General features: G+C 36.4%; 1 protein-coding gene and 1 pseudogene across 2 annotated transcripts; one reads left to right on the plus strand and one right to left on the minus strand.

Annotated features, from left to right (window-relative positions):
- Positions 1-38,076: 38,076 nt before the first annotated feature.
- Positions 38,077-102,586, minus strand: HOOK1 (hook microtubule tethering protein 1). 2 transcript variants are annotated; one of them, XM_029230852.1, is made up of 22 exons: positions 102,263-102,499; positions 95,055-95,140; positions 88,136-88,208; positions 85,014-85,064; positions 83,548-83,680; positions 76,069-76,136; positions 74,835-74,897; positions 73,821-73,904; positions 68,467-68,633; positions 62,073-62,213; positions 60,748-60,949; positions 59,824-59,934; positions 54,179-54,266; positions 54,031-54,091; positions 52,238-52,378; positions 50,334-50,427; positions 47,249-47,283; positions 46,618-46,742; positions 45,902-46,002; positions 42,759-42,860; positions 40,794-40,862; positions 38,077-39,000 (listed from the first exon to the last, which is right to left on the minus strand). In XM_029230852.1, the coding sequence occupies exons 1-22, from the start codon at positions 102,323-102,325 to the stop codon at positions 38,830-38,832; spliced, it is 2,229 nt and encodes a 742-aa protein (XP_029086685.1). In that variant the 5' UTR covers positions 102,326-102,499; the 3' UTR covers positions 38,077-38,829. The 2 variants fall into 2 exon arrangements, with proteins under 2 accessions (XP_029086685.1, XP_029086686.1); XM_029230853.1 differs by having other exon boundaries at positions 38,821-39,000; positions 46,618-46,700; positions 102,263-102,586.
- On the plus strand, positions 59,960-60,370 carry LOC114898855 (annotated as a pseudogene).
- Positions 102,587-115,040: the final 12,454 nt, after the last annotated feature.

Below are 115,040 nucleotides of genomic sequence, written 5' to 3' on the forward strand. Positions count from 1 at the left end.
TTTTTTTTTTGCGGTATGCGGGCCTCTCACTGTTGTGGCCTCTCCCGCTGCGGAGCACAGGCTCTGGATGCGCAGGCTCAGTGGCCATGGCTCACGGGCCCAGCCGCTCCGTGGCATGTGGGATCTTCCCGGACCGGGGCATGAACCCGTGTCCCCTGCATTGGCAGGTGGACTCTCAACCACTGTGCCACCAGGGAAGCCCTCTTGTAGGAGTTTTATGGTGTCATATCTTATATTAAAGTCTTTAAGCCATTTTGAGGTTATTTTTGTGTATGGTGTGAGGGTGTATTCTAACTTCATTGATTTACATACAGCTGTCCAACTTTCCCAGCAATAATTGCTGAAGAGACTGTCTTTTTCCCATTTTATATTCTTGCCTCCTTTGTCAAAGATTAATTGACTGTAACTGTGTGGGTTTTCTTCTGGGCTCTCTATTTTGTTCCATTGATCCATATGTCTGTTTTTGTGCCAAAACCACACTGTTTTCATCACTGTTGCTTTGTAGTATTGTCTGAAGTCTGAGAGGATTATGCCTCCTGCTTTGTTCATTTTCCTCAGGATTTCTTTGGCAATACTGGGTCTTTCATGGTTCCATATAAATTTTAGGATTATTTGTTCTGGTTCTGTGAAAACATGGGTAATTTGATAGGGATCTCATTGAATCTGTAGATTGCTTTGGGTAGTATGGCCATTTTAACAATGTTAATTCTTCCAATCCAAGAGCATGGGATTTCTTTCCATTTCTTTGAATCATCTTCAGTTTCCTTTATTAATGTTTTGTAGTTCTCAGCATATAAGTCTTTCACCTCCTTGGTGAGGCTTATTCCTAAGTCTTTTTTTTTTTTGGATACAATTTTAAAAGGGATTGTTTGTTTACATCCCCTTTCTGGATGCAATTTTAAAAGAGATGGTTTGTTTACATCCCCTTTCTGATACTGCATTGTTAGTGTAAAGAAATGCAACCAATTTCTGTATGTTAATCTTTTATCCTGCTACCTTGCTGAATTTGTTTATTAGATCTAGAAGTTTTTGTGTGGAGTATTTAGGGTTTCAACATATAGTATCAATATCATGTTATCTGCATGTAATAACAGTTTTACCTCTTCCTTCCACTTTGGATACCTTTTATTTCTTTTTCTTGTCTGATTGCTGTAGCTAGGATTTCCAATACCATGTTGAATAGAAAGGGTGAGAGTGGATATCCTTGTCTTGTTCCAGATTTTAGCAGGAAGGTTTTCATCTTTTCACTGTTGAGTACTATATTGGCTCTGGGTTTGTCATAAATAACTTTCATTATGTTGTGATATGTTCCTTTTAATCCCACTTTGGTAAGCATTTTTATCATGAATGGATGTTGAATTTTATCAAATGCTTTTTCTGCATCTATGGAGATGATCATGTGGTTCTTGGCTTTTCTTTTGTTGACGTGGTCTATCCCATTGCTTGATTTGCAAATGTTAAACCATCCTTGTGACCCTGGAATGAATCCGGCTTGGTCATGGTGCAAGATCTTTTTTATGTGTTGTTGGATTTGGTTTGCTGATATTTTGCTGAGAATTTTTGCAGCTATATTCATCAAAGATATTGGCCTGTAATTTTATTTTTTGGTAGTGTCTTTTTCTGGTTTTAGTATCAGGGTGTTGGGGGGTTCATAGAATGTCTTTGGGACTATTTTCTCCTCCTCAGTCTTTTGGAAGGGTTGGAGAAGGATCAGTATAAGTTCTTCTTTTTATGTTTGGTAGAATTTACCTGTGAAGCCATCTGGTCCTGGATTTTTGTTTGTAGGGAGTTGGGTTTTTTTTTTTTTCTTCCAGATTCTGTTTCACTTCTAGTGATTGATCTCTTCGAATAATCTATAACTTCTTGATTCAGTTTTGGTGGGCTGTGTGTTTCTAGAAAGTTGTCCATTTCTTTAAGGTTGTCCTATTTGTTGACATATAATTATTCATAGTATTTTCTTATGGTTTTTGTATTTCTGCAGTATTGGTTGTAATTTCTCCTCTCTCATTTATTATTTTGTTTATTTGGGTCCTCTCTCTTTTCTTGGTGAGCCTGGCCAGAGGTTTGTCAATTTTGTTTAACCTATTAAAGAACCAGCTCTTGGGACTTCCCTGGTGGCACAGTGGTTAAGAATCTGCCTGCCAATACAGGGGACACGGGTTTGAGCCCTGGTCTGGGAAGATCCCACATGCTGCGGAGCAACTAAGCCCGTGCGCCACAACTACTGAGCCTGCACTCTGGAGCCCGTGAGCCACAACTGCTGAAGCCTGCGCGCCTAGAGCCCATGCTCCGCAACAAGAGAAGCCACCACAATGAGAAGCCCGTGCACCGCAACGAAGAGTAGTGCCCGCTCGCCGCAACTAGAGGAAGCCCATGCTCAGCAACGAAGACCAAACACAGCCAAAAATAAACAAATAAATTTATTGTTTTAAAAAAAGGGCTTCCCTGGTGTACAGTGCTTGAGAGTCTGCCTGCCAATGCAGGGGACACGGGTTCGTGCCCCGGTCCAGGAAGATCCCACATGACGTGGAGCGGCTGGGCCCGTGAGCCATGGCCGCTAAGCCTGCGCGTCTGGAACCTGTGCTCTGCAATGGGAGAGGCCACAACAGTGAGACGCCCACGTACCACAAACAAAACAAACAAACAACAACAAAAAAAGAACTAGCTCTTGGTTTTACTGCTTTTTTATATTAATTTTTTAATCTCTATTTTATTTCCTCTCTGAATTTTATTATTTCCTTCCTTCTGCTGACTTTAGTTTTTGTTCTTTTTTTCTAATTCTTTTAGGTGGTGGGTTAGGTGGTTTAATTGAGATTTTACTTGTTTCTTAAAGAAGGCTTGTATCTCTATGAACTTCCCTCTAAGAACTGCTTTTGCTGAATCCTGTAGATTTTGTGTGGTTGTGATATCATTGTCATTTGTCTCAAGATTTTTTTTTCCTCTTTGATTTCATCATTGACTCATTGGTTTTTTAGTGGCATGTTATTTAGTCTCCATGTGATTGTTTTTTTCTTTTTCTGTGGTTGATTTCTAGTTTCACACAATTTTGGTCAAAAAAGATACTTAAAATAATTTCTATACTCTTAAATTTGTTGAGGCTTGTTTTGTGCCCTAGTATGTAGTCAGTCCTAGAGAATGTTCCATGTGCTCATGAAAAGAAATGTGTGTTCTGTTTTGGGGTTTTTTTTTTTTTGGACGTAATGTCCTGAAAATGTCAATTAAGTCTAACTGTTCTATTGTATCATTTAGGATCTCTGTTGCCTTATTGATTTTCTGTCTAGAAGATATGTTTATTGATGTAAGTGGGGTGTTAAAGTCTCCTACTATTGTATTCCTGTCAATTTCTCCTTTTATGTCTGTATTTGTTTTACGTATTTAGGTGCTCCTATATTGGGTGCATAATGTTGATGAGTGTAATATCCTCCTCTTGTATTGATCCTTTTATCATTATATAGTGTCCTTCTTTATCTTTCTTTAGAACTTTTGTTTTAAACTCTATTTTGTCTGATATGAGTAATGCTACAAGTGCTTTCTTGTCACTTCTCTTTGCATGAAATATCTTTTTCCATCCCCTCACTTTCAATCTACGTGTGTCCTTTGCCCTCAAGTGGATCTCTTTTAGGCATCATATTGTAGCTTCTTTTTTTGTTTTTTGTTTTGTTTTGTTTTTTTAATCCAATCTGCCAGTTTGTCTTTCGATTGGGGCATTTAGTCCATTGACCATTAAGGTAATTTTTGATAGGTATGTATTTATTTCTATTTTAAACCTTGTTTTCCTGTTGCTTTTCTATTTCTTATATGATCCTTTTTCTTTTTGTTTTTCCTTTTGTAGTTTGAAGATTTTCTTTTGTGTAGTGCTTGTGTTCTCTTCTTTTTGGTTTTTGTGAATCTAGTGTATGTTTTTGATTTGTGGTTACCCTGTTTTTCAAGTATGTTAACCCCTTCCTATATCTACTTGCTTTAGACTAGTAGTCATATAGGCTCAAACACATTCTGAAAAAAAAAGTATGTTTTCTTACTCTCCTCCCCCGCATTTTATTATTTTGATGTCCTTTTTTACATCTTCATGTTTTACCTTTTGCTGTTCATTGTGGTTATCATCACTTTCACAGACTTTTTTTAATTTTTATTTTTCTTAAATTGATGTACTGGCTTATTTAAGTGATTTACTTTCCATTTGTGATTTTTCTCTTTCCTGTAGATTCTTGCGTCTTTTCTATTTAGAGAAGACCTTTCAATATTCCTTTAGGACAGATTTAGTAGTGCTGTATTCTTTTAGTTTTTGCTTGTCTGAGAATTCTTTATCTCTCCTTCTATTCTAAATGATAATCTTGCTGGGTAGACTATCCTAGGTTGCAGATTTTTCCCTTTCAGAATTTTGAATATATCTAGGCACTCCCTTCTGGCCTGCAACATTTCTGTGTAGAAATCAACTGATAGTCTTATGGGGGTTCCCTTGTAATCAACTCTTTTCTTGCTGCCTTTAGAATCTTCTCTTTATCTTTAGTTTTTGCTATCGTAATTATGATATGTCTTGGTGTAGTTCTGTTTGGGTTCATCTTGTTTGGGGCCCTCTGTGCTTCCTGTACCTGGATATCTGTTTCCTTCTTTAGGTTTGAGAAGTTTTCAACCATAATTTCTTCAAATATATTTTTGATCTCCTTTTCTCTTTCTTCTCCTTCTGGAATCCCTATTATGCAAGGGTTCCTATTATCCCATGGGTCCCTTTTATTGCTTTCATTTTTTTTTCAATTTGGCTTTTTTTCTTCTGTTCTGATTGGGTGATTTCGATTATCCTATCTTCCAGATCATTTATTCATTCTTCTGCATTGTTCAATCTGCTATTTATTCCCTTAAGTTCAACTTTCATCTTGACAAATGAATTTTCTAATTTTTCTTGGTTCCTCTTTATTGTTTCTAGTTCATTTTACAGTAATCTGAATTTCTATCAGTAGCCCTTCTTTTTTTTTTTTTTTTTTGCGGTACACGGGCTTCTCACTGTTGTGGCCTCTCCCGTTGCAGAGCACAGGCTCTGGACGCGCAGGCTCAGTGGCCATGGCTCACAGGCCTAGCCACTCCATAGCATGTGGGATCTTCCTGGACCAGGGCACGAAACCGTGTCCCCTGCATCAGCAGGTGGACTCTCAACAACTGCGCCACCAGGGAAGCCCAGTAGCCCTTCTTAATTCCTTCAATATTCTCATTATCTCCTTTTTGAACTCGATGTCTTTTAGACTGAAGAGGTCTCTTTCATTGTTTGTTCTTTCAAGGGAATTCTCTTGATTTTTTAAATTGGGAGTGGTTCCTCTGCTTCTTCATTTTACTTATATTTCTCTTACTTTATGAATTTAGGAGAAACAATTATCTACTGTAGTCTTGGAGGGCTATTTTTTTGTGGAAGGACCCCTGTGTAGCTTGCATGGGTTTAATATTTTTGGTGCAAGGGCTGTTTTAGTATTTTTGCCTGCCGCCTCTTTCCTCAGTGTGTGCTGGCCATTATCCCCTTGATGGGGGTATGACTGGTGTTGTGGTGACCAGAGCCTGCACTGGATGTTGAATGGGGCCTCCTCTTTGCTCTGTGATTGTCAGGGTCTGCTCCCTAGTTGTTGGAGTAGAAGCCCTAGATCCATTTCTAAGCTGCAGTATTAAGTAGGCAGGATTGGAGCACTCCCTCTGGAAGAGGAGCCACTGATTATTCCTTTGCTGGAGCTGTCCACCAGGGACTGCACTCTATGGTGTCATCTGTCACCCATTGTGTGGGTTCACAAAGTATACTGTTGTTCGCACTACCCTTGGCCCTGCCTCCACTGTGGGAATGCAGGCAATCATCTCCGGTGTCCTTCAGGCTCTGTGTTCACAGAGCCACCAGAGTAGATCCATAGGCACCCATCCACTGAAATCAGGTACCAGGACTGCTGTAGTTGCATGCCTGCTCCTACCATGGGAGCTATGGAAGCAGCCCAAACCTTGGTCCCGCTTTCATGTGCATGTGCCCACAAAGACTATAGCTGCTAAGGCTGGACCAGTCCCAGCCACAGGAGTACCCATTGTCCACTCTGATGTCCTGCAGGTGCTGAGTTTACAAAGTCAGTCATGGTGGTGTGGATCACACAGCTGTGGGGAAAGAGCTCTGCTTTCAGCTCCACATCCACACATGGGCAGCCCTCTGACACTGGTGCTTGCATGCTCCCAGAGCTTGTAGAGGCAGCTCCGAGAAAGGGGCTGCTATGGCAGGCCCCACCTCTCCCTTCATTCACGCATTAACAATGGGGTGTCAGTGGCAGTGCATGGTGGCTGTGAGCCCACCAAGAATGAGGCTTCTATGGTGGACCCCACCCTTCCCTTCATATGCCTCTTAATGGTGCTTTGCTTCTATGGTGGGCTGGGCTTCTTCTGCAGACACCCCTGGTTGCAGCCCATGCCACACTTCAGCCCCTTCAGGCTGTCTCCACACAGCTAACCCCAGTCCTCTCCCTGGGTCTGTCCTCTGAAGCTTGTTTCAGCACTCAGCCCCTGCATGTACTAGCAGGCACACATCTTAGGCTGGGGACTGCAGCAAAGTAGCATGGATCCTCTGTGCTGTTCTCTCTCTGTTCAACCTGAGACAAACAGGCTGCTTGAACTCTCCAAGCCTCTGAATTTCCCTTTCGTCCTGGCTGATCTCCCCTCTGGTAAGGGAGTTTCCCAGGGTGTGGGAACCTTTCCTCTTTCACAGCTCCATCCCAGGGGCACAGGTCCTGTCCTGCTTCTATCTTTTACTTTTTCCCCTTTCATCCTACCCAGTTATGAGGGAGATCTTTCTTGCATTTCTGGGCATCTGAGATTTTCTATCAGTGTTCAGTAGGTATTCTGTGAGAATTGTTCCACCTGTAGATGTATTTTTTTATGTATTTGTGGGAGGCGTTGAGCTCTACGTCCTTCTATTCTGCCATCTTGATTCTTGCTCCTATTGCCCTGTCTTTAAGTTCCTTTTTTAAAAATTTTTATTGAAGTATAGTTGATTTTCAATGTTTGTTAGTTTCAGGTGCACAGCAAAGTGAATCAGTTGTATATATATCCACTCTTTTTTAGATTCTTTTCCTATATAGGCCATTATGAGTATTGAATTGAGCTCCCTGTCCTATACAGTAGGTCCTTATTAGTTATCTTATTTATATATATGGTAATGTGTATATGTCAATCCCAATCTCCCAATTTATCCATCCCCCCCTTACCCCCTGGTAGCCATAAGTTTGTTTTCTATATCTGTAATTCTATTTCTGTTTTGTAGATAAGTTCATTTGTACCCTTTTTTTAGATTCCACATATGAGTGATATCATATATTTGTCCTTCTCTGTCTGACTTCACTCAGTATGACAATCTCTAGGTCTATCCATGTTGCTACAGATGGCATTATTTCATTCTTTTTTATGGCTGAGTAATATTCCATTGTATATATGTACCACATCTTCTTTATCCATTCCTCTATTGATGGACACTTAGGTAGCTTCCGTGTCTTGGCTATTGTAAATAGTGCTGCAGTCAACATTGGAGTGCCTGTATCTTTGCAAATCATGGTTTTCTATGGATATATGCCCAGGAGTGGGATTGCTGGATCATATGGTAGCTCTATGTTTAGTTTTATAAGGAACCTCCATACTATTCTCCATAGTGGCTGTACCAATTTACATTCCCACTAACACTGTAGGAGGGTTCCCTTTTCTCCACACCCTCTCCAGCAGTTATTGTTTGTAGACTTTTTAATGATGGCCATTCTGATTGGCGTGAGGTGACACCTCATTGTACTTTTGATTTGCATTTCTCTAATAATTAGCAATATTCAGCATCTTTTAATGTGCTTACTGACCATCTGTATGTCTTCTTTGGAGAAATGTCTATTTAGGTCTTCTGCCCCTTTTTTAATTGGGTTGTTTGTTTTTTGAAATTAAACTGCATGAGCTCTTTTTAGATTTTGGAAATTAATCCCTTGCCTGTTGCATCCTTTGCAAATACTTTCTCCCATTCTATGGGTTGTCTTTTTGTTTATTTTATCCATTGCTGTGCAGAAGCTTTTAGGTTTAATTAAGTCCCATTCATCTATTTTTTTTTTTAATTTTCATTGCTCTAGGAGGTGGGTCCAAAAAGATATTCCTGTCATGTATGTCAATGAGTGTTCTGCCTATGCTATATTGTAAGAGTTTTATAGTATCCAGGCTTACATTTAGGTCTTTACTCCATTTTTTTTCTTTTTCTTTTTTTTGTTGCAGTATGGTTGATTTATAATGTGCCAATCTCTGCTGTGTGAGTCACAGCAGAGTGACTCAGTTATACACATATATACTTTTTTTAGGTCTTTAATCCATTTTGAGTTTATTTTTGTATATGGTGTTAGAGAATGTTCTAATTTCATTCTTTTACATGTAGCAGTCCAGTTTTCTCAGCACTACTTATTGAAGAGACTTTCTTTTCTCCACTGTATATTCTTGCCTCCTTTGTTGTAGATTAATTGACCATAAGTGTGTGGATTTATTTCTGGGCCTTCTGTCGTGTTCCAATGATCTATGAGTCTTCTTTGTGCCAGTACCATACTGTTTTGATTACTGTAGTTTTATACTGTAGCCTGAAGTCAGGGAGCCTGATTCCTCCAGCTCCATTCTTCTTTCTGAAGATTTCTTTGGCTATTCAGGATGTTCTGTGTTTCCATAGGAATTTTAAGATCTGTTTGTTCTAGATCTGCAAAAAAATACCATTGTAATTTGATAGGGGTTGCATGGAATCTATAGATGCAAATTTACCAAATTTATTGATGAACCCAAGTAATTTTTTGGTAGCATCTTTAGGATTTTCTATGTATAGTATCATGTCATCTGCAAACAGCGACAGTTTTACTTCTTTTCCAATTTGGATTCTTTTTGTTTACTTTTTCTTCTCTAATTACCATGGCTAGGACTTCCAAAACTATGTTGAATAAAAGTGGTGAGAGTGGACACCTTTGTCTTGTTCCTGTTCTTAGAGGAGATGCTTTCAGCTTTTCACTGTTGAGTATGATGTTAGCTATGTCATATATGGCCTTTATTATGTTGAGGAAGGTTCCCTCTATGCCCACTTTCTGGAGAGTTTTTAATCATAAATCAGTGTTGAATTTTGTCAAAACCTTTTTCTGTATCTATTGACAATCATATGGTTGTTATTCTTCAATTTGTTAATGTGGTGTATCACATGGATTGATTTGCAGATATTGAAAAATTCTTGCATCCCTGCGATAAATCCCAGTTGATTATGGTGTATGACCCTTTTAATGTACTGTTGGGTTCAGTTTGCTAGTATTTTGTTGAGGATTTTTGTATCTATGTTCATCAGTGATATTGGCCTGTAATTTTCTTTTTATGTGATATCTTTGACTGGTGTAGGTACCAAGGTGATGGTGACCTCATAGAATGTGTTTGGGAGTGTTCCTTCCTCTGTAATTTTTTGGAATAGTTTTAGAAGGATAGATGTTAACTTTTCTCTAAATGTTTGGTAGAATTTACCTGTGAAGCCATCTGGTCCAGGACTTGGTTTGTTGGGAGTTTTAAAATCACAGTTTCAATTTCTATGCTTGTGATTGGTCTGTTCATATTTTCTGTTTCTTCCTGGTTCAGTTTTGGGAGATTGTACCTTTCTAAAAATTTGTCTATTTCTTCTAGATTGTCAATTTTATTGGCATATGTTTGCTTGTAGTAGTCTCTTATGATCCTTTGTACTTCTGTGGTATCTGTTATAACTTCTCCTTTTTCATTTCTAATTTTATTGATTTGAGTCCTCTTCCTTTTTTTCTTGATGAATCTGGCTAGAGGTTTATCAGTTTTGTTTATCTCTTCAAAGAACCAACTTTTAGTTTCATTAATCTCTTCTATTGTTTTCTTTGTCTCTATTTCATTTATTTCTGCTCTGATCTTCATGATTTCTTTCTTTCTAGTAATTTTGGGTTTTTTTGTTTTTTCTCTAGTTGATTTATGTGTAAGGTTAGGTTGTTTATTTGGGATTTTTCTTGTTTCCTGAGGTAAGATTGTATTGCTATAAACTTTACTCTTAGAACTTGATTTGCTGCATCCCATAGCTTTTGGACTGTCATGTTTTCATTTTCATTTGTCTTTTAGGTATTTTTTCTCTTTGATTTCTTCAGTGATCCATTGGTTTTTTAGTAGCATATTGTCTAACCTGCACATATTTATGTTCTTTGCAGTATTATTCTTGTAGTTGATTTCTAATCTCATAGCATTGTGGTCAGAAAAGATGCTTGATATCATTTCAATGTTCTTAAATTTACCAAGGCTTGCTTTGTGGCCCAAGATGTGATCTGTCCTGGAGAATGTTCTGTGTGCACTTGAGAAGAATGTGCGTTCTGCTGCTTTTGGATGGAATGTCCTCTAAATTTCAATTAAGTTCATCTGGTCTAATATGTCATTTAAGGCCTGTATTTCCTTACTGATTTTCTGTCTCAATCTGTCCATTGATGTAAGTGGGGTGTTAAAGTCCCCCAATATTATTGTGTTACTGTTGATTTCTCCCTTTATGGCTGTTAGCACTTGCCTGATATAGTGAGGTCCTCCTGTGTTCTGGGCATATATATTTACAATTGTTATATCTTCTTCTTGGATTGATCCCTTGATCATTATATAGTGTCTTTCTTTGTTTCTTGTAGCAGACTTTATTTTAAAGTTTATTTTGTCTGATGTGAGTATTGCTACTCCAGCTTTCTTTTGATTTCCATTTGCATGGGATACCTTTTTCCATACCCTCACTGTCAGTCTGTACATGTCCCTAAATCTGAAGTGAGTCTCTTATAGACAGCATCTATATGGGTCCTGTTTCTATATCCATTTAGCCGGTGTATGGCTTTTGGTTGGAACATTTAGTCTATTTACACTTAAGGTAATTATTGATATGTATATTCTTATTGCCATTTTGTTAATTGTTTTGGATTTGTTTTTGTAGGTCTTTTCTTCTTCCCTTCCTCTTTTGTTTTCTTCTCTTATGATTCCATGACTATCTTTAGTGTTGGCTTTGGATTTCTTTTTCTTTTTTGTGTGTATATTATTGTAGATTTTTGGTTTGCAGTTCCCATGAGATTTTAATATAGCAGTCTATATATATACAAGGTTGTTTTCAGTTTCTGGTCTCTTAATTTCAAATGCATTTCCTGTATCCTGCATTTGTACTCTCTTCTTCTCATCATTGCTGGTTTTGATATCATATTTGTGTACAGATGATTTCCTAACTTTACTGTATGTTTGCCTTTACTGGTGAACTTCCCCATTTGTAACTTTCTTGTTTCTAGTTTTGGCCTTTCTTTTTCTGCCTAGAGAAGTTTCTTTAGCATTTGTTGTAAAACTGGCTTGGTGGTGCTAAATTCTCTTAGCTTTTGTTTGTCTGTAAAGTTTTTGATTTCTCTGTCAAATCTGAAAGAGAGCCCTGCTGGGTAGAGTATTCTTGGTTGTAGGATTTTCATTTTTATCACTTTAAATATATCATGCCACTCTCTTCTGGCCTGTAGAGTTTCCGCTGAAAAATCAGCTGATAAGGTTATGGATATTCCCATGTATGTAGTTTGTTGCTTTTCCCTTGTGGCTTTTAATATTTTTTCTTTGTCTTTAATTTTTGTCAGTTTTTGTCAATGTGACTCAGCACGTTCCTCCTTGGGTTTATCCTGTATGGGACTCTCTGAACTTCCTGGACCTGGGAAGTTTCTCTTCCCAGGTTAGGGAAGTTTTCAGCTATTATCTCTTCCAGTATTTTCTCAGACCCTTTCTCTCTCTCTTCTCCTTCTTGGACCCCTATAATGCAAATGTTGTTGCATTTAATATTGTCCCAGAGGTCTCTTAAACTCATTTGAGAGACTCAAAGTTCTCTTAAACTCTGAAATGAGTTTAAGAGACCTCAGGTCCTCATTTCTTTTCATTCTTTTCTCTTTATTCTGTTCTGTGACAGTGATTTCCACCATTCTGTTTTCCAGCTCACTTATGTGTTCTTCTGCCTCAGTTGTTCTGCTATTGATTCCTTGTAGTGTATTTCTCATTTCAGTTATTGTATCGTTCATCTATGTTTTGTTGTTGTTGTTTTTGTTCTTTATATCTTCTAGCTTTTTGTTAAACATTTATTGTATCGTCTCAGTCTGTGCCTCCATTCTTTTCCCAAGATCTTGGATCATCTTTACTATCATTACTCTGAATTCTTTTTCAGGGAGATTGCCTATCTCTGCTTCACTTAGTTGTTCTTTTAGGATTCTATGTAGTTCCTTCCTCTGGAATATATTCCTCTGCCATTTCATTTTGTCTAACTTTCTGTGTTTGTGGTCCCACAGGTGTTTGCCCTCTAGTGGGTGAGGCTGGTCTAAGAGTCTTGTGAAGGCTTCCTGGTGGGAGGGACTAGTTCCTGCCCTCCGGTGAGTGGTGCTGGGTCTTGTCCCTCTGGTGGGCAGGGCTGTGTCAAAGGGTGTGTTTAGAGGCAGTCGTGGGCTCAGGACGACTTTAAGCAGACCATGTGCTGATAGGTAGGGCTGTGTTCCCTCCCTATTGGTTGTTTGTCCTAAGATGTCCCGGCACTGGAGCATAAGGGCTGTTGGATGGGGCCAAATCTCAGTGTCAAAATGGCAGCCTCCAGGACAGCTCACACCAATGAGTACTTCCCAGTAACTCTGCCACCAGTGTCCTCGTCCCCCAGTTAGCCACAGCCACCACCTGCCTCCCATGGAGACCCTGTGGGTCCAGCAGGTAGGTCTGGCCCAGGCTCCTTTGAGGTCAGTGCTTTTTTCCCTGGGTACACAAAAACTTGTATGCACCCTCCAGGAGTGGAGTTTCTGTTTTTCCCAGTCCTGTGGATTTCCTGTAGTCAAGCCCTGCTGGTCTTCAAAGCCAAGTGATCTGGGGGCTCCTCCTACCAATGCCAGACCCCCAGACTGGGGAGCCTGAGGTGAGGCTCAGAACTTTCACTCTGATGGGAGAACCTCTGCAATATAATTATTTTCCAGCCTGTGGGTCACCCACCCAGTGGGTATGGCATTTGGTTGTATCATGAATGCTCCCCTCCTACCGTCTCATTGTGACTTCTTCTTTGTCTTTGGAAGTAGAATATCTTTTTTGGTTCCAGTCTTTTTTGTCAATCGTTGTTCAGCAGTTAGCTGTGATTTTGGTGTTTTCATGAGAGGAGGTGAAGTCAGGTGCTTCTACTCTGCCATCTTGTCCTGACTCGAAAATACAGTTCTGGGGACTGGAAGTCTGCGTTCAAGGTGTCATCATGGTCAGCTGAGACCCCACATCTGGTCACAGAGTTTTCTTTTTACCTCACGTGGTGGAAGAGCTATATGTCTGTTTTGATTATAATAACTTTGTAATATAGTTTGAAATCAGGCAGTGTAATGCCTCGAGCTTTGTTCTTGCTCAAGATTGCTTTGGCTATTCAGGGTCTTTTGTGTTTCCATATGAATTTTAGGATTGTTTTTTCTATTTCTGTAAAGAATGCCATTGGCATTTTGATAGGGATAGCATTGAATCTCTAGATCACTTGGGGTAGTATGGACATTTTTACAATATTAATTCTTCCAATCCATGGACATGGGATGTTGTTAAAACTATCTGTGTCTTCTTAAATTTCCTTGTGTTTTATATTTTTCAGTGTACAAATATTTCACCTCTTTGATTATTTACTCCTAAGTATTTTTAATCTTTTTGTTGCTATTGTAAATAGGATTGCTCTCCTAATTTCCTTTTTGAATAGTTCATTGTTAGTGTATTATAGAATTACCAATTTTTGTATGTCAATTTTTATCCTGCAACTTTACTGAATTTTAAAAATTGGTCTAACAGTTGTTTGTTTTTGGTTGAGTCTTTAGTGTTTTCTACATATATGTTTATGAAATCTGCAAAGAGAGATAATGTTACTTCTTCCTTCCCATTTTAAATGCCTCATTTGTTTTTTCTTGTCTAATTGATCTGGTATGGACATCCAATAATATGTTGAGTACAAGTGGTGAGGGTGGACATCTTTCTCTTGTACCAGTTCTTAAGGGAAAAGTTTCTAGTCTCCCCCTGACATAGACACACACAATTGATTATGATGTTAGATACAGGGTTTTCATATATGGTCTTTATTGTATTGATGTACGTTTCTTCTATACCTATATTGTTGAGTTTACTTTTTTATCATGAATAGATGTTGAATTTAGTCAAATGCTTTTTCTGCATCTACTGAGATAATCATGATTTTTATCTTTCATTCTATTGATGTGGTGAATCACATTGATTGATTTGTGTATATTGAAGCATCCTTTTATCTCAGGGATAAGACCCACTTGGTCATGGTGTATATCCTTTTAATATGCTGCTGAAATTTGATTTACTAGTATTTTATTAAACATGTTTGCATCTGTATTTATTAGAGATATTGGCCTGTAGTTTTCCTCTCTTGTGAAGTCTTTGTCTAACTTTGGTATCAAAGTTATTTTGGCCTCATAAAATGAGTTTGGAAGTGTTCCTGCTTTTATTTTTTGATAGAATTTTAGAAGGATTAGTATTAATTCTTTTTGAATGTTTTGTAGAATTCACTCATGAAGCCATCTGGCCCTGGGATTTTCTTTGTGGGCAGGTTTATGATTACTGTTTCAATCTCCTTATTTGTTACTGATCTGTTCAGACTTTCTATTCTCTCTTGATTTGTCCTTGGTAGGTTGAATGCTTCTAGGAATTTATACATTTTTGATTATCCAATTTTATACAATTTAATTATTCATAATAGTTTCTTATGATCCTTTTTATTTCTGAGGCATCCATTATAATGTCTTCTCTTTAATTTATGATTTTGAGTTTTCTTTATTCTTAGTCTAAGGTTTTCCTGATTTTGCTTATCTTTGACAAAAAACAAAAACAGAAACCCAACCCTTAGGTTTGTTGTTGTTTTTCTATCATTCTCCTTTATTTGGTATATTTTCGCTCTAACATTTAGCTAACTTTGGGCTTACTTTTTTTTCCTAGTTCCTTGAAGGTTAAGAGTATGTTGTTTGAGACCTTTAGTTTTTTAACTTTAAAAAAAATTATTAAAGTATAGTTGATTTACAATGTTATGTTAGTTTTAGGTGTACAGCAAAGTGATTTAGTTATACATATACATATATCTGTTCTTTTCCAGATTCTTTTCCCATATAGATTATTATATTGAGTAAAGTTCCCTGTGCTATACAGTAGGTCCTTGTTGATTATCTATTTTATATATAGTAGTGTGCTTATGTTAATCCCAACCTCCTAATTTATCCTGCCTCCCCCTCCACCTTTCCCCTTTGGTAAACAGAAATTTGTTTTCTAAGTCTGTGAGTCTGTTTGCGTTTTGTAAATCAGTTCATGTCTATCACTTTTTAGATTCCACATATAAGTGATATCATATTTGTCTTTCTCTGTCTGATTTACTTCACTTACTATGATAATCTCTAGGTCCATCCATGTAGCTGCATATGGCACTATTTCATTCTTTTTGATGGCTGAGTTCCATTGTATATACGTACCACATCTTCTTTATCCATTCATCTGTTGATGGACATTTAGGCTGCTCCATGTCTTGGCTATTGTAAATAGTGCTGCAATCAACACTGGGATAATGTATCTTTATGAAGTATAATTTTCTCTGGATATATGCCCAGGTGTGGGACTGCTGGATCATATGGTAGCTCTATATTTAGTTTTATAAGGAACCTCCATGCTATTCTCCATAGTGGCTATACCAATTTACATTCCCACTAATGCTGTAGGAGGGTGTCCTTTTCTCCACACCCTCTCCAGCATTTATTGTTTGTAGACTTTTTGATGATGGCCATTCTGACCGGTGTGAGGTGACACCTCATTGTAGTTTTGATTTGCATTTCTCTAATAATTAGTGATGTTGAGCATCTCTTTATGTGCCTCTTGGCCATCTGTATGTCTTCTTTGGAGAAATGTCTATTTAGGTCCTCTGACCATTTTTTGAATGGTTGCTTTGTTTTTTGTTGTTGAGTTGTATAAGATGTTTGTGTATTTTGGAAATTAAGCCCTTGTCAGTGGTATCATTTTGCAAATATTTTCTCCCATTCAGTAGGTTGTTTGTTTTGTTTATGGTTTCCTTTGCAGTGCAAAAGCTTGTAAGTTTGATTAGGTCCCATTTGTTTAGTTTTGTTTTTATTTCTATTGCCTTGGGAGACTGAGCTAAGAAAACATTGGTATGATTTATGTCAAAGAATGTTTTGCCTATGTTCTCTTCTAGGAATTTTATGGTGTCATATCTTATGTTAAAGTCTTTAAGCCATTTTGAGGTTATTTTTGTATATGGTGTGAGGGTGTGTTCTAACTTCATTGATTTACATGCAGCTGTTCAACTTTCTCAGCACCAGTTGCTGAAGAGACTTTTTCCCATTGTATACTCTTGCTTCCTTTGTCAAAGATTAATTGGCCATAGCTGTGTGGGTTTTTTTCTGGGCTTTCTGTTCTGTTCCATTGATCTGAATGTCTGTTTTTGTGCCAATACCACAGTTTGCATCACTGTAGCTTTGTAGTAAATATTATCTGAAGTCTGGGAGGGTTATACCTCCTGCTTTGTTCATTTTCCTCAGGATTTCTTTGGCAATACTGGGTCTTTCATGGTTCCATATAAATTTTAGGATTATTTGTTCTGGTTCTGTGAAGAATGTCATGGGTAGTTTGATAAGGATCTCATAAAATCTGTAGATTGCTTTGGGTAGTATGGTAATTTTAACAATATTAATTCTTTCAATCCAAGAGCATGGTATATCTTTCCATTTCTTTGAATCATCTTCAATTTCCTTTTTTAATGTTTTGTAGTTCTCAGCATATGTCTTTCACTTCCTTGGTGAGGCTTATTCCTCAGTCTTTTGTTTTTTATGGATGCAATTTTTTTTTTTTTTTTGCGGTACGCAGGCCTCTCTCTATTGTGGCCTCTCCCGCTGTGGAGCACAGGCTCCGGATGCACAGGCTCAGCGGCCATGGGTCATGGGCCCAGCCGCTGCACGGCATGTGGGATCTTCCTGGACTGGGGCACGAACCCATGTCCCCTGCATTGGCAGGCGGACTCTCAACCACTGCGCCACCAGGGAAGCCCTTTGGATGCAATTTTGAAAGAGATTGTTTGTTTACATCCCCTTTCTGATACTGCATTGTTAGTGTAAAGAAATGCAACCAATTTCTATATGTTAATCTTTTATCCTGCTGCACATCTGAATTCCTTTATCAGTTCTAGTAGTTTTTGTGTGGATTTTTTAAGGTTTTCTAAAAAGTTTGTCATCTGCATATAATGACAATTGTACCTCTTCCCTTCCACTTTGGATACCTTTTATTTCTTTTTCTTGTCTGATTGCTGTGGCTAGGAATTCCAATACTGTTTTGAATAGAAGTGGTGAGAGTGGGCATCCTTGTCTTGTTCCAGATTTTTGCAGGAAGGCTTTCAGCTTTTCACCGTTGAGTATTATATTGGTTCCAGGTTTGTCATAAATAGCTTTTATTATGTTGAGATATGTTCACGTTATACTCATTTTCCTAAAGGTTTTTTATCATGAATCTATGTTGAATTTTATCAAATGTTTTTTTCTGAGTCTGTTGAGATGATCATGTGGTTTTTGTCCTTTCTTTTATTGATGTGGTGTATCACATCAATTGACTTGCATATGTTGAGCCATCCTTGTGACCCTGGGATGAATCCAACTTGGTCATAGTGTATGATGTTTTTTATATGTTGTTGTATTCGGTTTGCTAATATTTTGCTGAGAATTTTTGCAGCTATCTTCATCAAAGATATTGGCCTGCAATTTTATTGTTTGGTAGTGTCTTCGTCTGGTTTTGGTATCAGGGTGATGATGGCTTCATAGAATGTGTTGGGGAGTGTTCCTTCCTCTTCAGTCTTTTGGTAGAGTTGGAGAAGGATCAGTATAAGTTCTTCTTTGTATGTTAGGTAGAATTCCCCAGTGAAGCCATCTGGTCCTGGACTTTTGTTTGTAGGGAGTTTTTTTATTTTTGTTTTTTTTTACAGATTCTATTTCATTTCTAGTTATTGGTCTGCTCAAGTGCTCTATTTCTTCTTGATTCAGTTTTGGTGGGCTCTGTTTCTAGAAAGTTGTCCATTTCTTCTAGGTTGTCCAATTTGTTGGCATATAATTGTTCATAGTATTCTCTTATGGTTTTTTGTATTTCTGCAGTATCAATTGTTATGTCTCTTTTTCATTTCTAGTTTTGTTTATGTGGGTCCTCTCCCTTTTCTCCTTGGTGAGCCTGGCCAGAGGTTTGTAAATTTTGTTTACCCTTTCAAAGGCCAGCTCTTGGTTTTATTTATTTTTTTATTTTTTAAAATCTCATTTATTTCCTCTCTGACTTTATTATTTCCTTCCTTCTGCTGACCTTAGTTTTTGTTTGTTCTTCTTTTTCTAATTCTTTTAAGTGGTGAGTTAGGTTGTTTAATTGAGATTTTACTTTTTTCTTAAAGAAGGCCTGTATCACTATGAACTTCCCTCTAGGAACTGCTTTTGTTGCATACCATAGATTTTGTGTGGTTCTTTTTTCATCATCAGTTGCTTCAAGCTATTTTCTAATTTCTTCTTTGATTTCATCATTGACCCATTTGTTTTTTAGTAGCATGTTGTTTAGTCTCTATGTAATTGTTTATTCTCGTTTCTTTTTTCTATGGTTGATTTCTAATGTCATTCCATTGTGCTCAGAAAAGATGCTTGAAATAATTTCTATAGTCTTCAATTTGTTGAGGCTTGATTTGTGCTCTAGTATGTGGTCCATCCTAGAGAATGTTCCATGTGCACTTGATAAGAATGTACATTCTGACTTTTTTTAAATGTAATTTTCTGAAAATATCAATTAAGTCTAACTGTTCTATTATGTCATTTAGGATCTCTGTTTCCTTATTGATTTTCTGTCTCAAAGATCTGTCCATTGATGTGAGTGGGGTGTTAAAATATCCTACTATTATTGTATTCCTGTCAGTTTCTCCCTTTATGTCTGTTAGTATTTGGGTGCCCCTTTACTGGGTGCATAATATTGATGAGTGTAATATCCTCTCCGTTTATTGATCCTTTTATTATTGTTTAGTGTCCTTCTTTATAGCCTTTTTTTATTGGAGTATAATTGCTTTACAATGTTGTGTTAGTTTCTGCTGTACAGTGAAGTGAATCAGCTATATGTATATATATATCCCCTCCCTCTTGGACCTCACCCCCATATAGCCTTTGTTTTAAAGTCTATTTTGATTGATATGAGTATTGCAACCCCTGCTTTCTTGTCATTTCTGTTTGCATGAAATGTCTTTTTCCATCTCATCACTTTCAATCTATGTGTGTCCTTTGCCCTAGATTGCGTTTCTTTTAGGCAGCATATTGTAAGCTCTTGGGTTTTTTTAATCCAATCTGCTACTCTATATCTTTTGATTGGAGTATTTAGTTCATTGATATTTAAGGTAATTATTGATTGATATGTATTTATTTCCATTTTAAACCTTGTTTTCCTGTTGATTTTGTATTTTTTATTTGATCCTTTCTTTTTCTTTTGCCTTTTATGGTTTAATGATTTTCTTTTGTATTATGCTAGTTTATCTATCTTATATATAGTACTGTGTATATGTTAATCCCCAATTCCTAATGTATACCTCCCCCCTTTCCCCTATGGTAACCACAAGTTTGTTTTTTATGTCTGTGAGTCAATTTCTGTTTTGTAAATAAGTTCATTTGTATCATATTTTAGATTCCACATATAAGTGATATCATACGGTATTTGTTTTCTGACTTCACAATATGATAATCACTAGTTCCATCTGTATTGCTGCAAATGGCATTATTTCATTCTTTTTATGGCTGAGTAATGTTCTATTATATATGTATATATATATATCACATCTTCTTTGTGCATTCATCTGTCAGTGGACATTTAGGTTGCTTCCATGTCTTGGCTATTGTAAGTAGAGCTGCTATGAACACTGGGGTGCATATATCTTTTCAACTTATTGTTTTGTCTGAATATATACCCAGGAGTGGGATTGCTGGATCATATGGTAATTGTATTTTTAGGTTTTTTGCAAAGCTCCATACTGTTCCCCATAGTGGATGCACCAATTTACATTCCCAGCAACAGTATAGGAGGATTCCTTTTTCTCCACACCTTCTCCAACACTTATTATTTATAGACTTTTTTATACTTTATTTTTTTTGTTGGAGTATAGTTGCTTTACAATGTTGTGTTAGTTTCTGCTGTACAACAAAGTGAATCAGCTATGTGTATACATATATTCCCTCTCTCTTGGACCTCCCTCCCACCCTCCCTCCCACCCCCATCTAGGTCATCACAGAGCACTGAGCTGAGCTCCCTGTGCTATACAGCAGGTTCCCACTAGCTATCTGTTTTACACATGGTAGTGTATATATGTCAATCCTAATCTCAGTTCGTCCCATCCTACCCTTCCTCCCCTGTGTCTACATGTTCGTTCTCTACATCTGCATCTATATTCTTGCCCTGCAAAGAGGTTCATCTGTATCATTTTTCTAGATTCCACATATATGCGTTAATATACGATATTTGTTTTTTTCCCTTTCTGACTTACTTCACTCTGTATGACAGACTCTAGGTCCATCCACATCTCTACAAATGACCTAATTTTATTCCTTTTTGATGATAGCCATTCTGACCTGTATGAGTTGATACCTCATTGAAGTTTTGATTTGCATTTCTCTAATAGTGATATTGAGCATCTTTTCAGGTCCCTGTTGGCCATCTCTATGTCTTCTTTAGAGAAATGACTATTTAAGGCCTATGCCAATTGTTTGATTGAGATTTTTGTGTTTGTGATATTAAGCTGTGTGAGTTGTTTGTATATTTTGGAAATTAAGCCTTTGTCCATTGCATTGTTTGCGAATATTTTCTCCCATTCTGTAGGTTAACTTTTCATTTTGTTTATGGTTTACTTTGCTGTTTAGAAGCTTTTATGTTTAATTAAGTCTCATTTGTTTTTTTAAATTTCTATTACTCTAGGAGACGGATCTAAAAAAATATTGCTGTAATTTATGTCAAAGAGTGTCCTGCCTATGTTTTCCTCCAGGAGTTTTATAGTACCCACTCTTATATTTAGGCCTTTATAGCATTTGGAGTTCATTTTTGTATATGGTGTTAGAGAATGTTCCCAGAACCACTTATTGAAGCGGCTGTCTCTTCTCCATTGTGTATTCGTGCCTCCTTTGTCATAGATTAATAGACCATAAGTGTGAGGGTTTATTTCTGGGCATTCTACCCTATTCCATTGATCTATATGTCTGGTTTTGTGCCAGTACCATACTGTTTCGATTTCTGTAACTTTATAGCCTGAAGTCAGGCAGGCTGATTCCTCCAGCTTCATTTTTCTTTCTCAAGTTTATTTTGGCTATTCAGGGTCTTTTGGGTCTCAAATGAATTAAAAGTTTTGTTTTATTCTGGACCTGTGAAAAATGCCAGTTTTATTTTGATAGGGATTGCATTGAATCTGTAGATCACCTTGTTTAGTATGTTCTTTTGAACAATATTGATTCTTTTGAATTCAAGGACATGGTATATCTTTAAATCTGTTTTTGTCATCTTCAGTTTCTTTCATCAGTGTCATAGTTTTCACAGTATAGGTCTTTTGTCTTCTTAGGTAGGTTTATTTCTAGGTATTTTATTCTTTTTGATGTGATGGTAAATGGGATGGTTTCCTTAATTTCTTTTTCTTCTATTTTGTTGTTAGTGTATAGAAATGCAGCAGACTTCTGTGTATTAACTTTGTATCCTGCAACTTTATCAAATTCATTGTTGAGCTCTAGTAGTGTTCTGATAGCATCTTTAGGATTTTCTATGTATAGTATTGTGTCATCTGCAGTGACAGTTTTACTTCTTTTCCAATTTTTATTCCTTTTATTTCTTGTTCTTCTCTGATTGTCGTGGCTAAAAATTCCAAAACTAGGGCTTCCCTGGTGGCGCAGTGGTTGAGAGTCCGCCTGCCAATGCAGGGGACACGGGTTTGTGCCCCGGTCTGGGAAGATCCCACATGCCGTGGAGCGGCTGGGCCCGTGAGCCATGGACACTGAGCTTGAGCATCCGGAGCCTGTGCTCCACAACAGAAGAGCCCACAACAGTGAGAGGCCCACGTACAGCAAAAAAAAAAAAAAATTCCAAAACTATGTTGAATAAAAGTGGTGAGAGTGGGCATCCTTGTTTTGTTCCTGATCATGGAGGAAATGTTTTCAGCTTTCCACCATTGAGTATGATGTTAGCTGTGGGTTTGTCATATGTGGCCTTTATTATGTTGATGTATGTATCCTCTATGCCCACTATCTGTAGAGCTTTTATTATAAATGGATGTTGAATGTTATTGAAAGCTTTTTCTACATCTGTTGAGATGATAGTTTTTATTCTTTAATTTGTTAATGTGGTGTATCACGCTGTTTGATTTAGAGATACTGAAAAATCCTTGTATCCCTGGGATAAATCCCACTTGATCATGGTGTATGATCCTTTTAATATATTGTTGGATTTTGTTTGCTAGCATTTTGTTGAGGATTTTTGTATCTATTCATCAATGCTATTGGCGTATAATTTTCTATTTTTTTGTTATCTTTGTCTGGTTTCGGTATCAGGGTGATGGTGGCATCATAGAATGAGTTTGGGAGTGTTCCTTCCTTCCTCTGCAATTTTTTGGAATAGTTTCGGAAGGATAGATGTTTACTCTTCTCTAAATGTTTGGTAGAATTCACCTGTGAAGCCATGTGGTCCTGGACTTTCATTTGTTGGAAGGATTTAAATTACTCATTCAATTTCAGTACTGGTAATTGGTCTGTTCATATTTTCTATTTCTTCCTTGTCCATTCTTGGGAGATTACACCTTTCTAAGAACTTGTCCACTTCTAAGTTGTTCATTTTATTGGCATATAGTTTTTCGTAGTAGTCTCTTATGATCATTTGTATTTCTGTGGTGTCCATTGTAACTTCCCCTTTTTCATTTCTAATGTTATTGATTTGAGTCCTCTTCTTTTTTTTCTTGAGTCTGGCTAAAGATTTATCAATTTTGTTTATCTTTTCAAAGAACTAACTTTTAGTTTCATTGATCTTTTCTATTGTTGTCTTAGTCTCTATTTCATTTATTTCTGCTCTGATCTTAATGATTTCTTTCCTTCTACTAACTTTGGGTTTTGTTTGTTCTTCTTTCTCTAGTTGATTTAGGGTATAAGTCTAGGTTGTTTATTTGAGATTTTTCTTGTTTCTTGAGGTAAGATTGCATTGCTATAAACTTCCCTCTTAGAACTGTGTTTGCTGCATCCCACAGGTTTTGGATCATTATCCTTTCATTTTCATTTGTCTCTAGGTATTTTGTGATGATGTCTTTGATTTCTTCAGTGATCCATTGGTTGTTTAGTAGCATATTGCTTGGCCTCCACGTGTTTGTATTCTTTTTCTTTTACATTTTTTTTTCTTGTAGTTCATTTCTAGTCTCATAGCATTGTGGTCAGGACATATGCTTGATATGATTTCAATGTTCTTAAATTACTGAGGCCTGCTCTGGGGCCCACAATGTGGTCCATTCTGAAGAATGTTCCATGTGCACTTGAAGAATGTGTATTCTGCTGATTTTGGATGGACTGTTCTATAAATATCAATTAAGTGCATCTGGTCTAATGTGTAATTTAAGGCCTGTGTTTCCTTATTGATTTTCTGTCTGGATGATCTGTCAATTGATGGAAGTGGGGTGTTAAAGTCCCCCACTATTATTGTGTTACTGTCAGTTTCTCCTTTTATGGATGTGAGGTACTCCTGTGTTGGGTGCATATATATTTGCAATTGTTATATCTTCTTCTTGGATCAGTCCCTTGATCATTACATAGTGTCCTTCTTTGTCTCTTATAACAGTCTTTATTTTAAAGTCTAATTTTGCCTGATATGAGTATTGCTACTACAGCTTTCTTTTGATTTCCATTTTCATGGAACACCTTTTTTCATCCCCTCAGTTTCAGTCTATATGTGTCCCTAGATCTGAATTGGGTCTCTTATGGACAGCATATATACAGGTCTTGTTTTTGTCTCCATTCAGGCAGTCTATGTCCTTTGGTTGGAGCATGGGATCCATTTATGTTTAAGGTAATTATCTATATGTATGTTCTCATCGCCATTTTGTTAATTTTTTGAGGTTTGTTTTTCTAAGTCTTTTTTCTTCCTTTCCTCTTTTGTTTTCTTCTCTTGCGATTTGACGACTAACTTTAGTGTTGTGTTGGATTCCTTTTTCTTTTTTCTATGTATATCTATTGTAGATTTCTGGTTTGTGGTTACTATATGGTTTTGGTATAGCAGTATATAGATAAACAAGATTGTTTTAATTTGCTGTTCTTTTAATTTGTTCTTTCAAATGCATTTCCAATATCCTGCATTTGTGCTCTCCTGTTCTCACAATTGCTGGTTTTGATATCATATTTGTGTGCAGATTACTTCCTACATTTATTGTATGTTTGCCTTTACCAGTGAGCTTTTCCATTCATAATTTTCCTGTTACTAGTTATGGACTTTTCTTTTCCACCTAGAGAAGTTCCTTTAGCATTTGTTATATAGCTGGTCTGGTGGTGCTGAATTCTGTTAGCTTTTGCTTGACCTTAAGGCTTTTGATTTCTCTGTTGAATCTGAGTGAGAGCCTTGCTGGGTAGAGTATTCTTGGTTGTAGTATTTTCATTTTCATCAATTTAAATATATCATGCCACTCCCTTCTGGCCTGCAGAGTGTCTGCTGAGAAATCAGCTGATAACCTTATGGGAGTTCCCTTGTATGTTATTTGTTGCTTTCCCCTTATTGCTTTTAATATTTTTTCTTTGTCCTTAATTTTTTTCAATTTGATTACTATGTGTCTTTGTGCTTTCCTCCTTGGGTATATCCTGTCTGGTACTCTCTGCGCTCCCTGGACTTGGGGGACTGTTTCCTTTCCCATGTTAGGTAAGTTTTCATCTATTATCTCTTCCAATATTTTCTCAGGTCCTTTTTCTGTCTCTTCTCCTTCTGGGACCCCTATAATGCAAATGTTGTTGCATTTAATGTTGTCCCAGCTGCCTCTTCTGTCTTCATTTCTTTTCATTCTTTTTTATTTATCCTGTTCGGTGTCAGTGATTTCCACCATTCTGTCTTCCTGGTCACTTATCCAATCTTCTGCCTCAGTTATTCTGCTATTAATTCCTTCTAGTGTATTTTCCATTTCAGCTAATGTATTGTTCATCTCTGTTATTTTGTTCTTTAGTTCTTCTAGCTTTTTCTTAAACATTTCCTGTATCTTCTCGCTCTGTGCCTCCATTATTTTTCCAAGATCTTGGATACTCTTTACTGTCATTACTCTGAATTCTTTTTCAGGTAGATTGCCTACCTCCACTTCACTTAGGTGTTCTTCTGGGGTTTTATCTTTTTCCTTCATATGCGACATATTCCTCTGCCATCTCATTTTGTCTAACTTTCTGAGATTGTGGTTTCACTTCCACAGGCTGCAGGGTTGTAGTTCTTGCTTCTGCTGTCTTTCCCCTGGTGGATGATGCTGTCTAAGAGGCTTGTGCAAGCTTCCTCATGGGAGGGTCTGGTACCTGCCCACTGGTGGGTGGAACTGGGTTTTGTCCCTCTAGTGGGCAGGGCCGTGTCATGGGGTATGTTTATCAGGCAGCTCTGTGTTCAGGAAGACTTTAAGCAGCCTGTCTGCTGATGGGTGGGGTTGTGTTCCTGCCCTGTTGGTTTTTTTGACTGAGGAGTCCCAGCACTAGAGTCTACAGGCTGTTGGGTGAGGTCAGGTGTTGGTGAGAAAATGGCAGCCTCCAAGAGAGCTCACGCCAATGAGTACACCCCAAAGCTATTGCTGCCAGTGTTCTTGTCCCTGCAATGAGCCCCAGCTACCCCCTGCCTCCGCAGAAGATCCTCCAATACTAGCAGGTAAGTCTGGCCTAGTCTTTTATGGAATCACCACTTTTTTCCCTGGGTCCTAGTGTGCACAAGACCCTGTGTGTTATAATAATTATTATTATTAAATTTAATTTTATTTATTTTTGGCTGTGTTGTGTCTTTGTTGCTGCAACTCTCTAGTTGCAGTGAGCAGGGGCTACTCTTCATTGCAGTGTGTTGGCTGCTCACTGCAGTGGCGTCTCTTGCTGTGGAGCACGGGCTCTAGGCAGGCAGACTTCAGTAGTTGTGGCACGTGGGCTCAGTACCTGTGGCTTGTGGGCTGTAGAGCACAGGCTCAGTAGTTGTGGCACATGGGCTTAGTTGCTCCGTGGCACATGGTATCTTCCTGGACCAGGGATTGAACCTGTGTCCCTTGCATTGGCAGATGGATTCTCAACCACTGTGCCACCAGGGAATTCCCTATAATAATTATTATAATATAATTATTATATATAATTATTCTTCAGTTTGTAGGTTGCCCACCTGGGGGTATGATATTTGATTATATCATGAGTCCACCCCCCCTACCCATCTCATTGTGGTTGCTTCTTTATGTCTTTAGTTGTAGAAGATCTTTTCTGGTAGGTTCCAGTCTTTTTCATCAGTGGTTGTTCTGCAGTTAGCTGTGATTTTGGTGTGTCCGTGAGAGGAGGTGAGCTCAGGGTCTTTCTACTCTGCCATCATGGCTGCTCTCCCTGATATCTTTTTTTTTTTTTAATGTAGGCATTTATTCCAATAAATTTCCCTCTTAGTACTGCTTTGCTGAATCCCATAGTTCATTGTGTTTTCATTTTAATTTATCTTGAGATATTTTTTAAATTCTCTTTTTATTTCCCATTTGATCCAGTGGTTGTTCAAGAGTATGTTGTTTAATTTCTACATATTTGTAAATTTTCCCATTTTCTTTTTTTTTTTTTTTTAATAAGAAAAGAGTTTATTTGGGGTATAAATAATTGCAATTCAGAAGGCACAGATTCAGGTAACCCTGAAAGAGTGTTCTGGGGAAGAGAAATAATCAGGGGCTTATAAAGACAAAAAGCCACGAGGTTGTTAAAAGTTGCCTGGTGAGAATTGTGTTTGTCTCCCATGTGAGTCAGGAAATATTTGTCCTTAAGAATCACAAGTTATTTTAGGGTAGGGGTCTGATAAGTATTTAGGCTGTTCCAAGGTATTTTAGAGTAAGGGTCCAATAAGCATCTTGAGTTTCTGGCAGATGTTTTGGATGACATCATCAGGACAGTAAGTGGTCAAAAGGTCAGATCCATCCAGGCTGAGACATATATAAGTCACACATTATTAATGCCCTCCTGGCTCCATTTTAGAGATCCTTTTAGCAACACCAATTCCATTTTTATTTTCCTTCCACAGTCCTTTTTTACCTCTGCCCCATTTTTTATTGTCCCAGCATAGCCTTCATGGTAAGTCGTTTCAGAGATGTCCAAAAATCAACGTAGAATCCTTTGTTCCCCTGGCATTTTGTTATACCAGCAATAATAATCCCCTGTTTTGGGTTAATCCTATGGTTTCCATCGTTCTCATACCCATGATGGTTGATTGTACTCATTTAAAATCATGCTAACTAAATTCAACCAGGCTTAAATTAGTTAGCAATCTTTTCTTCATTATTTTCCCTAGAGTCTGTTGTAAATAATTTTCACATTCCTCAAATTCCTAGTATGTCTTCTACATCAAAACCCAGAGGCTATTTCACTGAAAAGGTTTAAGTCATTAATAAGCTTGATTGACTTCCTCTCTTTTCTAATCTGAAAAGTTTACCTTATTTCCTCCTATACACTTCTTCAATTTTGTCACAAAGAAATACCCTGCTCCCATTTTCAAAACTAATCCCTTCACCTGTCCTAACAACCCCATTTTCACCTGCCTCTTCTCCCTCCTTATTTATAAGGTATCTCTTGAATCTCAAGTAAATTCTTCCCTAATGGCTTGATTCCAAGCTACTTCACTGCCCTAGTTTTACTGTGCCTGAATGGTATTCCTAGGTCTCCCTCACAGGCTTTACTCAATCATTTTGATTCTTAAATGAGGGATTTCTTAGGAGATTTCTTTTGTGTTATCATCTCTCCAAATTCCCCACCTTGGTGTCTTCACATCTAGACACTCTATTTTATGTTCTTCTGCGTAAACTGCCATGGCGTTTACATTGAGCTTTGTTAAGGAAAGCAACTCTGCTACTGTCACCAAACCAGCCTGAACTAGGAGAAATGGAGAGCCTGAAGTACCATCAACATGAGGTAGCTTCATATCTCTCAAACTGTAGGCTGGCCCCACTTTCTGCATAGCTTCAGAAAGCCTGGTTTCAGACCAATACTTTTACAACCAGAGCATAATACTTGATAAAAATCCTCAAATTCTTACTGGTTTATGGTTAACCACAGGGAAAGTCCCATCATGCAGTTAGTTGGAAAAATATTTTACAATAATTATCTAGAGAAGTTCGTTTGAAATGATAATGGCCTAGGTTAGACAATCTTGGAGTATTTTATTAAAAATTCTTGAGGCTAAGATGGTCCTTTAGCTATTCTTGCTTGAAGTTTGTTCCCAGGTGAAAATGCCTTGGGTCACTTCCCAAGAGACCTTGATTGTCCACTTGAGCTGACCAACAATGAGAAGATATCTCATTCTAAAGCTAGTTCCTCAGGAGTCTTCTCTTTCTGTGGAACAAGCCAGGTTTCTGTCCTTCCCCAGTCACCCCTGAGGTCCACTCAACTTCTCGTCTTCCAGGAAGCCATTCAGAACCAAGTAAGGTTTTCTTCCTCTTTGGAGAAAATTTCTTAAAAATGGAAGAGTGTGAAGTAAGGGAATAGGGCTCTAAAAGTCAAATGAAAGAACCACAGGCCTCTCTTATGGAATAAGGAATGAATATTCCATAAAAACACTAAATTATATTACAAAAATAGTGCCATGGCTCTAAGGAAAGAATATAACTGCTTTCTACCTCTTACCTTCAGCAAGCCTGTTATGTGCCTTTAAGTTTTTCTTCCTTGTAATATTGTAGATGCAGTTAAACAACATGGTTTCTCAGATTTCCTCTAGAGCTAATATAATACATAAATTTACTCAGTAGTAAAATATTCTAATATTATAATGCAATATATATTTTTAAAATCTACTTATTTATTTATTAATTATTTTTGGTTGCATTGGGTCTTCATTGCTCTGCATGGGCTTTGTCTAGTTGCAGCAAGTGGGGCCTACTCTTTGTTGCGGTGCGTGGGCTTCTCATTGTGGTGGCTTCTCTTGTTGTGGAGCACGGACTCTATGCGAGTGAGCTTCAGTAGTTCTGACAGGCGGACTCAGTAGTTGTGGCTCATGGGCTCTATAGCACAGTCTCAGTAGTTGTGGCACACAGGCTTAGCTGCTCCACGGCATGTGGGATCTTCCCAGATCAGGGCTCAAACCCATGTCCCCTGCATTGGCAGGCGGATTCTCAACCACTGATCTACCAGGGAAGTCCTGCAGCTTTGATTCCATCTGTCAGGCTCTCTTCAATTCTCTGAACCCCTTGCATTATTCCAGAAAGTCCCAGTTTTGCCATAACATGGAGATTTGATTTCTCTTATGAGCAAAAATCCTGTAAGTAGGAAAATAAGCACCAAATTCCAGCAGAGTCAACTTCACAGAGAGCAAAGGGGTTCAGAAACCACCTTTCGCAGAAAGGAGCTCCAGAGCCCGAACCGGCCGCTGTCTCTAGAAAGTTCTCCCCCTGCATCCCTCACCGCCGGCCGGCCAATTTTCCCATTTTCTTGATGTTATTGATTTCTAGTTTCATTCTATTGTGGTTAAACAAAAATAGCTGGTATGACTTAGATCTTAAATTTACTAAGACTTGTTTTGCTAACTAACATGTGATCTATCTTGGAGAATGTTCCATGTGTGCTTGCTGTTGGGTGGAAAGTTCTGTATCAGTTAGGTCCATTTTGTCTATAGTATTGTTCAAGTCAGCTGTTTCTTTATTGATTTTCTTTCCGGATGTTCTATGCATTATTGAAAGTGAGACTTATTAAAGTCTCCTATTATTATTGTATTTTTATCAATTTCCCCTTTCATATCTGTCAGTATTTCCTTTATGTACTTAGGTGCCCTGTTGGGTGCATATATATATTGCACCCAACAATTGTTCTATCTTCTTGTTGAATTGACTCTTTATCATTACATGATACATTCTTTGTCTCTAGAGACACTTTTTGAGTTAAAGTCCATTTTGTTTGATATGTTTATAGCCACTTCTGCTTTCTTTGAATTGCTGTAAGAAAGGGATATATTACATTTCTATATATTAGGGATATATTACATTTCTAACATCCCTTCATTTTCCAGCCTGTCCACTTCTTTCTTGTAGATAGCACATAGTCTTGGTTTTTCATCCATTCATCCACTCTATGGGAAGCTTAATCAACTTACATTTAAAATAATTATTTATAGAAAAGGACTTCCTATTACCATTTTGTTAACTGATTTATTTGTCTTATAGTTCTCTTGTCCTTTTTTTTCTCTCCAACTGTCTTTGCGTTTTGTTGTTGTTGCTATTATTTGTATTGACTCCTTTCTCCTTTTCTTTTGTGTAACTTCTCTAAGTATTCTCTGTGTGGATAACTTGGGGCTTATATAAAATATAGTTGTAACAGTCTATTTAAGGTGATAACAACTCCACTTACAAACAAATCTACACTTTCATCTCTCCTTCCCCATTATATGGTCATGTCACAATATACTTCTATTTATATTGTGTATCCAATAACATGATTTAGTTTTAGTTATTTTTAATACTTTTGTCTTTCAACTTTTTACTAGAATGAAAAATGATTTATCCACCACTGAAATAGTAATATGGAATTCTTTTTTGTCTGTATATTTACCTTTACTAATGAGTTTCATAATTTCTTAAGCTCTTATTTGGCTGCTTAATATCCTTCAACTTTTGTTTAGCTGAGAAAGTATTTTTCTCCCCTTCATTTTTGAAGGATAGGTTTATCAGGTATAGTATTCATGGTTAGCAGGGTTTGTTTGTTTGTTTGTTTTTCAGCATTTTGAATATATCATGCAACTCCCTTCTAGACAGCAAGATTTCTGATGAAAAATCTGCTTATAGTCTTACAGGGCTTCCCTTGTATGTAACGTCACCTTTCTCTTGCGGTTTCAAAATTCTGTCTTTAACTTTTGACAATTTGATTATAATGTGTCTTTTTCATTTTATTTGGTGTCTTTTGTGCTTCAGGGACCTTGGTGGCTATTTCTTTCCCTAGGTTTGGGAAGTTTTCAGCTATTATTTCTTTGTATAAACTTTCTTCCCCTTTCTCTCCTCTCCTCCTGGGACTCTCATAATGAATATTCTATATGTTCTCTCTTTCTTTCTTTCTTTCTTTTTTGCCCCTCTGATTGCCAGTGGCCTTTTAGTTTGTCAGTGCTTTCTTCTGCTTGATCTATTCTGTTCTGAAGCCCATTTAAATTTTTTTCAGTTCAGTTATTGTATTCTTCAGCTCTGTGATTTCTGCTTGGTACTTTTAAAAATTTCCTCTTTGTTGACATTCTCACTTTGTTCATGCTTTGCTCTCCTGACCTAGGTGAGGATCTTTATGACCATTATTCTGAATTCCCTGTCAGGAAAATCACAGATCTCCATTTTATTAGGGTCAGTTTCTGGAGACTTATCTTGTTCTTTTATTCGGAACATATTTCCTTCTTTCTTCATTTCCCTTGACTCTCTATGTTGGTGTCTGCACATTAGATAAAACACCCACCTCTCTCTGTCTTCTTGGACTGGCCTCATAGTATAGGAAATAAACCTCACCAATCATCCTGGTCAGAGATTCTGGGTGCTCTCAAACCTCTGTGCTTGTCCAAACTGCCATCTTTGTTCTTAGTGTCCCCCAGGAGAATAAAGTATGCCAAGTCCTCAGTGCCTCAAGAAGGCAAGAAAGAAGCCAGTAGCTCAAATAACAGCTAGAAAAGTTGGGGCGCTAGATGAGTAAACCAATTCCTTCTCTCCTTAGTGAGAATTTGGAAGCTGGAGTTTATCACTCACTAGCTCTGCAGTGAACTTGGGAGAGGAACTGTGGCAAATCTCCACACCCTCATTCAGACCAACCACCCTTTCGAATGGCCTGCTTTGCTCTCTGTTGCCCCCAGGGTCTTAGCAAATGTTGGGTCATGTTAGGTCTCATAGACATGTGGGTTAGAAGCCAGTCGCTTGGGTAGCAGCTGGAAAGTGGGGGGCTTGATGTGAAGTCCACCTCCTTCTAGAGAGAAGCTGAGGACTTGATTTTATCACTGTAGCAGGCTGAGGGTAGGAGCTGCAGGAAGTGTCTGCACACCTGTTCAAACTCCCAAGAGACTAGTCATTGCCTGTCCTGTCAGCTCCCAGAGACAGGCAAGTTAGATGCCAGACCCTCAGGCAGCAGCTGGAAAAGTCAGAGCACTAGTTTGCAGTCTAACCCTTTCTAAAGAGATGCTGAGAGCTAGGTGTTACTGGAGTTAGCTGAGAGGAGGGGGAGGAGTCATGGGGAGAGCATGCAGGGACATTAAAAATTGTTGCTTTCTCTGTAGACCCTGGGGGAGAAGTACAGGCTGGGCCCCATCACCTCCCAGAGACAGGCAAGTTAGACCCTCTGATAGCAGCTGGAAAAATCACGACACTTGTTGTGTAGTTCAACTCCTTCCAGGGAGAAGCTGGAGGCTTGTTTTTTTCACTGGAGTGAGCTAAGGGGAAAAGCCACAGGAAGTGCCCACATGCCCACTTAAGCTCTGAGAGGACTAATTGCCTACCCCATTATCTACCAGATGCAGGCTAGTTAGAAGGCAAATCCTCAGGCAGCAGCTGGAAAAGTCACTGCCAGATGTGCAGTCAAACCCTTTCCAGGGAGCAGCTGGGAGCTGAACTTTATTGCCTGCTCACTCAGCTCCTAGCCAAGGGGAATGAGCTGGGCAAGTGCTTGTACAAGTTCAAAACTGCCTCATAGTTCCTTGAGGTCCCAGGGAACTAGCAAATGCCAGGACCTATCAGCTTCTAGAGATGGGTGAGTTAGAAGCTAGTCCTTCAGGTAGCAGCCATAAAAATTGTGATGTTGGATGTTTGTTTGGCCCAAAGCCTTCACTCCTCAGGTTGAAGAAGGTAGTTGAGGGTTTCCTCCCATTTGCCAATTGCATGGCACATTGCTGGGGTGGGGTTTATAGTGAGAGGGTATCAGCATTTCCTACCTTTTTCAATGTGGGTATTTTCTTAGTCACCCAGTGTGTAGGAGTCTTTCTAGCTTCTGGATTTTTCTCAGAAGTACTGATACATGTGAAGCAGTTTATTGAATCTATGGGTGGAAGATCTTTTGCCTATTCAAATATTCCTTCCAATGCACACCCTGATCTCTTCAGAGCATCTTGAGACTGGATTTCTAAAGAAAACATTGTGTCCATCAGCAATTCTAATGCAGCTAGTACATATTTACTATGTAGAAGATACTGTGCTGAGTGTTGTGAGGGAAGCAGAGATGAACCAAGTAAGGCCGGTGACCTCAAGAAACCGTGTAGCAAGACAGACACATTAAAAAAAAAACAAAGGTAGATCACATTAAGGTCGCTAAGACAAAGACTTTGAAAGTTTTAGAAAAATGTATCTCATCTTTTTTGAGAAATCCCCGAAGAATTTATTCGGAAGAGGGGAATGTTTGAGTTGAAGCAAGAGGCAAGAGGTCTAACTTGCAACTTTTAACCACTTACTGATAGCAAGTTGCTGCAGCCCAGGTGGGCAAGGGAATGGAGCACGTCACCATCAAAGCCATAGCCAGATTAAGGATCCAACTGTAGCTCTATCCCTGAGCATGTCACTGTGTGCAGGGTGATGCGTGAAAGTTTCACTTCACTACATTTGTTATCCCCTATGATATGGAACTTCAGAGAGCTGTAGAATGTGTACATTTAATTTAGACATCTAGAGTAGAGCTGTCCAATAGAATTTTGTGATGATAGAAATGTTCTTAATCTGCACTGTCCAATATCAGAGCCACTAGCCATATGTGGCTAGAAGGAGGAAATAAAATCTAAATTTGTTTTAATAACCAGTGTGGCTAACAGCCATCACATTGGTCAGTGCAGGTCTAGAACTTTGGGTTGTTCTTAGTGAACTAGTCACAAAATAATGTATGGCCAGCATTTATTGTATAGTTCAGAAAGTCAAATTAGTAGAATCATGGTCTTTTGGGATCATGTTGATCTACCTAGAGTGAGATAGGACTTCACTTCTGTCTCCATCATCTTTCCATAACTGACACATTAACTAACTTCATGTGATTAAACAAATATTTATTGAGCATCCATTAACATGAACAGAATAAAACCTTTCCAAGACATGTTCCAAGAACATGAAACACCTGCACTTTTCTAAAAACTTCACAACTCATTTTGAAAAACCTGTGTAAGATTCGGAAATGGGGTACTGGAAGAAAGAAACCTCCAAATAAAGCAGCTTTAAAAATTGCTTAACTAAGAGAAATCTGGGTTGGAAGCCCACAGCTGATACGACTAAATGATGATTTCAGGATACAAGTGCCTTCTTCCTTATTGTTCCACTAGGGTTTCCCTCAGGCACATGGCGTTCCAGATGGGGAGGGAGAAGAGCTAGGGAAAGCAGCCCATTCTTTTAACAGGCAGGCACACATCACTATTATTCACATCTCTTTGGCCAGAACTTGGTTAAATGGCCCCACCTAGTTACAAGGGAATCTGGCAAGTAGTTAATCTAACTAACTAACTCCCCCACCCCATGGTAAATATAACAAGCTGAAGTATGGGGTTCTATTGCTAAAGGAAGAAGGGGAGAAAGAATGGATATAGTCGTAGTCTTTGCCAAGAAAACACAAAACAAAAAAAAACCCGGAAATATTCTGGATTCCATGATAATGCAAATTGGAGATATAAAAGAGCACAACAAAAAAATCATTTTTACACATCATTCACCACACACACACACACACACACAAAAACAAATGAAAAAATTAGAATTATTTTTTCTTTACCAATCTAAATATTTAAGTCCTTTATTTAAAGCAACAAATGTGCACTTGTACCCACTAAAAATTCATCATATCAGACACAGAATCAGAAATTTTTACTTTAAAACATTTGACAAGTATTGTTATTGGACAATCATTTATTTAAAATAATATACTAAATACAAAAATAAATCAAGTATTGCTTCTATTTTTCAAGTGTCAAAGTCTGTGCCATAGAAAATAGAAAGAACCTTTTATAAACTAAAAATTACATTTAAGCTCCATCAAGTTTAATAACTGCACACGATTTCCTTTTATGTTTGTGCTTTACAAATTTCCAAACTACTTCTTTGTAAGGTACAGGTTCACAACAAGAATGTATGCATACAACCATATACACACATTTTTACATAGGGATGTTTCTCATTAAATATACATATAGAGAACCTAAAACAGATAGTACTGTGGCCTAAAAGCCAACCCACTGGGCCACATGTGCCACTATACAGCAACAGGTGTAGATGCAGAAGCATTATTTGACATTCAAATGAGCGCTCCAGTTATCAAAGACGATGACATCTGAGTAAGGGCTACTCAGTTTAATGTTTCTAGACCAGACATTAGTTCTTAATCTATATTAAATCATTAGTTCAACAGCCTTATTCAAAAAAATAGAGTGAACGTCAAATATTTCACAATACATTAAGCTGAGGATAAACATCATTGTCATATGTACACACTTTTATTTTAAAAAGGTAAAGGAATACTTATTAATCTTAGAGCAAATACTCAAAATTAAAGATCATTCCCAAATTGGTCTGTGGTTTTACTTTATAATCACTGGGACATTCAATTCCTTATCAATCAGAGAGAGAAATGCTGAATTTCTCTTCCCCGGTATATGCACTCAAGCCTCACAGCACAGACATGTATAAATCATGGTTCAAGGTGAATATTTATAATGCTTTACCACCCACAGGGTGTCAATCTCACTACACTAACCAGATGTGGAAAAGACTCTCACTTCTGATCAGTTCCTGAATTTCCATATGATTAATCACAATAATACAGAACTTTAAATTACATTAGTAATTTATTAGTATAAATACATATTGAGCATTTTAAATTCTACCAACTAGAAAAGTGCTAAATCACAAAATTTGCTTTTTCTCTATTTAGGAAAAAGAATCTAGCCTTACATCCTTATTCAGAAATTGCATGAAGTTTTCAGAAATTCCAAATATAATGATTGAAAATTTATAAGCAATTGAACTGTGAAAATACTAATTTATTGAAATTGATGTTTTACAATAAATTTCATTAAAAGGGAGCTTGAAGAGCTTGTGAAATCTCAATTATAAGCAAGTAGTAAACACCAAAGGAGCAGATATCTTACATTGACCAAAATGTACCAAAATGCTATAATATTTAGAAAATTTTAATTAGCATGCTAAAATATTTTCAAAAGCTTATTTCATTTCACTAAAAGTCACAGGCAAGCAGAGACTACAATAATACAGGAAAATGAAATTCAACAATATAATTGTACCAGTAAAGAACACCAAAATCTAAGAGGTAGTCAAAAGAAGTAACCCTGATAAAATATCCTGACAGATGCTCCTTAATCTCAGAGACCCAAATATAGTATGAAATTCTTATATTTTCAGTGATTAGAAAACATTTATTGGTATAGAATATAAAAACCAAGTATCTAAGTGAATAATACTGTAAATGGAACAATACTCATATTTGCAAAAAAAAAGCTAAGAATAAAATCTAGAACAGATGTCTACAGCCTGCAGGCCAAATCTGGCCTACTGCCAGTTTCTGCAAACAAAGTTTTACTGAACTATAACTACACCCATTTAATTTACATATTGTATATGGCTCCTGATTTTATACTTACAGCTGAGTTGAGTACTTGCGATAGATCATATGGCCCACAAAACCTAAAATACTTACTTACTAAAACATTGACCATCTGTCCCTTTACAGAAAGTTTGCTGACCCGTGGTCTAGACATATGCTGATAGGTATGTAGTTCTGAATAGCACTGGAAAGATTTTGTCACAACATAAGGTATTCAACCATAAGGAATGTAAGATACTAGTTACATCACAATTCAATTACTTTTCATATCTGAAATCGTCCTAACATTTTTCTTTTTTTCATTTTTGTGGTCTAACATCAATGAGTGTTTCCAAGTTATTATAAAAAGATTTAGTACTACACTGTCCAAGAAGTTTCTGCAATGATGAAAGTATTTTATATCTGCACTGTCCAATACTGTAGCCACTAGCCACATATGGCTATTGAGCATCTGAAATGTGGCTAGTGCAACCAAAGAACTGAATTTTTAATTTTAATTAAATTGCCAATGTGACTTTTGGCTACATTATTGGACAGCACAGATTTAACTCAACTAAATTAAAATTCCAAAGTGTGACTCTTAAAAATGACCAAAAATAATAGAGTAATGCCTTTGAAAAAAGGAGCTTTGGGCAGAAATGAACTGAATACCATAAACTCAACCCAAGACAAATTCCTTAATTAGTAAGCAAGATAAAAGTGATTCCAGGGCTTCCCTGGTGGCGCAGTGGTTGAGAGTCTGCCTGCCGATGCAGGGGACACGGGTTCGTGCACCCCGGTCCGGGAAGATCCCACATGCCGCGGAGCGGCTGGGCCCATGAGCCTGCGCTTCCGGAGGCTGTGCTCCGCAACGGGAAAGGCCACAACAGTGAAAGGCCCGCGTACCGCAAAAAAAAAAAAGTGATTCCAAATTGTTCCTCTACTTCACTATCTCTTTTCAGTGAAGAGGCAAAACTACTAATGCATCTTTTTTTTTTTTTTTTTTTTTAGCAGAAACCTTGATAATTTTATGCTTAAAAGTAATAATAGGGCTTCCCTGGTGGCGCAGTGGTTGAGAGTCTGCCTGCCGATGCAGGGGACACGGGTTCGTGCCCCACGGGTTCGTGCCCCGGTCCGGGAAGATCCCACATGCTGCGGAGTGGAAAGGCCCGTGAGCCATGGCTGCTGAGCCTGCGCGTCCGGAGCCTGTGCTCCGCAACGGGAGAGGCCCGCGTACCACAAAAAAAAAAAAAAAAAAAGTAATAATAATTGTAATCTTCATTAATTATATTAAAATAGTGTGGGCGTTTCACACGAAGTATATATTTTAGCTTGCTTCCCATCAGAAAGTCATCTCTTAAAGTCAGTTCATTTCTATACCCTTAACATTTCAACCATGCTGTACAGAAGCCTTAGTTTATAGTAGGTACATATGAGAACTGTGACCTCTTCTAAATCTGCAAAATTGCCAAGTAGTCACTTCTTTGGAGAAGTCATTTTAATAGTCCAATCTTCCAAATGTTATATCTTCCATTACATGATAAAATATACCCATTCAGCAACAGAATTAGAGGACAGAGGTAACGCCTTGTGTAGGTCAAGTCAAAAAATATAACTCTTGTATAGTTCTCCACGTGCCTACCTCACAACTGTTTTTTTTTCACAACTATTTTTATACCAAAACACTAAAATAGATGTATTTTTAGATTACGTATTACCGATTACACATTGCAAATTAGTTACTGGTCCAACCGAAAACATTAAACTAAAATATACAAAGTCAATTTGAAATAATATAATACTCTCAAAAGACAAATGTTTGAGATTTTTGCCTTATTATATCTTCCATTTATTCACACATGCTTCCCCAGATAGCTAATTTCACATTCTGTTTTCAAAATCAGCTGGCAAGACTAATTTTATGCATTTTGATTTTAAAATAGCTGATATCCAGAATCATACACTTCTTTTCCAACCTGGTAGTTAGTTGAAAGATACAAAATATTTTAAGGGCACTTCTGTTGATGTGTTCTTTTGCAGTTTAATCAGATGTCGTAGCAGGAACTTTAACAGAGAGATTTCTTCTGGTGCTGGTGATGTGCCGCTGCTGTGCTAGGAAAGACCGGGCAGGAGCACAAGCCCCCGTGTCTCTGTAAGCACCACTGCCGCTCACGAGTCTAGATTCCATCCCTAATTTCTGGAATGCTAGACTCTGAACAAAAATAAACAAATAACATGACTATGTAGAGTTTGCAAAGTTCTTTCCACATATACAAAGTCATTTAATCCTCAGAACAATTCTATATAGCTGGTGTCTTCCTCATTGTTATAGAAAAATTAAGGGTTCAGGAGCTACACTCCACGTGATAATGCCAGTAAGAAAGGGGAAAATAAAGGCATAAATCCCTGTTTCTCTATTTTGACCCATTAAATTTGAAATTGTTAAAAACAGTAGCTTAAAATAATGCTCCAGAATTAAGCTTAATTATAACAATAGAAAAAAAGTCCCAAGGCAAATTTTTGTGTTGGGGCCATTACTCCAGCCATTATGAGCAGACACAGCACAAGAGAAAAGCTTAGGATCAATGGTTCTTGAAGTGTGGTCCCTGGATTAACGTTTGCACAACTGGGAATTTAAAAGTGCAAATTATACCTGTGGATTCTATCCAGACCTACTGAATAAAAAGCTCTGCAGGTAAGTCCAATAGTTTGTGTTTTAACAAGTCTTCTGTTGAATGCTAAAGTTTGAGAATCACAGAATAGTTCAAATTTACTATGGTCTAGCTATATATCAGTACATGACAAATTACTGTAGTTGTGGCTATTGGGTTTCTTACTAAGGGAAGAAGTCACTACTCCTCTCTCACTAGATCACATAAAGCGATTTTACTGAACTTAGCTTCACTGGTAACTAGTACAATAGACAACAATATTGTCAATGCTCAAAAAGTATGGGTTGAAAAATGATTAAATAATGCATTATTTGGCTCTAATATCTTTGATGATTTATGTATCAAGAGGCCACAGAACAACAAGGAAAATAATACATTGTCCCTAATCTTAACCAGGATGGCTAACCCATGAAGGAAGGTTCTGGGGACACCTCACACAATCTCCTTCAAGGTCTTGCTAAATTAAGCCAGATTTCACCAAATAGAGAAGGGAGGGAGAAAACACAGACAAAAAGTATGATGACATGAAAGAAAAAGGCATGTTTGAGGATGGAGAACCAGCTCTTCATGGTGAAGCACAGGCTTCACATGTGGAGAGTCTATAAACTGATATTCTCTCATACTAAATAAATGGCAGCTAAGGTAGATAATGGCTGTGTTATTATCTATGCTAGCTGATTAGAATACTCAAAAGAACCATATACATCAGGAAATGCTACTCTTGAAAACATCCCACCATACTAAGGATGACAAAATAAAATATACCAAATTATTTTATACTATTTTCTCTGTTAGGACAGATAGACAATTCTTAAAGAGCAGTCTCTGGATAAAAAAAAGAAAATACAACAAAGGATACACTGAGAGGCTTTAGGGATGTTAAAATACATGCTGAGTACTAGAAGCAATTAATTTTGTATTATACAGATATTCGTATTTCTACAGAAACACTTTATGAAGCACAAATTAAATGTTTTAGCTCAAATAAGGCGATTTTAAAAATGTTTAAGAACTGTATGAGTGCTTCATGTGCATTAACTTAAAGGTTGGTGAGTCATGAAATCAATTTAGTGGTTTTCAAAGTCAAAATCAACTAAAAATATTAAAATATAAAGTAAATTTGGATTATGATCAACATTTTAAAAAAACGAGAGAATATAGTAGAAAACACCTGAGTGCAACACACACAGTCAAGGTAACTTTGTTCAGTTATACATAAACATGAACACATACTAATTTGTAGTATAAAGTATATTTCCTTCTGTGGTTCATGGTCAAATTGTTTGATAAACACTGTTCTAAACATCGATTCACTGGCTAAATTTCAACTCACCTTATTATACCAGGCAGAAACAATGAGTTTTTCTTCATAATCACGGAATTTTGCTACTTTACACTCACTCTGGAAAAAGATATGAGGACTATTAAAATCCCAGAAACAAACCCAAATTACTGAAAATGGAATATTTTTTTCACTATGCCCATGATCAAGAGAATGTGAAGAATGCATTGTGAGGCACAGAAAGTATACAAATTGTAAAGCTGAATCATGGGAAATGCATGCCCAGCACCTTTAGGAAAGAATAAGATTGTGACTAATAAATCTTTATTTTAGGAATTGTACTAGTAGAACAGATATTAAACAATAACAAACAAGAAACGAGTGATTCTTATGCTACTGTCCCCTATATCTAGAGAAAAAAGTAACAACTGGCTTAGGTGACAAAACAAAGCTGCACCTGCGGAGAGTCGAAACTAAGGAGAAAAAGGATGTAGGGAAAAATACCCCAGAAAATCCTTTAAAATTTCCTGTAAAGCTTAGCAAGAATTGTTCTGTCTCAGTCCTTGGTGACTGTATGCTACACTGCCCAGGGCCCTATCTGCGTGCCACCCTAGAGACTGATGTTCATTTCTTAATTACTCTAATACAGCTGATTTTGTACATGTTGTGGAGCGCCAGATATAGCTGGCATCTAAAACATATGAATGTTCCTACAGCAAGATGCTCATGGTGCGAAAAGCATACAGGAAACAAAGGAGGTAAGATGCCCATCTTCTCGCTCACATCCACTCCAGACAGACTGCCCGAGAAGGATGCAGACAGAATAACCTCTGCTATAAACATTAGTTTTCTCCTTTTTACTGTTTGCAGTGTGTGTACAGATAACTACACATAAATCAAAGGCCCATATGCTGTGACTTTGAAGATTTTCCTCACAGCCCTATATTAGAGGCACCATTTTGTCATCACACTTGTAAAGGAGCTACATTTCAAGTATCAACACTGGTGCACATTCTCATTGGCTTTCACTGGGAAGCGACTATTCAAAGCAACTTAGAGTTCATAGATTATTCAGTTCAAGTCCCATTATTTTACAGATGAGGAGACTGAGGACCAGACAGGAGTGACAACTTTAAGACAAGTTAACAGTAAAGCTGTAACCTTGGCTTCTGATTGATGTGATATTTAATGCCGTGGGGGTACAGAAATATGATACAGCCTCTGCCCTCAAGACACTCTGACACATGCCATAAAGAAAAATGCTATTGTGGGATGAATTCATGAGTTCAAAGTACATGGAGTCACTATAAAGAGACAACTCACTTTGCCTAAGATATACAAGGAGAGCTTTATAAATGGGAGATACTGCAGCTGGATCCTGAAGAATGAATAGTATTTCTTCAGAGAGACACTTCTATCCAGTGATTTTTTACAACACTTGACATGGCCTGGACAAGCACTTGCAGCAAGTGCACCACAGGCTGGTGTGTACTCTGTATATTAAGGCCTTTAAAGCTTTAAATAAATTATTTCCACCACAGTCTCTATCTACTGGCTCAGAAATAATATGAGTAAATGAACATAGTGTATTTCCCTGAAACATAACCTTCCTAGTTGATTTATTGGGAGAAGAAAAGTAAAAGAAGAATCTGGTTAACTGAGTGTAGTACCTTTTTAAAAAGGTGAGCTTTGTGTTTTTGTTTTTTTTTTAATGAACTCTCATCCACATAATATTAAAAGGAGCATGATGGCAGGACTCTACTAGAAAGAAGGGCTATCTATATGATTGGCTGATACAGAGGGAGAGACATACAATGGAGCAAGATACATAAACTTGTAGAGGCCCATCTTGTGGGCTTGTGAGATGCTTTGTAATAAGCATACTGAGTGCTAAAACATGACACTCCTAACTTCTAAATTCCTGTGAAATTTGATCATTAATGGCAAATATTGACAGCAGTTAATTATATATTGACAGAATAATTAAGAGGAGATATATGAATATGGAAGTTTTACCTCCAGAATCTCAATTCTTCTCTCTTTCTCTGCCAACTGCTTTCTAAGTAGCATTATTTCAGCTGATGCTGGATTTAATTTGGGGTCTAAAGTTTTTATTACCTGTTTAAAGGAAAAAAACAAATCTCTTACATTCACTTTATCTTGTCAAATACTGAAATAAGAACACAGTGTGTAAAATCTGTGTAAAGTGGAACATTATCCAGAAAGTGATCCAGGAGCTAACTATAACTTGTTTCACATTCTAATTTGAGTAACAAAAATAACATTCTACAGACTAGAAATGGTGTAAAAATTCAGTACAAAAATGGGAAGATACCCATCCCCAAATCAAATATCCTTCTCCAGGCTCAGTACTCAGCCTTATCAAGCTTTGAGCACTGAGGTCTTGAAATAACCCTTTTCTACCTTTAACTTGAATCAGATAAATTAAAACATTTTTTAATTAATTAAAATGAATTCAATAGTTATATGGGAACTTGCTAACTGTACAAAGTAGGAGTAACTAACACACAAAAAAATTCTTAGCAACAATCTTTTACTACCATTATCTAGTTAGATGTAATTCAATATATAAGATAAATAGACATTGATGATTTTGTCTGCAAATTCTAGAGTATTCAATCATATCCATGTAAATTACCAAATGTGAGCAAAAACAAAGTTTGATCAGAATGTCGTTCAGAGACTGAACTGAACTATGTAGTCAGCAGTATGGTAGCAAATCAACTCAGAAATATTAGGTATAAATTACAAGCAAAACATGTTTCCAATAATAAGGTCATCTGTATCACCTAATTACAAATCTATTTTAAAAGATTTAAAATTTAATGACAAGAAAATTTCATCTATGTTTATAGAGGTAAAGAAAAAAGGCTAGAAAGTAATATCCCTAAACATTACTGTGGTTCATTCAAAACGATTCACTGCTAAACGTGGCAGGCACTGTGGCAGATGGGGCTGCAGCAGTTTGCCAGAGTCAGGGCAACTGACTCTTATGAAGTACCTCCCCTTATGAAGTACACATTGTAAAAGCAGACACATTAGTTTTTAAATCATAATTACAAAGAACACATAAAAATTGGTTGCCTCTAAGTGATAGAATGTATGGTTGTGACTTTTCTATATTTTCTGAGCTTTCTATCATGTACATATGTTACTATTTTAACCTCTCCCCTGAAGTAGTGTAAGGGTAAAAAATGAAATCATGTTTACCAAAAAAGCAACTATTTTTTAAATGATAATATTTGATGATGGCAAGAATACAGTATTCGTTGTCATTGCTTTGTCCAATTAGCTATAATACTTTTAGAATATCATGTAGAAATACATGTTAAGCATCTTAAAAATGTTCTTATCCTTTGACCCAATAACTTTGTTTGATGCATTAACCTAGGAACAAGGTTAACATAATAAACCAAAATAAGGGGAAACTTTCTGTATAAATATGTTTCCCGTAGCCTTATTTCTAGGAGCGAAAAAGACATGGAAACAAACTATTTCCAACAATAGGATGTTGACTAAGTAAACAATGATATATCTACTCAACTGAAAGATTATGTAGCTAACTCTTTAATTTTGCAGTCTGCTCCATACACAAGTGTATTGTTTGCTGCTGTATTCCCAGTGCTTACCATAACAGGTGCTCGATAAATATGAAGCTATATTTATATAACATGAGGACATTAAGTTTAAAAATACAAATCGCACGATCCAAATCATACGTGATACGATCATACAAATTGGGTGTGTGGGTGTGTTACGGTAAACAATCACGGAGATAATAGGCACTGAAAAAAATGCACTGTTAAAAGCAGTTGTCTCTGGGAACCTTTCAATAAATTTTCTACTGAAAGCATTTACACATTTGTAACAGAGACACTGAAGTGTGGCAGACTGCCCGGATGTTTAGTAAGTCGGCCTCCTGAAGTTGGGTGCAGCCACCTGCCTGAGTTCTGCCCAATGAAGTGCGAGGGAAGAGATTTACGCCTGATCCATTACATATGTTCCATACGATCTTGGCTTGTCTTCCCTCCTCTGTAGCTGGACAATGTCGAGTGAATCTGAGAACCCCTTAGTGAAGAAGGCTGACCCTTCGTCAGCTGGGGGCTCTGAATGACTGCATAGAGTACGGCCCCTCCCACACTGACGACTGAACTTCGTGTGATCAAGAAGGGAACTTCTGGGCTTCCCTGGTGGCACAGTGGTTGAGAGTCTGCCTGCCGATGCAGGGGACATGGGTTCGTGCCCCGGTCCGGGAAGATCCCACATGGCGCAGAGCGCCTGGGCCCGTGAGCCATGGCCGCTGAGCCTGCGCGTCCAGAGCCTGTGCTCCGTCCACAACGTGAGAGGCCACAGCAGTGAGAGGCCCACGTGCCGCAAAAAAAAAAAAAAAAGAAAGACTTCTATCTTGCTAAGCCTTGAGATCTTGGGGCGCACCTGTTGCTGCAGGTACTATTTACACCTTAATAAATAAAAAACTTAAACATAACAAGGGAAGACATGTTAGCAGTATTTTAAGGCTCTGTCATAAAATTCTCTTCTTTTATTCAGTAACTAGAAAAGGGCACATTAACATTCTTTGAGAATACTTACAGTTAATTAGGAAAATATATTCATGGAAATAAAAGATTTTATGAGAACAGTACTTACAGATATTTAAGAAAAAGTATGAAATAAGGAAAAGAATAATTAGTCTGGTGAACATTTAGACATTAACTGTCTAATACAGACTTAATGGTAAAACAATTTAAACAAGTTTGGTGAACATTTAGAACAGTAACTGTCTAATACAGACTTAATGCTAAAACAATTTAAACAAGTTTGCAAAGCTCAATTTTCACAAAGGCAAATGTTCACTGTAAGAGCTAAAGATTACATACCTTACAGTAGTCATTTTCTCTATATGAGGTCACTACAATCAATATTTAACTGTCCCTATGAAGCCATGCGTAGTATTTTCTGATGCTGATGAGTGAGAGGGAAAGAACATGAGGACTGAGGTGGAGATGCACCAGGAACCTGACTGGCAAGGCAGGGTAGTGGGGAGTAAAGCGATGTGACATAGATCCAAGAAGAGGTGGGATAGGCCCAATTAGAACCCAACTCACAAAGACTAAAACCCTGAAAGATAAGCCACTCACATTTCTTGCTTTCTCTAAGTACATTTTGTATCTTTCCTCCATTGCTTTCATATCTTCATCTTTCTTCTGAAGAGCAGCTTCAAGTTCGTTGATCTTTTGTACTGTTATTGAAAAGAAAATGAAACAAGCAATTTAAAGTACTCCCTCCTCACAAAAAAAAATTATATTTTCTAAAGACTGATAATGAGAACTTAGAAGAGAAACATTTTATTTCTTCTTTGTAGTCAATTCTTATCTAAAACTTTTGAACTACACCCAATACATCCCTGATCATTTTGTATTATTTTTTCTTAAAAAATATCTCTAATCTGCTTTACTGAGTTATTTTTCTCCCTTCTATCAAGTATTTCATTGAGCAAATACACCTTACAATGTAAGCACAACCATCACAAAATAAAGCATTCTTTCTACATGTTTGAAGTTCATTTTAATCTGATTATAAATTATTTTATTTACACTTCCATAGTATTAATTTTATTATATTTTACAATGTTTGATACTCCTATATATCAGGTCATTTTATTAGATTTACCTTTTTTTTGCTTTAGGATATGATCATTTATTAATTACTTAAATCACTAAAAATTATTCTGATTCTTATTTGCAATGTACGTATCTGCATTGCCTGAAGACTTATATACACAGTTCTTGCATCCTTCAACTAAAAAAGTCAAGTTTTTACATAAAGTCTGATCCAGATTTTTACAAATACCTACCATTCTGGTTTACATCTGGCTGGAGGTCTTCAATGAGCTCTTGTTTCTTCTGTAATTCTTCATGGACCTCCGTTAGTTTTTCCCTAAGTAGTGGAAAGAGCATGGAGCTTTGGAGCCAAACAGACCTAAGAATGAAAACTGGTTTCTGCCACATAACATTTGTGGACTGTGGGAAAGTCACTTTCTGATCCTCAGTTTCTTCATCTGTGAAATGGGAATAATACCTGCCAAATATTCTAGGGGTTGGTTATGAGGATGTAAACTGCCTAACACATGGTGGGTGCCAAGAATTTTACAGTTTTCCCCTGGCCACCCTTGCTTCCAAAGAAAGTTAAATAGTTTATAGGTTAAACATCCCACACTTCCACATAATCTAGTTCTGACAGTTGTCTGCTTTATAAACTCTTCAAACGACATTAGCGATAAAAAATGTAGGCGTTTGGGATCATGAGCAGGTAGGCTGACCCTTTTACCATGTTCTTCTTTTCACTTTTGGTAGCAGTGGTGAACACTGAATTGGCATCAGCGTTTTTACTTTTAATAAACAAAATCAGAAAAGGATATTAATAACTTCAGAAGCTTTAAAAACCCTTCCCCTCTCATATTTGAAATGAATATCAGTTTTACTTACATATGAGCTTCCAACTTCTGCTTTAGTTTGCTGGACTATAAAAATTAGAAAAAGTTGCTGTAAGATAACTATTGTGACAAAGGTAAGTTTTCCAGACATTGAAATCTCTTTACCTCCTTTTGAAGGGATACTATATAAAATTATAAATGTTTTAAAAATTTGTATTTCTAATATACTTTTAAAAACAGAAAATTTTAGGTATATTCTTACTTCAAAGAAGAAAGAGAAAGAGAATAGGAAATTAAATTAGGAAGAGTAAGTATAATAGCAGAAAGAAAAATACTTCATATTTTTGAATACAATGAGAATAAAATTTGAACTCAAAGGAAAATAGCAAATGTAAGCTGAATGTGATATATTGAGGAGTATCAAACATTTAAACTCTTAAAGAATCATCCATCTAAAACACAAATTTTAGGATTTTAGACCTTCACTAAAGAATAGACTTAATGAACAAAAATTATCTCTATAATAAAACTTTATCATTATAAATGCAAGCACTTTCAATATTAACATCAAAATGAAGCAATTGGATTTTGTTAAAAAATAAAATTTAAAACACAAAATTTCCTCTTTAAAAGAACTTAGGAATTAGACTGCAAAAAGGAATTTAGATTGCAATACTAGTTCTGTATCATCTACCAAATAGTTTGAAGAGTTTAAAATATATAATCTAAAATGTAATTTGGACACCAATAAATTTTTTTAAAAAGATAAATTTAAAATCCTTAAAACACTGCAATCCAAAATGTACTACCCCAAAATGATCCCGTTTAAAAATACTTTTTAATGTGGCTTAAAAAAATTTGTATTAGAGAGGTTACAATACTGTATATATGCACATATGAGATGCTGCCATGCATGAGATGATTTCTATTTTCCAAGCCCCCAGGGAAAAAAGAGAAAATCATATAAAGCGTATAAAAGACAGAAAGAAAACTCAACCCTTTCAATCTTCCTTTTCATCTCTTTATTTACTCTCCCTCATCAATTAAAGTATAGTTACCTAACATTCTATCCAATCAATATCTAACACACATCTAGCCCTATCTTTTTTTTTTGGAACAGAAAAAGTTTTATGGAAGGGCCAAGCAAGAAGAATGGGCAGCTTATGCTCAAAAAGCCTAAACTCCCTGATGGTTTTCAGGGAAGAGTTTTTATAGGCAAAATTTTGAGGGAGGGCTGCAGGGTGCATGACCTTTCTCTGATTGGTTGGTGGTGAGGTAACAGGGCAGTGCTCTAGAAATCATGTGCTCAGCCTGAAATTACCATCCTCCACCTGGGTGGGGATCTTAGTTCCTGTAGAAGAACTCCGAGATATATTGTTATGTATATCCTTTGAGGAGGAACCAGGACCATGCTTCATCTGCACTGTTGTTTCTTGACCGCTCCTCCTCTGTTTCTGCATTCCCTCCCTTCCCTAATTGGTAACTGTTTGAATCTGCCCTTTAGAACTCAGGTAAGGTCTAGGAGGCCAAAGCCTTTTTCCTTAAAACATGAAATGGGAGACAGAGAAAGACTTTTGTACCTGGGAGGGCCCTACAGCATCCCGCTCAGTTTCAAGCATGCTTATTGGGATCATTGTTTCTAAGCCTTTTCCACGAGCAGAGCTAGGAAATATGCACACACACACATACACAATGCACATACACAACATACTTTTTTGTATGTATGTTATAGTCAACAAAAAGGGCTTTTTGTTGAAATGAACATTTTGTCCTTCATTTTGCTTCCTAGACTCCCAATAGCATAGCCCACTGAGGAGCTATTGGCACAAAGCCCATTTAGTATTTTGAAGTCTTTGTGGAGAAAGAAAGCAGTTCTTCAATTTGAGTTTATGGATCCAACTCCCATTTCAATGTTGTTCATTTTCTCTCTCATATATTAGTTCAAAAAAATCTCTGCTCATCCATACTATTTTACAAAGTCTATTTATATTTTCCAAATGCCAAACTTTCATCAAATAATTCTCTTTGGGGACTGTTTGAGATGCAAGCTGTTGCAGAAAAGAAGAGGAAAGAATGGTCTGTGGGCCAGCCCACCTGTGCTTTGCTCTCATTCTGTAAGTTTGCTAGTTGCAAGTCCAGACTGAGAATGAGCTACACAGGTTGCTAACACAACAGAAACACACCTTCTTACAAGGGATATTAACAAGAATATGGCCCTGAGTCCTAATTTTAGCTTAAATGCTAGGCTATAAAAGAAGTACAAGGGACACTCGATTAAGGAAGGATTTAGTCTACACTGAAAAGCATGAAAATAGGATGGCAAGTGCAAAGGGATCAAGGGCAGATATTCAGTTTCTGTCACACTTCTCAATGGAAACAGAGGAAAATATTTGCTGTAATACTTGTGTGGTCTTGAAGACAGGTCCAATGTGTCAAGTATGACATCAGCCCTATCTTTTTGTTGTTGTTTTAGTTAAATACATTCCTCCCTCAATTATTACTTCTTCACCTCTCTGTATATAGAGATTGAACTAAATAAACATCGCCAGGTCTATTCAGATTTAGGCTGTTTGATCTTTTTTAAGTCCTCTTACCTCTGCCCTCACAATTATTTGCCATCAAAAACCATGAGAAATGGCAAGGCCATGAGTCTGTATGAATCAAGGAGGGAAGAAATAAGGGGTGATGTACTTCAAGACTGCTTTAAGGTTTCTGTCCTTTGGAGGTTGATGTGACCTACTTCTCGAATGTTCTTTTGGTAGAAATCACTTTCTCATTCTCTCTTTTCCTCTATTCTGACTGCAGATTACTCTCACTAGGGTTTTCTCAGGCCAGTCCTGTTGGGATCCCAGCAAAACTGTGAAGGCCTCAATTGTAGCACGCTCCCAATCAGGAATTACCATGAACTTAAGGGTAGCTGTTGAAGTAGGACAGATAGAAATCACCTTCCAATCCATATGATCAATTTGTAGGCTCCAAGTTGGCAAAATCACTGCATCTGTTATGCATATATATACGGTATTTAAGGGCACCCCCAATGATAAGGGTAGCACTTTCAAATACAAGATTAATTTGGATATCAGGATCTATTACAGAGAGTCCATACACAACAGAATTATAACTTTTAAGTTACTTACACTTTCTCCTTCAGACTTGGAGCCTTGTTCTTGCAAAGACTTCTGGAGGTCCTCAATCTGCTGCTGCAGTTCTCGAATTTGTTCTTTGCTCAGCCTATTAAAAGATGAATCACACGTGTTTATTTGTACTGAAAGTCAAAGTAGTTAAGGATCTATAAAGGTGCATTTATGCAATTTAACTCATAAAGTATACATTTAATAGCAATAACCAAAGCTGAACAATTATCTGTGGCTAGGTATAATATATGGTATAGTAGCCTACTTTCAAGGAAATATTCTTTAAAAAAAGATATTTTTATCCTGAAAGCATATATGCCCACGTTTAAAAATTTAAGTTTCTTAATGAGTCAGCAGCAAAGCATAACGTTTCTGCACTGTACTCACTGGTATAAAAATCAGAAAACTAGCTCAGTTTTCCTTCAGTTGTATTTTTAATGAATGGAAATTAGGTTTCCATTTCTTGTTTCAGATTTCACAGGGTGTTGGGAGAAGAGGAAGGCCACCATTTTCCAACCATTTCTTCGTGACTTTTATTTCAACTAAAGACATTGGCACTAGCAACTACTGCAGCTTTTTAACTTGGCAAAATCTCATTAAAGATGGATGGGATGGGGGTGGGGTGGAAGGGAGGTCTAAGAGGGAGGGGATGTATGTATACGTATAGCTGATTCACTCTGTTGTACAGCAGAAACTAACACAACACTGTAAAGCAATTATACTCCAGTCAAAAAAACAAAAAAACAAAAAACCCTGCTTAATCATTACTGCCATTGAAGTTACCAGCAAGAGAGAGAGAGTTACTATCTGTCTGACTTTCTCTCTTCATATATATATGACACAACACACCTGCCCATCATGACACTCCATTTTTCCAATATTACAGTTATCACATAATAATTATCTATTCACATGTCTACCTTCCTATATTAACAGCTGAAACTTAGGATCTCCAGTGCTGATATTGAACCATATAAAACAGCAATATTTAATGGTCTCTTCAGAAAGCTAAAACGTTCTTTTTCTTTTAACTGCAGTTGATGTAATAGTATACATACAGGTTGAGAGACAAGGTTTAAGTGTCTTTAAAATTCCTGGTGGTCTCTAAGATCCAATAAAGGTAGGTCAGATAAATCCAAATACCTTGTCAGTATGCTATTATAAGAGGCAGGTTAGCAAAGTGGTTAAAGGGCACAGACTCTGAAGTCAGATTGACAGAGGGTTCAAACGCAGGATCCAGAACTTACTAGCTGTGTAACTTTGGGCAAGTTACACCTTGCACCTCAGCTTCCTTGTCCATAAAGAAAGAGATAATTATAGTTACTACTTCATAGAGTTATTGTGAGAATTTACTGAGCTAATATAAAAAAGTGCTTAGAAAAGTGCCTGGCACTAGTAAGCGCCATATAAATGTTATTTTTTTAAAAATTATAATTTTTGAACACCTCATTGATATCAGATAAGTACACCATTTGCTTTAAACACATTATCTGTAATCTTCATAAGAACCTGCAAATAGGTGTCATCTCCAATTTATAGCTGAGGACACTAAGTGTGAATTTAAGTAACTTGCCCAGTTTAAGTAGAGGTGGAATTCAAATTTGACTCCACAAGCTATGTACCATCTGTGCACAAGACTCCAGCTGAAAACCAGATTGTCATTTATTCATCTGTTAATTTTTTGTCATTTGTGAAGACATCTAAATGAAATTCAAGAATAAGCAACTTGCTTTAACAAAGTCTGCTAAAAATAATGGGTAGTGAGAGATGAAAAAACACAAATCGAAACTTGTGCAAATCCTAATTATTTGAACTACAATGATATCTTCCACTTCTGTGAATCAAGATTCTGTGGTTAGGTAATTAAATCGCTATGACTATCAATTATGAAGGAGTGTGTCAGTCACCTCTGCTCAGTTTCCAATTCATTCATCTTGCGGTGCTTCTGTTCCAGCTGTTCCTGAAGTTCTTCAATACGTTCATTCTCAGTACCTTCCTGCTGTAATCGAAGCATCTTATTTTCATGTTGCAGTCGAATAAACACCTCCCTGATGTTAAAAAGCAATTAAAAACAATTTTTTTAAGTATAAGAGTTTTTAAAATTCTTTGCTTTTTAAAAAAGAAAATTCCTGTCCACTCGCTAGCTGTCATTTTGAAACGTTACCAAAGCTTCTGAAAGTTCTTAAGAAAAAACTGTGCATTGTAGGACTATGTCTCAAAAAAACAAATGGTAAGTTTTTAAAGGTACAGGTAAAGATTATATGTCAATAAATGTTTATTATGTAAATCCCTAAGAGATTATATGAATTATTTTACTTTGATAATTTAGAAACTATTCACAGTAAAGGTAATATATAGCACATCTTTAGAAAACATATAAATAAAAAGCAGTAGATTTAAGAAACTACAGTTTGCTTTAAATTTTTAAGTATACTTTTATGATAATGACAGTCATGAGTGTCTCTAGACTTTTTGTTTTTAGAAAAAATTTTTATTAAAGGTTTACATACATGTTCTTAAAAATGCAAATGATAGGAATGGTATTAAATTAAAAAGTAATGCTTCCTACCTGCTGCCCTCCTAAATTCCATTCCCCAAGAGCAACTAATTTCAATTAATCACAATATTTGTTCTTCTGAATGCCAGCACCATCACTTTAAAAAATGGCTATTTTTAAATGATTAATATCACTGGATATTACTAACTAAAAAGTGCAAGTTAGTTTCCAGCCCAGCATGTAAGGAGCTCTATCTTAACAGCAAAAAGCTGAACAAATTGAAAATCAACAACTTTATAAACATTATGCAAAGTGAAAGAAGTCACTCACAAAAGGACACATATTGTATGATTCCATGTATATGAAATGTCCACAATAAGCAAATCCATAGAGACAGAGTAGATTACTGGTTGCCTGGAGCTGGCGATGGAGGGGAGGCAGGAATGGGGAATGACTGCTAATAGGTACAGGGAATCTTTTGTGGAGGATGAAAATGTTCTAAAACTAGATAGTGATGATGGTTATATAACTCTGTGATTACACTAAAAACCACTGAACTGTATATGTGTAAACGGGTGAATTATATCTCAATAAAGCTGTTTAAATAAAGAGTAGAATTAGAAGTAATTAACAAATAAAACTGTTGCACAAAAAAGGAAAAGAAAACTTTATACCAGATTAGTCAAATGCCTAGAAGTAAACATAGTGGTAAAATACCAAAATAAAAGTTAGGTCAAGAGGAACCTCTAAAATTTGTATTTTATTTAACTCCAGCTTAATCCTCCTGCAATTGACAGCTCCTCTCCTATTTTTTTCACCAGTGCGGATCTGAATGCCAAGTATTAAAAAGGTTTTCCATAGTGTTTAAAAGAGGAAATTCCTGTCCACTCAATAGCTGTCATTTTAAAGTATTACCAAAGAGATTAAGGATAAAAAAATAAGTTAAACACAATAAAGGCTGTATTATAAAATCTAGAATATGTTATTCAGCTAGTAAGTGAAATTTTATTTCTGGTAAATTTTTAAGCTTCCATAGTAGCAATAACAATCTGATTTAGAAAGCATAAGCATGAGACAAAGTAATTTTCAAGCCCTATGACTCATAAAATGGAAAATGTTAAAGGCTTAGAAATTTACAAAAGGAAGAAGAAATCACTTTTCTAATATTAAGTATGGGTTATCAATTAATAAAAACAAGTTTACCTATATTCCACTGGCATAATCTCAGCAGCAAGATTCTCATAGCTTTTTGTAGCAGATGCATCTAAACAACATCAGCAACAGAAAAATAGATTAACATTTCAGTATATCTACCATTACAAAAATCTTTTCTAAATGCAACAAAATTCACCTGTTTGGTTTAGGTGATCCTGTTGTACTTGTGAACATCGAAGCTCTTCATTTGTTTCTTTCAGAGTATCAAGCTGTTCTATTAGTCTCTAAAAAAAGAATTGTTTATATAAGTAAAATATTTAATTCTGCCCACAGGCAATTTAATTTATGCTTAGAATAATTTATCTTAATTTAATTTGATAATTGTTCCTTACTTAATTAAAAATGACAATGTTTTAGTTTTAGTGCTAAGGGGTAATTTCTCTTGTATAAATCACATAAATAATAGACTATACAACACAAAGCTTGTGATTTTCCCCATTAGATAGTTTATCTTTGAACCAAATGAATGTAATTATGCAACAGAGCACAAATATGCAACTGTAGAGTAATAAAAGTACATGGACTTTGGAGGCAAATAGATCGTGCCCTGAATTCAGTTTCACTATTTCCAGCTATACTATCTAAGGCAAGTTATTGATTCTTTGGCTTGAGATCTTTATCATCAAAATGAGAATACTGATTCATAAGCCCCTGCAAAGGTGTTCTGAGTAGCGAATGAGATAAAGTTTGTCTAATATCTAGACTATAGTCTGGTGTGTAAGAGATGCTGGAGACTTGTTATTTCCTTCTATTACTCTAAGTAGCATACTGGAAGTATGAATTTGTGGAAAAACATTATTTCCTAGGGATAGCATGCTAGGACTTCATATCATTGGCTGTTTTATTTTACAGCTGACAGCCAATGACAAATTTCTACACTCTGTACAAAAGGCTCATGTTTAAATGATTTTCCCGGAACTTGAAAAGTACTTTAACATAAAATCATATTTTAAATGTTATATTTCAAATCAGTAAACAAAACTCTACTTAGTCCATTATGTGGTTCAAATCAACCTAACAGTAAATTGGTTAGGGTCCAAGGGTCCTGACTCCAAGGGTCCTTAGGCCAGAGTGCACAGATGCCGTAGGAATCTCTGAACACGAACACTATAAACTATAACTACAGTCAGGCATGAGGACCCCTATAAATCTGTTCCTTCATAAATGCAATGCAAACACTAGCTAATTTGTCAAAATCAACTTTTCCAGAACTCTGAAAATTAACCAAGGGTCGGCCATGATCTGAGGAGCACTTGTTAAAGAAACTCTGCTAAATCTCAGAACAGGGAGCTTTTTGTTCTTTTAACTATTCTTACTACTATCACCCTCTCCCCAACTCTGGAGTAGCCTTTAAAACCAGCAGATTTTCAATCTTTGTAGCTTTGTTCCTGTTTTTTGTTTTGGCCACACCACACGGCTTAGTTCCCCGACTAGGGACTGAACTCAGGCCCACGGCAGCGAAAGTACTGAGTCTTAACCACTGTACCACCAGGGAATTCCCTCTCAATTTCTATGGCTTTGAAAAACAGCAGCTTAGCCACCACCAGAATGGCAGACTGGATATGAAACTCCTCCTAAAAAAGCCCCATGCTTAGAGAACTGTCACTACCTGGTCTGTCTAGAAGCACCCTGGAGAAGCCCCAGTCATACTTTTCATTGATTGATTTGTCAAAAACAATCATCAGCAATTGTTTTCACTATAGCTGCTGGAGGCTGTGATGCCAGTTAGGGCAAACAAGAGTCTTACCAAAACCTTACAAGGAAGAGCTGAGAAACAAGAAATCCACAGAGGACTTAGAAAAGTTCTGACATACCCCTGGAGATCCAGGAGGCCAGCTATATATAGAGTTGTGTGCATGCCCAGAAAAGACCTGAGAGGGCCCCAATGTCTCAGCTCTGGATAAACTTGAGGCCCTGTGCAAACAGGAAGTAAAGGCAAAGGCAGAGTTTTAAATTGCCTAAGAATTGAAGACGTTTTCCAAAATACACACTGAGTCCTTTGGCAAAGGTTGGGAGAGTTATTGGCCTCAAGGCATCTATGGAAATATCTGCCTAATCATTAACTGATCTCAATGGTAACTGAGCAAGAGAATTCAGTGGTTGAACATTACAAAGAAAGAAGATTTTATAGAATTAGTCCAAAAGAGTCACTAAAAAAACCAGCAATAATAACAAACTCTGAGGTTGAAGGAAAATCTGGATTTCCAGAGTTGAAATATTATATTATTTTAAAGGTCATATTTTCAAAAAAAGTATGAAACATGCAAAGAAACAGGGCAGTCCCAATGCAGGAAAAAAAAAAGACAAACAGTTAACAGAAAAAGTCAATGAGATGACCCTAGTGGGTGGACACACTAGATAAAGACTTCAAGTGAGCTAAAACCTAAAAAGCAGGAAAAAATTTTCAGCTCATTCTATGTGGTATCATCTTGATACCAAAACCAGGCAATGACATCAAAAGAGAACTACCAACCAATATCTCTTATAATATAGATGGGAAAACACTCAACAAAATACTAGCAAATTGAATCTAGCAATATATAAAAAGGATTATACCCTATGACCAAGTGGAATTTACCTCAAGAATGCAAACTGATTTAATATCAAAAATCAGTGTAATATACCACATTAATACAATAAAAGACAAAAACCACACATCATCTCACTGACCCAGAAAAAGCAGATGACAAAATCCAAAAACGTTTCAGGATAAAAACATGCAACAAACTAGGAATAAAATGAAACTTCTTCAACCTGATAGAGGGCATCTACAAACAAAACCCACAGCTAGTAACATACATAATGATGAAAGAGTGAATGCTTTCTCCCTAATATCAGAAACAAGAGAAGGATATCCACCCTTGCCATTTCTATTCAACAAAGTACTGGAGGTTCTAGCCAGGACAATTTGACAAGAAAAAGAAATAAAAGGCATCCAGATTGCAAAGGAACAAGTAAAACTACTTGTATTTGCAGATGTCCTGATCTTCTATATAGAAAATCCTAAAGAATCTACTAAAAACTATTAGAAATACTAAGTGAATCCAACAAGGATGCAAAATTCAAGATCAGTGTTCAAAAATCAATTGTATTTCTATACATTAGCATTGAAAAATCCAAACATGAAACTGAAAAAATAATTTCATTTATAATGGTAACAAAAAGAATAAAACACTCATGAATAAAGCTTTAAAAGGTGCAGTCTTGTACAAGGAAAACTACAAAACATTGTTGAAAGAAGCTAAAGACCTAAATAAATGGAATGTTATCCTACAGTCATGGATCAGAAAGTTAATGCTATTAAGGTGGCCAGATTTCCAAACTGATCAACAAATTCAGGCAATCCCTATCAATATCTCAGTCTGGCTATTTTGCAGGAATTAATAATCTGATCCTAAGATTCATATGAAATGCTAGGGACCCAGAATAACCAAAACAATAGCTTTAAAAAGAAGAACAAAGTTGGAGAACTCATACTTTCCAATTTCAAAACTTACTACAAAGCTCCAGTAATCATGACAGTGTGGTACTAGCATAAAGCTAGACATACACATCAATGACAAAGAAAAGTCCAGAAATAAAGTCATATATTTATGGCCAAATGATTTTTTTTTACTTAAAAAAAAATAATACACTTTTGTGCAGAAAAACTGAACAGAAAGTACAAAGTTCCCATATATTCCCTCATCTCCCCCCATTCCCCAATTTTCCCTATTATTAACATCTTTCATTATTGGGGTTACCTGTAAGAAATGATGAGCCAATATAATAATAATAACATTATTATTAACTAAAGGACATAGCTTACATTAGGGTTCATTCTTTCTGTTTCACTTTTATGAGTTTTGACAAAGGTATATCCATCATTACAGTATCATGGTCAATTGATTTTTAACAAGGGTACCAAGACAATTCAATGGGGCAAGTCTTGTCAACAAATGGTGCTGGGACAACTGAATATACACACACAAAAGAATAGAGTTAGAAACCTATCTCACACCACATTAAAATATTAATTCAAAATTGATCACAGAGTAAATATAAGAGCTAAAACTATAAAACTCTTAAAAGAAAACATAGGAATAAATCTTTACAACCTTAAGGTTATTCAATGGTTTCATAGAAACACCACCATAAAACCAACAAAAGAAAAAAGAGATAACTTTGACCTCATCAAATAAAAAAACTACTCTGCTGCAAAAAAAATACCATCAAAAAAAAAGTGAGAAGACAACCCACAAAATGGGAGGAAATATTTGCAAATCATGTATCTGACAAGGGACTTATATCCAGAATATATAAAGAACTCTTAGAACTTAAAATTAAAAAGGCAAATGACAAAACATGGGCAAATAATTTGAAGAGATATTTCTCAAAGATAATTAGAAATGGCCAATAAGTACATGCAAAGATATTCAATATCATTAGTCATTAGGGAAATACAAATCAAAACCATAATGCTATACTACTTCATACCCACTAGGATACCCAAAATTAAAATTTAATATACTTAGTCAAGGATGTGGAGAAATTAGAATCTACAAATTGCTGGTGATAATGAAAAATGGTTCATCCACTTTAGAAAAGTCTGGTAGTTCTTAAAAAAGTTAAACATAGTTACCATATGACCCAGCAATACCATTCCTAGGTATATACTCAAGAAATGAAGGGACTTCCCTGGTGGTCCAGTGCTTGAAAATCTGTCTTGCAATGTAGGGGACACCAGTTCGAACCCTGGTCGGGGAACTAAGATCCCACATGCCCACGTGCCACAACTAGAGAGCCTGTGTGCTTTGGAGCCTGCGCACCACAACTAGAGAGAAGCCCACACACTGCAACTAGAGAGAAGCCCGCGCACTACAATGAAGATCCTGCATGCTGCAAGGAAAGATCCCATGTGCTGCAACTAAGACCCAATGCAGCCAAAAAATAAATATTAAAAAAAAAAGAAAACATACGTCCACATAAAGACTTGTACATAAATGTTTATAACCACATTATTCATTTAATAGGCAAAAAGTGGAAACAACCCAATGTCCATAAACTGATGAACAGATAAATAAAATGTGGTATATCCATACAATGGATTATTATTCAGCAATAAAAATGAAGTACTGACACACACTACAACATGGTTGAACCTTGAAAGCATTATGCTAAATGAAGGAATCCAGTCACAAAAACCACAAAGTGTATGATTATATATTCATATATATAATTCGTATAATATATTGTATATACATATATTATATTCATATATTATATTCATATAATTTATAGAGACAGCAAGTAGATTAATGATTGCTAAGGCTGAGGGAAGGGGGGCCAGAATGCAGGGTAACCGCTAATGGGCACACGGTGTCTTTTTGGAGTGATGACAGTATTCTAAAATTTGATTGTGATAATGGTTTCACAACGCTGTGAATACACTAAACACCATTAAACTATACCTTTTAAATGGCTGAAATTTATGGTATATAAATTATATCCTAATAAAGCTGTTAAAAAATAGCATCTATGGTCCTTGCTCTCAAGGAGCTGACAGTCTAGAGCTGGAAAACATGCACTGAGACATGACCTAGGCTCTGACTTCATCGTGCCATATGAAGGAAACTTACAAAACCCCATAAAGAATGTCTACAAGACTTCCTTTTATATCACCAATTTCAATTTGGAGAAAGACAGAACTGATTACATCACTTCCATTCTTAAAACAGCAAAGACAGTATTAAAAACTAAAACAAGACATACATATTACATATCAATTATATTTATGTTTACCTCTTTTTCCTTAAGTAAAGCTTCGTGTTTTTCTTCAAGCCGCTTCATTTCAAATGCTAGTGTGTCCGCCCTTTTGGTTTCAGAGGAAAGTTTAACGTGAAGATCCTGAACCTTTTATCAGAAACAAAAGTAAAAAATGAGAGTATATAATATTGATAGCTTTTCAGAGTTCAATAAATGAGAAACTGGAAATAAAATTTATACTAAGATTATAGTGTAATTCTAAGTATTTGTGGACTCTTTGGGCTTGGTCCTAGGTTGCAGCGATGTGGCTAAATGCATCAAGAAGGTTGGAATTGTGGGTAAATACGGGACCCATTATGGTGCCTCCCTCAGGAAAATGGTGAAGAAAACTGAAATCAGCCAGCATGCCAAATACACTTGCTCCTTCTGTGGCAAAACCAAGATGAAGAGATGAGCTGTGGGCATTTGGCACTGTGGTTCCTGCATGAAAACGGTAGCTGGTGGTGCCTGGACCTACAATGCCACTTCTGCTGTCACAGTAAAGTCTGCCATCAGAGGACTGAAGGAACTGAAGGCCCAGTAAAGCACCACCATTTGAAATGTTGCTAGCCTATAAAAATTGGTTAATTTATATAACAAAAAAAAAAATTTGTGGAAATGGCATGTAGATAAGAATAAACATAAGTTTTAAAATACACAAATAATAACTTAGCAAAAAAAAAATATCAGCCTTCTACCCTGTTTATCTAGGTTGTTTGATAAACAGCAGAAGAGAATATTTTAGGTTATAACTCCATTCTCTAGGCATTTATCACTGGTTACCAGAAATACTAATAAAACAATAAAAATGTCCAAAAAATATACAAGCTCAGAAGCCAACAAAAATGTAAAAGACTTAGATAACTCAAAGTTAAACTCTTTCCAATTTTACTCATTTAAAAAATCAAGATATTTTCTTACCTGTCTCTTGTATGTTTCTAATTGTGTACGTGCTGCATTTGCCTTCTTTAATTCTTCTTCTAGGCTGACTGTATTATGCATATACATCATGTTTGTTTCCTGTAAAGTTTTCACCTGCTTGCGAAGGTCATTCAGATCTTGGAGCTTCTGACGATATATCTCAACTGTTGACTCCAGTTTATTTGCTTTATCAGAGGTAGCCCTATAATAACAAAGACTAAACATTACTGTGTAAAAACTAGTAAGTACACATAACAATGTTATTCTGGCTGTAAAATGAACTATCAATTGGTTAAAAAAAATGAGAGGGACAGAGAAAAGAAATCATAAACTTTGTGAGAACTTTGGAGACAGATTCAGGACTAAAACTTTCTAAAGTTCAACCCTTCCGTTATAAAGTCATCAAAATAAAAATGCTTCAAATTTGACAAACTGAATTATCAAACTATTTTATATATCAGAAAAATGTATAAAAAAAGAATGGTTTTCTAAATATAATTGAACAATTCTGAGCTGCTCTGTAGCTTACAGGCCAATTGTGCTTTGTGCATAATATTTAACGTAGTTTTGCTCTAAGTATTTGATATACTAAGGAAGTTGACTCAACTTATAATTTGTTTAGCAAAGCACTTCCCTTTGGAGTTGTGCTTACCTGACAACTGGGCTAGAGCAAAAATAAATAAATAAACCAAACCACTTCAATATCACATGCAAGTTCAAATTAATGGTTATAAAGATTTCGTTTAAAATAAGGACATTAAAAACTGTGCAAGAAAATGGCTGATTAAGAAAATTTAACAGAAAATATAAAAATCATGTGGATAGACTACTTGCTTCGGTAACATTTTACAGGCAAAAACTAAATATAAATTTTATATTGTCAAAGACTATAAGACAAACCTGAGATAGCCTTGAAATAAATGCTAGGATTCTTATCTATATTTTATCAAATGTCAAAATATGGTTTGTGACTGCATTTCCTTACACAAAAATTTCACAAGATATACTAGTAAGCACAAGAAAGTCAAGCCAAATGTATCTAAAAGTAACTCAGCTTACAAATTTTTAAGAAAAAGGTATCATTTTCTTAAATGAGAAATAAGAAAAAGGTTTATGAAACTGTCCTAACACGAATCAAATGTTATCCTTAAACGGTCCATAACTATCAACAAGCATAAAAGAAGTAAAGACTAGGAGGCTGGATAAAAACTGATCAATACTTGATATATACGGAAAACTCTAAGAATCCCTGATTAAAATAAGGAATACTGAAATGACTAAGTAATAACTTAGAAGTGACATAATTATATTTAGACATGCCGTACCTAAGAACATCTATTTCATCTTTCAGGGCTCTTGTTTCCTCAGCAAGACTAGTCAACTCATCATTCCTATGTTGAAATTCAATTAATTGCTTTTCAAGTTCTTCACAGTGAACACGGTAATCATCTTTTGCAGCTTCGAGCCTTGCATAAAGAAAACAAGTATTTATAATGTAATTTCCATTATTTGTTTTCTTACTGAGATATGAGCTTAGCAAAACTTACTTCTAAATTTTTTTTTGGATTCTGCATTCAAAAGAAGAAAAACTAAAGGAATAAGGTACTTTTCAGCTCTTGGTTTTAAAACAGACCTGAGAAGCAAAAGATGTTCAGAATTTTCATTTTTACTTCTAAAACACTGAGCTTGGTTTTCTAGTTCAAACAGGAAGTTTAATTTCAAAAGATGACGAGAAAATGTATATGTTAAAGTTATCCAAAAATATACATAGTGTGTAAATTAGTAAAATATTAACTCTAAGTATAGACTATGATAAAGAATAAATACTTCAAAGCCTAGAGCAACAACAAAAACTAAAATGACAATACAGTAATTAAAATATTAAAAAATTATTTGATCAACTGAAAATAATGCAAAAAAGGAAAAAAAATAAACCCAAGACTAGATATAACAAATGAAAAATAGAAAATCGATAGACCTAAATACAGCCATGTCAAAAATTACATAAAAGTCAAATGGACTGAACATACCAATTAAAAAGGCAGAGACTATCAGACTGGATAAAAAAAAGCAAGGCTCAAATATATTTTAGTTACAAGAAATATTTTAAATATAAAGACACAATATATTAAAAGTAAAAAGATGAAAAAAAGTACCATGCAAACAGTAAGCAAAGAAAGCTGGGGTGGTTATATTAACATCAAAAAAATTTTTAAGACAAAAAGTATTACCAAAGATAAAGAGAGACAGTTCATAATAATAAAAGGGTCAATTTATCAGAAAGACATATCATAAAGGTATATATAAGTAAAAACAGAATTTTAAAATAGATAAAGCAAAAACTGACAGAATCAGAGATCCACAAATCGATAATTACTGTCGAAAATTTTAACATCAGTCTCCCAATAAATCATAGAACTAAACAAAAATGTCAGTAAAAATACAGAAAAGATCTGAATAACACTATTAACCAGTTTGATATAATTAATATTTATGATACAAGTCAGTCAAAAAAACAGAACACACATTCTTTGCAGGTACACATGGAACACTCACCACAATACAACATACCATGAGCAATAAAATAAGTATTATAAATATTAAAATATTGAAGTCTCATGGAATATGTTCTCTAATCACAAGGAAATTAAATTAGAAATCAGTCACAATACGAAGTCTGTAGAAAAGCCTTAAATATTTAGAAATTAAACAACACATTTCTAAATAATCCCCGAGTCAAAGAAGAAATCACGAGGGAAATTAGAAAATATTTCAAACTGAATAATAATAGAAACACAATCAATCAAATTTTGGGGACCCAGCTAAATCAGTGCTTAGAGGAAAATTTACAGCTTTAAAGGCTAATTTTAGAAATGAAGAAAGCCTTAAAATCAATCATCTAACTTGAAGAGGCTAAAAAAAGAAGGGCAAATTAAATCCAAAGGAAGTAAAATAAATAAAGAACAGAGATCTAAAACTTACAATATGGAAAGTTAATAAAGGATGTTTGAAAAGATTAATAAAATTGATGAACCTCTAGCAAGAGTGACCAAGAAAAATGAGAGAAAACACAAATTACCAGTATCAGGAATGAAAAAGGAAATACCACTACAGATCCTACAGTCACTAAAGGGACAATAAATAGAATATTATGAACAACTTTATGCCAATAAATTCAACAACTTAAATCAAATAAACATGTACCTTGAAAAAAACAATTTAGCAAACTGACATAAGATGAAACAGAAAATCTGAAAAGCCCTATGACCATTACTGAAATTACATGTGCCATTAAAAGCCCTTTCACAAAGAAAACCACAGATCCAATTGTTTTACTGATACATTCTATCAAATACTGAAGGAAAAAATAGTATCATTCTTACATAAACTCTTTCAGAAAATAGAGGAGGAGAGAATACTTCCTAATTATTCTATGAGACTAGCAAAACTCTGATAACAACACCTGAAAGACATTACAAGAGAAAAAAGTTACAGACCAACATCTATTATAAAGACAGACACAAAAACACTTTCAACACATTAGCAAACCAAATCCAGTCATATGTATATAAGACAATAAAATATGACCAATTGGTTTTCCCTAGAATACAAGATTTTTTAACATTCAAAAATTAATCATATTAAAAGAGTGAAAAAGAAAAACCAAACCATCTTCTCAAGATGCAGAAAAGTCATTTGACAAAATATCAACACCAATTAATGATAAAACTTGTAGCAAGGCAGAAATAAAGGGGGAACTCCTTCAATCTGATAAAAAGCAAATTTAAAAACTCTACAGCTAGCTTCATAATTGACAGTACTTAATTGAACAGTTTCTCCTAAGACCCAGAACAAACCAAGATGTTTGCTCTTGCTCAAAACAAAGAAGATAAATACAAGGCAGAAATAATACAAGGAAGAGGTAAAGCTCTATTAATAGACAAGGTGACTGTAGATTCCTTAGGGTTTTCTACTTCAATAAACAACTAGAAGAATCAGTAAGGGAATTAAGAAGCTTTGCAAGACAGAAAGGTTTCAAAATACAGGACACAAGTTTCAAGATACAAGATAAAAGTTTCAATGTACAAAGATCAATTGTGTATCTATATATTAGCAGTAACTTTTCAGAATAATGTTTTAATTGTGTTTGTAACAGCAAAAAAATTAAATATTGGGGAATAAAATTAACAGAAGACACACATAAAACTATGATGGAAACAACAGAAAATTGCTAGAGAAATTAGACTTAAATAGACGAAGATACTACATTCATAGACAGAAATTCTCAATATGGTCAAGGTATCAATCACATACAATCCAAATCGTAATCACAAAAGGTTGTTTTTTTTTACAGAAACTGACTAAAAAAGCAAAGGATAGAATAGCTAAAACAAATTTTAAGAAAGAACAAAGTTGGAATATTCACACTACCTGATTTTAAATGACTTACTCTAGAGCCATAGTGATCAAAATCGTGTCTTATAGGCATAAAGATAGAAAAATTGATCAATGGGAAAGAACTGAGTCCTGAAAATGACCCAAATTTTATGGTTGTATCATTTTTCACAAAGGTGCCAAAGCAATTTGACAGAGTAAAATAAATTTCTTTTCAGCTCATGATACTGGAACAACTAAATACTCAAAAGGAAAATAAAAATAAAGCTTCACATCCACACCTCACACTAGTTTCAAAAAATCAGTTCAAGATGGATCACAGACCTAAATGTGAAAGTTAAAACTATAAAGATTCTAGAAGAAAACAGTAGAGTGTATTTTCATGACAAGGGAGCAGACAAAGATTTCTCAGACAGTGCACAAAAAGCACTAATCTTAAAAATACCGATAAATCAGACTTCACCTAAGTTAAGAACTTTAACTCTTTCAGATACCATTTGAAAAATGAAAAGGCAAGCCAAGAATGGATGAAATATTACTACCTGTATATCTGACAAAGATTTTGTATCCAGAATATATATTTTTAAAACTCCTACAACTCAGTAATAAAGAGAAACAACCCAATTTAAAAATAGGCTAACAGTGTGAAGAGACGATTCACAATGTAAGATATATTGCCAATAAGCACAAGAAAAGGGGCTTACCATATCATTAGTTATCAGGAAAATACAAATTAAAGCCACAATTCAACACCCTTAACACATCCCCTGGGGTAACTAAAATTAAAAAGCTTGATAAAGCCAAGTTATGTTATACAGGCAGAGTAACTAGAGCAACCAGCAGCAAACACTGCTGGTGGGAATGTAAAACAATATGAACACTTTGGGAAATGGTTTGCCAGTATCTTTTAACACTAAACACAGACATAATGTGTAACTCAGCAATACCAGTTCATTCATGTATTTGCCAACGAGAAATGAAAAAATATGTTCACAAAAAGTCTTATACTCCAATGTTCATACCAGCTTTATTTATATTAGCCAAAATCTGGAAACCCAAATGCCCATCTAAAGGAAAATGAATAAGCAAAATGTGTCATAATGAGAAATAATTCCATATAATGGAATACTACTCAGCAATAAAAAAGAATGAACTACTGATATAGTCAGCAACATCTGTAAATTTCACAAATATGCTGAGCATAAGAAGCCAGTCACCAAAGAATTCATATTGCAATTCAATTTATAAGTACTTCTAGATGAGAGAAAACATATCTATGGTGGAAAATCATCAGAAGAGTAATTACTCTCTGGGAGATAGGGATTGACTGGGAAGGGGCATAGGGGAACTTTCTGTAGTGATAGAAATGATCTATCAAACAATAAAAGTGTGAGTTACAAAAATGTATGCATTTGTTAAAACATGCCAAATTGTACTCAGTATTTATTCATTTCACAATATGCAAATGTCATCTTAAAAAAAAAAGAACTGTAAACGTACTGAAGTCTAGTATTAGTTTGCTTTTTACAGAGGTATGGGTTAGCAATTCTTACTTCCTATGTATTTTGGGATTGAGTAAATGAGAAAATGTACTGAGGAAAGTGGAAGCCAGGTTTCTCACTGTTGGAGAAGGAAGTTACAATATGGAAATGGAGAAAATCAGAATGAACCCTGAAGTCACTGGACTAAAATGGAAGATGGTAAGATGAACTCATTGTTCATAATTGTAGGTATGAAAATAAACGCAGATATGTGCATATATGCACGTGTGCGAACATGGACTGGTATGAACCTGTGCAAGAGTATCTCCTAGCTCTGTACACCAAGGTGGCTCAGAAGTAATGACAGAAAATTTCATCTGGAGCATAGTTCTTTCTTTCTAAATAACATTCTCCACTAAAAGCAATCAGGGCTTCTTGGAGAAATGGCTGATTCTAGAGTTGAGGAAGAATACGAAGAGTCTGGAACATTTTGTTGTGCCAGTAAGTAGAAAATACTCAAAGAAGGATAGCAACATGTTGAAATTGAAAGGTTTCTCAGTGGTCAAGTCTGGGACAATTTAAACATCAAGACAAATGATGACAGTAATGGAACTATTGTCCATTGAATATCCATTACTATCAATAAATGAATCCATTTACTAAATGCAATGCATGATCCTGGATTAGATTCTGAACCAAGAAAAAAATTACCTATAAAGGACACTGAAATAGCTGCTGGAATTTGAATATGATCTGTGGATGAGATAATGATATTGTATCAATGACCAATTCACTATTTTGATCACTATCCTGTGATTTATAAGAGAATATCTTTGTTCTTAGGAAATACATACTGAAGTATACAGGGGTAAAGGGGCATGTCTCCAATTTACTCTCAAATGGTTCCAAAAACTAACACGTGTGTATATATATATATGATTATGTAAAGAGACTGCTAAAGCAAATGAAGAAAACTGTAAAACAACTGTCAAACCTGAATGAAAGGTATAAAGGAGCTCCTTATACTATTCTTGCAACTTTTTTGGTAAGTTTGAAATCATATCAAAATAAAGTAACAACGGGGCTTCCCTGGTGGCGCAGTGGTTCAGAGTCCGCCTGCCGATGAAGGGGACGTGGGTTCGTGCCCCGGTCCGGGAATATCCCACATGCCGCGGAGCGGCTGAGCCCATGAGCCATGGCTGCTGAGCCTGCGCGTCCGGAGCCTGTGCTCCGCAACGGGAGAGGCCACAACAGTGAGAGGCCCGCGTACCACAAAAAAAAAATAATAATAATAATAATAAAGTAACAACAACAAAAATACATACAGTACAACTGGAGCACCTACTCTCAAGGCCTTATAGTGCAAGGCTCAGCGGTAAGCACATAAGAGACTCTCAATTTTTATTAAAGGTTAGATGTACATTTTTTTTTTAAAGAAGAAATATAAAAGCTGATATGAAAAGCATCTTCTTTAGCTTAAGATTTACATTTTTTCCATTTATTATCAAGTTCCTTCTCCTATGTAAGAAACTCCCCCTTCTCCCCAGGCTTCAGCAATCACTCCTTTAAACTACTCTTGGACTTGCCTATGGCCTTCATTTGGTCCTTATCACACATTATTTTGAATTCTTTTATTTTTTACATATGTATCCTACTTGCCAAACTGGACTGTTAGCCCTATGAGGGCAGGAGCCACTTACACCATTCAGTATTTTCAACAGTATTTTTAGGATACTAATCCTAAACATGCTTTGTAATGCTTAAAAATTAGTTGTTGATATTATGATTTTTTAGCTACTATTTTAATAAAACTGCATAAAATGATTTCCACTACAAATGTTACCTGAAGTTTTCTTCCTGTAATTGTTCTAGTTGCAACTGTGCATGAAAATACTTTTTTGCAACCATTGTATTTGGATCATCAAAAGAGCCATCCAACTGGTCAAGTTTTTCATTCATCATCTCATTCTCAGAAACTAGTGAATTCTTTTCATCTTGAAGTGCTGTCACCTAAAAAACAAATACACAAGCAAAAGCATCAATAGCAAAAAAGCTTAGAATAAATCTGACCAAGCCATTAAATAGCTTGGTCAAGCAGACTAGATAATTTCTAAGGATCCTTAGAACTCTGGAGTTCTGGGTCTGGGAGATTTGGGTCAGAAGAAATCAACTTTCTTAATACAGAGAAAACAGAGTTAATACATATAAGAATGTCTTTCAAATGTTATGTTTGCTTTAGTTCTGAGAAGAAAATGTTTCTAAGTCTCTAAATACCAATGAAATTCAAAAAATTAATTTGTTTCCCTTTTAGGTATAAATTTTTAGGATGCTGTTACCTAGTAAGCCAAAATATACACACATATATACAAAGTTACCATTTTAGGTTCCTGGTAGGAAATTATCAGTTACACATCACGTCTTCAGGCAATAGGCACATTATTTGGTTAATGAATCAGTAACAAAAACCTGAATTGAATGCAACTGCACACTGAAACTATTTAAAATGGATACAAACATGTAACTTCAGAATCACATCAACATCAGCACTTGATACATTTTTACTTTTACTTACATATTTATGTTAAGCATGATTTGCTCTCTCAGTTTTATTTCTTTTTCATTTAAAAACATCTTTAAAAATTTACAGCTAAGGCTGTGACCTTTTATAAGACTAGAAGTTTATGTGTGATTTTATTAAGATTAGTTTGAAAAAAGGTTGACCTCCCATAACTTACAATATAATATTGCACAAGTTTGCTGTTTATATTTTCAAAAGGTATAATCAATTCAGTCCAGTTATGGGAATGGGACTACATATTGACACACCAAGCTAATAAGAGGAAATTAAAATCAAATTATAGTGTTAAATACAGTGTAGGCATGTTACAAACACTGTCCTCCAAATGAGGAACACAAACAAAGGCTGGGAAACTGTTCCCAGACAGACTAGGAGGAAACAGTTTCTCTTCCTAAATTCAGTGCATGCATCCATTCTTGTCATGCAAGCAGTCTAGTGACCTGTCTAGGAGGAAACAGTTTCTCTTCCTAAATTCAGTGCACGCATCCATTCTTGTCATGCAAGCAGTCTAATGACCTGTCATGTACAATCCTAAGTGTTTGGGATACAAAAAAGAATGAGAGGTTGTGCCCTTTTAAGATCGCTACAGCAGAAATGTAAACAATTACAGGACAGAAAATGTGGTGCTTTGGTGGACGTATACTATGGGGGGTTGGGGGCCCACAAAGAAAACAAGATCTCGTTCTAGCTTGAAGGTAGGGGCTGTTGTAAAAAGACTGGTAGAGGAGAAACAATACCCTGTCTTCAAACTGGCTAAGAATCCCCTGAAGAAGGGAGAGGAGCACGGGCAAACTTAGTTTTCAATACCTAGTGGGTAACCAACCTTGTTCCTATCCATGCAATTTACATTGTGGTTCTAGAGCCACCTTTATCACAGATATGAAGGAGGTGGGTATTAAACATGAGAATTCCTTGGACCCATCCCAGATGGGTGACTTAAGAGTGTCCAGTGGTGGTTCTAGGCATCTCTTCTAACAAGATGCCATGGTGATATTTTGTTTAGGTTCACTCTGTACCTGCCTCTGTCCCCTTCTGTTTCTCTCTGTCTCTGTCTCTCTCTGAGCTATTTAAAAGAGACAGAAAGTTCAAAAAGCTAAAAAAGAAAAAAAAAAAGCTCAAAAATAATACTCATATTCTCACATCACTCAGACTTAATATTTTTATAATTGTTTATTTTAAAAATTAAAATATAAAGTAAACTTCTATAGCTGGAGTCCTCTTTATCACATTGTGCCCAGTCGCACATACTCTGTAGACACTTTAAGTTTGAAAATAACTGCCTCAGTGAATCTTATACAATGCTGGGTAAAAGTATGCTTTTCTCTAACATACCAGAAGCAAGAATAACCAGCCTCTGTTACTGCAGTAAGTGAAGTAGTGTTACCTACTGCTGCCAGGTGGTATGAATAATGACTGGGAAAGGCAGGTAAAGAGTGGTTGATAAACCTGTCCTAACTTGCCCCAAGGCCCCATAATCATCTTGGACCAAAACTTTGTGAAAGTTTCTCAAAACTTTACATCAAATTCTCATGTGGATTTTTTCTTTCTTTTTTTAAAGTATGCATAATCAGGCCTTACTCCTGACTTAGTGAGTCATAATTTCATTTGTCCCAGTATCTATAACCATAATTTACACAGAACTCACACAGATCTTTATTTAAATGGATTGAGCTTCATCACCAGATCTTTCACTACAGAATCTCCTCTGTTCTTGCATTCTTTATTCTGATTAAAACATGTTTGCTACCTGGATTGTGTCAATGAGTAGTTTTTTTTTTCAAGAAAGGGAGTTTGCACCTGCGCTCCTCAGTTAATGCCGTTTCCCTGCCTCAACATTTTGTGGATATTGCTCCTCTATATTCCAGCATGGAAGTTGTAGGGGAGCCTGATTTTCTTATCTTTGTGGGTGACATACCTTTTCTACTTGACTGACTGAGTTGTTTTTCCTGTATTCTTGAAGTCTGATAGCTTAACTAGGGTAAGGCTTGGTGTTAAACATTATTCACTGATTTGTTTCTATCTAGCTGCAATCTCCTTTTAAATCTTCACTTTGTTGTCCTACCACCTAGTCTATTCTATTGATGTGTTCTTATGGAATTGTAATACTAAATGAAGTGAAAGTTATTTTCTAAGCTTGGCTGTTGTCTTTTACATGCTCTTGTCTGTTTTTGGTTTTAGTCTGTAATGTTCACAGAGATGTCATGCTCTGATTCTTTTCATCTAGTTCATGTTTTGTGGGCAGTTAAGATACCCTGTTTGTTCTGGCATAGTGTTGAAGACTTCTTGGACACCCTTTCCACTGTAACCCATGGCCCAGTATGTTCTCCCCTCTGGGTAATAGTTGGGACTGTTTTCTCTCCACCTCTCTATATAGCCTTGTGAATGGCCAGGGAAGATAGTGGCGGGGGGCGCAGCATGGGGGCAGCTGAGACAACGGGCAATCTTTTTACAACACCTGGGCTAGGCTCTCACTTCTGAGGTTTAAGTACTTCATACCAGGGTGGTGAGAAGTATATTCCATTCCCATGGAGAAATTCCTCTGGGCATCAGACTGTTTCCCCAATTCAGTGTGTGGCCCTACAGCCTTTGTTCCTATCAGAAAGAGTCCTTAGTTTCTTCTTAGCCATCATTTCCACTCTTCCCCAGTCCAAAGAAAATGAAGGACTCATAGCGGGAACTTCCTTCTGATTGGGTAGATTACTGTGAGAAGTCTCAAGATTTTTGTTGATTCCCCTGCATGGGCTGGGGATGAAGGAAGAACAGCAGGTTCCTGCCATGCAGCACCTCTGTCAACATCATATGCCTACTTCTTTCCTTGATTACCAGCTTTTAATTTAACTTCATTAGGTTATGCCCTTTTGTTTATTCACCTGCCCTTGGTGAATTTCTCTGCAGCTTATTTTTCTTTTTTGGTTCATTTGGTTGGGTATTAAAAATGAATTCCCCCCAAATTTTAGAATCACTCTCAAGTGACATATGATTAAAAGTAACCATTTTTCAAAAATAATTTTCCTTATAAAACTGGGGTATGTATCATATACACCTGTGTGAAATTCATATTGTTAAGTATCTTGGTTTTGATTAGATGCAGTTTTGATTATATTCATTTCACATGTGCAGCAGATCGTTGAGGGTTGACTCTATTTTGATGCTGGAATTAAAAATGCGCAAACTTGGGATGTCTACACTTTTCAACTAAAATCAGATCATCACATACTCTCCATCATGTGTTACAAACACTGAAATGTTTTAACACAGAATTTTGTGTTCTTTTTTGAATAAGAATGTCTCAGAAAACTGTACAGAGATCCTACATGAGACTGGTAATACCTGAATGATTCAATCCTCTATTCTTTATATGAGGTATTCTGGAGAGAGGATATAATCTTACTTGAAAATAAAACATCTCTGATGCTGTACAGGTCTGTGCGTATATGTGATGATATATATGCAAGGTGAGTGTGGTTAGGAAAGGAAAAGGAGAAAAGGTAGACGTTCTCATAATTTTGAGACACTAGCTTCGTTCAAATATAAACACTGGCTTTGTTCAAACATAGAGGAGTGATGCTTAAAGATGACGTTAGAAGATCTGGATTCTAGTGCTGTCACTGCCCTACGTAGCTGAGTCACCCTGACCAAGTCACTTCTCGTTTCCTTATTTGCAGACCCTTGAACGTTAGAAATATTACCCAGCCCTATCACTTTAGATATTTATCTCATCAAGCAAGGATAATGCTACCACAACCTTGTTCCTTGTCCTCACACTTTTCAGAGTCAATTATTTATGTAGCTCATTATTTGAATGAAAAGTGCAATTTACATACAGCATAATATGATGGTACATTTAAATCTTTGTATAATCTTTCGAGACTTATTGCATAATTTTCACATAACAATAATAACAATACATGCAAACATATACACAGCCCTATGCACCAGGCCCTGCTTTAAGTGCTTTATGTATATTAATTCATTTAAATGTAATTATCACTCTGGGAGATATATACTATTAAAACATCATTTCTCAAAAGAGAAATATGAAGTGTAGAGAAATTAAGCAATTTGCCTGAGCATATACAACCAGCTAGTAACATAACCAGGTTCTGAATATAGGCAGCCTGGTTTGACAATCTACTCCTTTAACTGTTAACTACTGTCTCTCATGCCAAGTTTATTTTGCTAACACTTATGTGCATATGAACCCAAGAATTACATACATGTGTTCATATACACATACATGTTAGCAAAACAAACTTGGATCTCAAATTTATTGGGGGTCAAGCCCTTCTAAATATTTCCATAAAGGACCCCACTTAATATTCATACCCTATAAAGTAGATACTTTAGTTTCCCCTTTTTACAAAACAACAAACCAAGGCATCATCTAAGCAGTTGAAATTCTGCAATTAGAATGACCCTCTCAATGAAGTAGTTAAGCAAGCAATTTTCCACTCTAAAAGAAAAATTATAAAGTTCATGTTTGAAGAGTCAGGCCTATAGCAGACTCTTTCAATGGTCCTTCCATGAAATGAAACCCAACCTCCAAAACACTTTACTAATTAATTAATTAAAATAAGACTCTTGTAAATTTAAAGAGGAAATTATTCTTCGATCCATACCTGCATATCTAGCTCTTGGCATCTTTGCCTCAGTTCTTCTTTTTCTGCTAGTGCTTCCTGAAGTTCTTCCAGGGCCCTTTTAAGCTGAAATAGAAAATGTCCTCTTAGTAAATCACATTTTGAAACAAATTGAAAAATATACTTTTATCAAAACACTTATATACACTGATGTTGGAAATGCTTTTAAAATTTACCTATTAACAAATAAGTAGTAATATGTTGTTTTTCTGTAAATAATATCAAGAGTCTCATTAACATTTAAGGCTAAGGTCCCACAGAAATAAAATTTTATGTAAATCTTTGTGAAATGTTTAAAACAGAGTATTAGAGGATGAACTGTTTATTTTTTATCACAGAAAAAAATTTAGAGCACAGCATGTTTATATTTAAATAAAATTTTTATAGAAAAAATTTTTTTTAATTTGAAATACTTCTTGAGATGGCTGGTGACACTCATGAAAGTCAGATGTCCAAACATATAACAGGAAAAGTATTTGATGCATTTACCTCTCCTCTTACCCTTCCCCCTTATAACCCAGATTGGGTTATACAGAGGAGGAGTGTGCCTTTTCCTCCATGTAAAACAACTGTGTAAAACAACCAGGGAAAGAAGCCCTGAGTACAGGACCCTTGAGTTAATTCTTCAATATTAGAGGAAAGCAACTGTGACAAAAATCATATTTCCTTATTAGGTAAATTAGAATTTAGCAGAATTTTTAAGTACTATTTAATTATGTAACTATACAGAATGGGCCACATATGTATTAACAAATGTCAGGAAAGTTTAATGCCACTCATCTCTTCAAACATGATCATTAAAAACTCTGGAGATGAACACTACTTGCATTCATGAAGGAATGCATAATAGTCAATTAAGATCTTATAGGAGAATAAACTAAATTTCATGGAAGAAAATAATCTTGTATGTGGTCTCCTATGTAAGCCTTTAAGATAGTAATTGACAAAGGAACTCTATCACTGTGCAACATTTTCCTCACATACTAAAATACTCACCTGTTGCTCTAATTCTCCAACAGCATCATTTGTAGGAGAGCTCACTATTTCTTTACTCATCAACTAGAATTAAAATAGTAAAATTAAGTACAATAAAGTAAGATTTACACAGTAAAAAATATGTTTACTTGAAAGGAAAGTAAAATGCTTTATGTTTAATTTTTCCTTGCCTTAATTTGATGATCCTTATATTATTCAAATAAAAAATGAATAGAGCTTTAAGCTAAATAGCACAATGTTCAAGCATTACATTAGTGAGGACATAAGTAAAATGTGCTTGAAATATTTAGATATATTTAAAATACTAATGTACTGAAAAATTATAATCCAAGTTCTAAACGATGAATTACTAAATAAAACTGAACACATCACATAATAAAAAAAAATTATTTTTCCGTAACATGAATTGACAGTTTAAAAATAGAGCTTTAAATGAGTGATGTGGCAAAATTCCTAATTTGAGAAGTCATTTTAAAAGGAGTTACAATTATATGAAAAAAAAAAAAGGATCCTGTAAAATAACTTTTCTGCATATGAAAGGCAGACTTATGCATAGTGATGTTTTGAATTCAAACCAGCAATGCAAACTCAGAGTATACACACTTCTAAAGTCCTAGATGCTGTCTCCCTCTAAGTCATGCCTCTTCCAAACTATGTTTTCCTCACTAACCCTTCACTCAACTTTCCCTCAGGCCTCCTCTTCACTTGACTTCATCTCAGCCTTTTGTTCTGATTTTAAGAATGAACATGCACTGAATGAATTCTGAATCTCTATGGTACAACTTAGATAACTAGACTGGCTTGAATCCAGGTTATCTGGCTCCGAAACCTAATTTTCACTATGTTTGCTCACAGTTCTAACATTCTGAAAATGCATATGAGATACATACACACACACACTTTAAAATTTCAGAAAAGATTACTCTACCTGGCAGAAACAAAGAGAAGTTATAAAAACTCCCAACTGGGAAGAGGATGTTTATCCTGCTTAGTTGAAGTTATTTAAAGGAAACTGACAATGTTAATTTAACTTTTAAAATGCAGAGGTACTACAATTGGGCTTCAAGTCCTTATAAGAAATTTTCGGGGAAAACACAACAGCCAAAGATAAGTAAACCTACTACAAAGGGCTCGTTTATACAGCAGTGAAATATACATCCATAAAATCTATGTGAACAGTTTTATATAATTTGGTTTAGGATTTTCATACATATGTGATCATGATATAGCTTACCTCTTGAATGGCAGTCATGACCACATGTTGAACAGACTCTTCCAGTGTCATTATATTTTGAATATGTTCTATGATTTAAAAAAAAAAATCAGATCTGAAAAATCCCTACTCTTCACCCATAGAAATTTAGTCATTCAATTAACAACATAAAAATTCATTCACTACACATAATTCTTTATGCAAGTATATTATTTTACCACAAAAAATATGTCCATTGTAAACAAATAAGCAGAACTGAAAATAATCATAAAAATATCTATAAATTTTTTAAAGAAAATCTCTAATTTTCTGACAAGGAAGAAAAAGAGAATAAATTGCAATTAATGTTAAAACAATTATAACAATTTCTTTCCTCTTGTTAAATATTCAGTATTATGAGATGAATTCACATGTACAGGTATACCACAGAAATAGTACCAGTTCAGTTCCAAACCACCCCAATAAAGCAAGTATCGCAATAAAGTGAGTCACATGAATTTTTTAGTTTCCCAGTACATATAAAAGTTATATTTACACAATACTGTAGTTTATTAAGTGACAATAGCATTATGTCTAAAAAAACAACGTACAAATCTTAATTAAAAAGTACTTTATTGCTAACAAAATGTTAACCATCATGTGAGACTTTAGCGCGTGGTAATCCTTTTTACTGGTGGAGGATCTTATCTTGATGTTGATGGCTGCTGACTGAATAGGGTGGTGGTGAAAGCTGGGGTGTCTGTGGCAATTTCTTAAAATAAGACAACAGTGAAGTCTGCCATGTCAATTGACCTTTCCTTTCACAATTTCTCTGTAGCATGCAGTGCTGTTTGATAGCATTTACCCACAGTAGAACTTCTTTCAGAATTGGAGTCCATCCTCTCAAATTCTGCTGCTACTTCAACTAAGTTTATGTAATTTCTAAATTCTTTATTGTCATTTCAACAGTCTCCATAGCATGTTCACCAGGAGTAGATTCCATCGCAAGAAACCACTTTCTTTGCTCATCCATAAGAAGCGACTCGTCTGTTAACATTTTCTCATGAGATGGCAATAATTGTCATACCTTTAAGCTCCACTTCTAATTCTAGTTCTCTTGCTATTTTTACCACATATCCAGTTACTTCCTCCACTGAAGTCTTGAACTGCGTAAAGTCATGTATGAGAGTTGGAATCAGTTTTTTCCAAACTCCTGTTAATGTTGATATTTTGACCTCTTCCCATCAATCACTTATGCTCTTTTTTTCCCCTCAAGGGAAACATTCCTTTATTTTTAAAAAGTTTTTATTTTACATTGGAGTATAGTTGAGTTACAATGTTGTGTTCATTTCAGGTGTACAGCAAAGTGATTCAGTTATACATACACGTATATATCCATTCTTTTTCATATTCTTTTCTGATATAGGTTATTACAGAGTACTGAGTAGAGTTCCCTGTGCTATAGAGTAGGTCTCTGTTGACTATCCATTTCATATATGGTAGTGTGCATATGTTAATCCCAACCTCCTAATTTATCCCTCCCCACTACCTTTCCCCTTTGGTAAACATAAGTTTGTTTCCTAAGTCTGTGAGTCTGTTTCTGTTCTGTAAAGTTCATTTTTTAGATTCCACATATAAGTGATATCATATGGTATTTGTATTTCTCTGTCTGATTTACTTCACTCAGTATGATAATCTCTAGGTCTATCCATGTTGCTGTAAATGGCATTCTTTTTTATGGCTGAGTAATATTCCATTGTATATATATACCACATCTTCTTTATCCATTCATTTGTCGATGGCCATTTAGGTTGCTTCCATGTCTTGGCTATTGTAAATAGTGCTGCAATGAACACTGGGGTGCATGTACCTTTTCAAATTATGGTTTTCTCTGGATATATGCCCAGGAGTGGGATTGCTGGATCAAATCTATTTTTAGTCTTTAAAGGAACCTCCATACTGTTCTTCACGGTGGCTGTACCAATTTACATTCCCACCAACAGTGTAGGATGACACAAACAGATGGAAAGATATACCATGTTCTCAGATTGGAAGAATCAATATTGTCAAAATGACTATACTACCCAAGGTAATCTACAGATTCAATGCAATCCCTATCAAAATACCAATGGCATTTTTTGCAAATCTAGAACAAAAAAATCTTAAAATTTGTATGGAAACACAAAGACCCCGAATAGCCAAAGCAATCTTGAGAAAGAAGAACACAGCTGGAGGAATCAGGCTCCCTGACTTCAGACTATACTACAAAGCTACAGTAATCAAAATTGTTTGGTATTGGCACAAAAACAGAAATATAGAACAATGGAACAGGATAGAAAGCCCAGAGATAAACCCACACACCTATGGTATATTAATCTATGACAAAGGAGACAAGAATATACAATGAAGAAAAGACAGTCTCTTCAATAAGTGGTGCTGGGAAAACTGGACAGCCACATGTCAAAGAATGAAAGAACATTCTCTAACATCATACACACAAAAAAAACCTCAAAATGGATTAAAGACCTAAATGTAAGACTGGATACTATAAAAACTCTTAGAGGAAAACACAGGCAGGACAATCTTTGACATAAATCACAGCAAGATCTTTTTGGATCCACCTCCTAGAGTAATGAAAATAAAACCAAAAATAAACAAATGGGACCTAATTAAACTTAAAAGCTTTTATACATCAAAGGAAACCATAAACAAAATGAAAAGACAACCCACAGAATGGGAGAAAATATTTGCAAACAATGCAACCAACAAGGGATTAATCTCCAAAATATACATACAGCTCATGCATCTCAATATCAAAAAAACCCCAAACAAGCCAATCAAAAAATGGGCAGAAAATCTAAATAGACATTTCTCCAAAAAAAGACATACAGATGGCCAAAAAGCACAAGCAAAGATGCTCAACATCACTAATTATTAGAGAAATGCAAATCAAAAGCACAATGAATATCACCTCCCACTAGCCAGAATGGCCATCATCAAAAAGTCTACAAACAATAAATGCTGGAGAGGGTGTGGAGAAAAGGGAACCCTCTTATCACCTATGTTCTTAATGGTATCTACAATAGTAAATCTTTTCCAGAAAGTTTTCAATGTACTTTGAAAACCAGATCCATCAGAGGAATCACTATTTATGGCAGTTATAGCCTTACAAAATGTATTTCTTAAATAGCAAGACTTAAAAGTCAAAATTACTTCTTGATCCATGGGTTGCAGAATAGATGTTTTGTTAGCAGGTATGAAAACAACATTAATTTTGTTGAACATCTCCATCAAAGCTCTTGAGTGACCAGGTACTTTGTCAATGAGCAGTAATGTTTGAAAGGAATGCTTTTTTTTGTGAGAAGTAGGTCTCAACAGTGGGCTTAAAATAGTCAGTAAACCATGTTGTAAACAGATGTGCTGTCACCCAGCCTTTGTTGTTCCATTTATAACACAGGCAGATTAGATTTAGCATAGTTCTTAAGGTCCTAGGATTTCCAGAATGATAAATGAGCACGGGCTTCAACTCTGTCACCATCTACATTAGCAAGAGAGTCAGCCTGTCCTTCAAAGCCAGGCATTGACTTTTCCTAGCTACCTATGAAAGTCCTAGATGGCATCTTCTTCCAATAAAAGGTTGTTTTGTCTATACTGAAAATATGTTTAATATAGTGGCCTTCATTAATTATCTTAGCTACATCTTCTAGATAACTTGCTGTAGCTTCTACATCAGTACCTGCTGCTTCACCTTGTACTTTTATGTTCTGGAGATGGCTTTCCTTAAACCTCACGAACCAACCTCTGCTAGCTTCAAACTTTTCTTCTGCAGTGTCCTCATCTCTCTCAGGCTTCACAAGATTGAAGTTAGAGCCTTGCTCTAGATTAGGCTTTGGCTGAAGGGAATGTTGTGGCTGGTTTGACCTTCCATCCAGACCACTAAAATGTTCTCCCTATAAACAATAAGACTTACGCTTTCATATCATCGGTGTGTTCACTGAAGCAGCACTTTTAATCTCCTTCAAGAACTTTTTCTTCATACTCACAATTTGGTTGTTTGGTGGAAGAGGCCTAGATCTTGGCCCCTCTTATCTTTCAGCATACCTTCCTCACTAAGCTTAATCATTTCTAGCTTTTGATTTAAAGTAAGAGATGTGGGAGCCTTCCTTTCACTTGAACACGTAGAGGCCACTGCAGGGTTATTAACTGGCCTAATTTCAATATTGCTGTGTATCAGGGAGTAGGGAGGCCTGAGGAAGGGAGAGAGACGGGGAAATGGCTGGTTGGTGGAGCGGTCAGAACACATACAACATTTATAACATTTACTGATTAAGTTTACCATGTTACTATGGGTGCAGTTCATGGTGCCTCAAAACAATTACAATAGGACTTCCTTGGTGGCGCAGTTGTTGAGAATCTGCCTGCCAATGCAGGGGACATGGGTACGAGTCCTGGTCCAGGGAGATCCCACATGCCGCAGAGCAACTGGGCCCGTGAGCCACAACTACTGAGCCTGCGCGTCTGGAGCCTGTGCTCCGCAACAAGAGAGGCCACAACAGTGAGAGGCCCGCGCATCACAATGAAGAGTGGCCCCTGTTCGCCACAACTAGAGAAAGCCCTCGCACAGAAACGAAGACCCAACACAGCCAAAAATAAATTAATTTAAAAAAAAACAATTACAATAGTAACACCAAAAAGCACTGATCACAGATCACCATAACAAATATAATAATAATGAAAAAGTTTGAAATATTGTGAGAACTACAAAAATGTGACACAGAGACATGAAGTGAGCAAATGCTGTTGGAAAAGTGGTGCTAATAGATTTGTTGGACATAGGGTTACCACAAACCTTCAATTTGTGAAAAACACAATAAAGCAGAGCTCAATAAAACAAGGTATGCCTGTATTCAGTGAACTCTTAAGAGCTAAGCTCAGAAAGTTTCATTTATCACCTACTTAGTTCATTTCAGGAAGGTTTTCAATGAAGAGACTTATACAGCTTCCTGCAAAAACCTGCTCGACATTCACCAAGTTTCACCTTAAGGAGATCCTTATACCTTAACACACACACACACGTGGGAGCGCAATAAGTTGATTCTGTCACAATTAGAAGTGATGAATCATGAGAGTTTTTCCTGTATTTGCAGGTTTAGATCGACAGCAACTGTATGTTCTCCACCTAAAACAATTTTCCAAAAGTTTTAAGGATTTATTATTTTCTAATGCTTTTATTGTTTTAATGATACTCTGGAAGACTTCTAAAAGTTCTCTAAATCTCTCTTTTATTTGTGAAGCCAAGTACTGGAAAAAAATTCTGATAGATTCTGGTATGCACCCGACCACTAAATTCTATGGGGGTGTGTGTGTGTTGGAGGGGGAAGAATTAACTAGATGAGGCACAAGCAATGTAATGATTTCTTTTAACTGGATTTGTTGGATAATGGAGTGTTTCAAGTCTACTGAAAGCTTCATAAAATTTTTCTCTTTCCACACCAAGATAAACAGGGTACTGTTAACCAAATTAGTTAATTCTTTCAAGATTAAGACTGCTGCAATACCTTTGAATCATTTTGAAAATCAATTCTCACTGAAAAGTATAAATATGTGGAAGGTGGTTTATATTATGGATGTGTTTTGGTTTTACATTTTAATTAAATTACTACAAGTTTTTTTCCATTTATCTGCTCACTCCTAAAAATTGAGACCCCAGACACATACCTCCAAAAATAAACCCAATTAGATAATCCTGACTTTCAAAATAATGAAAATTAAACTATTTCTTTATATTTATTACTTGCTAAACTTTTATTTATATACCCAGGAATTGAGCCTCCTTTTAAAAATCTGAGGTCAAAATTGCTAAGTAATGCTTAGAACTAAATTATGAAAATACTGCATATTATATCAATATTTATAGGAGGCAACAAAACTTAAGAGAAAATTATAGCTTAAAACATCAATTATAGCTTAGAATAGAAAGAACTGATTAATTCACAATAGAAGCAATGAGATAACAGAATAGATATTAAACAGTACAAACAAAATGAATCAAAGCCCAAAGTGGGTTCTCTGAAAAAGACTATTAAAACCAACAAACATGCTAAAGTTAAGCAAAGAGATGTTATAAATAACCAGTAACTGAAATAGAAACAAAGCATTAAATAGAAAAATAAAAAGGATCATGGTAATAGAAACTTGCTAATTCATAAAAGAATTACTATTTGTCAATTTGTAGTTAAAAATATATAGAAGTTTTAACTTTCCATAAGAAAACGTTTCTTACTTTCATTAAAAAAAACAAAACAACAGAAACATTGAGAACTTTGACATTATCTATGAGAAATAAAAGCCTATGGAGAAGTACTGACTTGCCCTAGAAAAAAAACAGCCAGTTAATAATAGAGATGGACTAATATGAAAGTTTTCTGGTACCCAAACCCTTTTTTATGATAAACTATAGCTGATCTCATGTGTTTCATTTTTCTCCTTCCTGAATTGATTCTTACTGAATTTATCTTGTCTCATATGTTCTCTTCATTAGTTAGATAACACTGAATGTGTTTTCTAAGGTTCTGACTTAAAATGTTTTACAAACTTCAGCACCCAACATTCTTTTATGAAGGTGATGTCCTAAGGCCAATTTTGGATGAGCATGCAAAAAACATCAGCATCAAAAATGTCATCACCCAGGGCTTCCCTGGTGGCGCAGTGGTTGAGAGTCCGCCTGCCAATGCAGGGGACACGGGTTCATGTCCCGGTCCAGGAAGATCCCACATGCCGCGGAGCGGCTGGGCCCGTAAGCCATGGCCGCTGAGCCTGCGCGTCTGGAGCCCGTGCTCCACAACAGGAGAGGCCACAACAGTGAGACGCCCGCATACCGCAAAAAAAAAAAAATAAAATGTCATCACCCAGACTGATGCAAGCCCCTCAAGGAAGTAGACCTTGGTCTGTTCAGTTCACATTTTATTCATTACATTCAACCAAAAATGTTCTTTTTGTACTCAGCAGGATATGGATCACTGTGTTCGTATATACCAATATAGCACACCAATTCCATTTATATCATCAGACTGCTTATCTTTATCTGGAGGATACTTTGGAAGCATTCTTCTAAAAAGAGCAGAATATCATCTGAAGAAGCCTGGAAGTAGCTGCATAATCATTTATGAAAATCTGAATCAACCTAAGGTTCTGTCTCTCACATGTTAAAGAGATAATGTATCAAATAAATAAGTACAATTTTTATTGAATATCCACTAAGTCCTAAGCATTGATTAAATTAACCTAATTAAAGTACATTTTATTTAGCCACTGAATACGAATCTCAGAATCTAGGTACAGTTAGGATACTGAAGATTTATAGCTTTTTAATTGCAGCGCTGTGCTCGAATTCAGATCTTCTGGCTTACATTTCAGTGTGCTTTCCACCAATCTACAATAGTACATTTTTATGCAATTTCCTATAGCAATGTAGGTTGTCTCTAGAAAGTAGATATCCTCAAATGATTGAAATTCACTTACCTTGCTTCTTTTCACAGTTGACAGCACAACCTAAAATAAGCTGGAGCAACCTCCCAAGCTCCACAGAATCTGAACATTCAGTTATTTGGTTTAAATCAGGGATAAGTTCTTCAGAAATCTGTTGTCCCAAAAACTGCAGTGTTGAAAATAAATTAGATCACTCATTTATGTAGGCTACAGAGAATTGACTACATTGAATTATTGCAAGGAAAATAAATTATAAATAGGTTCACGAAAAGACTCAGATAAATTAACAAATGATAAACCCACAATTACTGACTAAAACCAGTTAGTAAAGTTCAAGCAACCTCCCAAAATTTTGAGAACCAACCAAAAGCAACTAAAATGGTTTTATAACAAATATCCTTTACCCCACTGTCAGAGAGAGGAATTGTTTAAGAAGCCCCTGGCCTGATCTATTATGATAAAACTTGTGCCTTTCCATAAAAAAATAAACAGACTTAAGTCAAAGAAAATTCATAATATTTTGATACATGTTCAATGAATAGAGAACCATAAAATAAACCAAATGAACAACAAATCTAATGGATTAATCTTTCCTGGCTCTATCTTTTTTTTTTAAGATTACTTTTTTCTTTTTTCTTTGGCTGTGCCATGCAGCTTGCAGGATCTTAATTCCCTGACCAGAGATTGAACTCAGGCCCTGGGAGAGAAAGTGCCACGTCCTAACCACTGGACTGCCAGGGAATTCCCAAGATTGTTTTTTGCAAGAAACTAAAAAGTATTCTTGCCATTAAAAAAAACCCAAAAAACTTCAAAATGAGTTTTAGGCATTAATGAATTGAAAAATTTTAGTTCTAGAATTTTTTGGAAGAAACTACAAGTTCAATTGTATGAAAACTTTAAAAAGTAAAAACAAAATTCTTTAATGGCAAAACCAAACCAAAAACTTTTACACATTAAGCAATAAACTTTCTTATATCAAATAATCCTGCTAGAGAACTTCTTAAGATGCTGAATAAGAAAAACAAATCACTTGAATAATGCATTATCTAATGTGACTTTAATACTACTTTTATTTTGCATTTTTTCCCAATTCACTTGCACAAGCATAATTTCATAGTATGTCTTTGCTGTTATTTACATTGGAAAGAAATATCAAAACAATGCTTTAAATAGAAAAGTACTTTAATTTAGTTTTAAGGTCTACTTTATAGCACTGCATAAAATCAAATTATATAAAGATGAAAGTAATTTTATTTGAGAAAAAATCAACTTAAAGAGTATCAATATGGAAACATTATTTTACAAATCAATATATTACTTTTTAGCCCCTTTACGTTAACAAAATTTGAGTGTTCTAAAAATGGAAAAATCATAATATATTTCAATTATGAATTATATACCAGTAAAATGTTATAAACAAAAAGCCAAGTCATTTTTCAGTGTCAATATAATTATCACAGAGTATTTTATATTTAAACAAAGTCAAATGATTTTCATACCTCATTGTAATAACCCATAATTCCTTGAAGTACCTTCTTTAAATTACTAGCCTAATGGAGGAAAAAAAATAAATTATTTAATATTAACAATGAAATAAAATATATGTCAAGGTGAAATACAATAAAAACTTCCTGATAAAAATGACAACAAAAACATATATTAGAGTTCTATAAATACAAATACATGATTTTTAAACATCAAAGCTTTATTCAGAGTTTGATTATAGAAAAAATGTCTTCTTCCTTAGATAGTTGAACTAGAGTGATTGTATTTAAAGTGAGCCACAACAAACTCAAGTACCAACTTAAAAGATTTAGCTATGAGCATGTCCACCTTCAGTCATGAGTGAGTAACTGGATCTAGACTTACTCTCCACCACAAACAACTAGAAAACAGGATAAAATACAAGGAATATTGTTTTCAAGCTTTAGCCAAAAGACAATATAGAACTCTAATTTCTAAGAGAAGGAAAACAAAAAAGATGAGCCCTACACTAGTCTAAGATTTCTCTCTAGAGGCAATTTTCATACCATGGCACAGGGAGGTGGAAACAAAACAAAGCCTGATGTTCTCGTGGAGTTGAGAAGATAGACATCAGAAGTTCAGGAAGGTCGAGGTAGTTGGGATTTGCAGGGCAGATAAATGAAGAGGTGAGAGCTTTGGAAAGAAATCTCCATAGTAGTCCCTTTGACTCTTTGGCTGAATACTAATTTGCATGTGCATGGGTGAAACTCAATGAGATTAAACAAAAATAATTTCCGAGGAAACAACAATCTAGGGAACTATAAACTGAACAATTCCTTGAAGATTGCGCAGGGCCAGAAACTGCTGAAATTCCCACCAGTCAGAGTGAAGAGATCATGACTATGCTAATACAGACAAGCATTCACTAAAAACCCCCAAAAGGTAACAGCTTAGTAGTGAGTCTAACCTAGCCCTAGAGGAGAAAATAACTCTAGATCTGCCTTCCATCCCCCCAAACCCTGAAAAGATCAAACTGATTCACAAGTATCTTAACTGCCCGTAAGAACAAAGTCCAACACTCTTTAAAGGAATACAAAAAACCCAGCACTCAATAATAAAATTCACACTGTCTAGCGTCCAATAAAAAATTACTACACATGTGAAGAAGCAGGAGTATGTGAACTATAATTAGGAGAAAACTCAGTCAATAGAAACAAGCCTAAAATGAGAGATGAAAGAATTAGAAGATAAAAAAGTTAAAACTGTTAGTTTAAAAATGTTCAAGGGGGGCTTCCCTGGTGGCACAGTGGTTAAGAATCCGCCCACCAATGCAAGGGACACAGGTTCAAGCCCTGGTCCGGGAAGATCCTACATGCCGCGGAGCAACTAAGCCCATGCGCCACAACTACTAAGCCTGTGCTCTAGAGCCCGCGTGCCACAACTACCGAAGCCCACGTGCCTAGAGCCTGTGCTCCGCAACAAGAGAAGCCACCGCAATGAGAAGTCCACGCACCGCAATGAAGAGTAGCCCCCGCTCGCCGCAACTAGAGAAAGCCCACGCACAGCAATGAAGACCCAACGCAGCCAAAAATTAAAAAAAAAAAAAAAAAAGTTCAAGGATTTAAATAAGAGGAATATAAGAAAATAAATATTTTTTTTTTTAAAAAAAGAACGAAATAAAGAGATTGTCAATGGATAAAAAAGCAAGACCTAACTATTAGGTGACTACATCACTTTCAATATAAATACACAGAGAGACTAAAGAAGAGAAATAGATATAATAGGCAAAAATAATCTTTAAAAAACAGGAGTGGTACATCAGTATCAGACAAAGTAGACTTCCAAAAAAGAAATATTACCAGGGATAAAAATAAGTCATTTTATAATGATAAGTAGATTCATTCAACAAGAAGACATAAAAAAATTAATGTATATAAACCAAATAACACAGATTCAAATTACATGATTAAAAAATTAGAATTGAAAGGAGAAATTGACAAATCCACAATCATCATTAGAGATCTGAGGACTCCTCCCCCCTTAACTGATAGAATAATCAGACAGAAAATCAATAAAGATATAAAAGTAAACAGTACTATCAACAAAGCTGTAATAATCCGTATTTGTAGGACTGTAAAATACATGTTGTTTTCAAGTGCACATGGAATATTCACCAAGACAGACCATATATTAGGTCATAAAATAAGTCTTAGTAAATGTAAAAGAATTCAGAGTATGTTCTCAAAACAAAATGGAATTAAATTAGAAATTAATAAATAAAAGAAAGATATGTAGAAAATCCTCAAATATTTAGAATTTGAAATACCTACTTCTAATCTACCCAGGGGTCAAAAGAAAAATCACAAGGGAAATTACCAAATATTTTGATCTAAATGAAAATAAGAACACAGTATGTTAAAATGTGTGGGATGTGGCTAAGGCAATGCTTACTACTAGGGAAAAGTGCTTAAAGCTGATGACTTAAGCTTTCACCTTAAGAAGCAAGAAAAAGAGCAGATGTCAAGAAGAAAGGAAATAACAAAGAAGAGACAGGAAGTCAATAAAACAGAAAACAAAAGCTAGTTCTTTTCAAAAAACATTTTTTTAATTGAAAAACATCAAGCCAGATTTATCAAGGAAGAAAATATAAAAGACATAAATTACCAATATTAGAGAAGAAAGAACAGAAACAATGCAACATCCATCAACAGGTGAATGGCTAAGCAATTTGTGGTAAATCAGTGTAATGAAATACTACTCAGCAAAAAAAAAGAAATAACTACTAATACAGGCAACATGGATGAGTCTCAAAAACAATACATGAGTAAAAGAATACCAAAGAGATCATAATATCTGATTCCATTTATATGGAACTCCAGAAATTAAACCTATACTGACTGAAAGCAGACCTGTGGCCACCCAGGGCCAAGTCAAGAGTGAGGATTAACTGGGAAGGGGCATATGTGCCTGTTTTTGCTTAATGGAAACGTTCTATATCTAACTATGATGGCATAAGAACATACACAAGTGTCAAAGCTCAAACTATACACAATAAAATGTACCCTTCAGTTAATTTAAAAAATAAGATTTAGTTGAGCTTAGTGCTAATTTCAGACCACTGTTTGGATCAAGTACTTCTAGCATTCATTCTACGTACCTTTATTCGCCAGTTGTCACCAATATCCTCTTTAATTCGGCTTAACCAAGATTCATTGAACCAAGCTACATCACTACAACAAAAATACAAATGTTGAACATTAAAATGATTTTATTTCATGAAAAATACCAAATTTAATCAACAGATTCAAAGTTATTTTCCATCTTAAAGCCTGTCCTTAATAAGAATAGTAAATATCATTTAAAATGAACCCACTGAGCTTTTTGTTATTCCTAAGGGTTTCTTTTGGAATTTCTCATAGTAAATTAATTAAGTCATTAACATCTTCAATTTAACAAACATTTACTAAATATCTCATACTAGGCACCCTGGTAGGTAGATGTAAAAGTCCCAATCCTAAAGGGAAAAAAAAGGAAAACATTTTAACGTGTCTACTATGTATCAAGCACTGTGCTTGATGTTTTTTCATATTACTTCATTTAAATATAGTAACTTGGCAAAGCATCCATTATCCCCAATCTTACTCCTCAGTGAACGGAGAATAAGACAATAATTTTCCCCAAGTGACACTAGTACATGGCAAAGTTTAGTATTAAGTCCGATATTGACATTGAAGGACAAGACAAAGAACTGCTATATCAAATTTTTATGTATTCAATAAGGCCTTGAAGAATAACACCCGATTATAAATAGTGAACTACAATAATAGATTATATTCTTTTTTTTTTTTTGCGGTACGCGGGCCTCTCACTGTTGTGTCCTCTCCCGTTGCGGAGCACAGGCTCTGGAGGCGCAGGCTCAGCGGCCATGGCTCACGGGCCCAGCCGCTCCGCGGCATGTGGGATCTTCCCGGACCGGGGCACGAACCCGTGTCCCCTGCATCGGCAGGTGGACTCTCAACCACTGCGCCACCAGGGAAGCCCAATAGATTATATTCTAAACAAATACTTGGATGCTTGCTGTAAGAGTAAAATGGAGATGAATAATTTATTATCCTGACTCTTAAGAGAAATATCTAATGAAGGGAGAAAGTAAAGAGCACAAATAACTATACTCAAAGGAGAATGTGATAAATGCTTTAAGGAGTAAACAAACACCAAGAAATTACAGAATGTTAGTACTAGAAGAGGTCTTACCTAAATTTTTACTTTACAGATAAGCCAACTAAAGTGAGGGTAGAAATTAAAGAGGTTATTTCCAAGGCGGTATCCTGAATTTAAAGATGCAAAGCTGAAAACAGTGCCTAGTTTTTCAGCAATCATTCTGCCTCAGATGTGCTAAAACAGAACATGTCACTTCTGACTACAGTAACCAGAAATGGCTTCACCATTTTCAATTCATTCTTTGGAATTTGTAACCATTTTCTTTTGAGCAAATTAATGTTAATTATTTTCGACTTTTCTCAGATGCTAAGGCTATAATTACCAAAATAACTTGGCTAAGTGTATAAATGGTATATTTCTAACCAGGTATTTACCTGAAAAGACTAAATTTATTTAGTTAATGAGTCAAAACTCTCAAAGTAAATTTACTTTCTTTTGACAACAGTTTAAGTTGAAGAGGTATGCCAGTTGCAATGGTTAATTTTATGTGTCAATTTGGCAGGGCCCCAGTACCCATATATTTGGTCAAACATGCTTGGATGTTGTAGTGAAGATGTATTTTAGGTGAGATTAACATGTAAATCAGTAGACTCTGAGTAAAGCTAATTACCCTCCATAATGTGGTTGGGCCTCATCCAATCAGCTGAAGGCCTTAAGAAAATGACTCACCTCCCCTGAGAAAGAGTAAATTCTGCCAGTAGACTGCCTGTCGACTCTAGCTGCAACATCAACTCCTCCCTAGATCTCCAGCCTGCTGGTCTACCTACTCTGGGTTTTGGAGTTGCCAGCCTGCAAAATCACGTGAGCCAATTCTTAAATTTCTCTCTCATCCTGTGTGTGTGTGTGTGTGTGTGTGTGTGTGTGTGTGTGTGTGCATATACACATGCATATATATACATATCTTATTGGTTCTATTTCTTTGGAGAACCCTGACTACCTACTACACTTGTCTTCTGACCCTAAAAACAATCTTCATATATGATTCTATAATTCTATAATTCCATTGTAATTACCTTTAGAAAATGGATCTAGAGATAACCTCTTCTAGTGTTTCCTCCTTTTGTCTTGCATTCCTACTTGTCTTCCTTCCCATCTCAAATCAGCTTTAGCCCTATGTCTTAGAGTGTGCTCAGGCTGCTACAGCAAAATACCACTAGATGGCTTAAACAACAGAAATTTATTCCTCACAGTTCTGGAGGTCGGAAGTCCAAAATCAGGATGCTAGCAAGGTAGGTTTCATTCTGAGATCTCTAGTTGCTACCATCTTGCTGTGTGCTCACATGACCTCTTTTTTGTATGTTTATAGACAGAGAGTGAGCTCTCTGAATTGTCTTCTTATAAGGAGTTCAATCCTACTGGATCATGTCTCCCCACTTTTATGACCTCATTTAACTTTAATTACTTCTGTATAGACCCATCTCCAATATAGTTAAACTGGGGGTTTGGGCTTCAACAGGAATTTTAAAGGGACACAAACATTCAGTCCATAATACCCTAACTGAGAAATACTTTCTAACTTCTCCATAGAAATCTAACTCTTGTTCTCTTATAAACAAATCCATCCTTCTCAAACAATTATAATTGCAGCCAATCTTTCCCACTATTAAACTTTATATCCAATCTCAGAACATTCAGGACATATCCTTCTTTTACGTTTCTGCACTGCCACATCTACATGCTTTAACTAGACTCTTGGCCCCAACAATTAGCTCCTTTTTTCTAGTATTTCCCAGAACTTCAATGAAACTTAAGAGACACCAAATAAGAAGGGAACACAAGACTAAGGAAGTGAAATGTGGTCTTAACTGTTTTCTAATAAAACTAAGTAAGAAACACTATAGGATTATTTTTTAACTCCACCCATGGTATTTGTCTTCACAATTCTACCAACTAAACATAGGTAGTAATTAACACCTACTGGTTACTAGACACAACATAGCTGTGTTGCTTCAGTGGACACCCTGACACCATTCTTCGTAAATAATCAAAAGGCCTTGTGTGCTTAGCACATCAAATTGTGATCTGTACTTTGGACATGCACATCTGGCCTCTCATTTATTAAGACTCCGAAGTAAAAGTCTATCAGGAGGGGTTCAACATACTAGGCTGAAATGATTACAGTTGACTGAGGGCACTGGCTTGAGTCAGGCCAAAGTGATAAAAATATGGGCTTTGCAATTTTACTCATTATTTGACTTACTGAAGTCATTTCACCTTTATAAACCTCTGTTTCCTCACCTATAAACTGAGGATAAAAATAATGCCTACCTCACAAAACAGTAATAAAAATTAAATGAAATACCATATGTATAGGGTATAGAACAATGTCTTACATTTAGTAAATACTCATATGTTGGCTTTCATGATTTATTATTTTAAATGCTCAAATATCTGCTGAATGAATGAATGAACAAGTAAGTGCATGATACTTGAGGTCTCTGGATATTCTACATTCTGTCTCATTCTTCTCCCTCTCATAAAAATGTCTAGTCAAAGACAATAGAAAAAAGCAGAGAAATTATCTGGTGCTTAAAGTGACAAAGCTAAAAAGTAGCATGCACTATTTATAGCTGTTATGGGTTGAATTATGTCCCCAAAAAAGATGTGTTCAAGGCTTAACCCCCACTACCTGTGAATGTAACCTTATTCGGAAATAGTGTCTTTGCAGATGTAATCCAGTTAAGATGAGGTCACACTAAATTAGGGTGGACCCTAATCCATTATGACTGGTGTCCTTCTAAGAGGAGGAGAAGAGACACAGAGGGAAGGCAGCCGTGTGAAGACGGAAACAAAGATTGAAGTTATGATGCCTCAAACTAAGGGATGCCTGGGGCTACCAAGGACTAGAAACAGCAAGGCAGGATCCTGACCTAGAGGTTTTGAAGGGAGCACGGTCCATCCAATACCTTGATATAGGACTTCTAACCTCCTGAACTCTTAAAGAACAAATTTTTGTTGTTTTAAGCCACCTAATCTGTGGCACTGTTATGGAAACCATGGGAAATGAATACAGTTGTAGTTATAATTTCCCCCCCACGTGTCTTTAAAATAACAACAGTTTCTGCATTTAAAAAAGAGATACATATTATGTATTAAGACTTAAGAAAACAATTAAAGAACTGTAGAATCCTAGCAACAATTCCATGGCTCACCACGTCTAAGTCATATACTTTGGGAATTGATTCTTTTTTTTTTTTGCGGTACGCGGGCCTCTTACTGTTGTGGCCTCTCCCGTTGCGGAGCACAGGCTCCGGACGCACAGGCTCAGTGGCCATGGCTCATGGGCCCAGCGGCTCCGTGGCATGTGGGATCTTCCCAGACCGGGGCACGAACCTGTGTCCCCTGCATCGGCAGGCGGACTCTCAACCACTGCGCCACCAGGGAAGCTCTGGGAATTGATTTTTAAGATTTTATTATTTAGAAGCATACCTGCCTCAGGTAACTAATGAAAGAATTATTCATTAGATTTTGCTACTTCCTTAAAAAGCAAATTTTTCCTTCTCATTTTCAGTAACAACTTTGATGTGAGTCACAACAGCCATCAACGCAATACATAATAAATTGGAACATATATAAAGTGCTTTGAAGTGTTCAAAGAAATAAGGTAAAATTTGCTTTTTTTAGCAGGAATATTATAAACTGACCCAACTAGGGGAAAATGTATGCTATAAGTTTCACTGTCTGGATCCAGACTTCTGAAAAGCTTACAGAAGAGGAAGGGGGTTCAAAAAGAAAAATAAATTTAAATTGGCTCTTATACTATAAGGAGCTGTAGACATCTAAGTACATGCAAAAACAGACAAATGAAACAAAAAAGAGGTTTAGGCCCAATTTTAGGTCACTGTCATTTGTTTTATGAAGAATGAGAGCTTTCTGATTGGTTGGCTATTTTATTATTCCTGCAGAAAAGCTATTAGAAGACAGTAAGAGACAAAAGAGAGAATAAAAAAAGAAAAATCAGAGAGACAGAGGATCAGCAGTAAAAACAGAATCCAACACATTATGTAAGAATGAGTTGGTGATAAAGGATACGGTTTAACTAAAATTGACCTGACCCTACTCTAAACATCAGGTACAGTGCTAGCATACAGGAGGTCAAAGAGCCATATGTATCACCATATAATAGTAAAAACAGGTCTCATCTACTGTGTTGTGGTGTAAAGCTATTAAAGACACTTCAATACATATAAATGACATCTTTGGATGGCACTGTTGAAGTGAGTGAATGCTCACCAGCCTTACACCTATACCAAAACAACGTAGCTGCGTCTACACCAACACGCACAAAAATGAGAAAAGGCCAGGTCGTATGTTCTAATGACAAAAAACAGTGATGACTTTCCCAAATCATCAAGAAAGGACCATATTCAGAATTCTTAGTTCTGACCAATTAAATCACTTTGAAACCAATTAGGGTATAAATAAATAATTAAGAAACATTTTTAAGAAAGCAGGGGAGTAAGGCATATTTTAGAATGACTGCCAAAAAAAAATGTTAACATGCTAAATTTATCTTTTAAAGTGTTAATCTTGAGTTAACCATAAAATCTGTCTATTCAAATTAGATCATTTTGAAGATTCCAAGTAACTAAGATTATGATATTATTTGAAGTTGTTTTTCTAAGAGTGGTAAAGAATTTTTTCTAATCCATCTACAGAGTTTTTCAATGTCAATCATAAAAAACCTTTACAAAATGATGGCAATAATTAAATAATTTCTGATATATAAAACCATGTAGCAGAAATAGGAGTCTGGTCTCATTGAAGATATATTACCATGAAAGTAAGCTAATACAAAATCAGTATGACTATTAACTAATAAATTATGACCACAGGGCTTCCCAGGTGGCACAGTGGTTAAGAATCCACCTGCCAATGCAGGGGACACGGGTTCGAGCCCTGGCTGGGGAAGATCCCACATGCCGTGGAGTAACTAAGCCCATGCACCACAACTACTGAGCCCATGTGCCACAACTATTGAAGCCCGTGTGCCTAGAGCCCATGTTCTGCAACAAGAGAAGCCATGACAATGAGAAGCCTGCACACCGCCACAAACAGTAGCCCCTGCTTGCCGCAACTAGAGAAAGCCCGTGCACAGCAATGAAGACCCAACACAGCCAAAAAAAATTAATTAATTAAAAAAAAATTATGACTACAGAGTAGGCCCTGTACAGAAGAGTACAACTCATATTGTAGATATTATAACCCTAATCCTTATACAATGTTTGGCAAAAATTATGAAATAATGGATTTAGGAACTTTTGATATTGTATAATTATATAAAAGGGGCCCAACCCAAACAGAATCACTTTATTGGTTAAGGTACCCAGCATTTGTGACTTAAAATGTCATTTACACAACATTTCATTATTGGTGGATTCATACAGTTATGATTATTAGTTCAATATAGATTTTAAATTAATATTTTTTCCAAATCCAGTATTTCCTGCTTCAATTATCTCAAAAATAATAATCTCCATGTATTGATGTCTTAAGATGACAACAGAATAACTGAAGGAAACATTACAGTATAAGAAATTATATCACTCATTTAACCTATTTCTTTCTCAGTAACTATAACTTGTGAACATGACCAGAACAAGTTTAAAATTAACATCTCTTGACTAGATAAGAACCCTGATTGCTCATTTAATTAAGATGTATCTCTATGAACAAGCAAGAAATAATCAGGTGGTGAAATTTTTTGTTCCTTACATGCAAGAATGCCTTGGCAAAATATACCTGTCATCACTGGAAAGGATAAAGTTTCAATAACCTTTAGAATACAAGTCTAAATTTTCTTCCTTGAAATTGGGTTTACAATTATTTCAGGAAGAGTGTGGAACACTACTTACATTTGATGAAGAACTTGTGCCATGGCAACTCCATTAGTCAGCTGTTTCACATCCTGACAAGGTGCAGCAGTATTGAATGTCTGCAGCTAAAATGACATAAAGCAAGTTACTTAACTGCTTTACTCCCCTCCCCCCTCAATTTATATACATGAATGAACACTAGAGAGAAAACTGTTTTGTTTAAATAGACCCTGCCAAACAAATGAAATTATACTAATATGTTTCTATTGTTATATTTTTATAAGAATACTTAACATTTCATAAAATCATTACCATACCTAATAGTCAAACGTATTGATGTCATGTATGAAGTACTTCAGAATTTCTGAAAAACACGTGTAGAACTCTTAAGATAGTAATAGTCTGTGTTTTGTCAATTTTTAGGAGAATAACATCAGGAAAAGAATTTTAAGATAACCTAACATCTGCAAGTTAAAATTTCACTCATATCATTTGGTAGGAAAACAAAAGCTAGAAATGTCAAGTCTAAAACTACCTAGTTAATCAATAAGCTCTAAATAAGGCAGGACTTCTGCCTGTTACCAACAGTTACCCTTAGAGCATGAACAGTCCAGGGCCCACCAATCACGTCAAGTTGTATCTATCTAGTTTGGCTTTAGATGCTACTAACTTTTCAAATCTCTGTGTATTAAACATTCATGTACATTTTAAAAATAGAAGTGAAACAGTGGCAACTCTTCCTAATAAGCAAATACAAGATAGAGGAATTTTTTTAAAGCAAATTGCAACAGAGCTCAATGGATTATATACTTTCTCGACATCTAATCTCAATCCATAAATATCTTAAATTAAATATACTATGATTCTCTATTCCCTCACATATTCATCTCCTTTACTATTCAATTATAATTCCTTAGTTTACCACCATAATACACCTTTAGTGGTTGTTGTATTTTGAGATTCTACAAATCTGTCTCCATTATCCTTATACAAAGTGGAAGAATGACACAAACTACGTAAATCTAGCCACAGTTACTTTCAAAGCACAAAGATAAAGATACTTTACTGAGCTTCTACTCTACGTAGGGCACTGTAGTATAGGAAGGAGTTACAAGGGAAAAACACCAGGTTTCCACTCTCAAGTAGCTTCAATCCAGAGTTAAGGAGAGGAGAAAAAGACACAAATCATTTGCAGAAGATGTCACTTCTAGTCTCATGACTGCAGTATGCACAAAATGTTCCGAAATATACAAGAGTCAACTAACCTAATTAGGGCTTGTATTTATTAAAGACTTCTTAAATACTTATTTATTAAAGACTTCTTAGAGATGATTCCAATGGATGATCCTGAGTAAAGAAAGGGCCAGGGGAAGGAAACTTCAGGAAATAGCAACATGATAAAAGCACAAGTACAAGAAAAGACATGGTATTTTTAGGTAACATGCAGTTCAGTATTGCTGGATTTCTCTGCATGTTCAGTTGTTAAGGGAGACAACCAAGGGGGTAAAAGACAGGCATGCGTCAGAACTCGGGGTCATGGCAAGAAACTTGGAATTATCCTTAATGGTATTATCTATATCATGGGGAAACAGTAGAATAGTTTCTACCTCACAAGTTGGTTGTGAGAATTAAATAAATTAGCAAACACAGTGTACTCAGATCAGTGCCTGGCACGTGGTACAAACTCAACAGCTGTTAGCACATTAGCTATGAGTCAGGGTTTCTCAAAGTGTGGCATCTAAGAACAATATGTAACAGAATCTCCAGACAAACTAAATCAGAAAATCCCCAAGTGATTCTTATGTACATCAGTTCTTTAGAACCATTGCTCTGGGTGATGAAGAATCACTAAAGAGTTAACAAGGAAGAGACATCTTTAGTATGTTTTGGATAGTAGCAAGAGTGACACAGAGAATGGGAGAGAGTAGCTTTATGCTTGCTCAGTTAGAAGGCTCCTGCAATGGTCTTTTTGACAACATGGAATGCTAAGATTAGTTAGGGTAATGCTGACTAACAGGACAGCGTGAATTCATGGAATATTTAAATTATAAAATAAGAAGGATTTTGCAGTTGGGTGGATGTACAAGGAAGAAAAACCCCAGGGTTTAGGGCATCTTTAAAAGGAAGATAATCATATATGTTCAGGTAAAATGTGGCTCCCACTTCTCAACCCTTCCTACTTACACATTACATCATTAAGTTTCTACAAAATGGATATGATTAGTGATTTTAAGAAGGCAATTTCATGAGACACAGAATATTAGGCAAAATAGTAAAGAAATATGTAAAAGGAGTAAATACACTGAGTGCCTCATGGCCCACCACGCCCAGATTAAGATCAATTTCTTCTTTTTACAGCCATGAAAAGTATTTCTTGGAAGCTCTTAAACTAGTTGCAAAATAAATTAGATAACAGAGAACGTCACTTCATTTGGCTAAATTGAAAGACTTTATAACCAAGAAGTGTGAATAAATTATAAAGCTCAGTGAGGGGAGTGAAGCCAAAGCACTGGGACAAAAGAAAATGTACCCTTTCAGACTACTCTTCATAGAGGTGAAGATGCAAAAGTCTTTTGGTGAGTGACCCAAAAAGGACAAACAGGGCTTCCATCACTAAACACAGTGCTCTGGCAAACAGCATCTTACTTTCTTCTTTATTTTTAAATAAAGCAAACAATCAGAAATGTGGAAATGCTGTTCCTGAACTGCTTCAATATAAACGTCAAAGAAATCAAGGAAGAAAAGGGGTTTTCACCACTGATACCCAACAAAAACTCAACTTTGGGTCAACTCTATTCTCAAATTATTCTCAAATTCTCTTCCGTCAGCTGCTCATTTCAGAAAGAGAATCACTGCTCTGAGTTTTAAGATCTTCATAAAAATGATTCGGCCTTTTTTTTTCTTTTTTGTAACTTGGGCATACATTCGGTGTTAGTTTTTCCTTCACCGGCATGTTGAAGGCAAAGAATGAAAGAACCAAGTAAACCATTAAGGAAAGCCTGGTCCAGCACTCTAATTTTATTGAAGAAATTAAAGTCCAAAGATTTAAAATTTTCAAATGTCACAGAGCCAAAAGGCAGAATTAAATTTATCTTCACACACGTACTTCAAACTCTCTCTACCATGTAAATGATGCCCAAATTTATCCTTCAGCCCTGAATTTTTTGCTGAGTAGCAGTATAACATTTCTAAGAACTAATTATTTTAAGGTGAGCTCCAAATCATAAAATATAACTTTTAAAGAACTGCCAAAACAGGCATCTCTTCACCTAACCAACTTTTCTTGATGACCTCTCTGTTAAGGATGGTTCTATTGTCCTAGAACAACGTCCAGTACTGAAAGAACACAGTTTACTACCAGCTATCTTCTCACTTCCGTTATAACGGTTTTTTTTTTTTTTTTGCGGTACGCGGGCCTCTCACTGTTGTGTCCTCTCCCGTTGCGGAGCACAGGCTCCGGACGCGCAGGCTCAGCGGCCATGGCTAACGGGCCCAGCCGCTCTCCGGCATGTGGGATCTTCCCGGACCGGGGCACGAACCCGCGTCCCCTGCATTGGCAGGGGGACTCTCAACCACTGCGCCACCAGGGAAGTCCCATCATAAGGTTTTTTTAATCTTATATCTCCTACAACTTCCCCTCAACACGTAACATTACTTAGCTTGGCAGGGAGCACATTCATTAAGAGTCCAGGGATATCATGACAAAGGTGTCTTCCATTACCTTCTTTCAATCTATCCTCAAAGAAGACTATTACATTACTGCTAGAAGTTCTTCCCTGTGTCTGGAAAACTCATTTCTCTTGATTTCTACTTGTTGAAATTCATCAATCCTCTAGGAAATAGTTAAAAATTTATCCTAGGTATCTACAAAAACCTATATACTTAGTGGTGAATAACGAACGGTGAAATACTAGTTTCTGATGTCAGGACCAAGACAAGGATATTTACTATCATCACTTTGATTCAATGTTGTACTGCAGAACCTAGTCAGTATTTGTTTCTGGGAATAAAGCAGAAAACAGGTCAGACAAGAGCTCTGACCCCAAAGTGCAAACGAGATGACTTCAGAAAATGTTAAGTGTTACAGACACAACAAAAAGGGGTTAACAGGTTACAATGGGATAGGAGTAGGAGACAGGTAGGTCACTCACTGTCACAGACTGTCTCTGAAAGATGACAAGAGACCCAGGAACTGAATGGTGAGAAGCCAGCCAGCCATTGGAAGAACCAGAAGGAGGATATTTTAGGAAGAGGGAAGAGAAGTTAAAAAGCCCTGATGCATTAAAAAAAAAAAAAAAAAAAGAGCTTGACTTCAAGAAACAGAAAGTCAACACAGCATGGTGGGCACGGAGGAGTGTGGCATGAGACCAGTTTGCAGAAAGTTGGGGAGGTGAGGTAAGACCAACTATGCAGTAGCTGACGAACAGCAAAGTTCACTGGGAATCATCCAGAGAGGTAAAGAAAAGCCTAGAGGCAGGAACCTAAGAAACTAAGGCAGAAGACAATTTCACAAAGGAGCCATCAATTAAGATAAGGATAATATAATAGTTCCCAGTCTGCCAATCCCAGTACGTGAAGGCCTTAGAGAAAAGAGCTCAAGTGCAATGGGCTGAGGAGTAAATAAAAGCTCAAAAAGTATAAAGGATGAGTGCTTAAAAATGCAAGAAATATGACTGTGAAGGAAGAGGGGGAATACAGTGTAGCTTTAATAGGGAGTGATGGCTCTTTTTCTTTTTAAGAGAGGGAAGATTTGAGCAAGTTTACATGTAGAGAGGAAAGAGCTAATGGAAAGGAAAAAAATAAATACCAAAAGGGGATAAATGACAGAGCAAAGTTTTACAAGAGGTGAAAGAGGTGTATCTAGAGCCAGAGCCAAAGATAAGGAGGAGGTCGTTTTCCTGATGGGGAGAAGGTTTGGGGCTCAAACAGGGTACTGATAAAGGTTTGCAAGGAGAAGTAAGAGAGGAACTGTGTGGTTATTCTTAATCATAAAGCTGGGCAGTATACGGGAACAGGAGAATTTGGCTGTAGCAACATTTGAGAGGCAACAGTCTGCGCGTTAATTCCATTTTCTCCATAGTGTTTCAGCAGCCTGAGAGAGAACTGGAGAAGCAAACAACCAGTTATACTCTGTCACCTATGATTCCTTATCTTTCCTTATTATTATAAATAATATTTTTACATGGGACTTCCCTGGCGGTCCAGTGCTTAAGACTGTGCTCCCAATGCAGGGGGCACGGGTTCGATCCCTTGTGCAGGGGAACTAAGATTCAACACGCCATATGGTGCAGCCAGAAAAATAAAAGTAAATATAAATAAATAATATTTTTACAGTGTTTAAGGAATTTTGCCTTCCATTATAAAAAATACACAGCTCTGCCTACCACGTCAATTAAAACTGAAAATTCTTTGATTATGCTTGATATCTTTCTTCCTCAGTGTCTTATACAAAGTAGGAACTTCACTATTTATTAATACTGATTAAAACAATGGATACAGTCACAAAATATTTTAAATTTTGAAATACAATTCAAGAAAATCCTATACTTCACCGCCAACTCTCATGTAAGTCAATGACATCATAAAGACTAAGTTTACTAGGTAAGTCATGTTTAGAGCAACAATGCAACAGATTAGGATACACCCTTTAATTAGTCACTTGTTTAATAGAACACATCATTAGAAGTAATGTTGCCTTGTTTCATGACAGCCTTAAACATGGTATCTAAATCCCAATACTTCTTTTTTTTTTTTTTTTTTTTTTGCGGTACGCGGGCCTCTCACTGTTGCGGCCTCTCCCGTTGCGGAGCACAGGCTCCGGACGCGCAGGCTCAGCGGCCATGGCTCACGGGCCCAGCCGCTCCGCGGCATGTGGGATCTTCCCGGACCGGGACACGAACCCGTGTCCCCTGCATCGGCAGGCGGACTCTCATCCACTGCGCCACCAGGGAAGCACTCCCAATACTTCTTTTAAGTGAAAATACAGATGAACACTTTGCTAATTGCTTTTAACTCAGAAACTCCAGATGCTTGCATTCTACTTAAAGCAAAAGCTATTTACCTCCAAAGTGTAAAGGTTGCTTTACATTATGGTTATTTCCAATAAACTTCACACATTGTCAGAAACCTTCCCTGATTTCTCATTCTTTTGAATTACATGCATTGAGAGGTAGACAGGGAATCTCATCAACCAATTACCGCCTCCTAATCCAGTCTGTTTACATTCCATTCTGCACACAGTCCCCTACACAAAACTAAACAACTGGTTTAGGGATGAGCATCATTGACAGCACCTTGTGGACCATCGAGCATCAACCTTGCCCAATGTGGGTTAGAAGCCACACCTGAATGTCAGCTCTCTGATAGCTGAGCACCTCCAAAAGGTGACAGAGACATTGTTTTGCTGGCGGGAATAGTGGGGACAGATCCTGCCCGTCCAAACCCAACAAATTAACAGAAATACTAAACGCGGATAAAGTGCAAATGAAAATGCCACGTTCTTTTCTTTAAGGAAAATGCTTGTCCATTGGAAGGGGAGGGGAACCAGTGAGAAAAAGGGAATACAAACCCCCACCCCTAACATATCTTCTGATCCACGCAGGAAATACGTGGAAACATCTCTTCTAAGCGGCTTCTACATAAATGGACGTCCTGGGGTCAGGGAGAAGCAATGATCCACTAACTAAAACCACCTCTTGGTCACCTGTGTCCAAGTAGAGGAAGGTGCTTGCAGTGGGAGGGAGGTTTCAGCGGGGGTCTTCACTCCCAAGTGGCACAAAGGTCACTATGGTAAGACTGTTCAGCAGACGGAAGGCAAGGGTGTCGGTGGCCCAGAAAGTCTAGGGCTTGGGCGCAGGGCAGGGGCAAAACATGGGAGAGCGGGGAGTAAAGGGATGGGCGCTTGGCTCCCGCCACAGCTGTTCGGAGCACGATCAGGGCGGTAAGACGAGCCTCCTCCGTCCCGCCCCCCAGAGCTCCCTTTACCCTTCCCCCGCCCTCAAAGACATAAACACACGCACACTCACTCACGGACGCACACCTGCCCCGCGACCCGCAGGTGGCACTCTCGCGGTCAAGGGCGACGGGAGGCGCGGAGGGTAATGCGCGGAGTCCGGGGCGCAGGTGGCCCCCGCTACGGCGCAGGTGGTCCCCGCTGCTCCGCAGGCTCACCTGAGAGGTGCCAGTGACCAGGCACCCCCCAGGACCTCTCCGCGGTCTCCCGGCCCCCCTCGCTCCCTGGTACTCACCCAGATGATGAGGCTGTCGCACAGTGGCAGCTCGGACTGCGGAAGCGGCTGCGTCTCTTCCATGGCCGGGACTGCCGTCAACTACACCGCTGACACCAAAACCTCCCTCCTCCCCGCGCTCCGCTAGGCGCCGGTGTCGAGGACCTGCTCGCCCGTCAGGAAAGCTCGGTAGCCAGGCCCAGCGACCGCGCCGCTCACGCGCGAAGCCTCGCGCTGCCGACGTCGCCGGCGTAACCCCCTCCTCGCCGCTGCCCCTGCCCCGCCCCGCAGTTCGCCCCCTCCCCCGTCTGGCCCGGGCCGCGCTGCTCGGCACCTGAGCCCCGCCCCCTCCCCTCCCTTCCCCTCCCCGCCGTCCTCCCACCCCTCCTTCCCACTCCGGCACACCTCTCCCCTCAGCACTGAGTGACCTGGGCGCGCACCAGTCACAAAGAAGATAGGTGCCGGAGGGGGACGGGTGGGGCGGGGAGGGGGCGGGAAGAGCGGGAATAGGTTGAGCAGGAGGGATTGCTGATTGGACACGCCCTCTTGGGCTTCGACCAATCAACGTGAGACAAGACTGTGCCTCCTAGAGAGCGAGCGAGACGGTGGGAAGGGGTTTATGACCTGGCAGGTGCAGCTAGGGTGGGGGCAGTGAGTGCGCGTGCGCGTGCGCGGTTGGGGGTTGCTGAGGCGCAGCCCTAAGGGCAGAAGCGGCCACGGGGGCCTAAGGGTACGCAGGGCCGGCTCGGGCATCTTCCGGCCTCCTTCCTCGCCGGTAGGACAAGCTCCTGGCTACAGCTATGGAGACCCACACTGCTTCCACAACGTCTGCAGAAATAGATCCTACCCGTGAATAAAAACCACTCCAGATAGGGAGAGTTGATTTTCTTCTAGGCTCTCATTAGAAAACGATATTTTAATTTGCAGATAAGGCAAAGAAATGTGTTTCCTATGGGGGAAAAATACTATAAAGCTGCTTAAATCAAATAAGCGCTCACGAGATTACAAACCATGGGCAACTTTATTTTAAATGGGGCAAAAGGTAGGAAAATGAAAAATGAAATGATCTTTTAGTTTTCAAAAAACATGGAAGATATCAATGTACAATGCTTCTTATTTTTCTTTAACGGTTGAAAACTTGTCTTTTCTGAGAATGTTCATGGGGGAGGGGGAGGTGTAAAATTGGAAACTCTCCAAGGTACTGATGTATAGCTTAGGCTATTGAAATGGGCTGGCATATTGTTAGTCTTGCGGTTGATTTACATCACTTCACTCATTGATAAACTCATCAATTCTTGCTCTGTGTAAAAATGCAGCTGGATCCTTTATATTACTGCATCTTTATACTTAGACACTGAAAGTTTAAAACCGATGGATGACTGCAATTAAAAGCCCGCCAATATAAATCAGTCTCATTCAAAAATACAGTACATGCATTTGCTATTGAGTCCCTTAACATTATTCCAGAACTTTCTTACCTTGTGTGAAGTATTTTATACTTCGGGACACTAGCAACATTAGTAATATGACTTAATGAAAAGTAAAAGATCTAAGAATTGAAGACCTTGTCTGAGTCTTGACTTTACTTCTCACTGGCAATGATGACAGCTTTCTCCTCTGGAACCCAACCACCACATTCCTGAAATAATGCTAATGAGGCTAACCTGCCCTGCATACCTCACAGAGGCAAAAATAACGGATGTGGAAGATTTTTATGAAATAAAAACTCCTTTGCAAATATGAGTTACTGCAACCATATATGCTTAGAAGTGTATGAGAACACTTACTACTAAGAGCCACAGGTGATTAAACTACTTGAAGTATTTAAGAAGAGTAAGTGAGGGGCAACTGAGTTATCCTTCTGGGCTTTATACAAGCAGAGAATAGGTCCTCAGGGAAGGATGCCCAGTTGTCCTCATGGTACTAGATCTAATGGGAAAATATGTGAAGGACATGATTGTGAATTCAGAGAAGAAGAAATACAAATATTTCAAACAAATATGAAAAGTTAGAAAAGTGCAAAACATGAATCATTGAAATAAAACAACACAAAACAATGTTGAAAAGAGTAAAGTACACTTTCATATACAACTGGAACAAGCATTTTAGAATATTTTTCTAAGTTTTTAATTATAAAATTAGCTTGCATTACATTATACCAGGAAAAAAAGATATTAAAGAAATGCCTGATACAATATAGGCTGTTATTTTCCAACTTCTGGCATTCATTCCTAAAAGTCAGCATCCATATTTGGAGAATTGAATAAAACTAATTTTTAAGCACTGGCCATGGAATTATAAATTGGCACAATCTTTCTGAGAAGTTTTTGAGAATAGATATCAAGAATCTTTAAAATGTTCAAAGCCTTTAAGTCAATTTTACTTCCAGAATCTATTCTAAGAAAATAATCAGATGCCAACAAAGTTGTTGATTGCAGTGCTATTTATCAAAGCAAAAAAAGAAACAGCCATTAAATGTCTGAAAGAGGAATGATTAACTACATTATGATATATCCATACAATAAAATATATTGTAGATCTTAAAATACTTTGAAAGAAGTTTAATTACTCAGGAAAATGCTTACAAAATAATATTAAAATTAAAAAGTGATGATACAAATCTGTACATACAGTATGGATTTCTCTCTCTGTATATATATAGACACATATCTGTGGACGCATGTGTGTGTATATATGTATGTATATATACACAGAGAGAGGAGAGACTTAAGGAAATAAACAAAAATGTGAATAGTAATAATGATAATATCTAGGTTTTGGAATAATTGGTAAGTTTTACCTTCTTTGTACTTTACAATAATTTAGAAAATTTCTATAGTGATCTTATCATCTGTAAACTCGAATAATACTTGTATATTTCTGTACATGTGTATATTGCTTAGGGATTTTTTTGGTGGTAAGTGGGTGAAATCAAACCTGGTAACTATAAAGAAAACAATGTTATTGCAAGTGTAGAAAATCTCACAGATTCGGAGAAAAATTTGAAGAACTCTGCATGGGAAAGGGCAGGTCCCAGAGCAGCTCATCAGATCGAGGTAGCAAAAATTATAAGAAGTCTTTTCAGGAGAGCACCACCCAGATGAATATGATAAAATGGTTGCAAGTCTTTCTGAGTCATTCTGTTCAAGATTCAAGTTGCAGGAAGGGCATCTGATGGGTCTATCAGGGATATGTATCCAACCCTTTGCCAGAAGAGGACAAAGGACCTCGACTGGCTGCCCCACCAGGACTGCAGACCCAAGTTGAAATCATGGAGTGGTTGCCCCATGTGGATGGAGTAGGGGAGCTGGATGCCTGCAGACAAAAACAAAAACAGCAATTCTCTCCACATTTTCTCTTATGGTTGCTGTGAAGACCAAATGCATATAAAATGCCTAACAGAATTCCTAGCTCATAATAGTTGCTCAATCTATTTTAACTATTATTTACACTGTGTGTATGTCTTAAGGTGTGCGTGTGTGTTTGCACTCATTAAAAAAACTGAAAGAAGATATATTAAAATGTTTTAGAGGTTATTCACTGTGATTATTTTTTTCCATTTTCCTATTTTACCAAAATGAACTAATATTACCTTTTTAAAATAAACCAAAAAAAATTTAAGAGAAAGACGAGGTCAGGATGAGATTTTAAGCTCTGAATTGGACTCTAAGTGGATGGATACATGATAAAAGGAGAAAATCCCTGATTAAGTACCTTAAAAAGAATTGTAGTAGGCTCTCTTGTAAAGAGGAAATCTATGTCTTGCACACTCAAACCATGGAGTGAAAGAATGGAGAAGTCTAAGGTTTTCTCTGCTGATATGTAGATACCCTGAATGGCTGAGGGTGTTCACCAGCTAGAAGAAAACCCTGCCCTGGACAGGCATGGAACTAGACATTCAAAAAGAGCAGCCATTCTAGCAGAGTCACCATATCAGCAGCAGACAATCCAGTGGACCTTGCCAGCAAAGCATTCATTCCTGAAGCATTCCCCCACAACAGAAGATCCAACATCCGATCAGCATCGAGATCCACAGTCAGTTAAATGCAACAGGAGACATTTCTAGATTGTAACAGTTTTCAGAATCTGGGAGATATTTTGAAATAAGAATGCCCAGGCCCTGGGCAAGGGGATTTACAAACCCTAGGTAGGGAAGAGAGATGATGACAAAAATTGACATTTTAAAACAGCTTCTAGTTCTCAGACCTGTGATCACAGTCAGTGCAAGTGCCTAGCTCTGTTAAATACTGTACTGGGTTTAGGGAAGCAAGACCAATCCCAAACACTAACCATGGGTGAGTTTTAGGCTTTGATAAAGAGACAATCTTGGACAGAATTGACTTGGGCACTCAGCAGATCTGAACTTTTAGGTGATGGGATTAGGACAAACTTCATCCCCACAGGTATTTTCAGCCATGGTGACTATGGAGAAAGAAACTGGAGAAAGGGGATCAAGGATGTGGACTACTTTCCACTGTGTATAAAAGGGAATAATTTCACTCCTGTTATGAAATTAATGTTCATTTGGAGACTGTGCATGACACTGAGAATTTTGCTTCTGGGGCTTTTATAGACAAGTGATTTTATATCACTTAATGATACTGCTTTTTAATGCATTTTAGTTCAGTATTTACAAGTGATGTTATTACTAACCTGTTGGGTTGCCCAAAAAGAGATTATTCTAGGGTTTCAATGAAGAAGTTCAAGCCAAGTGCAAGTTCAAATTAAGGGTGAAGTCATCTCTGTCACTGATGAATGTACATCTACAATGCAAGGGATTTCAAATTTATACTATAAGAAAAAATTGCAAGAAGTGACTCCGAGATGGAGATTAGCATGCAAAAGGTTTATTAAGAAGTGCTCTTGCGAATAACAGCCATGGAAGGGAAGGAAAGGAAGCAGAAGTGCTCAGAGGGAGAAAGAAGAAAGGCTGTGATGCAGTCCTACTGAAAGTCCCAACCAATCCCTGGGGAGCTCTGAAGCTGGAATGACCCTTCTGAGATGTCTGAGTTTGGATGAAGGGGGCTTGATCCTTATGCCACCATGTTGACGAGTCCTTGGATGTGGACTACTGTGGAAAGGTGGCATGACAGCCTAGGCAATTCACAAAGGCTGATGGCTGTCTGCCAACAGCACTCCCAGATGTTGGGATCTGGGTATCACATCACAGTATCATCTGAACAGCAGTAATGTCCACAGTCATTTAGGTAGAGGTGGGGGTACCATCACTCAGAACGGTAAAGCGTGGTTCAAAAAAGCATGGACAGGTAACCTTAACTGGGGCAATAGTATCATAACCACACAGTTAAAATGGTCACAGAGGAAGCATGTTGGTATTCCTGGTTCTTGCACTGAGAAGGCACCAAAATGGAAAGGGATCGTAGCCACGGTTATAATTTCACGTAGGGGCTTGGTGTCAAATCACCAAACAAATGCTGCCTTAGAGAATTTAAAACTGGAGTGCCTGGGGAAACAAAAGTTAGGAAAGATAAATCACAGCATAGGGTGATATTATCAATTGCATTTTACACTGATGGGAAGGAATGATTAGTTTGCCATTTATTGAGTGAAAATGAATATAACTATTTCATTTTATTAAGCATATTTAAACTCACCCCAAAGCTCTAAGTCAAATAAAATTGGACCAGATGATTTTATCTTGTCCTAAGGCACTCAGATGAGAAAAAAATGTAATAGCAAGGTATATGTTCTTAAAAGCTATGTTTTCAAAAACATAAAAACAACAGGTAACAAAAATAAACATTTAGTAAAGTGTACTGATGATGTAACCAACCTAAAGTATCACTTAAACATATAAATCCTGTACTTTCTAGCTCAGCTTATTTAAGTGAATTACAAGACATGTCATCATTTTACACTCTGTTAGAAGAGATGATCCATATGCCTCATTCTGTTGGTGACCTGTTTCTTCTATACAAAAATCCTTCTAATCCATGTAAGCAGATTTTTAAAATAAAATCTAAACACTGACACATAGTGGCTAATCACTTAATCCAAAGACGTTTGTCTCTAAAAAGCAAGCAAAATCTAACTTTACAGTATAACTGCCCAAGGTACCTCCTATTGTTTTCAAGGGTATTGAAAATAAATATTTTAAAATAAGAAGTTCTTTAATTTACATTATATAAATGGAAAGTGAATAAAATCACATTCATGAGACAAGGTTCACAGAAATAATAATAAGAGCATGATTTCTAAGAATGACAGGGATCACTGTGTTAGAGATACTGCTTATATTTTATTATAGCTTGAGAAAACTATACTTGAAACCATTGTGGCTAAACATGGTATTCTGAAACCTCCACACATATATCAGTTGAAAATACAGGAAGTGATTTTTGCCTGAGGAAATGTATCTTCCTCACTCTCCATGTGTTAGATAATATAACATATAGAATTTAATACATCTTAAAATACCAAAATGCTAAAAGGAAGAAATGTATCAGATCATTTAAGGACAGAAGAAGGGGGGAGCTATCTAGCCATAAAAAGTTGGGCTGTAAAAACAAAGACAGAAATGCCAGGAAAGATGTGTGATGGGTTTGTTAATAGAAGCAGTTGTAGGAAATACCTAGAAGTCCAGTTATGGTTAATAAAATTTTTTAAATGATTTAACCAAATAAATAAATACTATGTTATGTGATTTGGAAATATTTTCCAGATATCCCCCAAACAAAACAAAACAAACATAAATTTAAAAACTGATCGGGGCTTAGCCTTATAGAGAAAAGAGAGAAGCTGCACATTTCATTAACGTATGGGACTTCACGCTGGAACAGTGTTTTGTATGAACATGATTGGTAACCATGAAGATATCCAGTCCTGAGGCTATAAAAACCTACGACAACAACAGCAACAATAATAACCGCTAAAATGTATGGAGTACTTATTAGGTGCTAAGCTCTATTCTAAGTTCTTCATCTTTGCTAATTCATTATCTTCAACAAACTGACAAGGTAGGTAACACTTTTAATCTTTATTTTATAGATGAAGAAACTGATCATATAATGAATAAATTGCATACTTCAGAAAATCTCTTTTCAAATGTAAAGAGGAGAATTCTCCTAGGGGAGATCAGAACCATTTTTTTAAGCTTTATTGAAGTATAATTGATATACAAACATTTACGCACATTTAATACAGGCATATTGATGAGTCTGGACATCTGTGTATACTCATGATGCCATCACCATAATCAAAGTTCTAAACTCAGCCATCACCTCCAAAAATTGTGTTCTTTTGTGTGTGTGTGTGTGTGTGTGTGTGTGTGTGTGTGTGTGTTTTGTGGTTAGAACTGACTTTTTAAAAGACAATCATTGCAAAATAAAATATAGCATGTACAGTTCTTCAGTCATTGTTTCTGTACTTTCCCTTGCTACTGAAATATTTCTTCAGGCAGTCAAGATTCTTTTTGTTTAACACTGTGAAGCAAGCGAAGCCATCATGTCTAGATGAGTGAAATTAATTGTCGATGTTAGAGAATCTGCTGACTGAAGCCTAGTGACTAAAATACATGACTGAGAGACCTTGAATGGATTAAGATTTTGACATTTTTTATCTGAAGATGAGCTGGACCTGTTATTTCGAATATAATTTTTCTTATAAACGTCACATGATTTTTCTGAGGAATAATTAAGCTGACCATTTGGACTGAATAACTGGCCTGCTCTTGGGGGTGTATTTTTTTTATGTTCAAATTGATTTTTAGGCTATAGTTGCCACATTCTCTCTCTCTCTCCATATATATATATTTCAATAGAACAAAAAAATTACCCTTTACCCTTAAATCTTCTAAGAATAAGGACATTCTCTTACATAACCACATATAATTATCACACTGGGGAAATTTAACATTGATACAATATTATTATTAAATATGCAATCCTTCTTTAAATTTACCTAATTGCCCCCAATTATTTTCCCTGCTCTGGAATCCAAAAATCAAGAAATCAAGGACCATGCGTTGTGTTTATTGCCAAGTTGCTTTAGTCTCCTCTAATCTAGGTCAGTTCCCCAGCCTGTGTATATGTGTGTGTGTGATTTCATGACAGCAACATTTTTGAATAGTCCAGTCCAGTGACATTTGTCAGGTTGTCTCTTCATGACCAGATTTGGTTTTACCATTTTTAGCAGAGATTATATAGGAGCTCAGTGTGTCGCCTTGGCAGGAATATGACATTGGATTGTCTGATTATGGGAGATGTTAGATTTTATAATTTAGTCAGATAGTGTCCACCAGATTTCTCCATTGTAAAGATTTTTTCCATTGTAATTACTTAGTAATTTGAGATTGTGTGAATATATGGTTCCCCAAAAGTTTGTCACCCAATGCTTTTGCTTTTAGCTTCCATTGTTAATTATTGCCTGAATTAACTATTACCATGGTGGTCACAAAATGGTGCTTTTCTACTTCCATTATTCTTTTTAAATCTATTAGCTGACATTATTCTGTTAAAAGAAAAAAGACTTTTCCTTTTATCTCCATATCCACCTTTTACTTTTTAAAGTATAAATATGGATGCATAAATGTGTTTTTATTCATTATGATATAATAAATTCTTGCCACTATTTCTTTTTAATCATCAAACTATCCCAAGTTCAGCCAATGGGAACCCCTTCAAGTTGGCTTCTGAGTCATTTCTGCATACTTCTACTGTTTTTTAAGCTCTTCCATACACAAGACATTCCAGGTTCCCCTTGTATTGTACTTTCCTGTCCCTATCTTGACATCAGTCATTTCTCAAAGAAGCCCTGGCTCCATTTTATGGTGAATGGTGTTTAGTAAGGCTGAATTTCTATGACCAAAGCAGGTTACATTTCCCAATTATAATTTCATTCCTTGGACATTAGATTTTAGTTCTGTGTTAAAATAATAACATCCCTGTAAAAACTAAAATATTGAACCTAGTAGCCATTTACACTTCAGGGTGAAAGTACTTAACAGCTCGTATATTTTATAAGGGGTTGGAAGCAGAGAGAATGAGGACTCTGGACAATGTGAAAGCGGGGGTGGGGGAAGTGGAGAAGTGAGATGGGTCCATGGATGGAAAGAAAGCTAACATCAATTTCTTCTGTTCCGGGCACCATCACATACACAATTTAAATTAATCCTTACAACAATCCTTATTTTTGCAAATGAGGAAGTAACTTCTTCAAAGTTGCAATATGTATGGCAGATAGCCCAGAACTAAAACCCATTTTGTTTGGCCCCAAAAGCCTCATCTGTGCTTTCTGCTACCCCATTGTGTTCCCCAAGCTAAGCAAGGAGGTCTGTGAGCCAGAAGGACAAGTACCAACCACTTCAAGTCTCGAGAATAGCAAACTATGGTCATGCTGCTTTCCCTGCTCCACTTGAAGTTGTTCATTGTGACTTGCATGCAGAGCTACCCTCACAAATATTGTCCTTCAGTTGAGAATAAGGTTCAAACATTTCTCTCTACTGCTCAGGAAGTCTGTGGGAAATAATTCTATTTCATTTGCTTTCAGTGTTGATTCAAAAAGAACAGATAGGCATCTCAAACTGAATGCTGTCTCAGTTGGATTATTCATTACAAGTACTGCCTGTTGCCAGAAGTTGGTGCTAGTGGTGGGAAAGCTTGTTGTAGGCTTGTCAGAGATAACTGAGGCAAGTTGCCTGAAAAACAATGTCATGTACAAAGCCCATGGTCAAGTTCCTGAACTCTCTTGGCTCTCAGTTTTCTCACTGTAAATGGGGATAATAATAGCTTGTGTACCTGAAGGAAGGAGGCAGGATATCTAGGACATCAACAACCACCTATTAAGTATCTTCTATAGGCAGAACATTTCCTTTGACACTGGAAATGTGCAGAAGTATACGGCAGAGTGTCTACCCTTACTCTGCTTGCCATCTAATTGGGGATGCTGAACTTGCATATAAAAAAAGGCAAATCAATTTTGTAACACACCATGTGAGTGTCAAAGACAAGAGAAACGATTAATTACCAAGGGCATTATAAGCTTCCCAATTTAAAATAATAATAAAATACAACTTTCTCTTTTTTCTACCAATGTTTTAGAAATGAAAATAAGAAACATGGAAAGAAGGGGCAAAGGAACAATGGAACAAATGAAGAGAGGGAGAAGGGGAAGGAAAAAACACAAGAGGAGCAATAATGGTAACTACATAGGTAAATAAAAAGTCAGTATTAATGTATTTTTACTTTGTAACTCCTTGTTTTCCCTATATGATTTAAAGAAAATGGCATAAAATAATAAGTTTATTTTGATGGGTACACAAAGTATAAAAAGTAATTTGTGACAATAACATAAAGGGAGGGATGGAATTGTACAGGAACAAACATTTTATACATAAGTGAAGCTAAGCTGATACTAATTCAAACTAAATTGTTATGAATCAAAATGCTAATTGTAATCTCTAGGGCAACCACTAAGAAAATAACTTAAAACTGTGTGGAAAAAAATGAGAAAGGAATCCAAATGGAATACTAAAAAATACATATTGAACATGAAAGAAGGCAGTAATGGAGGAATTGAGGAACAAGAAAAGATATAAGACATATAGACAGCCTATACAAAATAGAAGTCCTTCCTTATCTGTAATTACATTACAGGTAAATGAAATTAAAACCTCAATCAAAAGGCAAAAAAATGGCAGAATGGATTAAAAAACATGATTCAACCATACTATATCTATAAGAGACTCACTTTAGATTCAAAGGTAAGCTAGGTTGAAAATTAGGAGATGCGAAAAAAAATTCCATGCAGACACTAATCAAAACATGCTGGGGGCTTCCCTGGTGGCGCAGTGGTTGAGAATCTGCCTGCCAATGCAGGGGACACGGGTTCGAGCCCTGGTGTGGGAAGATCCCACATGCTGTGGAGCAACTAGGCCCGTGAGCCACAACTACTGAGCCTGCGCATCTGGAGTCTGTGCTCCGCAACAAGACAGGCTGCGACAGTGAGAGGCCCGCGCACCGTGGTGAAGAGTGGCCCCCGCTCGCCGCAACTAGAGAAAGCCCACGCACAGAAACGAAGACCCAATATAGCCAAAAATAAATAAATAAATAAAATTTAAAAAAACAAACAAAAAAACATGCTGGATTGTCTATATTAATGTCAGACAAAATAGAGTTTAAGGAAAATTGTTATAAAAGGCTATTACATAGTGATAAAAGCATAATACATCAAGAAGATATATTAAGTATAGACACATAAACAGAGCACCAAAATATATGAAGCAAAAACTAACAAAGGGATGAACAGTAACAGTAGGACATATTATATATATATATATATATATATATATATATATATATACACACACACACCCCACTTTCAATAATGGATAGAACAACTACACAGAAATCAGCAAGAAAACAGAAGACTTGAATAACATTATAAGCCAACTGGATCTAAGAGACATATATAGAACACACCACCCAACGGCAGCAGAATACACATTCTTCTCAAGTGCATATGGAACATTCTCCAGGAAAGATCATATGTTAGGGCACAAAATAAATTTCAATACATTTAAAAAGACTGAAACCATACAAAACATTTTTTCTGACCACCATGAAATAAAATGAGAAATCACTATAAAAGTCCAGAAGAAAACACAGAAGAAATGCTCATGACATTGGGTTTGGCAATGATTCTTGCATAACTCACCAAAAAGCACAAGCAACAAAAGCAAAATTACATATGTAATTACACTAAAAATCTGCACAGTGAAGGAAACAATCAACAGAATGAACAGACAAACTAAGAGTGGGAAAAAATATTTTAAAACCATATATCTTATAAAAGATTAATATCCAAAGTATATAAGGAACTCCTACAACTCAACAGCCAAAAACAAAAACAAAAACAAGATTAAAAAATGGGCAAAGAACTTGAATTAACATTTCTCTAAAGACATACAAGTGGCCAATAGGTATATGAAAAGATGCTCAGCATCACTAATCACCAGGGAAATGCAAATCAAAACCACAATTAGATATCACTCACACCTGCTAAGATAGTTATTATATATATACTTAAAAGGTAACAAGGGTTGGTGAGGATGTGGAGAAATTGGAAACCTTGTACACTCTTGGTAGATGTAAAATGTAAAAGGGTGAAGCCTCTATGGAAAACAGTATGGGGTTTCTTCAAACAATTAAAATTAGACTTACCATATGATCCAGCAATCCTACTTTGAGGTATATATCCAAAAGAATTGGAATCAGGATCTCTACAAGATATATGCATTCCCATGTTGTTTGCAGCATTATTGACAATAACCAACATATAGAAACAACCTAAATATCCATTAACAGATGAATGAATAAAATGTGGAATATACATACAATGGAATATTGTTTAGCCTTAAAAAAGAAGGAAATCCTGCCATATGTGACAACATGGATAAACCTGCAGGACACTATGCTAAGTGAAGTAACCGAGTCACGGAAGAATAAATGCTGCCTGATTTCACCTATATGAGGTATCTAAAACTGTCAATCTCATAGAAACAGAATAGAATGGTGGTTGCCAGGGGCTGGAGGGAGGGAAAATGGGGTGGCGCTGTTCAACAGGTATAAAGTTTCAGTTATGTCACATGAAAAACTTCTAGAGATCTGCTGTACAACACCCTGCCTATAGTTAACCTATAATAATACAGTATTGTACACTTAAAGTTTGTTAACAGAGTAGATCTCATGTTTAGTGTTCTTCAACACACAGAAAAAAAACCTTTTTAAAGACAGAAGAAAGAAAGAAAGAAAGAAAGAAAGAAAGAAAGAAAGAAAGAAAG

This window comes from Monodon monoceros, unplaced genomic scaffold (assembly GCF_005190385.1).
Source record: "Monodon monoceros isolate NGI ecotype Baffin Bay Population unplaced genomic scaffold, NGI_Narwhal_1 Super_Scaffold_18, whole genome shotgun sequence".
Lineage (NCBI taxonomy): Eukaryota > Metazoa > Chordata > Mammalia > Artiodactyla > Monodontidae > Monodon > Monodon monoceros.

Coding starts and splice junctions, on each gene's coding strand:
- HOOK1 (XM_029230852.1), bottom strand. CDS start 102,325: ATGGAAGAGACGCAGCCGCTTCCGCAGTCCGAGCTGCCACTGTGCGAC. Junction 95,141..102,262: donor GCGACAGCCTCATCATCTGG/GTGAGTACCAGG, acceptor ATGTCATTTTAG/CTGCAGACATTCAATACTGC. Junction 54,267..59,823: donor CTTTACTTAAGGAAAAAGAG/GTAAACATAAAT, acceptor TTCTTTTTTTAG/AGACTAATAGAACAGCTTGA.